The 144,179-nt window shown below is 35.8% G+C and overlaps 1 long non-coding RNA gene across 1 annotated transcript; it reads right to left on the bottom strand.

Moving 5' to 3' along the window:
• Nucleotides 1-7,941: 7,941 nt before the first annotated feature.
• On the bottom strand, nucleotides 7,942-96,925 carry LOC122891562. Its single transcript, XR_006381291.1, has 3 exons — nucleotides 96,885-96,925; nucleotides 68,360-68,516; nucleotides 7,942-7,996 (listed from the first exon to the last, which is right to left on the bottom strand). It is a non-coding gene; the product is annotated as an uncharacterized LOC122891562 (long non-coding RNA).
• Between the last annotated feature and the right edge of the window lie 47,254 nt (nucleotides 96,926-144,179).

Raw genomic sequence — 144,179 nt, forward strand, 5'->3', positions numbered from 1 at the left:
TGTATGTTTTTTTTTAAAATCCTCCTAAGGGTCTTAGCTAGTCACTAAACTCATTTTTAAAATAAGAAAACTGGATTAAAGGTAATTATAGGAGTCATAAAGAGGTTTGAATAAAGTAGAAAACTACGTAATAGAAGATATTGTGCAATGTGATTCAAAGGTGTTATTTATTCTTATAGTCACAAATGCTGTGGTAAATGATTCAAGATTACAAACTGTTTTTACAAATTTTGATAGGGAATTGAATTTTAACTCCAGAAAAATTCAAAAGAAAGAGACAAGTGCATCAATCATCAATGTTAAAGCACTCAGTTCTTCTGTCAAAGAAAAAACAAAATCAGTAGACTATCTTTGAAAAATACAAGACCTGGAAAAAATATAGAGATCTGAGTTATGTTTTGCTCCAATTTCAAAGACTGAGATCTATACATAATACATCAACCTCAATTTATTCCTGACTTCCTCAAATACTCATTACCTAATCCTGATGTTTCCTCCCAAAATTAGTATTTTAATGTTCTTAACACATCATTTTCTAGTGGAGGAGAATGATGCAATTCAGTCTGTTCCTTGGAATAATCCTTTATCACTTGTCTTCCATTTTGGTATAAACTAGGTTAAAATGTCCACTTTGGCATCTGAATAGAAAGTCTGGACCATATATATGAACTGAATACATAAAGAGATAAGACAAGTCCTTGCTCATGAAGAGAAGGATCATTTCTCAAATAATGCTAGAAAAATTAACTGAGAATTTGGAAATACATATTTTTTAAATATTTACAAAATGATATACCTCAAACTAAAATTGTATGTCGTATATATTGATTTGGTTGTGATATCAGCAATACTGGATTCTTGCCAAGGCAGAGGTGTAACGTAATTTTGCAGGCCCCACACCCTTGAAACCACCAAGACTGTCTATTCTATTCTCATTGCTACATTTCTTTTCATGCTGGCCTAAATCTCTTTCGCTGCTAAAAGATATCCTCTGCTAGTTGGGGCATGACATCAACAACTACCGGGCTCAAATTTTCGCCCCTTAGTGACAGAGCTGAAGAAGATCTCCCTCCACCAAAAGTTTGAAATCTCCTGGGAAAGAGGTATGTGTGCCTGACGGTGCTTGAGTTAGTGACCAATTCTCAAACTGCTGCTGTAGCCAGGGAGCAAATATCAGTTCTAATTCGGACTACAAGATAAGGTTAAGATGAAGTTACTCTGTCCCAAAGAGGGGAAGATGCTGGCAATCAAAACAGTACAGTTATAGCAGAAATGTCCAACATTATTTACATTAACCATGTAAAAATGCCTAAGAACAAAGCTAAAATATAGGGCTATGTATAAATGCTCATAAAACATATGAACATAAGGGATCTGAAGGGGCATGTGCACTCAAATGTTTATAACAGCAATGTCCACAACAGCCAAACTATGGAAAGAACCTAGATGTCCATCAACAGATGAATAGATAAAGAAGATATTGTGTATTTTATACACACACACACACACACACACACACACACACACACAATGGAATACTATGCAGCCATCAAAAATACACTCTTGCCATTTACAATGACGTGGATGGAACTAAGGGGTATTATGCTAAGCAAAATAAGTCAATCAGAGAGAGACAATTATCATATGATCTCTGGTATGAGGAATTTGAGAGGCAGGGGCCAGGGGTTGTACAGGTTAGGGAGGGAAAAATGAAACAAGAGGGGATCAGGAGGGAGACAAACTCACAAACCAAACTGAGAGTTGCTGGGGGGTGAGGAGGTAAGGATAAGATGGCTGGGTTATAGACATTGGGGAGGGTATGTGCTTTGGTGAGTGCTGTTAAGTGTGTAAAACTGATGAATCACAGACCTCTACTCCTGAAGCAAATAATGCATTAAATGTTAAAAAAAAACAATAACACACATGAACATAGGCAAGTTATTTCATTTTGCTAAGTCTCTTTTTTCACCTGTAAACTGGGGTTCACAGTTGTCTGTTTATTCTAAAATGATCATTCTGAAATTAAAATACAAAATCCCTTTAAAGTGACAAGGTCTTCCCTGGATGTGAAAAGTATGATTCATAATTTGTTACTATTATTCAAAATTTAAATGTAAATAATCTGTATTTACCTTGAAATAATTATGTTAAATCCTACTTAAATATAATTTTTAAACAATGTGTTTTGGGCTAATATTTTTTGTTAATAATAATATCATTAATCATTTTGATATTCTGGACCATATTGGTATATGTATTTGTAGAATATCAACATATAAAGTCATAGATGGATACACATGTGGTATATAAATAGCCAAAGTAGTAGCTCAAGAAGAAAACTGAGATGCCCTAGCCTACAAGTAGCACCCACTAAGAGACCCATGAATCAGGCCACCCTGTACTTTGTAGCCCAGCTGACCCTCAGCTGAATGTAGGTTCATTACTGAGCTCAGGGGCAACCAACAGAGGAAACTCGCACTAACCTCACCATAATACAGAAAAATAATAAATCACTGCAGTTTGAAACCATTAAGTATGGGGTAGATTTTTACATACAAATAGATAACTATTAAGGAAATCTTATGCAGTTTTACAGTAGCTTTGGGTACCTAAATATTGTAGAATCTGAAACACAAAGAAAATAAGATTCTAGAAAATGAGGAAAGTATGGTACTTTAAATATGATTCTCCTGAAGTGTTTTTTTTTAACTTTACTTCCACTTTTTCCCCCTCAGCCTTTGCTCTTTTGATTTTCTGAAACCAAGAACTAGTTTTATTTATACAATAGCTCTTGAGAATGTTTAACAAAAAAATTTTCCAATATTCTTCATATAGTCTCTCAAGGGGTGTGTGTGGGGTATGTGTGGGGGTGTGCATGTGCTTAATGCTCAAGATTTTGGCAACTTCCACTAAATATTCTAATAGTTAAAATATTGTCAATGTTCCTTTTGTACATGTGGCAAGAGTTAGTATAATGGTGTCCATGATCCTTGATTATTGGATTAATACGTTGTTCAATGTACTCTGCTTTTAAGTGAAATATACAGATTCTTCAATATTGAGGCTTGTATGAATAGATCTAAATTAAATGGAGAGTTGAGACAACTGTCTGGCTAATAATTCCCAAACCCTACTACTAAGAAAAAGTAGAGGTTTGAGGTTTAAAAATTTCAGATGGGCTGTCTACAATGATTAAATCATCCAGATTTCCAATTCATTCTTTTTTGCAAACATGATTTAGGTCTGTTTGATAAAGAATAATATCTTTAAGTACATCTGTATTCATATAATAAAATAGTGTTGAAGTGGTTATCTATTTTACTTGGTCTAATATCTGCAATTGTGTATTTATTTTCAAAATATATAAGGAAATTGCCTCCATTCTACCCTTTACCTTGAAAAGATGCCACAGCAGGGTGATGTTATACATACTCAATTTAAAAACCTCAACATTTGAAATGGAGTTAAGAATTCTTTATAACGAGGGTGCCTGGGTGGCTCAGTGGGTTAAAGCCTCTGCCTTTGGCTCAGGTCATGATCCCAGGGTCCTGGGATCAAGCCCCACATAGGGCTCTCTGCTCAGCAGGGAACCTGCTTCCTCCTCTCTGTCTTCCTCTCTGCCTACTTGTGATCTCTGTCTGTTAAATAAATAAAATCCTTAAAAAAAAAAAAAAGAAAAGAATTATTTATAACTGATTTAAGACTAGAAGACACTGGAGATTACTAGAAGAATTTTTTTATTTGACAGAGAGAGACCAGGAGAGAGAGGGAATACAAGCAGCTGGAGTGGGAGAGGAAGAAGCAGACTTCCTGCTGAGCAGAGACCCCAATGTGGGGCTAAACCCCAGGACCCCAGGATCATGACCCTGAGCCAAAAGCAGAACTTAATGACTGAGCCATCCAGGTGCCCCTGAACATGATGGATTTTATCTCATCATTTATCTTCTAAAAAGAGGGAAATAAATAGCTATATCTGTTGTTCTATTTTTAGGGTACAATTTTTGACTTTGCCGTTATTTCTTCTGACATTAACTAATTACATCTTGTAACATTCACAGGAAGTATATTTTATTCTCCCCTAAAAGAGATTGTATGTAATGTGAAAAGTGAAAGAAAAAAAAATCTGACAAATTTCCAATTAATGTGATTGACAGATAAAGTCAAACAATAAAAATCAGGAGCCCAACATAGCTTTTCTCATGAATGATTTACAAAATAATTTGATCGGTCCCTAATGTGTCACCAACATATTCAATTTCCAAGTTCCTTGATCACTCTTTGGTTCTTCTATGACCACAGCACACAGTAGCAACCAATTATTAACCCACATTTTTCCCACTAACTTTCCAATAGGTGCTCCATACTTTTTTCATTGAAGGGAGGGAGGGAGGAAGGGAAAAAGAGACAGTGGGGGTGGGGAGCTGTTGGGAGAAAGAAAGGAAGGGGGAGAGGGAGAGAGAACACTCCTGACTGGGCTTTCTAACATTATGTACACATAAGTCTCTTACCAACAGAGGAATCCCCTTTGAAAGATTATGAGTGAAGCTCCATTGTGACAGCACAGTCTACTCCTTTCATTCATTTCGATCAAACTCTTCCTGGCTGTTATCAATTGTTACTACACATTTTGAATTAACTGACTCAAAATTTATTCATATTTTACCAGAATAAATATTAATCATGTACCCTTTTACTATCAAAACTGTTCAAGTTTCAATAATAACTAAGTCAACCAATGAATAGCTTTTCCCATGATTCCATTTCTCATGAATATATATCTCCTTTCAGAAATTTTCAACAGGATGAAAGTAGGTCAATAGTGCTGTGATTTTCCTCTATCCCTTCCTTCTTCCTTAACTTTTCTCTGAACCAGTTCTTTAATTCTATCTGTCTCTCTTTTAATCTTTCAAGGAAAGACCAGATGTAGCCTTCATTTTATACCACTTGCTAGAACAGACAAAGTATTACTTAACAGGAAGTTGAGGATGAGCTCTTGTGTTGGAGGAAACCTTGCCTGAACTTCCTTAGCACTGGTTTCCTCACTTGTAAAAGGGAAATAGTAAATGATCCATCTCATAAGGGAGTGGTAAAAATGTGCCATAAAGCTGTTTTGAAATTGTGAGATAATTAAAATGTATACTTTGATTTATTTTATAAATTAAAGCTAGCTTAATGGGGGGGGTATTTTTCCAGTATTAATTTTCTGGAAGTTAACCAATTTTAAGTCATTTTTCAGGAATTACAAGTAAACTGTTAGTTTTATAACACATTTCTCAGATTTCTGAGAATTACAGAATGTAAGCTTCAGAAGGAACCCTAAAAATGACATGTACTGGGGAAGGAGTGGAGGGGGAAAGAAGGAAGGAAGAAAAATGGAAATAAGAGAGAAAGAAATAAAGAACTATCTTACCTAGAAAATAGGGAAATTTTCAAATTAAATCCTAACAATCAAATGATAGTGGTTTATAAAGGCTACATACAAAATAAAAATATACTTGAAGCGCACAGAGAGAGAATTCTTATAAAGATTTATAAAGGATGATAGATACATAATTGTCCTGAGGCTCAATTAGTACAATTCCCTCATTACACTTGAAATTTTGCATCATATGTTACACAATTGAACATAATAAACTCTGAAAACATGTTTGCAGCCAAATAATATAAAATTGTCTTAGCTATGGGGAAGGTTAACAATGAAAAAGCTAATAGAAAAGCAGACTTTAAAATTTTGACATAGCATTAAGTATTTAAATGATCAATAAGTGTTCTCTAACATTCAGGTACAACAACAAATATGTGCTGATGGTTGTATACTATGTATGAGCTAATTTATAAGAAATAGTTGCTACCTCACAAATTATATAGTCAGGTTGAGAAAAAAGAACATTTATGTAAAAAGCTGTATTTTTTTTTGAAGTGGGATTTATACTTCTGAATAATTAAGTATCAGGAACTCTATTCACCATCCTTCCCCCAAAACCATGAAATACAAGAATAATAGAGGAAACAATGGTAAAGATATTGGATATCAAGTAACAAAGGATAACTCTAAGTCATAAGCAACTAATGAGGTAGTCCTGAGACTCTAGTCACATACTATCTTCAGAGACTTTCCAGGTCAAGACAAAAAAGAGGGTGATCCAGAGGGAACCCCACAATCTCCCTGAATTGAAGGAGTGGAGCTGAGAGCCAAGAAGATCAAAGTAGCCAGAATTCACAGGGCAGAGAACCACTGTGGAGAGGGTTGCACAAAGTAAGAACCCCCAAATCTGCAGACGTTCCTCCTCTAATATTCAGCAGAGTACTAAGCAGCATGTGTGTGTGAGGAAATTATCCAAAGCCAGAGAAAAGCCACACAAAACAATTGGAGGAAACTACTCAGAGCAGTGTCCCTTAGCTAGAATGACCTCTAATTAATATGGCATTGAGGAAAGTGCTCAGAAAATTTGCCTCAGGAGTGGGGAATAAATAATTAGCCATAGACTACACATAGCTTTGGTCCTACCTAATGAATCTTAAAAGCAAAATCTAAAAATATATCAGTGTTCCAAGTAACTCAAGCATGTCCCAGAACAATGCTCAAGAATACTTTTAGGCATATAAATAAATACCAACACCTAACATGGTAAAATCACAATGTCTGTATCTAAAGAATATATAATGAAAGAAACACTATGTTGGTGACTGCATTTTTTTTCCATTATGCAAATTTATTTTTTTAAAAAAGGACTTCTGCTCCCAGAAAGATGAAGTAATTTTTCCTATTCTTTTGCTAAGTACAACTAAAAACTCTGAACATATATAAAACAAATATAAAAAGTTTCTGAAAAGTAAACAGGAAAAGTCCAACTTGCTAGGGAAATAGAAACTGAAGGAATAACATGGTAGTAATTTCCATGGGTTTTCATTTAGTCTTATATTTCATTTATATATATTATAAGAATATAATATTCTTATATTTCATTTAGTCTAATATTGTGAACATGATGCTGGAGAAGCCAGCAAACTACAGAAAGCATATTTATGTAGAAACTTATTTTTGAAAAAAATATGATGGGATTTGTGCTTCTGGCAAATTTAGAGTATCAGGTACTAGATTGACTCTCTGGCCTAAAACCACATGAAAAACAGGCAAAATGTTGGAGTGACTCTAAGATTTTGGGTATCATGTGACAAAGGTATGTAAACACACACAGGGCCCAAAGGCGGCCTGTGTTCTCTAATGATAGGAGAGGGAAATCGGCAGCCTTGCAAGATAGAAAAATTTTAGATAGCAACTGCTCTACTCCAGCCAAACACTGTAGGAAATAAACAAAAACAAAAACGAAAACAAAACTGCAGCCACATATTCATTGACTTCAGGACGGACTGAGTTCAGAGTTTAGACTTCCAACCTCCCAGCATACAAAGAGTCATCCCCAGCTGCCTCTCCACAATTGCCAGGGTGGTATCAGAGAATCCTAAGGAAGAAACCAGGATTTTATCTCTTTTAGGTGGTAGTAAGCTTTACTCCATGTGGTATAAATGAAAACCACCAAGGGAGCAGAAACAAGTAATTTCTGTTTCTTCAGCCAAGGTGATACCAGTGGGGTCCCAATGGGAAGCTAGAACTCCCAGTCCCACTTAGCAGTAATGAGGAGACATTCTCTTTTGTATCAATAGAGGCTGTATAGGGGATCCTCACTTTCTGTCCCACCAGGTAGTAATGATGCGATGCTACATCTGCCCCCTTACCTGCAGAAGTGAGGTTGGAGAAAGGCAGCCAAAATGGAAGCTTTGAACAAAATCCAGATATTCATAACATTAAAATAATCCAGATTTCAATTTAGATCACTTATCATACCAAGAACCAAGAAAATTTCAACTTGAACTTTTAAAAAAAAAGAACAATCAAAGGATGCCAAGACCAATATAAGAGATAATTTTGAATTACCTGTCAAAGACTTCTGGCAGACATCATCATAAGCTTCTGTGGGTAAACAACACACGCATCCTTAAAAACAAATGGATAAAAAAAGAAATTGTCAATAATGACACAAGAAAGTATAAAAATATAGAAGATAAAAAAAGAAGTTATTGTAGAAATATAAATAAAATAAATATAAAAAAAAAACAAAAAAACCCAATGATGGAATCAACAATCAAGTTGGTAAAGAATCAGTGATACTGAACACAGAATAGAAATGATCTAATATGAATAAGAGAAAATAGACTGAAAAAATTATATAGAGAATCCAGGGACTTGTGGGACTATAATAAGAGATTTAACACCTATGTTACTGAAGTAACAAAAAGAGAAAAAGGCAGGATTGAAAAAGTATTCAAAGAATTAATTACATAACTATGCAAATTTAGCGAGAGAAGCTAAGTCTATATTTTCAAGAAGTACAGCAAGCCTCAAAATCCAAGATAAACCAAAAGAAATCCATGCTAAAACATGTCATAATCAAACTTCTAAAAGCTTTTAGAAGCTAATCAAAGCTTCTAAAAGACAAACAAAAGACTTGAAAGCAGTAAGAGAGAAATAGAGGAAATAGTTCCTAACTTTTTTAATGAAACCAATATCACTCTGATACCAAAGCCAAAGATACAAGAAAACTGTAGGTCAATATCTCTGATGAACATAGGTGCAAAAACTTTTTTAACAAAATACTAGCAAATCAAATAAACAACATATTGAAGAGATTATACACCATAGCCAGGTGAGATATATTCCCCAGTTTGTAAGATTGATTTAGCATATGCAAAATCAATGTAAGACACCACGCTAACAGAATGAAAGATAAAAACCAAGTAATCATCTCAAAAGATGCATAAAAAACATCTGATGAAATTCAACATCCATTTATGATAAAAATAATTTTCAAAAAATAGAGACAAAAGGAAACTTACTGAACACAGTAAAGGCCATTTGTCAAAATTCACAGTTAACAACGTAATAATGGAGAAAAAAATTAAAAGCTTTTCCTATAAGACCTGATACAAGGCAAGGATTCTTCTGCTACTTCTACTCAATATAGTATATAACATCTTAAAGGAGCAATCAGACAAGGAATAAAATGTACCTGAATCAGAAAAGAAGTAGAATTATTTCAATTTCTGGATAACATGATCCTATTTGTAGAAAATCCTAAATGCTCTATTAAAAATTTTTTAGAATAAATTCAGAAAAGTTGCAAGATACAAAATGGACATACAAAAATCACTTTTATTTCTTTGTACCAACAATGATCCAAACAGGAAATCAAGAAAACAATCCCATTTATGACAGTATCAAAAAGAATAAAATATTTGGAAATAACTGTAACCAAGAGCTAAAAGATCTACACTGAAAACAATAAAACACTGTTGAAAAAAATTGAAGAAGACACAAATAAATGTACAGACAACCTAGACTGGATGTTCCTGGATTGGAAGAATACTATTACAATGTCCATTCCACTCAAAGTGATAGTATAGCTTCGGTGCAATTCCTATCAAAATTTCAATAGCATTTCACAGAAAAAGAAAAACAATTCTAACATTTGTATGGAAGCATACAAGACCCCAAATAGTCAAAGCAATCTTGAAAAAGAATAGAAATAAAGCCATCACAATTCCTGATTACAAATTATATTATAAAGCTATAATAATCAAAATAATATGGTACTGCCATAAAAATATATACACAGATTAATGGAACAGAATAGACAGCTCAGAAATAAGCACAAGCATATTCAGAAACTAGTTTCTGACAAAAGCACGTGATGTGGAAAGGATAGTCTCTCCGATAAATGGTGCTGGAGAAACTGGATAACCATATGCAAAATAATGAAATTGGAACCTTATCTTATGCCGTATACAAAAGTCAAAATGGGTTAAAGACTTATACATGTCTTTAAGAACTGAAGCCATTAAACTCCTAAAAGAAAACATAGGGAAAAACTTCTTGATATCAGCCTTAAAAATGATTTTTTAGATAAACACCAAAAGAACAATTAACAAAAGCAAGAGAGTAGATTTCAGGTGCTTTCAACACACACACACACACACACACACACACACACACACAATGTGAGAACATGCTAATCAGCTTGACTATAGCAATTATTTCATTTATTTCAATTATATATATAATATATATAAAATGATCATGTTGTACACCTTAAATATAATTTTTGTTTCAAAAATAATAATGAAAAGAAAACTGGTTACTTAAGTTATTGGAAAAATTTTAAAGTATGTTCAGGCAACTTGATGGAATCTTTTCTTACAGCTGTAAAACCCATGAAATTTAAGTACATACATAGTATATCTGGTCAAATTTAACTTCCCAACTTCATGTGTCGCAACTGTGAAATATTTACTGGATTTTGAAGGTCCTTATGAAGAAAATGATATCATATACCTTATTTATGATTCTGATGAGGATTATATTTTAAACTGATATTATGAATTTCATGGATTAACTAAAAATGGTATAAAATGGGAGGAAAAGCCCTAAACTTATCATTAGCACATTAAAGTCAGTGGTCTAACCATCTCCAAATAAAAGGCAGAGATTGTTAGAGTAGATAAAAGAAAAAGATCGAACTTAAGAAATCCTCTTTAAATATAAAGATACATATAGGTTAAAGATAGAAGAAGGTATAAAGTTATAACAAGATAAAAATAATCCAATAAAGTAGAGTCTCAATATCAGCTCAGTAGATCAGAGTTAAGAATATTACCAGGGATAAAGTCATTTCATAATGATAAAGGAGTCAGCTCATCAAAAAAACCTAAAATGCTAAATATTTATACACCCAGCAGCAGAGCTTTGAAAAACAGGAAGCACAAACCAGAATTTCAAGGAGAAAAAAACAAATCTGGAATTATAGTTGGAGGCTTCAATACCTTTCTCTCACAATAAATGATAGAAAAAGGGAGGGGGGAGCCTTTAAGAACATATAAGAATTCAACAACATTTTCAACCAACTGGATCTCATTGACATTTATAGAATGCTCTACCCACAAGAAAAAAAAAAAAAAACAACAAAAAACAGCACAGACACTCTTTTCAAGTGCATACAGAACATTTAACATTATAGATCACATTCTAGACCATTAAAAAGTCTCAAAATGTAAAATGTTCCATTTTTTCAAAACGTGTTTTTTTGACTATAGTGTAATTAAATTTGAAATCAATAACAGAAAGACATCTGGAAAACCCCTAAATATTTGGAGACCAAATAACACATTTCTACATAACCCATGTGGCAAAGAAGAAATCACAAAGGAAATTAGAGCTATTTTGAGCTAACTGAAAATAAAAACAGAACATGTTAATTTGTAGGATGTTGCTAAATACTACTTACTAGTATTTGTGGGAAATTTCTAGCACTGAGTGCTTATATATAAAGAAAGAAATTTCAAATCAATTGCCTTAATTTTTATCTTAATATAATAGAAAACAAAAACACAAAATCAAATTAAACCCAAAGTCAGCAGAAAAAATTGATTGTGAATTGAAATTGAATTCAAATGAAAATGAAAAAAGAGAAAAATCAATGAAACTAGAATCTAGTTCATTGAAAATATCAGTAAAAATGATCACTTCACTAATCGGGAAATAAAAATATCAGGAAAAAGAGAGGTGACATGACTACAGGTATTATAGATAATAAATGGATAATAAGGTAATATTAGTGTAACGTATGGACAGAAAGCAAAGCAGTTCAACAGTTGCCAGAGGCTAGGAGTATGGGGGAGAGGAGGTACAAAAGGAAGGGATCACAAAGGTGAATGAACAAACTTTTAGGGGTGATAGGGACACTATCTTGATTGTGGTGATGATTTTATAACTGTATACATGTCAAATTTATCAAATTATATGTTTGAAATATGTGCAGTTTGTTGTATGTAAACTGTACCTTGATAAATCTGTTAAAATGCTGGGAGTTAAATCATGCCAAGTTACAATCATGCCAAATCTAACAAACATAAGAAAGATTTTTTTTTAATTTAAATAATGATGATTCATGAAGTCTTCATAGAGGAAGTGAGACTTGTCTCAGCTACTAATTCTACTACTCATAAACTTATTAAATGTTGGCCAGAAATGAACCATACATCCATAAAGTCATAGGATTATCAATTTTCTTTAATCTGTCACTAATTACTACAATTAGTTTCCCCACAACTAGCTATTTTACATACAAAGATAGATTTCACATAAATTGATAGACTTCTGGTTGTTTTTTATTTGCTTGCCTTGTTTTAAAAAATGTGAACATCTGGGAATGCTAGACACATTTTCCCTCAGGAAAACACCTTTTTCACTTTTCTAGGAAGTTCATACTGGCCAGTTCTACAGTGAACACTGGACCTCTTTCATGGATATAAGTTGCCATCTACCATCACAATCATGCTGTTAATTTTCAGAAAGAAAAAAAAGAAATGTTTTTTTCCAGCTTCATTTGCTTAGGTTTGCTACTGTGGTTCTGGAGCATTTTAATTTGAACCCTTGCTATCAACTATCATTAAGAATATTAATCGATTAAAACTTTGGTTTTATGTGGTCTTCTTAGAATAGTACCCACAACAACCACCTTAATATGCTCAGTAACATTACTGAGCTACTGCTACCCTAGAAACATTCAAAGTGGTACACTTAGAAGTGTACCCATACAGCTCTACAGGAGGCATGTTTTCTGCTTTGGGGCTCCAAAGAAATCTCTCTTCCTTGAGAAAAATAGCAAAAATAAAAGTTTTCCTTTTGCCTCTCTGTGATAGAGACCAGAGTTAGCAGAGAATTTGTTCCTGTGGTTAACAAGTAAATAGCAGGAAGTCAGTATTTTACAAAACATATTGCAGGGAAGAAAGCTTTTATAGAAAACAAGAGTCAGGGGTGCCTGGTGGCTCAGTGGGTTAAAGCCTTTGCCTTTGGCTCAGGTCATGATCCCAGGGTCCTGGGATGGAGCCCCGCATAGGGCTCTCTTTTCAGCAGGGAGCCTGCTTCCCCACCCTCCCCAACCCCGCCTACGCCTGCCTCTCTACTTACTTGTGATCTCTGTCAAATAAATAAATAAAATCTTTAAAAAAAAAAAAAAAAAACGAAAACAAGAGTCAGTGCAAACATTGGCAAATATAATAATCAATGCTCATTGCAAAATATAATTTGGCTCCAGATGGGACAACTGTTTTGGGAGATACAGAATGTCAGAGTTTTGAAGAAGAATCGAGACTGCAAATGAACTCAATGACCTTTGATAAATGTGAGATTAGAATCCTTCCTTAAAAATAGGTAAGATTTCTGAGGTTCTTGGGTGGCTCAGTTAGTTAAGAGCTGTCTTCAGCTCAGGTCATGATCTCAGGGTCCTGGGATGGAGCCCCACGTCAGGTTCCCTGCTTAGGAGAAGTCTGCTTCACCCTCTTTCTCTCCCTTTGCCCCTAACTCCACTTGTCCTCTCTCACTCTCTCTAGATCAAATAAATAAATACAATCTTAAAAAAATAAAAATCAAATAAAAATAACATTTCTACGAGCTAGGCATTCTGCAAATTTGTTCAGAAACTGTCTTGAGTAGGTACGGTTCCTTTGTTATCCATCTGAAGAAACCGAGACATAAAAGGGAAAAGAAACTTTTGACTTTGTTTATTTATTTTGTTTATTTTAGTTCCAATAGTTTATTTTTGCTTTTGTTTCCTTTGCCTTTGGAGACATATCTTGAAAGAAGTTGTTGTGGCTGATATCGAAGAGATTACTGCCTATGTTCTCCTCTAGGATTCTGATGGATTCCTGTCTCACATTGAGGTCTTTTATCCATTTTGAATTTATCTTTGTGTACGGTTTAAGAGAATGGTCGAGTTTCATTCTTCTACATATAGCTGTTCAGTTTTCCCAGCACCATTTATTGAAGAGACTGTCTTTTTTCCACTGTATATTTTTTCCTGTGTTGTCGAAGATTATTTGACCATAGAGTTGAGGGTCCATATCTGGGCTCTCTACTCTATTCTACTGGTCTGTGTGTCTGTTTTTATGCCAGTACCATGCTGTCTTGGTGATCACAGCTTTGTAGTAAAGCTTGAAATCAGGTAAACGTGATGCCCCCAGTTTTATTTTTGTTTTTCAACATTTCCTTAGTGATTCGAGGTCTCTTCTGATTCCATACAAATTTTTGGATTATTTGCTCCAGCTCTTTAAAGAATACCAGTGGAATTTTGACCAGAATGGCATTAAAAGTATAGATTGCTCTAGGCAGTATAGACATTTTAACAATGTTAATTCCTCCGATCCAAGAGCATGGAATGGTCTTCCATCTTTTTGTGTCTTCTCCAATTTCTTTCATGAGTGTTCTATAGTTCCTTGAGTACAGATCCTTTACCTCTTTGGTTAGGTTTATTCCCAGGTATCTTATGGTTCTTGGTGCTTATAGTAAATGGAATCGATTCTCTAATTTCCCTTTCTGTATTTTCATTGTTAGTGTATAAGAAAGCCACTGATTTCTGCACATTAACTTTGTATCCTGCCACGTTACTGAATTGCTGTATGAGTTCTAGTAGTTTAGGGGTGGAGTCTTTTGGGTTTTCCATATAAAGAATCATGTCATCTGCGAAGAGAGAGAGAGCTTGACCTCTTCATTGCCAATTTGGATACCTTTTATTTCTCTTTGTTGTCTGATTGCTGTTGCTAGGACTTCTAATACTATGTTGAACAAGAGTGGTGAGAATGGGCATCCTTGTTGTGTTCCTGATCTCAACGGGAAGGCTGCAAGCTTTTTCCCATTGAGGATGATATTTGCAGTGGGCTTCTGCACAGCAAAGGAAACAGTCAAGGAAACAAAGAGGCAGCCCACAGAATGGGAGAAGATATTTGCAAATGACAGTACAGACAAAAGGTTGATATTCAGGATCTATAAAGAACTCCTCAAACTCAACACATACAAAACAGATAATCATATCAAAAAATGGGCAGAAGAACAGACACTTCTCCAAGCAAGACATACAAATGGCTATCAGACACATGAAAAAATGTTCATCATCACTAGCCATCAGGGAGATTCAAATTAAAACTACATCGAGATATCACTTTACACCAGTTAGAATGGCCAAAATTAGCAAGACAGGAAACAACATGTGTTGGAGGGGATGTGGAGAAAAAGGAACCCTCTTACACTGTTGGTGGGAATGCAAGTTGGTAAATCCTCTTTGGAGAACAGTGTGGAGATTCCTCAAGAAATTAAAAATAGAGCTTCCCCATGACCCTGCCATTGAACTACTGGGTATTTACCCCAAAGATACCGATGTAGTGAAAAGAAGGGCCATCTCTACCCCAATGTTTATAGCAGCAATGGCCACAGTCCCCAAACTGTGGAAAAAACCAAGATGCCCTTCAACGGACGAATGGATAAGGAAGATGTGGTCCATATACACTATGGAGTATTATGCCTCCATCAGAAAGGATGAATACCCAACTTTTGTAGCAACATGGATGGGACTGGAAGAGATTATGCTGAATGAAAAAAGTCAAGCAGAGAGAGTCAATTATCATATGGTTTCACTTATTTGTGGAGCATAACAAATAGCATGGAGGACATGGGGAGTTAGAAAGGAGAAGGGAGTTGGGGGAAATTGGAAGGTGGTGTGAACCATGAGAGACTATGGACTCTGAAAAACAATCTGAGGAGTTTGAAGTGGCGAGGGGTGGGAGGTTGGGGGAACCAAGTGGTGGGTATTAGAGAGGGCATGGATTGCATGGAGCACTGGGTGTGGTGCAAAAATAATGAATACTGTTATGCTGAAAATAAATAAAAGAAAAAAAAAGGGTAAAAAAATAATTATGCCAATATTTCAACTTAAATCTGTGTGACCCCAGATCTCTTGTCCTTACCCATTTCACTGTCCTACCTTTATGTTTGCTTCATACAAAGAAACTGAACACTGAAACAAGAGCTCTAAGTATACTGCTTAATCTTTCTTGTTATGTGTGTACTGATGCTCACATTGATGCTTAAGTATCAAGTTTTTTAACTCTTACTAAGAAGCAACTGATCTTCTCTGGGAAAAAGCCATTACAAATGATTCCTGGGCCAGAATAGAAATAGCTGAGGACAAGTAGATGCAAAGTTGTCCAATATCCCTGGGATCTAGGGGCATTTAGGTAATTAATTGGTTTATGGTCCTGTATTGGGACCCAAAGGCTATTTACACTCTCAAATTCCCTTAACTTCCTCCTTCTTCCTCCCATGCGAACCACACTGACTTGGATGAAACATCACACCATGGGTTATGGCATATGGCTTTCTGATTTAACCTAACCGGGAAGGGCAGGGACTTCCTCTCTGGGAGGGGGAAAGAGAAAATGTTGAGGATAGGAAATGAGAGGGGATTTTCTCTCCTGATGACTCTCCCAAGTTGCGCCTTCTCCTTGCATTCCGAAGTTCTGAATGCCAAGCAAATATGCACAGTGAGTGCCCTGCTGCCTCTTCCAGCTTATGTTAAACAGTAGCCGGCAGTAATGCATAACATCTTCCTTTTATTGACTCGCCTTTCCTTACGGTCAGTACTTTAATCCTCACTTCAGACTCCATTTTCTAGAGGACCTATGCTATGGAAATTAGTTCTAGAAGTGATATATAACACCAGAACTTGGGAGACTACTTTGGAACTGGGTTGCTCATTTGTTTGAAAATAATTTATTGTGATAAGGAGGCTGTAACTGTAGCTATGTACATTGTTGCTTCCAGTCACAAAGCACTCCCTCTATCTGATTTGGTTCAATCCAATTCTGAGAGGTGGTGCGGAACCTTTCCAAGCTCACCAAAACACACTTTGCCAATGGAACTTACAAACTGTATGTCAATCAGAAATGGGAGAGGCTGACTAGGTCTTCCCTGCAGTCCTTGGTGGTTAGCAGTCTTCACTCACTGAGAGCTCAGGGCTGAAACAGTATCTGTGATCTTTCTGGCCCATCTCTCCATTTCCATTTAATTGATATCTATCAGGGGATTGCTTCTGGACATGACTCTTCCATCATGACTAACTCTTTTTTTCTTTGCTAAGAATACAAGTATAAGCATTCTGCTTATTGTGGGTATACATATAACTTGACACCTTTTTCCAATGGATAAGATAAATAAAATACATATGAATCTTGTTTACTAAGATATGATCTGTAATGAATACTGAAATTAAAGCTGATTTTATGACCATTTATCACTGAACCTTACCGTCTGAATTGACATGGGTATTAGATATAAGCAAATTATTATAAGCTTATTCCTCAAAAGGCAATCTGATTCTTAAGTTTCTAAAACCTATTTATAATGGCCACATTACGGTCAAGAATTCTAATTTACAGTAAAGAACAGAGTCACAATCTCAGACTGATCATCATTAGTAAAATCTAATGGAATTCATTTCCCAGAATTATTTTGATGGAAACTAACTTCTAAATCTCCTTAACACTGCCATCTGTAATAATAATGTTAGCAAAATCCAAGAAAGATAAAAACAGAGTATTCAAAAGACAATGATCTAGTACGTTACTTGTCAGCATCATCTTACATCCATTCTCAAATTTCAAAAAGATCTGCAGGTCTTAAATGCAAGCATCCTGCCTGTTACTTAGACACAACCAGACTTTCTTTCCAGAATTTCAAGGTAAGTCATCAAAACTTTTGGAGTTCAAGTTATAATCCTCAAAGCTCTTTTAGTAGTCACTACTCTCAAATTGTTTGTAATCTCCATAATTAGTAAGTCAAGTCTAATCAGTGATGGTGTATATTTTTCAGGGTTGGTGCTCAACAAATGTTTAGGAACTAACAACCCTATATTTCATAGAAATGTGGATAATCAATACCTATCTAGAGACATCTTAAATCTAGACATCATGAAGAAGCTACCACCTATAACAGTTTTGCTGTTTTTTAGAATCCTTTTGAAAACATGTTATTTAAATAAAGTAGCACTTCAGGAAAATCTGTATCTCCAAATGAATATTCATAAAATTAAGATTAATTAATTTTATGAGGTAGTTTTGTTGGTAGTAATAGTAGGGGTTTTTTAAATTGTTTCTTTGTCCTCACCAGACATTGATATCTACAAAAGTCACTGAAATCCAACACTTGCCACTACAAAAGTCACTGAAATCCAACACTTGCCACTGGTTTTAAATCGACCCCATGGCATCTTGAATTTAGAATATTAGGTGTTCATTCACTTTACTGCAATTTTATTTTGCCGGAATCTATTTGCCGCACGACCACCAATAAGGAAAATATATTACATCATACATATCATAATGCACATAAATATCATAATGCATATATATCCACATGAACACACTCATAGGATATGTGTGTATGCATTCCATAGATTTTTCCTTCCACTCTGAATATACTGAGGAGGCTCCTAAATCAGCTTTTAAGCTTTGACACAGGGAATACTCTAGGTACCACTCTTGAAGAAACAGAAATAGGATATAGTGACTAGCCTATCTGTTCTGTTTCCTTTGTTTCAGTACACAGAATGTGAAAAGGAAGGACATCCAGTTATTGGTACTGTTAACAACACTGAACCAGAACTAAAAAAAAAATATTGGAATTCATTGTAATCAGAAGCATCTACTTTTCTGAACTCTTTCCAAATCTGGGTATATACATGTAGCAATATCTATCTACTATATTGGTATTAAGGAAATTCCATTTAGGAATTCCAAATGGAATTAAGGAAATTCCAGTTAAGTGCTACCATTACCAAGATATGGTTAGATTTCAGAACCTTAGCAGAAAAAAAGTCGTGGGAGGGGAGGAAGAAGGAAAGGAAGAGAGCAAAAAAAAAAGAGAAAAAGAGGGATGAAAGGGGAGAGGGGTGGTGGATGGGCATGGAGGGAAAGGAAGAGAGAAAGAAAGGAAAACAAAACAGAGTCAAAGAACTTACACTAGTCTCTGAGACCACAGTTTCCTCACTGTTACCACCCTACCTCACCACTGCCTCTGTGACAGCTATTCCTGGTAGCATAGCTCAAGCATCACCCCCAGGCTATCTAAAGGCATTTAACATTACTATTGAAACTTATAGCTGTTTTTGATATATTCTCATTGGCACTAGTAGTTTTGAACCTTGGCCAGTGTCATTTCCATGTTCCCTTCTAGGGATTTTTTTTTTTTTTAAACCTTCTCTTACCTTAACTTCAGCCTTTGCCTCCCTTTTTTGGATCAGCTTTAATAACTGAAAGAACTTGTGAGGAGATGGGGAGCAATCATACTCTCAGTTAGATAGAGCAAATCACTCAGAAAAGCTTGAATTTGAAACTGATCCAAAATACATTTGAACTTATTTCCAGATTCCATAGATTTTCAAGTTGTAAAGGCACCTTTTCCCCTAGCATTCTGGAATGTGATGGAAAGGAAAGGAAAAAGAAAAAAGAGTACCAACTGCCCTTTAGTTCTCTACTCACCAAAATGCCCACTTGAAAGTATTTTTACATTCTGCCAGTCACTGACTTGCTCTGTTTTGGTTTGGTCTGGAGTGCTCAAGTATAGACTTTTCAGGCTTCATGCTTCTGTATCTAGCAACAATTAAGTAAGACACCTGAGTCACAGTTCAAAAGGTCCTGACCGGATGGTAGGGTAGGATTTTCTGAGAATAATCCCAGCTTTTGATAATAGTTTCTTCAAATAAAAGAGAAAATAAGTATCTTGATGTTGATATACATTCATCAGGCTGACGAAGGATTTTTTTAATTCTTCCAGGTTTCTTGCTATCAGGACTTTTCCATCTCTGGATCTTTTTCTTTCTTTCTTTCTTTCTTTTAAGGATGCATCAGGAAGAAAACCTGATCACTTTTATTGGATGCCAGACTAGCTCCCAACAAACTCTTTGCCCACAGGCTAGCACACAAGGTAGATTATTAACTGCATAGAAACCACACTCTTTGTACAGCTCTTCATAATACCCATGTTTATTAAAATTTGAATGAAGTTTTTCACATCCCATAGATCCTATTCTCAGATAGTTATATTATCCTGTCACCAAAAATATGAGCATCAAGTCAGTATTTATTCCCATGGATTATTCCTCTACCAACCTCATGCTTAAGAAGCAGGAGAGATTTTAACTCTCGCTTAGGGCTACTATTTGCCTATGAAGTAATTCAGGTTTCAATCAGGATTTACTACATTGAAAGGTGAACAGATGTATAAATCACCTATGAAAAAAATGGAAAGAGACCAAGAAAGACAGGGCTGACATAACTAATGGCAAGGTTATATCTGCATACCATGGAAGGGCCCTCAAAATTAGTGGGGATGGTGCTGAGTCAGCTCATAGACAATTTCCTAGTCAACACTGTAGTTAGGATAAGACTTTCTTTTCATGCCACCATGCACAGGTGAGTTTGCTTTCTCCATGCATTTTCTAAATCGTACGTAAGATAGAATTTAGTATCAAATCACCATTCTCCTGGGGTAATGATGATAAGCTCTGAGACCCCCATAGAGTCTGCCCGTATGCATTCCTTCTACTCTACCACCCACACTGTGGTACTCCATTCTGACAATGGGGTTCTCAACTCATCCTTACCCAGTGGTTATTTGAGAATTTAACAAATTGAAAGGGCCCCAGGTCCTTGAATCACCAGCAGAGTGTCCTGCTGACAGGAGCCATCTCTTTGATTTTTACTTAAGTGCAGGGTCACTGAACCTCAGCCAGTCTATTTGTTATATAAGCAACAAACCTTGAAGAATGCAACATCTCATTAAATGAAAGCTTAGTAATACTGCCTGCCTTAATTAACACTCTCTTGGTTGGGAGTAACAAAACTTCACTCAACCTAGTCTAAGCTAAATAGAGAAATTTCCCATAATGAAGTGGCAGTCCAGAAATACAGCTGGGCCTCAAAAGGCAGCAGAGACAAACAGGAAAGTCATCTAAAACCTAAGAAGTCACTTCTTAAATCTCTATCTCCAACCTGAGCACACATGTGTGCACGTGCGTACACTCACACACACACACACACGCCTCTGGCCCAATAATTTCTGGCAACTATTTTTTTTTTCGTACATTTTCATTATTCTATATTTCCTTTCCATGCAAATGTCACTCCACAATTTCTGATTTTACATACCTGATGTTCAAGGGAGTAAAATGTCTCAATTGCAATTTCAAATCAAGAGGATATAATCTAAGCCATTTTAAGTGTTCACTCACTTAACTTTGGCCCAAGACAACTAAAGGAATAGGATCACACAACACTAACATCACAAGATACTAACATCATCGCCAAAGGCCCATTCCTCTGGGTAAGTAAGGCAGTATTGTTCTCAAGGATAAAAGGTTTGGGTTAAATAGATTTCTCAAAATGGGCCAAGTACATTACTTCATGAATTATCATAAAAATTAAATGAAGAATTTGGATAAATTGGAAGGGGAAGTGAACCATGAGAGACTATGGACTCTGAAAAACAATCTGAGGGGTTTGAAGTGGCAGGGGGGGGTGGGAGGTTGGGGGTTGGTGTACCAGGTGGTGGGTATTATAGAGGGCACGGATTGCATGGAGCACTGGGTGTGGTGAAAAAATAATGAATAATGTTTTTCTGAAAATAAATAAATTGAAAAAAAAATAGTTATGAAAAGAAAAAAAAATTAAATGAAATGCTCGTAAAATCCTTAGCAAAGTTCCTAAGGATCCATGTTACTTATTGTTCTTTTAATTATTTTTAAATACTATACTAATTTTCTCTTACCAAAACAAATTATCACAGACTTAAGAACCTAAACAACATCTGTTTATTATCTCACAGTTACCATGGGTCAGAAGTATGGGCAGAGCGTGGCTCAGCTTCTCCCTATGGTGCGGGTCTCAAGAACCAAACAAGATGTTGAAAGGACTATATTCCTGCCTAAGACACATCTTGGGAACACTTCAAAGTCCATTTAGATTGTTAGAATTCAGTTGCACTTACAGGGAAAATGTCTCTGTTTTCTTGCTGACTACTAGCCATGGGTTGTCTTTATCTCCTAGAGTTCTCCCTCTCATTCTTGTGGTTGGCCCTCTATGTCACAGAACCAGCAATGGTATATCAAATCCTAATTGGAATCTTTGCTGCCTTCTCTGGCTGTCTCCAGCCAGAGAAAATTACCCATTTCCAAGGTTCATGTGATTAAGTTGGACCCATCCAGATTAATCTAGAATAATCTCCCTATTTTAAGGTATATAACCCTAATTATATTGGCAAAGTCCCTTTTGACATAGCAATTGGTTCCAGTGATTAGGGCATGGGCATTTCAGGGGGTTGTTTTGTCTACCACAAAGAGATATTAAATATTATGACTCCAAGCTTCTCTAATTAAGAAAACATGACAAATATATATAATCTAACTATCACTTTAAAATAGTGATAGCATTGTCATGGTTTGAACATAATTATAATGACCATACACACAACTTGCATTTGCCTTTACATATAAATTACTTTGGATATATAGTTTTTAATTTATTTTTTCTCTATTTGTATATACCCTCTTCAATGTATTCATTTCACAAATACTTGTTTTATGTCTTCACAATTTCAGGTGCTGAGGTAATAGTACTAATCAGTATGAGAGTCCTGTGCCATGGGCAACAAGCAATAAGCAAGTTAGCAAACGGAATATCAAGATAATTTCAAACGGTGATAAAATAGGGTCATGACATAAAGTCTAAATAACTGCATGGGCAGAAGGTTGCTCTATTTTAGACTGGCTTATCAGTCTAAAGGTGGTCTAAGGAGGTAGGATTTGGGGCTTTCCGGGAAAAAAGGTACAGTAGCAGAATAAAGTCCAGAATTTTAATGCCTCCAGCTTTGCTTTCCTTTTTCAATGTTGCTTTCGCTATTCAGGGTCTTTAGTGGTTCCATACAAATTTTAGGATTGTTTGTTCTAGCTCTGTGAAAAACGTTGTTGCTATTTTATTAATAGGGATCACATTAAATGCATAGATTGGTTTGGGTAGTGTAGACATTTTAACAATATTTGTTCTATCAATCCATGAGCATGGAAGGTCTTCCTATATTTTTGTGTCTTCTTCAATTTCTCTCATTAGTTTTTATAGTTTTCAGAGTATAGGTCTTTCACCTCTCTGACTAGGTATCTTACTATTTTTGGTGCACTTGTAAATGGGATTGATAAATTTATTGTTTCTTTAAATTGTTTCTTTCTATTGTTTCTTTAAATGTCCATTGACTGATGAATGGATAATGAAGATATGGCACATATACAATGAAATATTACTCAGCCTTAAAAAAAGAATGAAATCTTGGCATTTGCAATGACATGGATGGAGCTAGAGAGTATCTTACTAAGCTAACTAAATCAGTCTGATGAAGACAAATACCATATGATTTTGCTTATATGTGTAATTTAAAAAACAAAAGAGCAAAGGGGGAAAAAGAAAGAGAGGCAAACCAAAAAGCAGACTCTTAACTATAGAGAACAAACTGACAGTTACGGGAGGGGAGGAGAGTGGGGAGATGGGTAAAATAGGTGATGAGGATTAAGGAGTTCACTTGTGATGACCACTGGGTGTTGTATGGAAGTGTTGAATTATAATATTGTAGTAATATACTAGAATATTACACAGTATGTTAACTGGAATTTCAATAAAAAATTTTTAAAGAGGTATCTGTGGGAGTAGGAATTGGTTTGGAGTATTCTGGCAGCCAGTTTGAAGAAAAAGTGACCAGTGGGACTCAAGATAAGTTCAGAGAAGGGGCAAAGGCCAGATCATTTGCCTTATAAAGTCTAACTGTCAATATCAGCACTTAAAAATCACAATCTGATTTTAAAACTATAAAGCATATAAATGACCATTTCAAACTGACCTTCACCAAATTGGTCTGTTTGAGTACAATATTTTTCATCAAACACAAAATTATAATTAAAGAGAAAGTTAAAATGGATAATTCACCCAGATGTTCCAAGTTCACTAGTCTACTACAATCAATCTTCCCCTATGAGTGTAAATAGAACACACATTCATAAAATGATGCCCATGTCCAATCTGTAATGGGAGAACCTTGGCTCCTTCCTTTTCTTCACACCCTTCCTGAGAACTATTAAGAGTTTGTGTTTCTTCAAGTCAATCTGTCCTACTTTACCGCGTCTGCTAAGTTTTAATCTCACTTGTGTCTGTCCTCTGCTTTTATTTCCTTGCCAGTGCACTCCTTAACATCCTCCCCCCAGCAGTCACACATAATTGTAGTAGACTGGTTATTTGCAGGAAAGAAACATAAGTTATATAGCAATAACCTCAATCTTAATGATGGTTGTCCCTGTTCCAAATGACACGGGCCATTCCCACCTGGGAGGAGAGTGTTTGTCCTCTTTGCCTTCAAAAATGTTACACACACTCTGATTCCTTTATTTGTCTTCTATTACCTTAGCCATTCTCACAGGACTGTTACAGAAAACTTCAAATCAACTGCCCCATAGTTGCCATATCATAAGAGTACCTCAAAGCGTTTTTGTTTTTTTTTTTCTTAAATGGTATTTCTACCTATAATAAGAATTCTTCTATTGGATTAAACTGTTCTCCTTGCCTTATAAGCTGTGAAGACTTTTTTGAAAGACATAACTAATCGATTTTTCCTTTAGGCACTAACTGTCTGCATCAGGACATGTGTGTCACACATACACACACACTGTCAAGGAAAATGTGCTTTAAAAATGCAAAATCATAATAATGATTTTCATCCATGATTTCTTGTGATGTACTAAATTCATCATGAAATGATCTGTTGCTGGTACAGAAATATTTAAAATCTTTAAAAGGAAATATTTAAAATCTTTTTTTTTCATTCCCATTTTAACTTAGTATTTCTTTTTTTTTCCTTTTTTTTTCCAATTTATTTATTTTCAGAAAAACAGTATTCATTATTTTTTCACCACACCCAGTGCTCCATGCAAGCTGTGCCCTCTATAATACCCACCACCTGGTACCCCAACCTCCCACCCCTCCGCCACTTCAAACCCCTCAGATTGTTTTTCAGAGTCCATAGTCTCTCATGGTTCACCACCCCTTCCAATTTACCCAAAATCACATACCCTCCCCAATGTCCATAACCCTACCCCTCTTCTCCCAACCCCCCTCCCCCCAGCAACCCACAGTTTGTTTCGTGAGATTAAGAGTCACTTACGGTTTGTCTCCCTCCCTATCCCATCTTGTTTCATGGATTCTTCTCCTACCCACTTAAGCCCCCATGTTGTATCACCACTTCCTCATATCAGGGAGATCATATGATAGTTGTCTTTCTCCGCTTGACTTATTTCGCTAAGCATGATACGCTCTAGTTCCATCCATGTTGTCGCAAATGGCAAGATTTCGTTTCTTTTGATGGCTGCATAGTATTCCATTGTTTATATATACCACATCTTCTTGATCCATTCATCTGTTGATGGACATCTAGGTTCTTTCCATAGTTTGGCTATTGTGGACATTGCTGCTATAAACATTCGGATGCATGTGCCCCATTGGATCACTACGTTTGTATCTTTAGGGTAAATACCCAGTAGTGCAATTGCTGGGTCGTAGGGCAGTTCTATTTTCAACATTTTGAGGAACCTCCATGCTGTTTTCCAGAGTGGTTGCACCAGCTTGCATTCCCACCAACAGTGTAGGAGGGTTCCCCTTTCTCCGCATCCTCGCCAGCATCTGTCATTTCCTGACTTGTTGATTTTAGCCATTCTGACTGGTGTGAGGTGATAGCTCATTGTGGTTTTGATTTCCCTGATGCTGAGTGATATGGAGCACTTTTTCATGTGTCTGTTGGCCATCTGGATGTCTTCTTTGCAGAAACGTCTGTTCATGTCCTCTGCCCATTTCTTGATTGGATTATTTGTTCTTTGGGTGTTGAGTTTGTTAAGTTCTTTATAGATTTTGGACACTAGTCCTTTATCTGATATGTCGTTTGCAAATATCTTCTCCCATTCTGTCAGTTGTCTTTTGATTTTGTTAACTGTTTCCTTTGCTGTGCAAAAGCTTTTGATCTTGATGAAATCCCAACAGTTCATTTTTGCCTTTGCTTCCCTTGCCTTTGGCGATGTTCCTAGGAAGATGTTGCTGCAGTTGAGGTCGAAGAGGTTGCTGCCTGTGTTCTCCTCAAGGATTTTGATGGATTCCTTTCTCACATTGAGGCAAAGAAGAAGTCAAATTATCACTCTTCGCAGATGATATGATACTCTATGTGGAAAACCCAAAAGACTCCACTCCAAAACTGCTAGAACTTGTACAGGAATTCAGTAAAGTGTCAGGATATAAGATCAATGTACAGAAATCAGTTGCATTTCTCTACACCAACAACAAGACAGAAGAAAGAGAAATTAAGGAGTCAATCCCATTTACAATTGCACCCCAAACCATAAGATACCTAGGAATAAACCTAACCAAAGAGGCTAAGAATCTATACTCAGAAAACTATAAAGTACTCATGAAAGAAATTGAGGAAGACACAAAGAAATGGAAAAATGTTCCATGCTCCTGGATTGGAAGAATAAATATTGTGAAAATGTCTATGCTACCTAAAGCAATCTACACATTTAATGCAATTCCTATCAAAGTACCATCCATCTTTTTCAAAGAAATGGAACAAATAATTTTAAAATTTATATGGAACCAGGAAAGACCTCGAATAGCCAAAGGGATATTGACAAAGAAAGCCAAAGTTGGTGGCATCACAATTCTGGACTTCAAGCTCTATTATAAAGTTGTCATCATCAAGACAGCATGGTACTGGCACAAAAACAGACACATAGATCAATGGAACAGAATAGAGAGCCCAGAAATAGACCCTCAACTCTATGATCAACTAATCTTTGACAAAGCAGGAAAGAATGTCCAATGGAAAAAAGACAGCCTCTTTAATAAATGGAGTTGGGAAAATTGGACAGCCACGTGTAGAAAAATGAAATTGGACCATTTCCTTACACCACACACAAAAATAAACTCAAAATGGATTAAGGACCTCAATGTGAGAAAGGAATCCATAAAAGGAAATATTTAAAATCTTTTAAAGGAAAAAAAAAGATCTTGTTAACATGTATAAAAGCCTTATTCAGCAACTCAACTTAAAATGGCCTTGTTAAAAAGGCCATTAATTCAAATTTTAATTCAGATTTTTAGTGAATTCAGATAAAAATTCATTTGTTAGTGTTGAAAACTTTTGGAAACTTTTGTGATATTAACAGAGACCTTAAATATGAACTACAAGCAGCCCTTGACATTCTGTGCATTTGAACTAAACATCTTTTTTTTTTTCAATTTATTTATTTTCAGAAAAACGTTATTCATTATTTTTTCACCACACCCAGTGCTCCATGCAAGCCGTGCCCTCTATAATACCCACCACCTGGTACCCCAACCTCCCACCCCCCCGCCACTTCAAACCCCTCAGATTGTTTTTCAGAGTCCATAGTCTCTCATGGTTCACTCCCCTTCCAATTTACCCAAATTCCCTACTCCTCTTTTGTTCAGACTCCTATTTTTTAACATTACATATTCTAATGCCTAAGTACTTGGGGGGGGAGAGAATTCTGACTCTAAGTTCAGAAAAATCTCAAGATGTTAAATGATGATTCTATCTGCCAAGTGACATCTGAATATGTAAGTGCCACGACCATATTTTTAGAGAAAGCATGTGTACTTAAATGACATATGGAATGTCAGCATCATTTTGATGAGAAAGATTAACTCCTGGTTCTGGCTGCATATTAATTACAGCTTGGTAATCTACTAACAAGTAACTTCACTTTTCTGTGGTTCAGTATCCTCATCTATAAAATAGATAACTCGTACAGTTGTATAAGAATTAAATTAATTAGTACAGGCAAAGTTTTTAGATCAATACCTCATGTAATGAGTATTTTAATTCATTAATATTAATATATCTATATTATATAATATATAATATATTATATTAATGGTAAATATTAATTATATTAATATTAATATAACATATAAACATATAAACATTGACATTTAATATATATGAGTATTTTTTTTTAATTAGCTATTAAGGGGCACCTTGGTGGCCCAGTTGGTTAAGCCTCCAACTCTTGATTTCAGCTCACATCTTGATCTCAGCACTGTGAGACTGAGCCCTGCACTGGTCTCCATTCTGGGCTTAAAGCCAGCTTACGATTCTCTCTCTCTCTCTCTCTGTCTTTTCCCCTACACAAACATGTGCTCATTCTTTCTCTTTCTCTCTCAAAAAATAATTAAAAATTAGCCAACAAGGTATAAAACTGTATTAAGATGTAAATTATATTAAACCTCACAGAAATTAATTGATAGTACTGCTGCTATTAACATTAAAACCAGTGGGTTATCCAAGAATTTGCCCTCAATGAAGTGGCAATTAGACTAACCTTCTCAACTGAAAGATCAGTTGTGAAAGAAAAAAAAAAAAAACAAAAACAATGTACAAAATGCCAGGAAAAGTTCATTGTGTGTAAATTATAACACTATTAGCTGTCTGGAGACAGAATCAAACCACAACTTATGTCAAACTCTTAATATTAAATAAAAAAACTTGTAAGTTACTTTCTTAATTCATTTACTTTTCTTTTGTTATGCTCACTTCATATTCAGTATGTTCTCTAAATCGAAATGAATTCCTTGTATACTCAAATCAAAACGCATTAGCAAGATATTTTATAATTCACAATTTTTAGGCTATTTTGAGATATTTCTTCTCCGAGGACTCCCAAGTGTCAGAAATATCTTTTTATGTCTTCTGGTATAAAATAAATGTCACTATCTTTACATATAAGTGATTTTGCCTGCCTTTCACAAGTTAAAATCTAGAATATAAATTGGTTTTAAAAGTATGCTACAATTTAAGATATTCTGATGGTTGAGACATTATTTCAGTCTTTGAATGGACACTGGTCTTTTTATGAGACAGTCCATGATTGCCAGTAAAAATTCAGATATAAAAATTTTAAAAGGATGAAAGCCATAAGGTCTGAGAAGGGACCACGTCAATAGAGCTATAAGGTTAAAATTAGGGTGACATGCACCGATCATACCTTCTCCTTCCCACTGTCCACCTGTGTCAAGTGTGAATCAGGAAATGTTTGAAATGGCAAAGGACTTAGATCACGTCCAGTATTCTTTCATACAGGTGAGGGTGACCCTGTTCAAAGGGAGAATGTGACTGGCTCAAACATTCAAGTGAATCTCAGACTTTTCTACACCTTGAGACCACTTTACAAAGATCTTTTACTATGCTCACTTGCCACCATAGAAGAGAAAATCTTATGAGGGCAGTATCCTGGGAAAACAGGTACTGCTCCAGCCATGTTTGTTTCCTCCTTTCATCCTCCCTTCTTGCCTTTCCTCTTTCCTCTTCCATTGTTCACATACTTCTCATATAAAAATAATTGTAAATAAGCATTTGTCACGAAAAGCCACATTCCTTTCAAATGTTATGTTAGCATCTCCTCTCTCTCCCATTTGGAGTCTGTATAGCATTTACTTTATTACCATCTGAAATTACCATGAGCTTTCATGTGTGAAGGTGTTCATGTTTCTTCTCTCCTTCTTCCTGTCACAATAAGGCCTCTCTGAAGCCTTTACCAGTGGCTATCATTCTGTAGCTCTCTTGTTGGGAGTCACTGTACACAGCCTGAACACAAAGACTACACATGGGTATGTGTGGGCACATGCGTGACTTCCTCAGTTAAAGTCAGATAAACTCAGCAGTGAACCTGCTTAGTCCTTCTGTCAATGGATCTTGAATATCCTCTCCATTACCTTCCACATTGACTTATTTACTGAACTGTTCCACATCTCCAGTTCTGGCTTTTTTTTTTTTTCTTTGTTGGGAAAGCATCTGTTTCTTCAAGGTGATAAAACAAATTTCTCTGTTGTAACCTCATCTAATTCTTCTCAGCTTTTCTGTATTTGGGAGTTACATTTTTCTGCTCATTCCTAAGCTTTCTCATTTCTTTCATAACTGATGAATCAAATGAACAAGTAGTTTGTTTTGGTCATGGGTCTTTTTTTTTTTTTTAAGCTTTTATTTATTTATTTGACAGAGAGCAAGAGATCACAAGTAGGCAGAGCAGCAGGCAGAAGCAGGCTCCCCGCTGAGCTGGGAGCCCAATGTGGGTCTCAATCCCAGGATCATGATCTGAGCTGAAGGCAGGCACTCAACCGACTGAGCCACCCAGGTGCCCAGTCATGGATCTTTTAAAGGAGCCAGGTTTTACATTCTCTGTACTATTATTTGTAAAATTTGTTTTCATTCATTTTGACTTCTTTCCCAGTTAGTAATCATTGTCTGAGAAATTATATATATATTTGGGTGTGTATATATTTATTTACATACATTTATATTTATATGTGTTTATCTTATTAAAATAGCCACCTCAGAATCTATTTTTAAAGTCAGCATTAGGGGCGCCTGGGTGGCTCAGTGGGTTAAGCCGCTGCCTTCGGCTCAGGTCATGATCTCAGGGTCCTGGGATCGAGTCCCGCATCGGGCTCTCTGCTCAGCAGGGAGCCTGCTTCCTCCTCTCTCTCTGCCTACTTGTGATCTCTCTCTGTCAAATAAATAAATAAAATCTTAAAAAAAAAAATAAAATAAATAAAGTCAGCATTAGCAGGATATTTAATGTATGACTGTATTTTATCAAAATATAGATGTGTATTTGTACAAATTGTTAAGCAATGAATCTGAGGATAAACATCTGATTTTTGTCTTTTATAATTTTTTTACTATAAAATTATATTTTAATGCCAATTATTTTAAATTATAAGAACCATGAACTTAAAACTATTAAACCTATATATATCAGAAGCTTTTTATAATTCAATAGTAATTTGTCCTAGTTTGGGGACAAATAAAGTAATTTACTATACTTGACATTCATGACTTTTTCAAGATAAGCCTGTTTTAATGATTCTTAATTACTGCTTTTTAATTATAAACAACCAGGAGTCAATTTCTGTCCTTTCTACATAAGCATACGGCATAAAATGACATATTTAAAAGCCACTTTCTTTTAAAACTATGGTATCTGTTATAATTCACAATATTAGATTTTATACATATCTCATGTATATATAAGATCAGATATTTATTTTAATCTTTATGAAAATCGTAAAGTCCAAGTAAATGACAAAATGTTTTATATTCATTATGTGAGGTCACACTGATTAAAAGATGTATAAATAAATTCAGGAAATACCAATGAGCCATTAAGATAATATAACAATTAAAAAAACAGATTAAAAAGGTCAGTACACAGTGAAGGAATTAAACTTTTGAAGACTTACCACTTACAGTGTACTTTCACATGGGAGACAAAAGGAAGAAGAAAATAATCACTAACTCTTAACTGTTAAACATAACATTTTCCAAAAAATAAAACCCAGATTTTCAAAAAAGCAAAAAACAAGATTACAAACCCTTATTAAGTGTAAACTTGAAATACTGTTACTCTTGACTGTATCTGGATTTACCCTTACCATCAAATTACTTCCAGAAACAGCTCTTAGGCTTTGAACTATCAGCCTTGTACAAACAGGATAAGAGGATCTGTCTAGAGCTCTGTACCTTGATAAATACAAGACCACAGATATCACCTCTTATAAAAGGTCTCCTGTGTCAGCAACTTATGACAGTACTTGAAGAAATGTACTTTAAGATCAGGATCCAAGAAACAATTTTTTAGAGAAAGAACATTAACTTCATGAAGATTTTTTAAAACAAGACTAAACACAGTACAATGCTGTCAAACCTCTAAGGCAATAGATGTGTCTTAATAATTTCTTTTTTAAACAATCTACTCTGCCTTTATTATCAATATGTAATTTGAAACCATGAAGTATCTTCTCATAAACTGATTCAGGTATCAACCATGTTTTGTTCTCTGTTTAAAACAGTAAGAAGACCGGGCACCTAGATGTCTCAGTCGGTTGAGTGTCTGATTCTTGGTTTTGGCTCAGGTGGGGATCTGGTAGGGGGTTGTTTTGTGAGATTGAGTCCCAAGATGGACTCATTGCTCAGCAGGGAGTCCAACTGAGTTTCTCTCCCTTTCCCCTTCCACTGCCCCAGTGTGCACTTGCCAAGCACTCTCTAACATAATAAATCTTAAAAAAAAAAAAAAAAATCCAACAAGAACAAATGGGTCAGGAGAGGAATGAAGGAGAGAGGGGAAAATGAAGGAGGGAGAGGAGATGAAAATAGAAGTGTCACAACTTACTTGGAATCTCAAATTGGCCCCTAATCATCTGTACCAAGGACAAAGTCATCAGGACCGTTAACATGACCATGCTAGGGAGCAAGATTAAAGTTTCAGAAACCAGCATGGTGTGAATCATCTTGGAGTTGGGGGGAAAGCATTCTGCTTAAATAGGAAGAATTATAAGGAATTCTTTTTTCTGCCATTCTTATTCTTTTTTAAAAAAATTTATTTTATACCATCTTTAATAACAAAAGACTAGAAAAGAACAGATCAAAGTATAATTTTCATTTGAATCCTGAGTTTCAGTAAATCTTTGTGGGAGGCAAATTTTGAACTGGAAATCTGAAACCCTTCTTCTAATTTTACAACAGCCTTTATTGAGACAACAGGACTTAACAAAATTGTTTCTTCTAGAACCTAAATCCTTTTTTTAAGTGTACAATATTTTTTTAAAAGAAGAGTAAAGAAGGGGCACCTGGGTGGCTCAGTGGGTTAAAGTCTCTACCTTCGGCTCAGGTCATGATTCCAGGGTCCTGGGATCGAGTCCCACATCAGGCTCTCTGCTCAGCAGGGAGCCTGCTTCCTCCTCTCTCTCTCTCTCTCTCTCTCTCTCTCTCTCTGCCTGCCTCTCTACCTACTTGTTATCTCTGTCAAATAAATAAATAAAATCTTTAGAAAAATAAAAATAAGAGTAAAGAAAAACATCAATTATATCAAAATTAGCTATGAGAACAATCAAGAATGCTAATTTCTCATTATTATTTTTAAGACTACTATTAGAAAAATCCAGAATTGAAAATGTCTTAAGGCCACGTGTGCCATGTGCTAGTTCATTTAGTTTTTCAAAAGAAGTCCCCTTGATTCTCCTTACTTGACAGGCGTGAAAGTTCTTAGCATCTGATGCTTCCCAGAGAGCTGATTTTCCAGCACAGATCATACTGTCTCTCCCATTAAAAAATGGCAGAACTTGTATAACCCATTGCTGTTCTATTTTGTGATTTGTTGTATCATCCAAATACATTCAGAATTTTTTCCATGTTTTATAATTTTTTCAAGTTACGCATAATGCTTGGTTTTGTTCAGAATTATTTTAAAATCTCCATACTAACATTTTGAATTCCCAATATCAAATTCTGCATGTCTCCATAATGCCATTCCCATAATCCAAATAAAAACAACATAACAAATTTGAGAGCTGGCACTTTGGTTAAATGTTTCATTGCCAATTATGTAGTTCTAACTAAACAACTTTTCTTTTTTTAAGCCAAGACTTCATCATAATTAAAGATGTTATAGAAATCTGACTCAGTGAGCTTAGACGTAATTTAGGAAAGCAAAATAAAAAACCCCATAAATGAGCAATTTGCATATTTCTCTCCTCTATTTCATTGCCATGGTGGTGGGAAAATAGACAGTTTATGGATAATGGTGGTCTCATCATTTCTACTAAATCAACTGACTGACCAAAGTCTCCAGAAAGTTTCATGGTTCATGAAGTTTTAAATTACAGATTCTCACGTCATCCATTTTCCAATTTATAGCAGTTGGAGCAAAAATCTAGTTTTAAACAATTAGCTCAGAAAGGGCTGGCTGCTTTTTGTTCAGTTCCATTGGTATCATTCTTGAATATGAATCCCAAGTCTCTAAGCCAATATGATCCCTTCTCAAAGGGATCCTAAATATTTGCAGTCTTGGACTCATTATTCAATAACAGATATTTGGTATTATTAGCTTTACATTGATCACGAATGGTCCATAGTTTTAGTATTTTTGATTTGAGAGAAAAATATATTACAGTGAATTACAGGACAAAAAATGAAATATATCAGAAAATCAACTAGCTATTAAACAAACTGAAGTTTATGAATATAAGGGAATGCCCTAATTTGCCATGTTTTGGTTTATAATGGATGACTTGAAAAGATATAAGGTATATAAAGATAATTGCCACTTAGGTATCAAGAATGTACATAGACTATTGGGTTCTCTACCTGTGACATGCCTCAAAACTGTCTGACTCTAATGACCAACCTCTACTCTCTGAAATAACTGTTTTCTTTCATTTTCTGTTTTAGATTTTCTCCCCTTTTTTTGTTTTGTTTTTGTTTGTTTCTCTGTTAGTGGTGGTATCTTCTCTACCATCTCTCATTGGTGAGTTTCTCCATGTTTGGTATTGAGCCTTCTACCTGTATGTTGCACCTGTTCCCAGTAGCTTAAAATATTCTCTCTATACTGACAACTCCAAAACTCTGTCTCTTACACAGACCTCTACTAGGATTCCAGGCACTCATATCCAGTTTAATATGCTTAACTTAATCTTTCATAGGCATCTCAAATTAAGTCAGTCCCAAACCAAACTCACCTCAGGGCCTTCTGCAACCTGTTTTATCCCAGTCTTTTCTGGGATATAGGATACTGTCACATAACCAAATTGCTGAAAGTGATACCACATAGGTGATTAATACTAGACAACTGGGAGTATTCCAAAATCCCTTCCTCTTCCTCACCACCCACATTTAATTTGTCAGAATGTCCTTTTATTTCTACCTCAAAATTTTATCTTGGATGTGTCTACTCCTCTTCATCTCATCTCTCACCACCTTTGTCAAAACCCTCCCAGGCTACTAAAGTAGCCCACAGTTTTTCTTGCTTTTCCTGTGGTCTCCCTTCATCCTATTGCTATGCAACTCCCAATTAAACATGAAGATAGCCTAGCTGGATATAGTATTCTTGGCTGCATGTTTTTCTCGTTTAGTGCTCTAAAAATGTCATGCCAGCTCTTTCTGGCCTGCCAGGTCTCTGTGGATAAGTCAGCTGCCAATCTAATACTTTTACCATTGTATGTTACAGACTTCTTTTCCCGGGCTGCTTTCAGGATTTTCTCTTTGTCACTAAGGCTTGTAAATTTTACTATTAGGTGATGGGTGTGGGCCTATTCTTATTGATTTTGAGGGGCGTTCTCTGAACCTCCTGAATTTTGATGCTCGTTCCCTTTGCCATATTGGGGAAATTCTCCCCAATAATTCTCTCCAGTATACCTTCTGCTCCCCTCTCTCTTTCTTCTTCTTCTGGAATCCCAATTATTCTAATGTTGTTTCGTCTTATGGTGTCACTTATCTCTTGAATTCTCCCCTCATGGTCCAGTAGCTGTTTGTCCCTCTTTAGCTCAGCTTCTTTTTTCTCTGTCATTTGGTCTTCTATATCGCTAATTCTTTCTTCTGCCTCATTTATCCTAGCAGTGAGAGCCTCCATTTTTGATTGAACTTCATTAATAGCTTTTTTGATTTCAACTTGGCTAGATTTTAGTTCTTTTATTTCTCCAGAAAGGGCTTTTATATCTCTGGAGAGGGTTTCTCTAATATCTTCCATGCCTTTTTCAAGCCCGCTATAACCTTGAGAATTGTCATTTTGAACTCTAGATCTGACATATTACCAATGTCTGTATTGATTAGGTCCCTAGCCTTCAGTACTGCCTCTTGTTCTTTTTTTTGTTGTGAATTTTTCCGTCTTGTCATTTGGTCCAGCTAAGAGTATATGAAGGAGCAAGTATAATACTAAAAGGGTGGCAGCAATCCCAGGAAAATATGCTTTAACCAAATCAGAAGAGATCCCAAATCGTGAGGGGGGATTTCTCCCCCCTCACGATTGGGTGAGGGATCTCCTCTGATTGGGATCTGCTTTGATTGGGATCTCCCTATCTCTTCTGATTGGGATCTCCCAATCTCTTCTGATTGGGATCTCTTCTGATTTGGGGATAAAAAGAGGTTCAAAAAGAAAGAAAGAAAAAAAAGAAAAAAAGAATTAAAAAAAAAAGAGATTGAATTAAAAATTCAATCAAGAATTTAAAAAAGAATTAAGAAAAAAAAGATTGAAGAGATTAGGATCTCTTCTGATTTGAGGAGAAAAAGAGGTTCAAAAAGAAAGAAAGAAAAAAAAAGAATTAAAAAAAAAGAAAATGAATAAAGAAAAGTATAAAAAAGAAAAAAATATATATATTAGATAATCTAGTTAAAAAACGTTAAAAAAGAAAAGGGTAAAAGTTATAAAAAATTTTAGCAGAAGAAGAGAAAAAAAATGAAAAAGAAAAAAATTAAATTAACTGCAAGACTAAAAAATCACAGGCAGAAAGCCATGAGTTCCGTGGTTTGTTTTCTCCTCCTCTGGAATTCTGCTGCTCTCTCCTTGGTATTGAAACTGCACTCCTTGGTAGGTGAACTTGGTCTTGCCTGGATTTCTTGTTGATCTTCTGGGGGAGGGGCCTGTTGTAGTGATTCTCAAGTGTCTTTGCCCCAGGCGGAATTACACCGCCCTTACCAGGGGCCGGGCTGAGTGATCTGCTCGGCTTTGCTTTCAGGAGCTTTTGTTCCCTGAGCGCTTTCCGTAGAGTTCCGGAGGACGGGAATACAAATGGCGGCCTCCTGGTCTCTGGCCCGGAGGAGCCGAGAGCCCAGGGCCCCGCTCCCCTGTGCGCCCTCAGCGAACAGCTCCTAGTAACTGACAGAATGGGAGAAGATATTTGCAAACGACATATCAGATAAAGGACTAGTGTCCAAAATCTATAAAGAACTTAACAAACTCAACACCCAAAGAACAAATAATCCAATCAAGAAATGGGCAGAGGACATGAACAGACGTTTCTGCAAAGAAGACATCCAGATGGCCAACAGACACATGAAAAAGTGCTCCATATCACTCAGCATCAGGGAAATACAAATCAAAACCACAATGAGCTATCACCTCACACCAGTCAGAATGGCTAAAATCAACAAGTCAGGAAATGACAGATGCTGGCGAGGATGCGGAGAAAGGGGAACCCTCCTACACTGTTGGTGGGAATGCAAGCTGGTGCAACCACTCTGGAAAACAGCATGGAGGTTCCTCAAAATGTTGAAAATAGAACTGCCCTACGACCCAGCAATTGCACTACTGGGAATTTACCCAAAGATACAAACGTAGTGATCCAATGGGGCACGTGCACCCAAATGTTTATAGCAGCAATGTCCACAATAGCCAAACTATGGAAAGAACCTAGATGTCCATCAACAGATGAATGGATCAAGAAGATGTGGTATATATACACAATGGAATACTATGCAGCCATCAAAAGAAACGAAATCTTGCCATTTGCGACAACATGGATGGAACTAGAGCGTATCATGCTTAGCGAAATAAGTCAAGCGGAGAAAGACAACTATCATATGATCTCCCTGATATGAGGAAGTGGTGATGCAACATGGGGGCTTAAGTGGGTAGGAGAAGAATCCATGAAACAAGATGGGATAGGGAGGGAGACAAACCATAAGTGACTCTTAATTCATGAAACAAACTGTGGGTTGCTGGGGGGAGGGGGGTTGGGAGAAGGGGGGTAGGGTTATGGACATTGGGGAGGGTATGTGCTTTTGGGTAAATTGGAAGGGGAGATGAACCATGAGAGACTATGGACTCTGAAAAACAATCTGAGGGGTTAGAAGTGGCGGGGGTGGTGGGAGGTTGGGGTACCAGATGGTGGGTATTATAGAGGGCACAGCTTGCATGGAGCACTGGGTGTGGTGAAAAAATAATGAATACTGTTTTTCTGAAAATAAATAAATTGAAAAAAAATAAAGATTGTTGCCTATGATGTGGATGGAATTAGAGGGTATTATGCTAAGCAAAATAAGTCAATCAGAGAAAGATAATTATCATATGATCTCACTCATATGTGGAATTTGAGAAAGAAGACAGAGAATCATAGGGGAAGAGAGTAAAAAATGAAGCAAGACAAAAACCAAAGAGGAAGACAAACCATATCTTAATCTTGGGAAACAAACTGAGGGTTGCTAGAGAGAAGGGGAGAGGGGGTAACTAGGTGATAGACATTGAGAAGATTATATATTATAATGAGCACTGGGTATTAAATAAGACTGATGAATCACAGACCTGTATTCCTGAAAGCAATAATACACACATATATGTTAAACAAATAAATAAACAAATAAATAAAAATAAAATAAAATAAAAAAATAAACATGAAGAAAATGAGGTTAGGCCTCTTTGTAAAATCCTTTACCATTTTTCTCCCTCATACAAATCTCCCAAAGTTGGCCTAGAATTCCTTACAAAGTAAGTCTCTTGATTATGTCTGCAATCCTGTATATCCTCTTAATTACTATTAACATCATTTCATCTCCTACAAAATGCCAGTTTTTCCTCACAATTTAGGAGCGTAATATATGTTTTTCATGCTATCTGAAATGCTGTTGTTCCCTAGGCTCTGAATATGGTTGTTTCTGTCAGACCCTTCAAATTTCAATTTAAATGTCACCTCATCAATAAGACAGTCTCTACTATTGTTCTCTAGTCATATAAGCTTAAGCATTAAGAGTACAGGTTTACCTAAACTCATGCTCCAGCTTTAATTCTCTCTACCAGAGAACACTGGACAAGTCATTGGATGTTTCTGCATTTATTTCCTCACTTTTAAAGCACAAAAAACAATAGTACCTATCTCATAGAATATTAAGAATTTTAATTAATGAATAAACACATAGAATTCGTTCTGGCACTGTTCTACCAATGCTCAGTGTTAGTAATTATCTTTACAGTGCTTCACAATTTGCATTTACTCATATACCACTTTGCTTGACTTTGTTTTTGTTTGTAAGTCAGTGTCCCCTGGAGAACTAAGAACTTTATTAATCAGGGTAGATTTATTTGTGTTTTCTTTTTATTATCATTGTAAACTCAGTAACAAATACAATGTCCAGCACACAGTAGATATGCAATAAGCTACTGAATCAAGATATTTTTGAATGGATTTAAAATCTCCTACTTAAAGATACATCTGGTTGTTGTTTTTCCTTAGGCTGTGGGGAAAAATGTAGTTCATTGCTTTAACCGTATATATTCATCACTCACTTCTAACATACATAGACATGTAAAGAATTATAATTTGCTATATAACTAGGCTCTTGTTTTTAATCCTCAATTCACTTACTAAAGAATCTAGCCATGTGTTGCCAGATGTATCATTTTCTCTTTATTCTCTACTCTTCTCTTCAAAAAACTTTATCTTTTAAAATGGAGCTTTGCATTTCCCATAGCATCACAGGCTTTCCTTGTAGGCACTCATATGACATCTGAACTTTCAGAGACATCAACATCATAGCTTAAAAGCCTGCAAAACTTATCAGGCAAAACTTCTATGTTACTGCTGTCACTGCTGAAACTGCAACACTTTCTCTTGACCTCTGCATACTTGAGCTCTGCAAAAACAATGTTTTAGGCATTAGATCACAGGGCTTTTTTTTTTTCTTACTCTTTGTTTTGTTCTATATTTACTTTGAAGTTTGTCTTTGACCAGCTCCTCTCCTGAGACAGGTCTGAAGGTTCCCAGCCTTCAAAACACTGAACTCTTAGCTTTATGTCCATCGCGTGACCTATCTTCCTCCAGGCTGCATGAAAACATTGGCTACACTCCCTCTTTGCCATGCCCTGAAAAACCTACTTCAAGCTTCTTAGTGATTCATCAGGACTGCTCAGACTGTAACATTATATTGCTTCATTCTACTCTTTAGTTTTTCTTATTTGATAAAATAATATATTAGGAGTTGTATGTCATGTTAAAAAAAAAAAAAGTAAGCCTAGAAATAACTTGGTTTTTTCCTCTATAATGCCTCTTTGCCTCATTCAACTTACCAAGTCATAAATCTCACCCTTGTAAGGGCAAAATTATCTTAAAATTAAGTAAAATTTAGAAATATTTACACTTATTTTTAGCACTACCATTATGTTCTCTGTTCTGGCACAATTAGAAAACCATATATGTAGGGAGATCTCAGTAAACATAAAAGAAAAATAGAAAAACAAAAATATGCTCATCTGTAGTCATTATGATATACTTATTGAACAGTGGAATTCCATTTTGCACATGTTTGGTTAGAAAATACTAATTTTGGGGCACCTGGGTGGCTCAGTGCATTAAAGCCTCTGCCTTTGACTCAGGTCATAATCCCGGGGTCCTGGGATCAAGCCCCACATTGAAATCTCTGCTCATCAGGGAGCCTGCTTCCCTTCCTCTCTCTCTGCCTGCCTCTCTGCCTACTTGTGATCTCTGTCAAATAAATAAATAAATAATCTTTTTTAAAAAATACCAAGTTTGATTAAGCCTAGAATGGGCATCAGTAGTCATTAGTGGCTGAAATATAAACTGTGGAGGAATTTGGAAATATCCAGGAAAAGTTAAAATGTATACATACTTGAACCCAGCACTTACACTTCTAGTAATTTACCTAGCAAACAGAAAATGAAGTACACAAATTGATAGAGTCATAAGGAAATAGTAAGCAGGTTCTAGTTTCCATTTCCCCATTCTTGGCACACATTATTTCAGCAGAGCTAATACCCCATGGTCTGAAAGTAGAATATGACCCAAAGCTGAACACCCAGAATATCACCTCCCATGACCCCAACAATTAATCAAGAGAGTTTTGAACCAATGAAAATTTTGACTGAATGAAAATTATTCCTATCATATATATGACTGAGGAAACAGAAGACAAGATCACTTTTTTCTGCTGGTTTCCTGGGACAAGGCTGTAACTCTGGAGCTGCTGGAAGCCATTCTGACATCTTGAAAGGAAAGCCACCTAGTGAGAGAATCAGCCAGAGACAAGGCAAGCCCATAGGGCAAAACCGGTTATGGATAACACTGATTCAGGGCATGGAACCAATCACACTGAAAATCAGTTGTACTCCTGATTTTTTTGAACTGTGATGGCAAACTTCCTTTACTATTTAAGTTGATTTTAATTGGGTCTTATGACATTTTAAAAACCAAAAGAAGTCCAGGTGCCTGGGTGGCTCTGTGGGTTAAGCCATGACTTTGCCTCAGGTAGTGATCTTGGGGTCCTGGGATAGAGTCCTGCCTCGGGTTCTCTGCTCAGCGGGGAGCCTGCTTCCCTGTCTCTCTCTCTCTGCCTGTATCTCTGCCTACTTGTGACCTCTGCCTGTCAAATAAATAAATAAATAAAATCTTTAAAAAAAAAAAAGCCAACTAATAGAAAGATGGTATTTTACCACAAATGAAAAGTCATCTTTGTAGAAAATTTTAATCATGGCAAATTATAGACATACTTAAACGGAACATTAAATAACTATTTAGAGAATAAACTAAAGCTATTGATACTTCTATAGACAGACATCAGGGATGTAAGAAAGTTCTGGAAAAAAATATCCTAGCTACTTAAAAATCTAAAAGTTTATATATACATACATTCACAAAGACTTGTATATGTATAGATAATTGCTGGAGTAGAATACTGTTTATTTTCATGATTTCTCATTTTATTTCATACTCTTTATTTTACACTCACCTGTTCTATTTGAATATTGTACCAGGAACATGTAGTTGTATTTGTAATAAAAGTTGTATGAAAAATAAATATATAGAAAGAGCAAAATATAGAAGTACTATTTTTTCTTTCTAGCTTTATTCAAAATGAAGTCACTCTTTTACTACAGAAGAGTAAGATCTAATACCACTTACTATTTATTTCATTGCCAAGATATTAATGGTGTATATATCAGAGTTTTGACTATGATGCCTCTTCAAACAGAAACACAGGAAACAGGTCTATGCATCAAGCCAAAATATATTTTTCTTAATGTAGCCAATATAATTGCTGAGGTGTGGAAGATTTTATTTATTTGAGAGAGAAGAGAGAAACGAACATGAGAGGGGAGAAGGTCAGAGGAAGCAGACTCCTTCTGGAGCTGGGAGCCTGATGCAGGACCTGATCCTGGGATTCCGGGATCATGACCTGAGCCACCCAGATGCCCTGTGTCCTTGGTTTTGAAAAAGGAAACTAACACAAATCCTAAAGTCAGAAGGAAATTAATTTTGCCACAACGTGAAGGAGCTTGGAATCTGATCCTTTCTCATTAGAACCTCCCCATAAGAATCAGCTAAACCATACCTGGGCTTTCAATCCATAGAAACTGAGATAATAAATGTGCGTTGTTTAAAGCCACACATTTCTGGTAAAAGCCAGACATTTGTGGTAATTTGTTACAAAGCATAGAAAGCTGATACAGATAAAATAAGAGTTGAATTCTAATAACCATGCAAAATTTTGTGACTCTGTAAAGATTAAAAAGGACATAAATTATACATGCATGTTTGATGCCTATCAGTGTAAGGAAACTAAATATTTTTAAGTTGCAGTATATAAGAGGGGACATAAACACCAGAAAAAAAGAAGACACCAAAGATAAATCATGTTTTCTGTCAGGATTGTGAAACCCAAACATGCTATACTAACTCTTCGCACAAAATGAAATACAGCACTATTTTCTGCATAGTTTAAAGCCCAAAACATAAAATTTTGGTGTTTTCTACCAAAAAAAAAAAAAGTACCTAACATACATTTTTAAAAAGTGACTGTGGGGAGAGTGGGGGGCAAAACAAATGTGTATCACACCAAAGGTAGATGTAAGAATAGTTTAAGTACAAAACATTTAATATAAATGCAATCCTTGGTTTCTAAGTAATACAAATTTAATGAGATATTCTATCCTAAGATGCATAGGCGAAGCTCTCAGTAATTATCAAAGGAATTATTTGCATACCTAAGGTCTAAATTTTCTCTACAGAAAAAAGTATGTATCTATAGATACATTCAGAATGTGTTTTCCTCTAAAGTTTACTGAATTGTGCACTTAATACTGATTTTAAAATGTAAAATGAAATCCTTTCCAACTTTGAATGGATTTTAACCAAATCAACCCACTCACAAGGTCCCACATAAAAACATATTTTTATATGAAATATTTTTCTCTAGTAGAGTTCACATAAATATAGCCTCTCAGACATTTTAGTAACTGTGGCAAAAAATGTTGATTGGGAATTTATTTTCCTTGCAGCTTGTATATTTTTTCTTTTTCTTGGATTGTCTGCCCTGATAGTTGAGGGATTTGAACAATTCTTTCCACAGTGGTAACAGAGTTAGAGGTCAAAAGTTTCCAAGCATGGACTAAACCTAAACAGCAAGAAAAATATCAAAATGTATGCAAAAATATACAGAAATGTTATTGATCTTATAAAAGTAAAACATACCAGAAAACTGCCTTGAGAAAGTAAAACTGTTTGTCTAAAAAAAAAGCTATCGAGAAGTATATAATCAACTGCCTTAAAATTCTTAAAAGCTCTATCTATAGGAAGAATAGCCCCAAGCCAAGAAAAACTTCAACATCATGTTCTGAATGATAATAACAGATAGTGACCAGTATAATTTAGGAAACAAAACCCAACCAAGTAGAAAAATTGACAACTAATTTTTCTTTTTCTTAAATCAAACCAACATTGTGTGTAAAAGTTGACAGAATGCAATGGGGAATTGAAGTAATTATCAGGATAATTAAAGCTCAAAATGTAAATCTGCCCCCATTATTTATGTATTTCAGGGAAAAACTGACTTGGAATTTTTATTTTATGTTACTATGTAATTGTATTTCGTGAATTAGCACTTCTCTACACAAAGGCTGAGCAAAAACTTTACTCAAAGGTTGAGAATAATTAAAGAGAACTACAACACAGATACACAAATATCTTAAACTGCATACTTCACGTAACTTCATAGTGCTGTGGAAATGTTAATAAAGAATTGGGGCTTTATCCTAAGGCTAAGGAAAGCCATCCATATAATTATATCTGCTCTTACTATAATATAGAAAATTTGTTGCCAGAACAAATGTGGAAGGGCCACAGTACAGATGTCAAAATACAGAAAGGTGAATGAGCTACCTGTTTAACTCTACTGTACTTCACCAACTGAGCATCTCTGCTTCCTTTGCTCTTTGTTCACTTTTTCAGTTCATGTCATTTCGTCTACGAAAGAGTTCCTGAAATTCCAGCCTGTTCCGTGAAGTCAACCATTCTTGCTTTTGCATCCATCAAACCCAGTGTAGGTTTCTACCATTGTAGATAAACCATTTAAATATAATTAATTGTGTGCATACATTTGATTTCTTCTACTAGTCAGTATATTCCTAATGAGATTTGTTTTCTGACTCCAGGATCTAAAATAATGTTTGAACCTGTATTCATCAAGCAAGTTCTGACTGACATGAAACATTTATTTTTATAACTCTTTTTTTTTTCAATTTATTTATTTTCAGAAAAACAGTATTCATTATTTTTTCACCACACCCAGTGCTCCATGCAATCTACAACTCTTTTCTGTTCCCTCCCTAATGACCGTTCTTAAAAGGACATTTTGAAAATATCCATTTTGGCAAATTTTAAAAAGTTATAGTGCTGTTGAAATAGCTCAAGTTGTGAAAGGAAGGAATCTTGTCTGTATTGTTCTTACTACATCCCCTCAGCCTAGAACAATTCTAGCCAATAGCAGGCACTCAATAAATATTTGAAAAATAAAAGAATGATTCATTTTTAACTCAAGTATCAGCTTTCTCTTTCCTTTTTATGTCACCCACCACTAGTGTATGTGGTAAACATAATTCATGTCTACTCAGTGTGTTCTTTTGTTTACTGGTCCCTGGAACCAGTACTTTTATTTCTGAGGAGTTAGTGCAGAGGATATGTTTCTTCTGCCACAAACTCACCACATAGTCTTGAAAAAGGAAAAACAGTAGACTTGATACTGTAGTTGCTTTGGTCTAAAGGAAAAGCAGTCAAAAGTATTAAACCCTTCAAAGGGGAATTGTATTGTGAATATACCCCATTTATTTGACCTTGTGCACCTCTCTCCACCCATTCTTCTTTTATCTTCAAACATACTGAGTACAAATATCTACTACCCTTTAAGTAACTATCTCTTACACTTTTGATTTGGTGCTTGTCCCCTTATCTCACCAGCCCTTATGTGGGTCATGATAAGTTGTACATTTTCCAAGGTCCATTATTTGATCTACAGCAACAAAAGCAAGTAGAAAAATGGGTTTTGGTAATCCAAAACTAGTCTCCTTCCAGAACCCTATCTCCCTCTTCCTCCTTCCTTGTCTCCCTCATCTCTTTCATACATACACCATATACCTCATAAAGAAAACCATTTCTTTCTTTTTCTTTTAAAGATTTTATTTGAGAGAGAGTGTGTGCACATGAGTTTGAGGAGGGGCAAAGGGAGAGAGAGAAGCGGACTCCCCACTGAACAGGGAGCTCAACACAGGGCTCCAACCCAGGATCTCATGACCTGAGCCAAAATCAGACCCTTAAACAACTGAACCACACAGGCACCCCAAAACACATTTCTTTTTCCAGATTCCAGAGGCTAACCAGTGGAGGTCTATAGTAGAGAGTAAAGCAAAACACACCTGAACACTTGTGGTAACAATGGCAGTATCACTAAGCGTATTATTATACAGAAGATAAGTTCAATGCCACAAGTAACCACCTGTATTGTTACAGCAGACCTAACTACCACAGTCTGGATGGCTTAAAACAACAGGATTTATTCTTTCAAAGCTCTAAAAGCTAACCATCTGAAATCAAGGTTTCCCCATGGCCATGCTCTCTCTGGAAATTCTAAGGGGAGGATCCTTTCTTGCCTCTTCCTAGATTTTGGTCATGGTTGGCAACCTTTGATGCTCCTTGATTTGTAGGTTCACCACTCCAATCTCTACCTCTGTTGTCACATGATGTTTTTCCCTTTGTGTTTGTCTTTGTGTCTTTTTCCTTCTTTTATAAGGACATCAGTCACATTGAATAAAGGGCCCATCCTGCTCTAGTGTGACCACACCTTAACTACATCTACAACAACTATTTTCAAATCAGATCACATTCTGAAATTCTGGGGAAGAAATAAATTGAAGTGGGGAAACACTATTCAACCCAATACATCACTTCGGATAAACTTTCTTTTAAGCTACTCTGCGGAAGTGGTTCCTATCAGAAGAGCAAATTAAATCATTACTGGAACCTTCTGTAACAACACTCATCAGAAGCTTTAAGATAATAGCACTTATTCTTCCAAATTCAAAATGAAGCTAGTCTCTTTTTAACCTGAAATTCTGATGTTATATGCAGGTAATAGCAAATGTGGAAATTCCATCATTGTTTCCCATATGGAGGCTACCGCAAAACTCTCTGTTTTAATATACAGCCTTTCTATTCCTTCTCTCAGTAGCTTCCATGTAATTTTTTAAAATATTTGTCCTATGTGTTGAACAACTGCACAAAAGGAAGTTTAGAAAAAGGTGTGATTTTCCTTTGCAACATTAATCAAGCAAGAATGATTAAATCTACAATAGCCCTGGCATCCTGCTCCACAAGCAGTCTGCATAAAATAATTTCTCAATACATTCTTTCTACATCTGGTTAAAAAAAAAGTGTATTTCTGGGGTGCCTGGATGGCTCAGTGGGTTAAAGCCTCTGTGTCCAGCTCAGGTCATGATCTCAGGGTCCTGGGATTGAGCCCCACATTGGGCTCTCTGCTCAGCAGGGAGCCTACTTCCTCCTCTCTCTCTGTCTGCCTCTCTGCCTACTTGAGATCTCTCTCTGTGTCAAATAAATAAATAAAATCTTTAAAAAAAAAGTGTATTTCATAAATTTACCTAGTATTTTTTCATTTCTTCCTAAACTTTGTTTTTCAAGTTTCAAGAGAAGTTAAGGTGCCCAGTATATATGCTTGTAATTTATGCATAATGTTTATGGCTATTGCTGATTTCTATCAGTTTATCCTCATTTATCTTCCCTCATCCCTTTCTCCGATCAAGTAAATTATTAAAGTCTGATTGCTTTCTTTAGGTAAGAAATGAAAACTCTCCCAATTTTTAAGGAGAAATTAGGACTTACTGGAGATGAATGCAGACCTTGCTTCTCTATTATTTCGTTTCCATTACTCTGATGAAACCCACAGTCATGATGACTACACTGACTACAGAACAATACCTTTGTTTCTACATGGAGGGGTACAAATCCCATCCCTAAATCATAAAACTAGTTTGTGGCCTATTCTCTTGTGAATATTTACAGAGTTTATTTTTTTCTTAACCTTGCTCATATTTAAAGCTACATGAAACTTTTCTATATACACCCCGCCTTGGGAGCTCTTTCTGCAGCTGTGTACCTATTAAAATGGCATTTTGTTATGCAGGAACTCCAGAACATATGGAGATTGGGGGTTTTGTGGTATTGCCCTTTTCCCAAATTAGGGTAAACAAATCTGGGTCCAGTAGCATTTGAGAAAGACTCTACTATTTTTTTCTTATCCTTGCAGGAAAATGCCTATTCATCTTTATTTTCCATAACTAAGCTAATTCCCTACTTATGACTAAACAAGCCCTCCCTGTCCCCACCTTAATTTTTTTTCCTTTTTTTTTTAAGATTTTATTTACTTGACAGAGAGAGAGAGATCACAAGTAGACAGAGAGGCAGGCAGAGAGAGGAAGGGAAGCAGGCTCCCTGCCGAGCAGAGAACCCGATGTGGGGCTCGATCCCAGGACCTTGAGATCATAACCTGAGTCGAAGGCAGAGGCTTAACCCACTGAGCCACCCAGGTCCCCCCACCCCACCGCTTAATTTCACGTACTTAGAAAATAACATTTAACAAGGGAAACAAAGGCAAAATGAACTATTGGGACTTCATCAAGATAAAAAGTTTTTGCACAGCAAAGAAAACAGTTGACAAAACCAAAAGACAACTGACAGAATGGGAAAAGGTATTTGCAAATGTCTCATCAGTTAAAGGACTAGTATCCAAAATCTATAAAGAACTTATAGAATGCTCAAAGAATAATCCATCAAGAAATGGACAGAAGACATGAATAGACATTTCTCCAAAGATGACGTACACATGGCCAATAGATGCATGAGAAAACTGCTCAATAGCACTCAGCATCATGGAAATACAAATCAAAACCACAACAAGATACCACCTCACACCAACCAGAATGGTTAAAATTAACAAGTCAGGAAACAACAAGATGTTGGCAAGGATGTGAAGAAAGGGAAAACCTTCTTATACTGTTGATGGGAGTGCAAGCTAGTACAGCCATCCTGGAAAACAGTATGGAGGTTCCTCAAAAAGTTGAAAATAGACCTATCCTACAACCCAGCAATTACACTAGTAGGTATTTACCCCAAAGACACAAACACAGTCAATCAAAGGGGCACTGCACCCCAACGTTTATAGCAGCAATGTCCACAATAGCCAAACTATGAAAAGAGTCCAATGTCCATCAACAGATGAATGGATATCCTGACACAATGGGATATTACTCAGCCATCAAAAGGAATGAAATATCACCATTTGCAATGAGGTGGATAAAATTAGAGGTTATTATGGTAAGGGAAGTAAGTCATCAAAGGAAGACAATTATCATATGATTTCACTCATATGTGGAATTTAAGAAACAAAAGAGGATCAAAGGGGAAGGGAGGGAAAAATAAAACAAGATGAAATCAGAGAGGGAGAAAAATCTTAAGAGACTCTTAATCACATGGAAAAAAAAAGGTTGCTAGAGAGGAGGGGAGGATGGGGTAATTGGGTGATGGGCATAAAAAAGAGGACACACAATGTAATGAGCACTGGGTGTTATATAAGAGTAATGACTCACTGAAATTAATAATATACTATGTTAATTAATTGAATTTAAATAAACTTTAAAAATAAAACTAAAAAAAAAGAAAATAGACTTTGATGAGGAGCTTTGTCTAAATCTAAATAAAGTCTTGATAATATGTAATCCCTAGCCCTAATTAATTATTTTAGCTACCCACTCAAAGACTTAAAATAGTCAATCATGATTTCCCTTTACAAAAGCCAGGTTCATTTCCCACTAGAAGGTCATATTTATTTATGTTCTTAACATTCCTATCCTCTATTATATATATTCTACCAGATTGTTGGTTCCATAACTTTACACGGGGTAAAATATACCTAGTCCTGGAGATCTGTTTACATTTTAATTGTCAATAGAGACTCAAATTATATTTATGTATCATTACCTAATGTGTTATTCACACAAAGCTTATTAAAAAATATTTCAATAAAAGTAAAATTACCCCTCAATTTCCTCAGTAAAAAACAAGACATGAGAAAACTAAATAAATAAAATGTTCATTGTATCACAGATTATTGGATGACAGAATTCAAAGACTGAACTATCACTATTGAGGCTAAATTTCCCCAGACTAGAGAAATTCAAGTATATAATGCAGATAAACTCAGTGTCCAGGAGGGAAGAGTGGAAAGGAGCGGAAGAGTAAAGTAGTAGTAATGTGTGTTCGTCACCAATGTATGCATGTCACCTTTCTCATTCTGCAGTTTTGTGGTTCTATTTAATTAGCGCTATCTCTAAAGTCTCCTAACTTATTTCACAAGAGTATAGTATTCTCCATTAAAGACAAAAAACCAACGGAAAGGGTAACTATAGTGTTCAAATGTGTTTTATATCTCATGCAATAATCCTAGGAAACTAGATTTTATTCCTTGTGTTTATTTTTGGGGGAGGGACAGTGGGAGAAGGAGAGAGAATATTAAGCAGACTCCATGCCCCGTATAGAGCATGACACAGGACTTGATCTCATAATCCTGAGATCATGACCTGAGCTAAAATCAAGAATCAGATGCTTAACTGACTGAGCGACCCAGGAGCCCCTATTCCATGTTTTCCTATACAATGACTTTGAACATAGTATTTCTGCCATTGGTCATGTTTAAAAATAAATGCAAGGTCTCAAATATAAAGAATAGTAACATGCTTCCAAGAAAGTTGTAATGGTTTCATGAATCAGCATTTCTAAGACAAAACCCGGCAGACAGTGAAACAAAGATCTCCTCTCATAGTTAAATCTTTTTTTGTAATTATTCAATTATCTGTACCCCCAAAAAGGACACCTACATTTCTTTTACTTAGCATGAATAAAGTCTTCTTTCCAAAGAACCATGACAACTATTTGAACTAGTCAATTACTCTGTCCAATTACAACTCAAAAATTCACATTTGCATATGCTACTAATTTATAATTTCTTTTCTTTCAACTCTCTTTACTATTTGAAATTTGATTTAATTTTGATTCCATCATTGCCCTCTCACATGACAATTTTTTTAAATACTCAACACAAAATGACAATAAAGACTGCCTCTAATAGCAACCTAAAATCTTCAAATTCACTTTATTTTCCTGTTTTACAAGGTTCATGCAGATTAACATGACTTTTCTTACTATTCCAGATTAACAGTGTTCCTTTTGTGCAATTACTCTTTTATGTATTCAACATGATTATAATTTTTATAAAAATTGAAGTGTTACAGAAAAAGTTAAAGACTCCTTCATATCATCAATTCCACTCTTTAGATATAATCATTATTTTATTGGACTCTATTGTATGTATTTCTGTGGATTTACATCCACATTATCTACCCAAAGAAAACATGTAGTATTGTTATGCAAGTTTTAAAAAATTATGTTTTAGAAATCTGTCAAACTACCAATTTCTTTTCAACTTATATCATAATCCATAGAATGAATATATCACAGCTTATCAATTCACTTACTGCTGGACATTGAATCATTTCAAACGCTTGTTTATCAGCAATGCTATAGTGAATATCCTTGCATCTGCTTTTCTAAGCACATAATACTTAATATTCCTTCCCTTTTCTTCTTTATCTGATTAAACTTCTATCCTAATGTCATATGAGGTATCTCAAATATTACTCATTTCTGACACTCTAATTATATTTTTTTCCACTTCCCTCAGAATGTGGTTGACCTTTTATTTTGACAATATTGCCCAGGTTTTTGTTTTTTTCCCTGCTGCTTGCATATATATTCCTTGGGATAGTCCAGCTATTTTCCTTAATTTTTCACCCATTAAACAAATGTTTAAAAATGTGTTCTATGCCACAAAGAACTACTTTAGATACTAGGAATGCAGCAGGAAACACAATACTAGAGAAGACTATCTCAGATATCTGGAGCCCCTTCCAGTGCAGAGCATAATGTCCCAATTGATGTAAATGCTCAACTAATCTTTCGGGAAGGCTGACCTCTGCTCATAATATGCTATAAATAAATGAGATCAAAGAACTACATACATACTGTAAATACGCTATACTGTTAATATACATACTGTGATAGTTTTTATGTGTCAGCTTGTTCAGGCTATGGTATCTAAATATTATTCTGGGGACGCCTGGGTGGCGCAGTTGGTTAAACGACTGCCTCCGGCTCAGGGCGTGATCCTGGAGTCCTGGGATCGAGTCCCACATCAGGCTCCCAGCTCCATGGGGAGTCTGCTTCGCTCTCTGACCTTCTCCTCGCTCATTCTCTCTCTCACTGTCTCTCTCTCTCAAATAAATAAAATAAAATCTTAAAAAAAAAAATTTTAAATATTATTCTGGATGTTTCTGTGAGGGTATTTTTAGACAACATTAACATTTATTTTTTTTTTCAACATTAACATTTAAATTGATGGACTTTGAATAAAGCATATTACCCTCCATAATGTGGTGGGCCTCATACAATCAGCTGAAGACCTGAATAGAACAGAAAGACTGACCTCCCCCAAGCACGAGTGGATTCTTCCAGCAGAGGGTCCCTGAACTTGAACTGCAACAGGGACTCTTCCCAGTCTTCAGTGTGATGACCATTAGACTTGAAGTACAGACTTTGGACATGCCAGCTTCCATAATTACATGAGACAATTCCATCAAACATATGCATATGTGTACACTCCACTGATTCCATCTCTCTGGAGAATGTTAATACATACAGGAGAAATTATAAAATAATATAGTTCTTACTCTGAAGTCATGGTTAGGCTTTGTAGTGACCTCTGTTATTGCTGCCCCTCCCTCTGGAAGGACTTTCAAATTCAGGCTTGGCTGTGTACCTAGTGTGATCCTCTCCCTGGAAGAATTATACCTGCTCACTCAATTAACAACATAAAGCTTACCCCATGTGCCTTGTTTTGGTTGACAACAGGTGAGTGAATATGACCTATGACATTCGCAGACATGCTATTTTCCCTCTGCCACAAGCATGAATAGCACATCATAGAAAGAGGTAATTCCTTCATACTGAACTCCAGAGTGAAGAGGTAAGTACTAGAGCTGTAACTAATTAATAAGCATTGAACATAAATGTGAATGCAAGATAAGCCTTGCTTGTTTTAATGATTTTGAAACCTCCATTATTATGGTAAAACTAGCCTTAATGGACTGATACTGTCTTAATGGGTTACTGAACTAATGCCTTCCCCCATCACCAAAAAATTTTATTAAAAAAAAAGAATGATATCTTGCCATTTGCACTGAGAATATTATGCTAAGTGAAATTAGTCAGACAAAGACAATCATCATATGATCTTACTGATACATGGAATTTAAGAAACAAAGCAGAGGATCATAAGGAAAAAGAGAAAAAATGAAACAAAATGAAACCAGAGAGGTTGACAATTACCAATCTTCATAGGGAGCAGTAGTGCTTGGATTAGTCAATGACCTTGGATTGGTAAGAAAAGAACCAACATATTTCCAAGTCACAAATCTACTCCAATATTTTAAGAATTTTATAACTTTACCTCTGACATTTACATCTATTATTCATTTTAAGTTCATATCTGGGTAGAGTATAAGATTTTCCAACTTCATTCTTTTGCATGTGGATGTGATACCATATGATACTATAAAAGCATAAGCAACAAAATAGACAAACTGGACGTGATTATAATTAAAATATTGTGCAAATGATGTCATCAAGAGAATGAAAACACAATGCACAGTATGGGGAAATGTTTGCAAATCATATGTAATAGGGGACTTTGATTCAGAATGTATTTTAAAAAGATGCAATAAAAAGACTAGTGACCCAATTTTTAGAAGGGCAAAGAATTTGCACAGATATTTCTCTGAAGATCTATATATAGCCAATAAGTACAGGGAAAGATGTTCAATATCATTAGTCACTAGGAAAATCAAAATCAAAATCACAGTGAGATAACACTTCACACCCACAGGATGGCTAAAATAAAAATGACAGACAAAAAAATTGGGGCACCTGGGTGGCTCAGGGGGTTAAGCATCCAACTCTTGATTTCAGCTCAGGTTATGATCTCATGGTCATGAAATTGACCCCGAAGGCAAGCTCTGCACTGGGTGTAGAGCCTGCTTAAGACTCTCTCTCTCCCACAGCCTTCCCTACCCTGCTCTAGCTCGCTTGCTCTCTTAAAAAAAAAAAAAGAAAGAAAGAAAAGAAAAGAAGAAGACGATAACAAGCATTGGTGAAGTTGTGGCAAAATGGGAACCTGCATACATTGTTTTTGGAAATGTAAAATAGTGCAACCACTTAGGCAAGTCCTCAAAAATTTAGACATAGAGTTACAGTATGACCTAGAAATTCCACACTAGCTATATACTCAAGAGAAAATGTATCAACATCAAAAAAGTTATATGCACGTTTTCAGAGAAGTATTAGTCATAGTACCAGAAAAATGGAAATAAGCTACATCTCCATTGATTACTGAAAGGATAAACAAACTGTGGCATATCCATGCAATGGATAATTATTTAGCAATAAAGAGAATGAAGTAGTGATACATGCTGCAACATGAATGAGCCCTGATAATATTACACTGAATCAAAGAAACCATTCACAAAAAACCATATGTCCTATTACTCTACTTCTATGAAAAACCCAGAATAGGTATCTCCATGGAGGCAAGAAGCTAATTAGTGGTTGTCAGAAGGTGGGGAGACTGTAAGGTTGGAATCACTAATAATATGTACAGTTTCTATTTGATTAAAATTCAAATGGTGATGGGTACAGCACTTCGAAAAAAATCCATCCAACTGCATACTTTAAATGGGTGAATTTTATAGCATATGAAATATGTCTTAGTAAAGCTGTAACAAAGAAATTAGTATCATAATCTGTATTGCTAGGCAATGCAAATAAAGGTTAATAGTCATTAAAAGCCGTACTTATTAGACAACTCAATTTACTGGAAGACATTTTAATCACAGCATTTAATAATTAAATAGAATCTTAAATAGAAAGTGTTAAAAACACAGAAAGTAATAATTAATGTAAAATGACATTCAAATTAAAAGTATCTGAATTTTAACCAAGAAATATTTGGCTATAATGGGATAGTGGAATAAATGTGTATGTTCTAAGTACATTTTATGTAAGAAAAGATTTTGATAATAAGTTCCATATATTTTAACTATAAAAACACTTATTAATTTAACTGATTAACATAGTCCTCACAGAAGGCAGAGTAGAAAAATGAAAATGTAAACGCCCATCTACCACTTGCTTCTGTACCATAGTTTAGTGTTCGGTAGGTGCTGAGCTTTCTTACATTTGAGATACACCCCCTTCATGTCATATCAAATCTATTTAAAAGTGAGTACATGCCAGGTTAAATATATTGGCTATAAAATTCTGAAATTTTAAAATAAAGTTGTTTTTGATCCCTTTGGTTGTGAATCACATTCAATTTACCACTGGCTATTATTTCTCCGTAATCACTGTGTAAAGTGAGAAATCTCACCATAAATTCTAAATGAAATTTTTCATGAGTACTAAATGTAACACTTACTGAGGCTGTTAAATTGAGTGATCATTTAAATATTCATTTTAATTTTGAAGTATTTTAGATTTTTGACACCAATTTTTATTTTTTACATTTCAGACACTTGGATAATCTATGGCTCTAAACACAATAGTCATGATTGGATATACTGGCTTGACTATGTATGTGACCTTGTGCAAATTAAGTTATTCCTGTTCTCTCATTTCTAAAATAAGCCTGAATAGTGTCTATGTATGGTTGGTAGGAGGACTAAACACTACCGTGTATTAAATACTTATTTAAATTCCTCATATATAGAAGATAGGTATTAAACCCAAGTTAATGTGCTCATACTTTCAACATGCCAGACATTGTGCTTTGCACTGGAGATAAAGAACACATGGTTCCTTCTTTGAGGGAAGACATCCCAGCAATAAACAAATTAACTAAAATATAGCAGGTATGTTAATAAAAATATAAACACAAAATTCAAACGTATCACAGAATGGAGTAACTTTTGCCAGGAAATAGGTGAAACCAGATTCTAAAATTATACCACCAGTGTCTTGTGAAACAGGAGTTAGGATCACCATAGCTAGATCCCATGTGAGTGGATCCTCTCACTACCATTGATCTTAACTGTTTACACCAGCAACAGAGTATGGAAATGAACGCGGGTGTCAGCGTCCACGCAAAAGGATTAAAAATCTAGCTGTGCCACAGATTCTCAAGTGGGCAAAAATTGATTCAGGGTACCAGTGTGGTATAGCATAGTAATAGTGGGAGGAGGCAACTGTGTGTGAATATGGGAGAGATGGGAACTTTCCTATAGTCTTTCATTTTATTTTTCTGTGAACCTAAAATTGCTCTAAAAAAATCAAGTTTATTAATTTAAAAAGAAAACTGATTTGGGCCATAGACCCCTATAAAACAAGCAATATAAAAAGAATCCAATGCAAGAAGCTTTCTAATCCTGATCTGACCTCTAACTAGAAAGAAAATGTTCTTCTACTCAGCAATATTCAAGTATTTAAATTTCTATCATTAATCATTTATTAAATGCTAAATATGTACTCGATAACATACTACACACTGAAAATAACAATATAATGATTGCAACTTAGCCATGGTAAACTTAAAAACTGATGGAGGAAACAAGCATTGCATAGAAATTCATATTTTTAATATAACAAACACATTTTAATCATGACCTTGCCTCTGCAGGTTTAGCTCATTTTTAATATTTATCATATAAGCTAGTTAACAAAATCAGTCCACATGTCAGATCAAATCCTACTTTATATCAGAAAAAAATTCTAAGTTCATTTTTCAATTTTAATTTCACGAATTTTATAAGACACCCAAAGATAACTATAGTCAGCTACATAAGATATATTAGTAAAAGGAATATGTCAAAAGTATTAGACAACAGTGAATCTATTTTTGTAACCTAGAGAAATACATCAATATGTTGCTTCTTATTGTTTTAGAATAAATCAATACAATGAGTAGCTAATATTAAGCTATTCATGAGATGAAGAATTTCTCTGTATTATGGATTTGTTTGCACATGCATGTATTTCCCAACATTCTCAAGTTCAGCTTTTATGAATTAAAAGGGAAATAAAAACTATCAATTTCATTCTCTAAAATGATTGTAGTTTTCTATTTTATTTTATTGCAGTAAGAATATTTATAAGATCTAGTCTCTTAAAATGTTTATGCATACAATGTATTGTTGACTATAGATATATATAATATAGATATATATAATAATAATATATTATTATCTGCAGATCTCTAGAATTTGTTCCTCTTGCTTATCTGACACTTTATACCCCTTGATTTGCTCCTCCACCCAGCCCCTGGCAATCACTATTCTGCTGCTTGTTCTATTAATTTGACTAATTTATCTCACATAAATAGAATCATGCATTTTTTGTCTTTCTGGGACTTGTTTATTTCACTTAACATAATGCCCTCAGGGGTTTTTTTTTGTTTTTTGCTTTTGAGTTGTCAGCTTTCCTTGTGCATTTTGGGCATTAACTCCTTATATACGGCTGCAATTATTTTCTCTCATCCCATAGGATGCCATTCCACTCTGTTGTTACCTTTGTCATGCAGAAGCTTTTTATTTTGATATCGCCCCACTTGTTTATTTTTTTGGTGCCTGTGTTTTTGGGATCAGGTCGTCAGCATGAAATTATTGCCAAGTCCAAAGTCTGGAAACTTTTCCCTAATATTTTCCTCCTAAGAGTCTTACAGTTTCATGTCTTACATGTAAGTTTTTAACCCATTTTGAGTTGATTTGTGTATAGTAGGAGTCCAAATTCATCATTTTACAAGTGATTTTTCCCAACACCATTGAGAGATCATCTTCCTTGTATATTCTTGGCACCTTTGCACAATATCATCTGACTTTACATGCTTGGGTTCATTTCTGGGCTCTCTTTTCTGTCCCATTGGTCTGTAGAGCTATCTTTATGCCAGTATAATATTGTTTTGATTACTACAGCTTTATAATATACTTGAAAATTAGGATGTGTGATGCTTCCACCTTTGTTCTTTTTTTAAGATTGATTTGGTTATTCAGTTGTCTGTGGTTCTGTGTGAATTATAGAATTTTTCTGTAAAAAGTACTACAGGGATTTTGAAAGGGATTACAGGGATTCCAGATCATTTTGGGTGATAAACATTTTAACAATATTAAGGCTTTAAATACATGAGCACAGGAGGTCTTCGTGTCTTAATTTCTGTCAATTTGTGGTTTTCACCATATAGGTCTTTCACCTCCTTAACTCTCTACCGCTAGTCAGTATTTTTGTGCTATTTTAAGTTGTTTTCCTACGTTCCTTTTCAGAGTTTACTGTTATTACATAGAAATGCAACTAATTTTTGCGTCTTGATTTTCTATCCTGCAACTTTACTTGATTTCTTAATAGTTCTGATGGCTTTTTCATAGAAGCTTTAGGGTTTTCTACATATAAGAACATGTCATCTAAAACAAAAACAAACAGGAAAAAATTTTACCTTTTTAAGTTTTTGTTTAAATTCCAGTTAACAATGTACTATTAGTTTCAGGTGTACAATATAGTGATTCAACACTTTAACACCTGGTGCCCAAAACAACAAATATCTTCCTAATCCTTATCACCTGATCAGGCAAATCGGTTTGTTTCCTGGTTTGCATTCTTCTTTCCCTCCCCTCTTTGCTCATTTGTTTTATTTCTTCAATTCCACATATGAGTGAAATCTTGCATTTGTCTTTCTCTGACTTACTTCATTTAGCAAAATACTCTCTAGCTACATCCATGTCATTGCAAATGGCAAGACTTTGTTCCTTACACCTAAGTAATATTCCATTTTGTATCTATATGTAACATACAGACACATTATATATGTACACATATACACATATTCCATTATATATAGTGTGTGTGTGCATATATACACACACATATACATACATACACACACACAAATATTTTCTTTATCCATCAGCTGATGTGCACTTGGGCGGTTTCCAAAACCTGGCTAGTGTAGATAATGCTGCTGTAAATATTAGGATGCATGTATCCCTTTGAATCAGTATTTGTATATTCTTTGGGTAAATATCTACTAGCACAATTGTTCTTCTTTTCAATTGGATGTTTTTTGTTTCCTTTTCTTGTCTAGTTGCTCTGGCTAGGAATTCTAGCTCTATGCGGAACAGAAGTGGTGAGAGTGGCTATCCTTGTCTTATTCTTGATCTTACAGGAAAGACATTCAGCATTTCACCTTGAATGTGATGTTAACATTGGGATTTTTATGTGTTACCTTATTATGTTGAGACAATTTTCTTCTAATTCCTAGTTTGAAAGTTTTTATTATCATAAAAAGGTGTTGAGTTTTGTCAAATGCCTTTTCTGTATCTACTGAAATGATAATGTAATTTTATTTCTTATTCTGTTAGGGTGGTGTATCACCATTGATTTTTCATACGTGGAACCAATTTTGTATTCCAGAAATAAATCCTACTTGGTCATGGTATGAGCAACTTTTTCACCTATGCATTTCAAGGATAGTTTTGGGTTTGGGGGGCTATTTTTTTTTTTTTTTGTAGCTTTGGCACTAGGGTAATTAATGCTGGCCTCATAAAATGTGTTTGTAATGATTGGAATGATTCTTTCAATTTTTTGAGGAGTTTGAGAAGGATTTGCAGAATTTACTAGTGAAGCCAACTAGTCCTGAGCTTTTCTTTGTTGAGAGGCTTTTGGTAATGGATTCCAATTTTTGAAAATCATGCTTTACTTTTAAGAAATATATACCAAGGATAATCAGGAAACACTCTGGTTTTAGGATACCTTAACCACAAAAAAAAAAAAAAAAAATCCCATTTTTTGGTATCCCAGAGGTTTACACAGGGGAAATGTTCCATAGCAAGACTGGGAATCAACAAAATAGACAGCTGAACAACTGAGGGTCATCTTTCATTTGTGAAGGGAAAATGCCATTTGACCCCAGGAAGATCAAAGGCACAGTGATTTTAGGAAAGCAAACATGGGAAGGTGTAGGTCTAAAAATGCCTGTGTAGTCCTTTGAATTCTCAGTTTGATCACCACCAACTTAACCCATAAGTGTTGGTAATGGAAAAATTCTAAAAAAATAGTGGGGAGAAGAGGAGCTTAAAGAGGCAAAGACGTAATTTGATGATTGGCTAGAGCCTATTATAAAGCTGCACAGGTAGAAGTTCGTGATAGAGGGGTGACCAACAAACTTCTGACCTCATTGTGGTAGGCTTCTGAGATGCTTCTCAACGATCCTCAGCTGGTATTAATGTTCTTATATAGTGACATCCCTTTGAGTGTGTACTGGGCCTAGTGACTTGCTTCTAATAAATATTGCTACAAAATTGTTTAGACGTCTTTTCCAAGATTAGATTAAAAAAAGAGTGACTGGTTTCTGTCTGTCTCTCTCTTAAACACACCTACCTCACTTTGGAGGAAACAAGCTTCAGTGTTGTGAGTAGCCCTATGCAGAGATCTTCCTGGCAAATAATTCAAGTCTCCCACCAACAAACAGCCAGACCTGAGACCTGTCAACATCCATATGGGTCAGCTTGGAGACTCTTCTACTGGAATATTTGTAGCCTTAGCCATCCCTTGACTGCAGCCTTGTGAGACACTCTGAGTCAGAGGTACCCAGCTAAGTGCATAGATTTCTGACCCCAGAAACTATGAGATAATAAGTTTGTTGATTTAAGCTGCTAAATTTGGGGGTAATTTGGTAAACCATAATGGATTACTGCAAACATGGTTGTCTATTTTTCTATTTTTAAGTTGTTTCAATGTTTACAATGTAAATATTGTCCAGTAAGATGCCAAAGACTAGCACAGAGTTCTTAAGATCTGGTATCAGAAATTTCATGATTTTAATATAGACTTACATGTATATGTATAGACTTAAATGACATATATGTATACACACAAAACAGAATTCAAACAGGTGAACTCTGATAAGGCTTTCGGATTCCCAGTTACAGTCACTCCTTCTAATGTTCACTTCACTCCCCTCTGGTCCAAACATTCACTTTTGTTCCCCACCCACCCACTAGGAAAACATGCACATATGGGATTACATACTGCAGAAACAGATTATACCACTAGCCAGATTTATTGTCATTGTTGTAGATTAGATGTTTCATGAAGCCCTTGAGATGCTTCCCATTACAATTCAAATTTAGAAAAAAAAATACATCTCTTTTTATTGCTTCCTGTAACAACCGACACTTAGGAAATTGAATCTAAATAATTCCTGCCGCAATTCCATCTATTTTTAAACTAAGAAATGAAATTACATATCTGTCATCTTAAGAATTTAGTCCACTAAAATGACTACAGGTTAATAAAGCTGATAAGAACTTTGCTTATATTTGACTTCTGATTTCTCAATTTCGGTGAAATAACATTTCCTATCCACAGCAGGAATTCCCTTCTTGTAAGGTTTCAGCAAAATGTCAACACCTCCCATGGAGATAGATGTCAACATTATAACCTGAGCAGAGATACTGAAAATTATTGGGCTATTTCATTTTTTAAGATTTCAAAATATTGTGAGGTAACATTCATACCACATATATTTTTCACTTAAGAGTGGTTTGACTTATTCATGTATTTGTACTTCTTTGTAACATTGTTCTCAATTTCCTTGCTCTAAAACTCATTACTTTGTACCTTTTTTCCTTTTGATATTTGAGTAGTTCATACAGAGTCTACCACCCTCATTTTATACTATATTTAATAAATAAGATTTTTTTTTAAATCCCCAAACATTCTTTACTCTGATTTCAGTAAGATGCCATTTTATTGTGGATGAATTTCTTCTCTTGTGAAAGTGTGTACTATGCACAAAATAAACCACATTACTCACACTTAGTCAATTTATCCATTTGGAATATGCTTAAGTAGAGCAATTTTCCATCAAATAAAGAAGAGCCACAGATTTTATTCTGAACTAAGAATCCGTTATACATCTAAGTAAATCTGACTGCTTAAATGGTCTCGATGCTTTGCAAAATTGAACTTGGATCTTTGTTTTTCAGGGTGATCATTAAGGGACAAAGCAGAAAGTTAAGAGCTACAGCATTACTGGTAAATTTTGCTTGTTTGCATCTCTCCGTAAATGAGCAGCCAAAAGAACTGCTGTACTTACGACAGTTTTCCAAATGACCCATCTCTAGAGGCTAAGTGGACATTAGATTGATAGAGTCTTACCAATTAATCTTCTTCTCTTCGTGTCCGCTGTACCTGCTTTACTTCAGATCCCCATCATTTTCCCCTTTTCTTTAAAATGTTTCCTATTTTAAATTCCAAACACATAAAAAGGTAGCGAATTTCAACGGGAATGCCTAATTAACATTTTATGACTTTTGCCACAATGCATCCCTGCTTGTCTCTCCATATAAACATACACATATATGTATATACTCATTGTATCTGTATATAAACACATCTCTTAATATTTTTTTCCGAACCTTTTGAGAACAAGCTGCAGATGTGATACTCTATTATCCCCAAATACTCCAAACACTCCAGTGTGCATTTCTCTAAAACTAGGACGTACATCTGCATAATGACCTTATAACCCTAGCTCAAAGACGGCTGCAATAACTTTGCTATTTCTCCATTGAGATGTGGGATTGGATGCTTCTTCCCTTAAATCTGAGCCGATATTAATGACTGCTTAGCAATATGGCACATGAAACTGTGTTGCAATACAAGAAGTCTGATCCCCTAAGCTCACTAAGCTGGAGTGGTCACAGGTAAGCAATCCCTCTGACAGTCCCAGCTGAACCCAGACTCCCAGCCACCCTGACAAGACTTCAGAAATGTGATTTAGGCCATACTGGGCTCTCTGATACCTGCCCACATGCCAGTGTTTAGTACCACACTGCACAGAACAAATGTTCAAGTAAGTATGGACAAAATTCCTGACCTAAAAAACCGTGAGATATACTACAATGTCTATTATTTTATGTCACTAAGTTATGGGTTATCATTTTGCCCAGAAATAGTCAAAATACCTCACAAGGTCACATTTCTCTTTCCAGTTCAGTATCTTAGAAATATGCTTGCATTGAGTTATCACGTATTATAGATTCCTTCAATCGAGAACAATTCCAGAGTTTTATTTTCCGTCTTCCACGTTCATACCATTTTGAAAACAGGCCTTAAAATATGTACGATGGTTTTTAGCCTTAAGAGTTCTTGTGATCAGACTCCTATCACACACTTTTAGCAGTAAAAAAACAGAAATGATATTATGCTTTTTATGCTGCATCTTATCAGGACTCCTACCTGTCCCAACACTAGGGGTATCAATTTCAATGACCTGGTCACTAATTTGGTGGTGTATGGCAGTTTTCTACACCTTAAATACACATTTTTTCTCTGGTAACTAATTAGCATTTGATGGGGAAGGATTCCAAGGTTATAGTTATTGCTCAAACTCTACCTACTAACTTTAGCATTTGTGGGAAATTCCCTAATGAATCAACTTATCTGATGGCTATCAAATGCTGATGGTCTACTTCCAACATTTACTGAAACTGAGTGAAAACTATTTCTGTTATTTACTTAACTGCTTACTTATTAATGTATATTAACCTATATTAGATTTTATTTTATTACATAGGTGGTAAACTGTTGCTATAATTATTTCGATACCCAAGTCACTTTCTATTTGCCCATTGGGAGTCCCTTCAGACTGGTTACATTTTGTCGTTTTGGGAAAGCCTTATTATTTGAGGACTTTTTTGCACAGGATATTTAAGGCACATCCTATAACTCTCTGGCTCTCTTTCTGGAATCAGAAAGATTTATCTTTTATCTTTTAATGAAAAAGGATATTTAGAAAGCAAGTTCTGGGCACTTGGGGCCCTCATTGCTTCTAGATGTCATTTCTAGGCCCTCTCAGAACTAGGAAACATATGTTACATGTATATAACTACATCTAGGAGTTCACACTCCTGCTTCATATTGTTGTCTAACATCTGAGGAGATTCTCTGAAGTCTTTCCTGTACCTATAATTTTATTACAGCTAAGAAACTTGACTCAATATGTTTCATTTATTCAATTTACTAATTTGTCTGTTGCTACCAATATCCCAGCTCATAAACTATCTCTTCTTGTGGCTACCTCTGCAGTCCCAACTGGCCCCATATCTTCTTTTTTCACGTCAGCCATCTCATGCCTCCATGGAGATCCTTATCTTTGGATGGATTCTTCATATATCCCTATGGCCCTTCCTCCTTGCACCATACTTTTGGCTGCAGTATTAACTGCCAGGAAGGAAGTAAAAGACAATAAAAGGAGAACTGGGAAGGGAGAAGACGACTTCCTTTTTTAGGATATTGTAATACCTTCTCACCAGCTCTCTCTGCCCTGATTTTCCTCCATCTATCTCTTCTCAGCCCTATAAACTGAAGACAGATTGTTCTTAGAAAAACCACAACATGTAGCAATAAAAACAGCAAACTGAAAATAAACACTTAGTATATGTCATTACTTTTTCACATAGTTAATTGTGTTACTTTGGACATTTATCTGAGCCTTGGTTTCAAAGATGAAAATAATGTTTATTTAAAGAAGTGTTGTAAAGTTTCGGATTGAGTATGTAGATTGCCAAGAACATAACTGCAGCTGTTATAATTATCATGAGAAATTCCAATAGGATTCTAAAATTCCTCTTAAAAACACTACAATATAAAATTCAGTGAAAATGTATCTCACCACCTATAGGACAAAAATCTAAACTCTTTTGTCTCATTTCCTAAAAGCTGTTCTCAGCTCTTATCTCTAGTCTCACTTCCCAAATCTCCCCAACTCTTACACTGTAGCCAGCCTAAAGGTCTCACCTTTCCTTTAGTATGTTGTTTTCTTTTAATGCTTTGTACATATGATTGCCCCAACTTAAATTGTTCTTTTCCTAAGTATCCAATTAGTGTAAGCCTTTACTTATACTTCAAGACTCAGAGTGAGTTCATCTCCTCTGTAAACCCTCCTCAACCATCTCCGAAGCAAGTATAATTAACGTTTTCACCCACTGGACCTCAACTAGGACTCTCAATTGCCTTTTACTCTGTAGGCACTTGTCACAACCTGGCAACTATTTACACATACACATGCCTTACTAGATCGTGATCTCACTTAGGTTAAAGACTATCTGTTTCTTTTGATATAGTTTCTGGCCAGTAGGTTCAGTCTTGCCAATAAGAGACGTCCAATAAACATTGTTTAATAAAAGATTCTTACAATGGTTATAATGACCAATTACTGATCACTTATAACTATTAATTATTCAGTATTATACTAAGTCCTATCCTTTATAGAAAATAGCAGCATAAAAACCTGTTACATTCTTTTAGAAAGATCTCTATCCTATAAATTAGGGGAAAAAAAGACTCAGAAGTTACTAATTTGTATAAGTTCACAGCATCTAATAGAACTGATATCAGGGCCCAAGATATTAATATATTTGTAATACAGAAAATACATAGTATACACATGAATGCCAAGGTAAATACAAAAAAACTATTATTTTAAAAGTAGGCATGTCACATTATTGTACACTTTATTCTCACCTTAACACAATAAATTAAAAACAGTGAAAGTAAATATTAAGCTAAACTACTCTATAGTATTGCTGCCTCAACCTTATTTTGTGTGGTCAGGTGACCTGCACAGGTCTTGAATGGACACCAGCTCCTCCCTAAAGGGGTTTTATATATTCAGGAGTCTTTTTATTTGCTTGAAAAAATTTGTTTTTAAACTGAGTTTTTAATATTCAGAATACCTTTCAAAACAATGTATGAAGTCATAAAATCATAGAACTCCAGATTATGTAAACAAAAAGATACTGTATTTTCCAACTCCTTCTCTTTGTTCATAAAAAGGACAAAAAGAGGGGCGCCTGGATGGCTCAGTGGGTTAAAGCCTCTGCCTTCAGTTCAGGTCATAATCCCAGGGTCCTGGGATCAAGCCCTGCATCGGGCTCTCTGCTCGGCAGGGAGCCTGCTTCCTCCTCTCTCTCTGCCTGTTTCTCTGTGATCTCTGTCTGTCAAATAAATAAGTAAACTTAAAAAAAAAAAAAGGACAAAAAGAAAGTCTTGTAGCCCTATCACCTTGTTTTTCCTCTTTCCTATACTTTTTCCAGAATTTTCCTCTGATTTTCTTCTTCCCTATATTTTCATTTATCCAACAGGTAGTATGGTTGGATGCAGAAAAACAAAAAACAGGAAACAAAACAAAAACCAACATGCTGCAGTAGTGAGTAAGAAATTACTTAGGAAGGATGTATAGAAAATGGGCTCACTGGTACCTTGTTTCAGCTTGAACCAATACCACCTTACAGGTGTCACTGAATCTAATAAGCCAGGTCTGAATAGGTCAGAACTATATATAAATGATGTTACAAAGTGAAGTCCATGAACACTGGATGTGTGAAATTGGACATTCCTTTTATACAGTGCCTATCAACTTTTTTTTCCCAAGATTTTATTTATTTATTTGACAGAGAGAGAGCACAAGCAGGGGAAGAGGGAGAGGGAGAAGCAGGCTCCCCACAAAGCAATAGAAGCCCCATATGGGACTTGATCCCAGGGCTCCAGGATCATGACTTGAGCCAAAGGCAGTGGCTTAACCAACAGAGCCACCAGGCGTCCCATGCCTCCAGCTCTTGACAAGAAGTTACAGTCTCAATGAATGGAACAGGTAGTACTCAAAGGACACAGCTGGTTAAAGAAGTAACACTTTCCTATTATAGTCTACTTAAATATTCAAAAACATTTGAAACAATCCTTCTAGCTAAGGAAATGTAGAATTGTGGAATGTCTTGTGTATTCTCTGCTTATGGCGGACTTTAAGAGAATAGGTTCTAAAATGCTGGACTGTGAGGCAAATTTGGCAGTACTACATTGTCATTTTCTAGGTCCCCTAACAGGACGAAGGACTTTGACTAAGAGTGGCACATACACCTTCAGAATAATCAAGAAGACTAAAATGAGGCCAATAACTCAGACTCATCATGTCAGTTGGTACCAGAATTTCAGTCTTTTTACACACAATGCTGAATTCTTTTCAGAGAGTGATCTTACATCAGAACAAGAGCATAAGTGAGCTAACCACTGATTTTCTTACTACCTTTGACACCAAAAGGAAATCCCTAAATATGGTCACGATGCCACACCAATAACATATTCCTGAATGCGCTGATCATATAATACCCCAGAATGTGCTACATCCATAGTGACTGAGCTTGTACTTTGTAGCTTTGCAGTTGGGTTTGACTATCAAGAAAAACTACTCAAACCAACACTTTCTGAAACTTACTTCTTTCTTTGACCAACTAACTTGACTAGTCAAACAAACTATTTAAACCATTTGCCAATATGGATTCCTCTCAAAATACACTATTAGAACCCGATTTGCTCAGGTTCTAAATTACTGCCCAATTTCTCTCTCATCTACTTCCTCTCCTGTATCACAAAACATCTTAATGAGGTAAAGTTAATAAAACAATCATCCACATTTCAACAACACATCATACTTACCATTATCAAAAATAGAGAAATTTTAGAGTGAAAACACTAATGAAAAACAGAAAGGGTCAACCCTAAATTGGAGGAAAAAAAAAAGATAAATGCAAAACAAAAAAAGATTCATTAAGATCTTAAAAATTACTCATGGGTTTAAAATTTAGTAACTACATAATGAGTTTTTAGTGTTCTAATGGTATATAAATATTTAAGAACATAAACTCTAAAAATAATATAACCATTTCAGTAGAATTAGCAGTTGTCCAATCAGGAGTGAGAGGATAGAATAGGAAATCCACAGAAATACCTCAAGTAAAACTCATTATAATTCAAGAAATTTCAAAGGATGTATTCATAAGCTGTCATTCCTGTAACATTAGCCTGAGAAAGCCATGAGGAAGTTGTGGTAAGACATCGCATCTGTGTCATATTACCAGCTTGGTATCAGGATCTTCAAACCACATTAACACATTTGCTTCAGATGATGAAAGGATATTGGCACAGACAATTGTTAGACTTCTTCCATTTCAAAATTACAACAGTACAGACAAACGAAATACAAGAACCCCAAAGTTTGTTTCTGTGTTTCAACAACATGCTGAATCATTGATGCTTCATTTCTTATGCTACTTTTAAAAAAATCATCAACAAACATTTATAAACACACAACAACTACAATAGCACCTGCAGAAGCTTTAATTTGTATATGGTGCAGATTTTCACTCTAGTGGATACAAAGAATAGAAAGAAGCACTTAAAATGCTAAATTCTGAAGGATTGTGCAAGAAGATCATAGCATTGCTGTGGAGGGAGACATTTTAGGAGTCTGGAGAGCCTCGAGAAAAACTCCACATTGTCTTCAGAGTAGAAGACTATGCAAACTCCTACTTCAAGGGGAAGGTGGAATTTGGGCAAATTAGGAACAAAATTCAAGAGTGAACTTAATGAAGCAGAAATGTGGTATATAATGATTTAGAAGTTTGTCTGGTGGAGAACACAGACCCAGCCTCTCTAGAAAATAGGAGAGAATCTGAGAGGCAAAAGGCATATCGGAGGGAGATTTAAATTTTGTATTTAGGATATGGAGGTTTCTTCCTCGCCCACATTTCCAAACCTTAGTTCTATTATCAACAAGTAAATAATCTAAATTATTTGGCATAGATGTGACAGTGGTGAGACAGAGCTGAGAGATATAGTAAAGTAACAGGCAGTCTCTGTGGGGGGAGTGAGGTGAAGTCTACCTTCCTAGCTTATAGGTCAATAGGCTAGGAAATATTCTAAGCATTGGAAACAAGTGTAAGAGCATAAGCATAATAACAACTTAAATGACATTAAAATTTTAAAACATTCATATATGTTATTTCACTTAATCACTCAGGAAGGAGTGGTATAGGCAAAGGAGTGTGTTGGAAAATTTATCTGGGCAGAACTTATAAAATCTATCAATAAAGAAGGGAAAAGAGCCAGAAAGTGTGTTAGAAGACTTTTACTAGAACAAAGTAAAAGACACTAAGAAGATTGTAAACAAGAAGGCTAGTACCCTTGAGAAGAATTAAAACTTTAAAATTACCTTTGAAATAGGAACCATTCAGCAACATTTAGAAGTGTGGTGAACTTCCCAAGGACCAGATTGGTAATACACCTTCTGCTTAGATTTCCATTCATCCTGAAGATGGAAAAATGAAGAAACTTCAAACCAGTCGGTTCAGAAGCAAGCACCTTCAGGTCTGAAGAGAGGAAAAAAGCAGATTTTAGAAGCTAAGCAAGCTATATAAACCAGTGGTCCTCAAAGCTACTTTGTCAGCATCACTTGAGAAACCATGAGATATCCGAATCACCAGGCTCTCTCTCTCATCTACTAAATCAGTTACTCCTGCAGTAGGGCCCCTGACCTTCAGTGTTCTAACAAGCTCTCCAGCTGGTTTTGACGCATGGTCAAGTTTGAGAACCACCGGTATAGCCAAAGTTACAGATGTAACAGAAGTTACAAATTTCAGCTGAAGAAATGAGAATGCATCCTGATTTTAAAAAGAGGCCTACTAAAGAATCATAACTTGGTCACTCTATGGGTAATTAAGCATTTCAGTTTGCACATGCCCAAACAATGCAATCTTATTAGAAATGATCCCCCTGAAAAGGCATATAGGAAGATAAATTATAAAAATTGAAATCAAGAAATTTTACAAAGTAAAATCAATTTGATTTTTTAGCATGCCTTCTTTGGGATTACCCATTGCCAAATCCTGCTCTTAAACACACAATCTGCTATGTTAAAAAAAAAAAAAAATTAATTTTATATCCAGAGCAAGAATGGTATTTGATAATGTTTTCTTCTGTCATAACATATAGTAATACTTTCCTGCAGACTCAGCATATTCAGCTGAAGTGTATGCTTTTATACCATTTAACAATATGCTTTATTATTATTATACTCAGAACTGCTTGACTCCTGGGTACCTTTTTCAGCACAGGCCTTTTCAGCTGTTTCTAAATGAGTTTGACAGATGCAATAAAAGCAAAAATAAATGAAATTCTATTTTACAGTACCTATGACTCCTCATTGTAAGGTGACCAAGATTATATACAGACTAAATATATAATTTTGTTTTGAAGTGTGGACTGTTCTAGCATCTCCATACAACACCAGCCTTTTCAAAAGAGGAAAACGGAAGTCATTAAAGCTTTGATCTCTCATTCATTTCATTCAGTTTCAAAGCAGGCTAGTTATGAAAGTTCTAGACATGCCACACCATGTTTTATTTCTGCATTATTACTTTACTTTTATAGAGAATTTGGGACTTATATCAAAGGAAATATGTTAAGTCATTCCAGGCTCTAAGTTAGTACGAATCAGCTTTTATTTATTTTTAAAACTTCCCATCCTGTTAACTTCCCAGCTTTATTAAAGTTGGTGATTTGAAAAAGAAGGCTCAGTTACCAAATATACCCAAATTGTCAGGGTTTATATGAAAAGATTTTTCCTTCTGTTCTAATCTAATTGTTTGTTTTAAGAGATCCCAATAAAATTCGCCAAGGAAAACTTGTGCTTCCAAAAGCACACTTACAAGCCTTTTTGTCAGGAGCAGAGATGCTCCCAAATCCCTCTGAGAGAATAACCATTTCATTGTTAAGGAAATTCTTCCTGTTGTCATTTCAAAGTTATTTATGACGTTATTTTGAGCTTGGATCTTTCACCTTCCACAAACAAACAAACAAAAAACCCCAAACCAAAAACTGGGAAACAGCTATTAACATTACAATAATTTCCCCAGGTAGTCATCAAACCTCCAGAAAAAGAGGCTTCAAAATGTGCAAATGTAGCTAAAATGATACTCTTGCTGTCTTAATGGGACAAGGTTCCTTGAAATAATTTTTGAATACAGAGATTTATCAAATTTACTCAATTTAATCATAGGTTTGTAACACTCAAATATAATGGAAAGGAGAAATGGGATTTCAGAACATTACATTTCTGTAGTACAAGCCACACTGAGTCACTGGGTTTTACTATTATACAAATAATGTAGACAGGAAAGGAAGAGCCATATTTTAATTTATAATTATTCCAAAGTTAAAATTTTTACACTAATAAATTTTATCACACTTATACTTACCACATTTATTTTTTAACCCATTCTTATTTTGGAGGAAAAGCTATTAGCCAACCCAAATCATTAATTCCAACATATGATAGTTCTCATCTTCTCCTCCTCTTTCCCTTCTAACAAAATAATTGGAGGGCTCATGTAACTGAACTTTTCCAATTAGAAATACATACATGCACGCACACGCACACATACACACACAGGAGCCAGGGCATATAACTTCATACAATTCAAATAAACACGAACGACAGACAATATTCAGGGCACTGTGTTAAATAAAATAAAACAGATGAGTAATAAGGAATCTCTGAATCATAGGCTGCAACATTTAATATTATCTGAATTACTTCTTTCTCCATTATATCCTGTAAATTCCACCTAATGATATTTAAAATCCCCAGGAGATTTTCTTATAAAACTTAAGACATGCTGATGCATGTCTGTACAGATACCGTGGAAGACTACTACAGATATAAGGAAAAGACAACAAACACCCCTATTTAAAAATTGGGAAAAATGAAACAAGCAATTAACAGACCAATTTTGCAACAATGAGGAACCACTTAACAAATACAGAAAGTGAAGATAAATATCAAACTTTTAAAAATATTACATTGTGGAATAGAAATGGGTCTGAAAATGACTGCCCAAGGTAAGGTAAATTTACAGTTTTCACTACTGTATGATAGGAATTTTTAAGAAATAACATGCACATATTACTTCACTAATTAAAAATAAGAAACTAAAATGATACCAAAATAATTACAGTATAACACAGAATGCGTTAAATAATATAAGCCATAATGTGATCACAAGGTTTCTAAGAAGGGAAAGAGAAATTCTGACTGAATAAGGACATCATTTATAAAGAAGGTAGCATTTAAGATAGGCCTTGAAAGAGGGCAGTAGGAGAAAAGTACTTGAACAGAGCCTAGAAGTAATGACAGAGGGCAAAAAAGTCAGTACAAGAGAGTCCAGAGAACAGCAAAGAACTGTTTAAAGATGTTTAACAAAATAGCAAGAGAGATAAGAATAGAGCTGGAGGAGGGCTTAAATGGTTCTGATATATCGAGGAAATGACAAGATGTAGGAAGAGATAAGGCTGGAGAGACAAGAGGGCTTAAAGCATTTTGATTAAAGAAATGACTATAAATTCCATCCTTTGGAATAAACTAAGATACAGATTCTCCAAAGAGGTGATTCCCAAACCATAGGTCCTTGGAACTGGGGAAAGCTTTTACAAGAGATTCACAAATCTATATATGCAATTAAAAAAAAAAAAGTCTATAGTCTAAATATCTTGAATTTTTTAAATTGAGCCTGAATTCAGGCTGGATGCCACAGTGGAAAAAGTGATGTGGTCAATTTCTTCTTCTTCTTTTTTTCTTTTTTTTTTTTCTTTTCCATCTGAGGCTCCTAACTCTGCTTCCCTACTCTATGGGCTGTGTCTGAGGCTCCTAACTCTGCTTCCCTACTCTATGGGCTGTGTCTAGGTCTTTCAGGATTGAAACAGGAGAAGAGAAAGAGGCAAAGGACAGGAAAATCCCCCTTCACTGCTACAGATGTAATTTGGTACTAGTTTCCTCTAGGCTTGCCAGTGCAAAAGTATTATTCTTTTTTATTCAAGCCTATTTATGGGTTCCTCAGAGCCCTTCCCTGGCTGGGGACTCTCACCACCAGGTGCTTTAGCCCAGGCTCTGCACTCTGTGGGTGAATACCATTTGTTTAAGCAACTCTATAAAGACACTTTATTTTGGAGTCACCTCATTCCTCTTGAACAAAAGCTTACATTGTAACTTGTTTGTTTTTTCTCTCCTGGGGCAAACACAGGATCATCCTTGGTCTAGAATAGCTCTTGGCATACAAGCCATTCCCAAAGCTACTATGTCTCATTTCTCCATCAGAACTACTATCCACCCTGTCTCTTGCTTCTGGGTTTTCTCAGGTGTTGGTTAGAAAATGATCTTCTTCGCAGCCCACAAATTACTGAAGAGACATGGATGAAGCTCTTCATTTAATCTTCTTGAAGCCCCTTTAGGCTTAAGTGATGAGAAAATCTCTTCCAGGTAGGGGAAGAAATCAATAGCCTCCCAGCAACTCTTTTCAAAGAAATCTGCCTCCTCCCATTTGGTCAGTACTATGAAAACTCTTTAATATACTTGAAGGTGAGGGGCTGAAAATTACAACATATATTTTAAATCATCCCTCCTTTGCAAGCCCCCTGTTGAATATTCTACCTTTGCTTGGGAATATGAAGGCATTTGGCAAAAACTGTCTCAAGTCTTGTAGAAATTAACATCGAATTCTAATTTAATATCCGGTTACAGACTTAACTAAACCAGAAATCTGAAATTAAACCTAAAAAAAAATAAAATTAACATTAACAGGATGTATAACATGGCATGTAAAACTAACAAGGCATATAATATATTCCATTCATTACAGCAAAGTCTCTAGGTCACATGACTCGTTCCCTAATCTTTCTAAATTTAAGCCCTTACTTTCTATTCTCTACCTAGTGCTCTAGTAATGCAAACTTTCTTGAGATTGCCTATACTCCTATACTTTCCATGCTGTAGCTTCCCTCCACACCTCTACATGTGCTCTTCTTCCTTAATAAGTTAATGAGCTTTGATAAATGTATACTTTGTATAACCAGCACTCCAATCAATATATAGATATTTATTTCCCTTCTGCCCCTTAGCAATCAATATGCCACCCTACCTCTACCTTAATTTACCACTATTTTGAATTCTATCACTATAGGTTTTTTTGCTTATTCTAGAACTTCATATAAATAAAATTACACAGCAGGGTTTGACCAACTATAGATCAAATTCAGCTTGACCCCTATTTTGAAAAGAAAGTTTCATTAGAATACTGCCATACTCATGTATTTGCATCTTCTCTATCATGGATTTCACATGACAATGGCAAATCTAAATAGTCATAATAGAGACCTTATGTCACTTACATGTGACCTTATGTTACTTACAATTTTTGCAGAAAAATTTTGCTGACTGACCCTCATCATATTGTTTGTACTCTTTGTGTCTGGCTTCTGTCCCCAAGCATGTTTTAGAGATTCATCCATGCTACTGCAGTCCTCTATATTGTATCAATTTTCCATCCTTTATTATTGCTTAGTAGTATTCCAAGCTATTAGTATCCCCCAATTTGTTCATAACTCTTGTTGATTAAAATTTGTGTTAAGTTTGGGCTATTAAAAATAATATATATAAAATAATGCATATAAGCAATCTTAGTGGAATGCTATAAAATAAATATAATGGTGTCTGTTGAAGAAATGTTTAATTTTAACAAAGCCCAATTTGTCATTAAATGTTTAGTATTTTCTGTGACCTAAGAAATCTGTCTACTCCAAGGCCATAAAGAATCTCTACTATTTTTTTTGTAAAAATAATATTTTTTTAAATTTTGCATTCATGTCTATAACCAATAGCAAATGTATTCTGTGCAAAGCTTTTGATCAAGACTTATTTTTTTCATGCAAATACTTAGTTGTCTCCACACCATTGTTGAAAATTATTATTTCTTCCAGAGAACTACCCTGATAACGGTTGAAAATCAATTAATAATATATGTGTGGGTCTATTTCTGGAATCTCTCTTCTATCCCATCAACTTATGTGTTTTTCCATAGAGTACTCCTGGAAGTCTGGCAGGAAAACAACTCCACTTTTCCCCTTCTTTCTAAAACTTGTTTTAGCTATTCTGAGTCCTTGGCATTTCCATGTAAATTTTGTATTATCTTTTAAGTTTCTACCTAATGGACAAAAAGATTCTGCTGGAATTTTGGTTGCTTTTGCCTTGACTCTTCAGCTAAATTTAGAAAGAGTGGATGTCTTGATATGTTGAATTATCTAACCCACAGTTTTGGTAACTCTCTTCTTTTATTTACATTGTCTTTCATTTCTTTGAGCACTGCTTAGTAATTTTTAGTTTATAGTTCTATTCATTTTATTTAATCTACATATTCCATGTGTTTTTATTATACTGGAAATGCCTCTATATTTTTGTTTGATTTTTCCATTTCTTAGTTATAGTAATAAAAACACTTTTTAAAAGATACTGGTCTTCAAACCTGTGGGTTTACTAAATTGACTTAATTCTAATAGTATTTGGTGGATGCCTTTGATGTTCTACATAGATGATATTGTCTTTATGGAGAGAGTTTTAAATCCTCCATTCCAATCCTTAAGTCTCTTTTTTTCTCTTGCTTTAGTGCAATGGCTAGGACATTAGATACAGTAAGAAATGGAAGTGACAATAGCAGTCTTCCATCAATCTTTGACAGAAAATGTTTAATATTTTACCATTTAATATTGTTAGCTGAAAGATATTTTTGGATGTCCTTTGTCCAACTAAAAAATTTTTTATGGTAGTAATTTATGAGACTTTTATCATAGACATTGAATTTTGTCACATATGAGATGATCATAAGGGTTTTCTCTTTTATGCTATTAATAATTAACTACATTGTTTGAATTTTGATTGTTGAACCAACCTTGCATTCACAGAGTTGACTCAAATTAGTTATAAAATATTATCATTTTTATGTATTGCTAATTTAATTTTCCAATATTTTCTTAAGGGCTTTTGCTTCCATGTTCATGAGAACTGTCTATAATTTTCTTTTCTTATAATGTCTTTATTAGTATTGGTCTCAGGAATCTATTGGCCTAATTAGATAAGTTGGGAAGAATTCCCTACTTCTCTGTTTTCTGAAAAAGTTTAGTAACATTGGTGTATGACTTTCTTAAATGCTTCATAAAATTAACTGGCAAAGATATCTAAACTGAAGTTTTCTATGTTACAAAAAAGTTATTTAATAAAAATTTAATTTCTGTAATAAGTTTGAGGATATTTCAATACTCTGTTCAGTTTTAGCAAGCTGTATTCTTCAAGAATGTGGTCATTTTATCAAACATCAAACTTAATGCCATAAAGTTGTTCCTTCTATTCTCTGATTATCTTTTATCTATAGGAGCTATAGTCATGTTTGTCCTTTATTCCTTGGTATTGCTCATTTGTGTTATATCTTTTTTCTCTTGATTTATTATGGTTTAATCAAGTTTAATAATATTTTCTAACAATCAAATTTTGCTTTATAAATATTCTCTATTGTTTTTATGATTTCTATACTATTGATATCTGATTCTATTATTTATTTATTTATTTTACACTGAATTAACTTTTTTTTCTAGCTTTTAATATGTATACAAAGATCTTTCATTTTTAGTTTCTTTCATTTTCCAAGAAAGGTGCTAAAAGTTAGGAATTTCCTCCAAGTACTAAATTAGTTGCATTCCATGAACTTCAACATTTTTTTTTACTGTTAAGTGCGATGTGATTTATATGCTAATATTTCTGATGATTTCTGATTTAATGCATGGATTACTCAGAAGTATATTTTCTTTTCAAATATTTGAGATTTTTTTTTAATTTAAAATTTAAATCTAATCTTATTCCATTGGGTTAAAAGGTATATTCTGTAACATTTCAATGCATTGACTTATACAGAGTGATCTTATTCTCTGGCATATGTTTTATCTTTGTGAATGTCCCCTGTCTAATCTAAAAGAATGTATATTATGCCATTGTTAGTAGAGTTTGTAAATGTAAATTGCATCAAGTTGGTTGATGGTATTGTTCAAATCTTCTACACCAATCTGATTTTGTGTTTACTGTTCAACCAGTTACCTAAAAGAGGGTTAATTGGTTCTCCAAATATGTTTGCCAATTTTTCTCTCTGTCCCCTAGTTCTTTCAACTTTTCCTTCATGTATTTTTTACCTCAGTTATTAGGTTCATACACATTTAGAATTGTTCTGTCTTCCTGATAGGACTGCCACTTTTATCATAAACTTTAATAAAAAGCTATTTAACACCTCAGGTTTTAATTCAGGCTGATATTGCTTTTGGCCACAAAACTCTCCAAAACTTCATTGACTTACTATCTGTCTGATTCTTAAGATCCCTATACCAATAGATATACTTACAACTCTTTTTGGAATATGCCTTCTCTCAGCTTAATTAGTTACTTTATATAGGCTTCCATGAGACAATTCTTTTTCTCTTTTACAGAGCTGTTTTGCCTAATTCAGAGACTGTTTCTGGAGGCCACATTAATTTATTCTAAAGATTTAATAAAAAGTAGGATGGACTCCCCATGACTTTTTTCTTTGCTTGTGACTATCTTAAACTCAATACTAAATAGATGTTGTGGTTTTTATAAGTTATCAATATTTTCTTTTAAGTATTAGAGAAAAAAAAAGTTTTGTTGTCCAGTCTATAAGTCTCAGAAGTTCTCTATTTAGTTCTCCATCCTTTCTTAAAAAAAAAAAAAAAAAAAAAAAAATTCTCTTATGAACTCATGTCTTTTTCACAGAAATGCAGTTTTTTAAGTGCAGCTGACAAATAACAAATAACTCACACTAGGAACATGTTTCTTCAAAAGTGTTCATGTAAAACGTCAATTTTATTATGCCATTGTATGTCTTCCAAGTTATCCATTGTGCATTTTATGAAATACCGTTGGAAACACTGGTTACTCCTTCTCTAGATCTCTGCTTCTTCCCCAGTCAACAATAAAAGAAATGATACATACTTTTGGCTTTTGGTTTAAGCAACTCCTCATTTCCAGTATCAGTTTCACTATTTGTCAAGTGAGCCCTTTAAAGGGGCATGGATCCTGCTAATTCACATCAAGGACTCTATCAAGAAGCATAATTGCAGTAGCTAGGGATGCATCACACAGATATTCCCCCAACAAGCCAATGGACAGCCCTAGTAATCTGTATACTTTACTCCCCTACACCATGGAGCCAGCTCCCTGGTTCCTGCTTTCAACAGCAATAATAGCAAGCATTGACAGACAGCTAATGAGCACATGGAGAAGGTTAGCCAGAATCTGTGGGCCAGGGAGAGATGACAAGCTTGAGTTTTACCTCTGCTCTTGGGAAATCAAAAGAAAGGATGTCAGCACCCAGCCTGGTACACCACAGGATTAACAAAGGCATATAAAAGTGAAGCATTTTGCCACAAGGGGGAGCAAAGAGCATGAGGCAGGTCTAAGAAAGCTGCCAAAACCCTACCAGAGCTAATGGAAATTATTTCTCATCAAAAGTCAGTTAGTAAGAGTAGAAGAGATGACTGCTACTTCAAATGTAAAGACAAAAATTCAAGACTTCAAGGAATATAAGAATCAAGGAAACATGACACCACCAAACATTCACTATCATCTTCTAGGAACCAACACCAAAACCATGAAGATCTGCAATTGACATGATAAAGAATTCAAAATGCTGGAATTTTAAAAAAGTCTAAAGCTGAATAGGCTATCAGAAAACACAGAAAGCATTTCAAGGCAATCAGAAAAATGAGAAGTTTAACAAGGATATAGAAATCACAAAATAGAACCAAACAAATTATGGAACTAAAGAATACAATGAATGAAATTTAAAAATGAAATAAAGCATTAATAGCAGCAGAAATCTAGTTAAAGAAAGAATCTACAGTTCAGAGGACAGGGCCTTCAAATTACCTAGTTTGAAGAGAACAATAGTAAAAGAATGAAAAAGAATTAAGAAAATCTATGTAATCTATGGAATTCCATTAAAAGAAACAATCTTCTAATTATTGCAGTCCTATAGAAGAGGAGAATTTAAAGAAATAATGGCTGAAAACTTCCCAAATTAGAGAGATAATTTGGGTATCCACATTCATTAAGTTCACAGTTCACCAAACAAACTCAAAGAGATTTTCTCCAAAACATATTATAATAAAATTGTTAAATAGCAAAAGTTTTTTTGTTTTGTTTTGTTTTTGTTTTTTAAGTATCTTAAAGAAACAAGAGTAAAGCAGTTTATAACTGACAAGGTTTTCAGCTAATTTCTTAGCAGAAAACTTACAGGCCAGGAAAGAATGGAATGATACATTTAAAGAGCTAAAAGAGGGGCACTTGGGTGGCTCAGTGGGTTGATCCTCTGCCTTCAGCTCAGGTCACGATCTCAGGGTTCTAGGACTGAGCCCCACATCAGGCTTTCTGCTCAGTAGGGAGCCTGCTTCCCCCTCTCCCTCTGCCCATCTCTCTGCCTACTTGTGATCTCCGTCAAATAAATAAATAAAATCTTTTAAAAATAAATAAATAAAGAGCTAAAAGAAAAAAATGATCAATCAAGAATATTCTATCCAGCTTGGTTGTCCTTCAGAAATGAAGGAGAGATAAAGACTTTCAGATAAATAAAAGCTGGTGAAGATCATCAATACTAGACTTTCTTTATAAGAAATATTGAAAGGAATTCTTCAGCTAAAACTAAAAGGTGCTAATAGGTAACTTTAAAAATGAAAATATATGGGTGGCTCAGTTGCTTAAGCAATTGCCTTCAGCTCAGGTCATGATTCCAGAGACCCGGAATCAAGTCCCACATTGGGCTCCCAGCTCCACAGGAGTCTGCTTCTCCCTCTGACCCTCTCCCTTCTCATACTCTCTCTTTCTCTTTCTCTCTCTCTCTCTAATAAATAAACAAAATCTTCAAAAAATATATAATTGCTAAAAGTAAGTACATAGTCAAATTCAGAATACTCTAGGGGTGCCTGGGTGGCTCAGTGGGTTAAAGCCTCTAACTTCAGCTCAGGTTATGATCCCAGGATCCTGGGATCAAGCCCCACATCGGGCTCTCTGCTCAGCAGGGAGCCTGCTTCCCTTTCTCTCTGCCTGCCTCTCTGCCTACTTGTGATCTCTGTCAAATAAATAAAATCTTAAAAAAAAATTCAGAATACTCTAAAACTATAATATGATGGTATATTAAACACATAATTCTAGTATAAAGGCTAAAGGAGCAAATCCTTTATAAGAACAAAAGTCCTTTATTAAAAATAACTATAGATATAATAATTTATTAATGAACACATAATATAAAAATAAGTAAATTCTGACATTAAAAATATAAAAATGGGGGCAGGGGAGTAAAAGGGTAACCTTTTCATATGTAATCAAAGCGAAATTGCTATTTGTTACCTGGGTGGCTCAGTCAGCTAAGCAACTGCCTTTGGCTCAAGTCATGATCCCAGGAGCCTGGGAGTCCTATATCAGGCTCCCTCTCAGAGAGGAGTCTACTTCTCCCACTACCCCTCCCCATGCCTGCTCATGCTCTCTCACTCTCTCAAAATAAATAAATAAATAAATAATCTTATTTTTAAAAGTATAAATTCCTGTCATTGCAAAATAGACCGCCATACCTATGACATGTTTTATGTAAGCTTCATGGTAATCACATCTACAACAGATACACAAAAGACAGAAGGGAATCAAAGCATACCACTACCCAGAATCATCAATTCACAAGGTAAGGAAGCAAGAGATGAAAAGAATAAATGAAAGAAATAAGAGAAATACAAAATAGCCATAAAACAATCAATGAGATCTTAATAAGCCCTTACTAATAAAAATTACTCAAAATGTAGTGGACTAAATTCTCTAATCAAAAGATATACAATGCCTGGTTGGGCGGGTGGGGTGGGGGGGAGACCCATATATGCTGTTGGGTTTGACCAGCAAACCCTGAGACAGCAAATGAAAAGATTACTCCAGACACCTTAGTAGGAGAAAGGAGGGGCCAGACGTTTTAGTGGTGAAAAGCCTGAGCCAAGCCCTGTCTTCACTTTTATTGTGAGTTTAATCAGTAAACCACATGCAAGGCAAGGAGTTTGTGAAGTATGTGACCACTACTGGTGTCTGTATTTTAAACATTCACTCCCTGGATGAGAACTTTTGAACCTTAGTAAGGATCTGGCCACTTTCAGCCAAGAAACTTAAAAGAAGGTCCAGTGTTCTGGACACTCCTCCTTTGTGTTTTAAGTAGTCTCATCCAGGGAGGCATATACAGGTCAGATTTTATCTATCCAGGGACTGTGCATCCCCTCAATATGCTCCTTACATGAGACTCATTTTAGCTTTAAATATACATAGGCTCAAAGTAAAGGGATGGAAAAAGTTTTTTCATTCAAGTGGGAGCCAAAAGAGAGTAGGTATAAGTAGCTATACTTATATCAGACAAAATACACTTTAAGCCAAACATTGTATCAAGAGACAAAGAAGGTTATTACATAACAATGAAGGGGTAATTCACCAAGAGTATATAACAATTATAAATATATATGCACCAAACATCAGAACACCTAGATATATTAAACAAATACTAATAGATCTGAAAGAAGTACATGACAATATAATAATATTAGGGGACTCCAATACCTTACATTTAACAATGGCTACATTATCCAGACAGAGAATCAACAAAGAAACATTGGAGTTGAACTATACTTATGTAAAATGGATCTAGCAGACATATACAGAACATTCAATCCAAGAGCAGCAAAATACACATTCTTTCAAGCACACATGGAACATTCTACAAGATAGCTCATGATAGGTCACAAATCATATTTTAGCAAATTTAAGAAGACTAAAATCATACCAAGTATCTTTTCTGATCAGAATGGTATGGAATTGGAAATTGATAATAAAAGGAAAAGCAGAAAATTTATAATATGTGGAAATTCACTAAGAGTAAATGAAAAACATAAAACCTGCAACCGTAATACTCCTAGAAGAAAATATAGGTAACAGTGATTTGATATTGGTCTTGGCAATAATCTTTTGGATATGGCAGAAAAACAAAAGCAACAAAATCAAAAGGAAATAAATGGGACTATATGAAACTAAAAAGTTTCTGCATAGCAAAAGAACAATCAACAAAATAAAAAACATTACCTATGGAATGGGGAAAACATTTATAAACCATACACCTGGTAAGAACTTAATAGTCAAGATATATACAGAATGCTACAACTTGATAGCAAAAACAAACAAATAATCTGATTAAAAAATAAGAATTGAATAGAAATTTCCCAAAGCAGACATAAAAATGGTTAAACAGGTACATGGAAGAACTTCAACATTCCTAATCACAAGGGAGATACAAACCCAAACCACAATGAAATTATCAACTCAAATCTATTACAATGGCTATCATTAAAGAGACAAAAGTAACAAGTGTTAGGAACCCTTTTGCACTGTTAGTAGGTGTGTAAACTTGTGTAGCCACTATGAAAAACAATATGGAGATTCCTCAAAAATTTAGGACTAGAACTACCCTATGACCCAGCAATCCCAATTCTGGGGATTTATCCAAATTATTTGAAATCAGTTTTTGAAAAGATTTCTTGACTTCCATGTTCAAAGCAGAATTATTCACAATAGCCAAGACATAGAAACAACTAAGTGTCCCTCTACAGATGAATAGATAAAGATGTGTATGCATATATATATGCATGTAGGTATGTATATATCCATATTATACACACATATACACACATACACAATGAAACGTTATTCAGCCATGAAAAAGAAAAAAAATCCTTTCATTTGCAACAACATGAATGAAACTTGAAGGCATTATGCTAACTGAAATAAGTCAGAAAGAGAATGACAAAAGTTGTATAATATCACTTAAATGTGAAATCTAAAAAAGCCAAAGTCAGAAAGTAGAAGAGTGATTGCCAGAAACTAGGGGTTAGGGGAAATGAGATGGTCATCAAAGGGTACAAACTTTCAGTTTTAAAAATAAATAAAAGGTATTCAAATTGGTGAAGAAGAAGTCAAACTCTCTCTTGTTGCAGATGACATGATATTTTATGAGGAAAACCCAAAAGACTCCACCCCCAAATTACTAGAATGCATACAGCAATTCAGTAATGTGGCAAGATACAAAATCAGTGCAAAGAAGTCACTTGCTTTCTTATACCCTAACAATGAAAGTGTAGAAAAGGGAATTAGAGAATCCTTTCTATTTACAATAGCACCAAAAAGCACGAGATACCTTGGACTAAACCTAACCAAAGAGGTAAAGTATCTATACTTGAGGAACTATAGAACACTCATGAAAGAAACTGAAGACATAAAAAGATGGAAAAACATTCCACGCTCATGAATCAGAAGAAAAAACATTGTTAAAACATCTATGCTGTCCAGAGAAATCTATACTTTCAATGCCATCCCAAACAAAATACCAGTGGCATTGTTCAAAATGCTGGAACAAACAATCTTAAAATTTGTATGGAACCAGAAAAGAACCTGAATCGCTAAGGAAATGTTGAAAAAGAAAAACAAAGCTGGGGCATCACGCTGCCTGATTTCAAGCTGTTTTACAAAGCTGTGATCACCAAGACAGCATGGTACTGGCACAAAAACAGACACATAGACTGATGAAACAGAGTAGAGAGCCCAGATATGGACTCTCAACTCTATAGTCAAATAATCTTTGACAAAGCAGGAAAAAATATCCAGTGGGAAAAAGACAGTCTCTTCAATAAATGGTGCTGGGAAAATTGGACGACTATGTATAGAAAAATGAAACTCAACCATTCTCATACACCACACACAAAGATAAACAAAATGGATAAAAGACCTCAACATGAAACAGGAATCCATCAAAATCCAAGAGGAGAACATAGGCAGTAACCTCTTCGACACTGGCCACAGCAACTTCTTTCAACACACGTCTCCAAAGGCAAAGGAAACAAAAGCAAAAATGAACTTTTGAGGACTTCATCAAGATAAAAGTTTCTGCACAGCAAAAAGAAACAGTCAACAAAACAAAGAAGCAATCCATGAAATGGGAGAAGATATTCACAAATGACACTACAAAGGGCTGATGTCCAGGATCTGTGAAGGTCTTCTCAAATTCAACACCCCAAAAACAGATAATCATGTCCAAAAATGGGCAGAAGACATGAACAGACACTTCTCCAATGAAGAGATACAAATGGCTAACAGATACATGAAAAAATGTTCATTATCATTAGCCATAGGGAAATTTAAATCAAAACCACATTGAGATACCACCTTACACCAGTTAGGATGGCAAAGATTAACAAGGCAGGAAACAACAAATGTTGGAGAGGATATGGAGAAAGGGGAACCCTCTTACACTGTTGGTGGGAATGCAAACTGGTATAGCCACTTTAGAAAACAGTGTGGAGATTCCTCAAACAATTAAAAATAGAGCTATCCTATGACCTGGCAATTGCACTACTGCATATTTACCCCAAAGATACAGATGTAGTGAAAAGAAGGGCCATCTGTACCCCAGTGTTCATAGCAGCAATGTCCACAATGGCCAAACTATGGAAAGAGCAGAGATGCCCTTCAACAGACAAATGGATAAAGATGTGGTCCATATATACAATTGAATATTAATCATCCATCAGAAAGGATGAATACCCAACTTTTTTGTCAACATGGATGGGACTGGAGATTATGCTGAGTGAAATAAGTCGAGGAGTGAAAGTCAACTGCTGTATGGTTTCACTTACTTGTGGAACATAAGGAATAACATGGAGGGCACTGGGAAAAGGAAAGGAAAAGTAAATTGGGGGAAATTGGAGCAGGAGGCAAACCATGAAAGACTGTGGACTCTGAGAAACAAACTGAGGGTTTTGGAGGGGAGGGTGTGAGGCGATGGGTGAGCCTGGTGATGGGTACTAAGAAGAGCACAGATTGCATGAAGCACTGATTGTTGTACATAAACAATCTTAGAACACTTCATCAAAACAAAAAAACAAAACAAAACAAAAATGAACATGTTCTAGGGCTCTGATGTACAGCATAGTAATTATAGTTAATAATACTGTATTATATGATTGAAAATTGCTAAAAGATTTTTGATGTTCTCACCAGAAAAAAGAGATTATTACTACATGAGTTGAGGAAGGTGTGAACTAACCCTACTGTTGTAATTGTTTCTCAATATATGAGTATCAAGTTATCACATTGAACACCTTAAACTTACTCTATGTCAATTATATCTCAATAAACCTGAAAAAATTAAAAAAAAAATTTAAAAATCCCAAGCATATTTTTAAGGATAATCATTTGAACTAAATATACAAAGTATTAAAACTATACTTTTCCAAGATTTGGTGTATCATATAAACATCCCTTATCACCAAAAAATACTAGTTTTTTTGGAGGGCTTGTTTGGCTCCAAAACTAGCACTTTCATGTTAGTGAATGTTATTCACAGACGACATGAATACTGTCTCTCTGTAAACTTTACATGTGCTTAACCATGAATTAATTAATTAATTAATTAATTAATTTTAAGGTTTTATTTGAGAGAGAGAGCACATGAGTGAGAGAGCATGAACATGGGGGAGGGGAGGTGGAGAGGGAGAAGCAGACTCCTTGCTGAGCAGAGAACCCAATGTGGGGCTTGATCCCAGGCAGGACCCTGAGACCATGACCTGAACTAAATGCAGACTCAACCGACTGAGCCACCCAGGTGCCCTAACCAAGAATTTAAAGACAGTAGTTTCTTTTTTTTTTTTTTTTTTTTAAACATTTTATTTATTTATTTGAGAGAGAGAGACAGTGAGAGAGAGCATGAGCGAGGAGAAGGTCAGAGAGCGAAGCAGACTCCCCATGGAGCTGGGAGCCCGATGTGGGACTCGATCCCGGGACTCCAGGATCACGCCCTGAGCCGAAGGCAGTCGTCCAACCAACTGAGCCACCAAGGCGTCCCTAAAGACAGTAGTTTCTTAACAGAAAAGTGCTGCATCTCCCTGCTAGCTAGTATTTTCACCTCTTTTTCTACTGCAATTTAAATCATACTTCTGAAGCAAGGATCTTGAAGGATCTTTTTACCTGATTATAGTTAGTAACACACAAACCATGCCAAACAGCTTTAGGAGCAAACCAAACAACCTAATTCAGGTTGCCAAGAAGCTACATCTTCAGAGTCATCCCCTTCTGTGCCATTTTAATTGCTTTCTGAGTTTCACACAAAGCTGATATTTTCAATGAAGACATCAACACAAAGCAGAGCCAACCTATAGCTGTACACAGCCTCACAGTTCAGACTTTTACAAATATTTTTAGCTGCATCCTGTCCATAGTGCTAAATATGTTCTACTACATCCATTCCCAGGGGTACAGACATGATATCTTAAACAGAAGTTTATAAATTTACTGCCTGATTAGGGGGAAAAAATAAGAAAAGAAAATCTTCGGCTAAAAGAACAGGAGCTCTTATTTGAACAAAAATAATAAATCCGGTGGTACAAACAAGGAAGACATTGGAAACAACAAAAAGTTCTCTTTTTTTTCTCAGAAAATTTAGTTTCCCCAAAAGGAAAAAAAATGTAGTGTGAAAGCTGGAATTGACCTATTAAACACAAATTTGATGAGAAAATAATTCCAAGTGATGTCAGCTACTTAAGCCTGGCAGTTATTTTCAGGGCTAGTCATTCCATTATTTTACTGAACAGCTGCTGGTAAGAAAAACCACACTCAGTGTAACAGCCCACTTCTGGACTATTACATCAGTCAGCAAACTCTGCCTCTCCACTTTCAACAACATCACTCAAAACCCCTAATGACTTTCCTCATCCAATGGAGTAACATGAAAACCCTCTCATCTGGCCTTCAAGTCTCTCCAGAATCTGATCCCAAACCTACACTGTAACATCAAACTTTAAGACTTTGTTATATTTGTGTTCTACGCAATTCAAGTCAAAATGAGCTCTTTAGTTGTACACAGTGCTTGTACATTTCTAACTATGTTTTGTTCCTGTTTTTCCCTCTCAAGGAAAAGTTCTGACCCATCACCTCCATAATTTAAAATCCTACCTGTCCTTCAAGTCACCTATCAAATGCAGCTTCAATTTAGAAACCTACCTTCATTGCCCTAGCCAAAGTTTCCTTCCTATGGTTCCTTATTTCTAACCCAGTCATAAACCCAAGACACTGCTTTGAATTGCCTTTCTCTCTTAGACTTTTTGTCCTTCATCATTAGAGTGTAAGCCATTATACAAAATTTGATTAATGCTTACACATAATTAATATTTACTAAACACTACTCAAAGTAGCAAGCAATGGAGATGTTGAAATTTTCATCTCTATAAAAATTTAATCTAAATGTATCAAATCCTTGGGGCGCCTGGGTGGCTCAAGGGGTTAAAGCCTCTGCCTTCAGCTCAGGTCATGATCTCAGGGTCCTGCGATAGAGCCCTGCATCAGGCTCTCTGCTCAGCAGGGAGCCTGCTTCCTCCTCTCTCTCTGCCTGCTTGTGATCTCTCTCTCTCTCTCCCTGTCAAATAAATAAATAAAATCTAAAAGCAAACAAACAAATAAAAATGTATCAGATCCAGGTAGAACTTAAACTGGGGGGTGGGGGGAGAAGGTACTTGTAAATCACAGTGCTGCACTTAAGTGAAAGAGCAAATAATTCATTTGGAATACTCAAATTTCATTCAGAAGAATTCTGTAAGCCATGGTGAGAAGGGTTGATGCTTTAGTAGCTTCCTTTTATAGATAAGAAAATGTATGTGCAGAGAGGCTGTACAGTTTACACAAGTCACAGTGGAAATCAGAGCTGAAGCTAGGATTAGAGCTGACAGCTTTCAGGTCAACAGCTTCATTCACTCAGCTATATCTCTTGAGAAGCCATTTCTAAGCTTCCAACGGAGTGGTTCTGAACCCTACCATAATACTGAGTAGTTTTGTTTTTCATTTGAGTACTCCACATACCTCATTGTCCCCACTGAAAATCAGTCTGATAACTTGAAGCATTGAAATTATTCTAAACAGCACAACTCTCACATTCCTTTCATATCTGAATAATTCAGATTAAGAATTTTAAGTCTTTAAAAGGGCACCCTGAACCTTTACCAATTAAATGATAAAATAGACTTCCCAGAAGTGACAGTCACAGAAAGCACATAACTAAATATTGATATATAATAATTGAGCTAAAATAAACTGCAATGAAAGTAGCAGATAAACAATTCAAGAAAACATCAACACAATTTAATTGTATTATGATTGCTTTGTAATAATTAAACATCAAAGTCAACATGTATAAAAGGATACTCCGAAGCAGCAGCACAAATTGCCTCAAAGCCAGTTTTGTTTAAGGTAAGCTGTGGAGTCTAGTAAAAAGAAAAATTAAAAGGCACCCTGTGTAAAAGGTTTGGAAATTGAATGGAAGTTTAAATAGCTATTGAACTATATAAACTGTGGGGGGGAGGAAGATTATTCCATAAACTTCAAAGAATTTTCAAACAATTCAATATTATACTCTTTTCCACCTAATTCCCCAATTTATTAATAAAAATCTCTATTAGACTACATTATCTAAAAGATTCAGAGAAAATTAAATGCTGAAAGTTACAAGAACAAAGAAAGGGCACACAGGTCCTCATTAGTGAGAAAATGTATCACAGTTTCTCTTCTGTGATGGGAAGTAGTGTCTGCAGAGCCACCCAACCAATAGCTGAGCAGTTTCCAAGGTCTATGTCTTTTAAAATGGACAGATCACAAATAACCTGACCCAATTTTCTGCCTTCTTTGCACAAAGCAGCAAAATTTTGAAAGTTCTAGAAAACCTTAATATTTCTCTGTAAAATTACAAGTGTCAAGTATTTTTTATAGGAACATAAAGAGTTCTATTGAGACAAATACCAGGCAATTTCTTTCTTCCTAAACTCTATTTAGCCAATTCTACCACTGAGAGGTATAGCAATTAAAATTTAAAGAGAGCTTAATATGTTCTGGTCTCATTTTAATATTAGCTACCTGAAAATAATGCCTGTGGTGTTGTACTTTTGTTATTATTATCCTTCTATGTTTTTCTACAACTGGTGACATAAATGTACCCTTTCTTCCCACCTAATAGCTATCCCCAGAGAAAACAAGGTTTCCTTCTTAGGATAAGTCTATAAATCATGTCATAATAAATCAGGACTGAGATATACAAAGTCACCTTAAGAATTCTGAATGCCTTCCAAGACAGGAAGTCTTATTAACATATCTAAACACAGTCTGCCTGAGTCAGAAGCAAAGTTGATCTGCTCTGGAATCATAGATAAACCAGGAAGCAAAGTGGTACCTTCAAGGACCACTCAGACCAGCATGTTTCCATAGCTGAGGGGGTCTCTAACCTGCAAGACTTTTGAATCACCAGGGAAATTTTAAACTTTTGATGTTTAGGTCCTACCTCAAGAATTCCTGATTTGAATTGATCTGGGTTGTGCCTACGACACTGTAACTTTTTTAAGCTTTCCAGAATGGCTACCCTATCTCTAAGCTGTGACCAACATATCGTAAAATCAAGCCCATAAAGTTATTGGAAAGGTATTGCCTTTCCTTGTGAGTTTTGTGTTATAGAGGTATGACATAGAATACCACACCATGCTGCATTTGGAAAATGAATGAATAAGGCCACTGGAAAAGAAAGTGTCTAAAACCTATTGAGATACTAGGTGAAGTTTGCAACAATAAATTTCTAAGACTTTTTTTTATCCCTAAGACTTAAATTTCCTAAGACTTTATCCTCATCCTTTCTTGTGAATCTACTGGTTACCATGGAAGAAGGAAGAATTGACAGGAGGCTGGAAAAATTTGGTTAATTTAATAATTAATTTAATAAATGAAACTTTAACTTCTACAGGTTATCATAAAAATGTGGTCAAATTATTATTATCAGCAGTATCTTTATCATCACCATCATCATCATCATCATAATTACCTCCACCCAACTAGTCTGTTTTAAATTTACATTAATTTAAATACTAGGTGCCATAGGTAACTCCTGTATATCTTAACTGATTAAGTGAAACAAAGAGAATGAATCTTGGAGGATAGCAAAAATAGAGGTATTCATCTAATATTGTCTTTTCTTACCCTGTACCACAAGGAACCTAGGACCATATGTATAAGAGTTGTGATCATAATCTGTATGATATAAGAGCTACGTTTCACTTTTTTTTAACCAGATATTTAGATACTTATTGTTACACACTTACTTTCACTCTATATATGTTATAAACAATATCCAAAAGAGCTTAAAAGTTTACTGTATAGTTTTAAATCCACCCAATATTGAGGAAGAAAAAATAAATCAAACAGGGGCAAATAAGTGTAGTAAAAATCATTGCCTTACATATTCTTCATTTTTTCCACTATTTATATTCATGTTCTCTCTAAGCTTATAATCTCTACTTTTTATAGAATTATTCATTTTCTCAGTTTGATCAAGAAATAGCCTATGTAAGATCAATATATAACTAATATTTTCTTATGTTCAACCACCCTTTGGATTCAAAGTAAGTAACACGAACAGTAATAACTCAAATTTTGGTTGTACATTGCTACCTCCTTTCTAGTCCTAGATCTAGTCTTATCCCTAGTTAATCATCGTTAGGTTATCTCAGAGGTGTTAACTGACACTTAATTTTGCCTCAGTTTATCATTCATTCCACATGTAGGTTTGAGCGCCCTGCATGTACTAGATAAATCCCTTCATTAATGCCTTTCCCTTGAAGAAGATTTGACTCCCATAAGCTCCTTCCACTGATCTGTTCTGGAACAAACCTGATTATCTACTCAAGTCTCTTACGTCTCCTCAGAAGTTCCAAAGAATGAGGTGACAAAAGTGGAACTGACTGCATTTTCATCCTTACTGGGCTGAGGCTATCTTGTCCTCGATGGTCTGAAGAGAATACTCAGTTGTTTAAAGCTCTGTGCCATCTTTCACCCTAGGAGAATCCCTACAAAAATGAAAACATTCACCTTCTACCTGCCGTGGCTCCGTCAATTAAACATCTACCTTTGGCTCAGATCATGATCCCAGAGTCCTGAGATCGAGCACCCCATTGGTTTCCCTACTCAGTGGGAAGTCTGCTTCTACCTCTGCTCCTCCCCCTGCTCGTGCTGTTTTCTCTCTCTGACAAATAGATAAAATCTTTAAAAAAAATTAAATTAAAGAAAAAAATAGAGATGATTTCTGACCATGACAAGAGAGTCCTCAAGTCACCATTAGGATGCAAGGACTGGAGGAAGAGTGGGAGAGTGTAGGTGGTAGGACAGTTGACCCTTTGGACTCAGTAACTGCCAAGCACTGCTCTTTGCTTAACAAGCAGTAACTCATCATTCTTTTTTTTTTTTTTTAAAGATTTTATTTATTTATTTGAGAGAGAGAGCATAAGCAGGCAGAGGGGAAGAGAGAGAGGGAGAGATAAGACTCCCTGGTGAGCAGGAAGCCTGATGTGGGGCTCAATCCCAAGACCCTGAGATCACGACCTGAGTAATTCATCTATTCTTAAAAAAACTGTGAGAAGGGGACACCTGGGTGGCTCAGTGGATTAAGCCTCTGCCTTCGGCTCAGGTCATGATCTCAGGGTACTGAGATTAAGCCCCACCCACGTCGGGTTCTCTGCTCAGCAGGGAGCCTGCTCCCCTCCCCCACTCTCTGCCTGCCTCTTATTTAAATAAAATGTGACCATTTTACAGTTTTCTGGTTTTTTAATGAGTTAAAAAGGAGAAAGGCAATCTGGCAGTCTCTACAACCTAAAATCTTGGAGCATTTCCCTAAGCCAACAGGTCTGTTTTTGCCTTATTTTACATCAAGCTGTCAGTAAGAAAACATTATAGAATTTATTCCTAAAAATGTCTTCCTTCCTTATGCTGGGTAAGTGAATGATTCTCCAGGGTAGCAAATTTTACTCTTTCATTACGTGGCAAATAATCAGTGTTGGTAATAATCAGTGTTGTTTTCTTTTTAAATGCCTTAGAAATTATCAAAAGATGCATAGGTCTGACAATTAAAAATACATCTAGGATATATATTCTTTCAATCAAGATGTATTCTGGAAAAATTATTTTGGTGGAAAAGAATTTAAAATTAATATAGTTCTTTTAAACATCAGCATATTAATTAGTCATTATCCTTCTCTCTTATGATTAATAATTATTAGGAGTAGTTAAAAATAGAATTTTGGAATCTTATAGCTTATATTTAAAATTTCTCAAATGAGATACTGATAAATTATTCTTATGAAATACAAATGTTTCATAATGTTTCAGTATAAAGATAGAGAAAATGCATGGAAAAAATATCAATTTTATATGTTTATAAAGAAAATAAATAGAGAAAATATATACAAAATTAATACTGAGATAATTTTTAAGTAAGGTCTTTGCAAATACCAAAAAAAAAAAAAAAATAGGTTGGGTTTAAAAACAGAGATTGGTTTGCAAATATCTTCTCTCATTCTGTCATTTGTCTTTTGGTTTTGTTAACTGTTTCCTTTGCTCTGCGAAAGCTTTTGATCTTGATGAAATCCCAGTAGTTCATTTTTGCCCTTGCTTCTGTTGTCTTTGGCGATGTTCCTAGGAAGAAGCTGCTGCGGTTGAGGTTGAAGAGGTTGCTGCCTGTGTTCTCCTCAAGGATTTTGATGGATTCCTTTCTGACACTGAGGTCCTTCATCCATTTTGAGTCTATTTTCATGTGTGGTATAAGGAAATAGTACAGTTTCATTTTTCTGCATGTGGCTGTCCAATTTTCCCAACACCATTTGTTGAAGAGACTGTCTTTTATCCACTGGACATTCTTTCCTGCTTTGTCAAAGATTAGTTGACCATAGAGTTGAAGGTCTATTTCTGGGCTCTCTGTTGTGTTCCACTGATCTATGTGTCTGTTTTTGTGCCAGTACCATACTGTCCTGATGATGACAACTTTGTAATAGAGCTTGAAGTCTGGAATTGTGATGCCACCAACTGTGACTTTCTTTTTCAATAGTCCTCTGGCTATTCGAGGATGTAGAGAAAGGGGAACCCTCCGACACTGTTGGTGAAAATGCAAGCTGGTGCAACCACTTTGGAAAAAAGCATGGAGGTTCCTCAAAAAGTTGAAAATAGAGCTACCCTATGACCCAGCAATTGCATGACTGGGTATTTACCCTAAAGATACAAACGTAGAGGTCCAAAGGGGCACATGCACCAAATGTTTATAGCAGCAATGTCCATAATAACCAAACTATGGAAAGAACCTAGATGCCCATCACCAGATGAATGGATAAAGAAGATATGATGTATACACACACACACACACACACAATGGAATACTATGGAGCCATCAAAAGAAATGAAATTTTACCATTTGCGACAACGTGGATGGAACTAGAGGGTATCATGCTTAACAAAATAAGTCAACCAGAGAAAGACAACTATCATATGATTTCCCTGATATGAGGAAGTAGAGATGCAACATGGGGGGGGTTAAGGGGGTAGGAGAAGAATAAATGAAACAAGATGGGATTGGGAGGGAGACAAACCATAAGTGACTCTTAATCTCACAAAACAAACTGAGGGTTGCTGGGGGGAGGAGGGTTGGGAGAAGGGGGGTAGGGTTATGGACACTGGAGAGGGTATGTGCTATGGTTAGTGCTGTGAAGTATATAAACCTGGCAATTCACAGACCTGTATGCCTGGGGCTAATAATACATTATATGTTAATAAAAAAAATTAAAAATTTTTTTAAAAATAATTTTAAAAAAACAAAACAAAACAACCAAACAAACAAAAAAACAGAAGTTGGGGCACCTGGGTGGCTCAGTGGTTAAAGCCTCTGCCTTTGGCTCAGGTCATGATCCCAGGGTCCTAGAATCGAGCCCACATGGGGCTCTCTGCTCACTCTCTGCCTCTTTGCCTACTTATAATCTCTGTCAAATAAATAAATAAATTCTTTAAAAATAAAAAAAATAAAAACAGAGGTCAGAATTACAGCCCCATTTTCTCTAATTATTTGCCTTATTATTTAACAGAGAAGACTGCTCATGAATTGCCTAAACACTGTGTTAAATTGCCCAAGATTAAATGTATCATGTCTGTAGACAATAGGGACCAGTTTTTTTTCTCCTATTTAACATTTCCTATAACAAGTTCCTCATGCATTCAACTGTAATGTACCTGTAAACATAAGTCAATAAGGCAGAACGGGCAAAAGTCAGTTAGATCCCAGTCTGGAGTGATGGAAAATGGATTATTTCTCTGTTTCCTATCCCTACTGTGATAAAAGAAATCTCAATTTCAATGACATTTTACTTAATTCACATGTGTTTTTCAAGCACATAAGTACAAGAGTACTCTACAAGAGTAGAATTAGGTATTGTTTGATCTAATACCAAATTTATGTATCCTTCCTTCTATATCGACTGGTTGCTCAATTTCAAAAACAAATCATCTTTTATTTAATATAAAATTTAAAGAAGGAAAGATTATTTTTGTAGTTTCTTTTCTATCCATTGACTTAACATAAAACAAAAAAAAAAGCATACAATCATGACTGAGAAAACATCCTCAAAAAGGACTGTTTTGTAAATATCAGAAATTCTCTACAGGAATAGAAACATAATGAGCAGTTCTTTCTGAACACAAACAGGAAGACTACAAATTATAAGATTGTATTGTAAAACTGTTGATATCACTTTTTAACCCCTTAATTTTGTTCCCTTTCTGATTTAAATAAACCTGAAAACTTCAGGCTATATTACCTTTGAATCACTAAGCTTATGGCCACTGAGTAAAAAAAAATCACCCTCACATACTTACCAGCTTTAAGAAAAAAAGGCCTGAGTTGATCTCTAAATAAACTCAAAAATCATATGAAGATTCGGGCTTGTGCTCGCTTCGGCAGCACATATACTAAAATTGAAGATTTGGGCTTACAATAACACAATTTAAATAAAACTAGTATCACACACAAACAACTTGCTAAATTGTGGCCCACAAAAAAATAAATGTCCAATTCCCAGGCTTTGATGGATACCTATTCTTTGAAGGAGAGTTCATTTATTACTTATAACAGAAGTTATAATATTTAAGTCTATTATGCAAAATTGGGGCTATGGCATTCATGAGCAGCTTAAGATAATTAGATGTGGATCTTCAACTACTACATCACGTCAATACTGGCATTAACTCTTGCAAGCAGAAAGAAAAAACAATCTGCCAGTAGATTTATTTGCCTAAAAAAAAAAAAAATACATCTGATTGAAATGTGAGGTTCTAAATCCATCTGTTACTCAAAACTAGATACACTGAATGAGGCAAATGAGTTACTTATTTTTGTAATGAACCATAGAATATAGTAGTGAGCTTGACCTGGCTCATACCCAATTATGAATTCTGATTATTTAATTTTCGGGAATTCTCAAAGTTGCTTGTTAAAAACAGCTATTACTGGGGCACCTGGGTGCTTCATTGGGTTAAACCTCTGCCTTCGGCTCAGGTCATGATCTCAGGGTCCTGGAATCAAACCCCACATCGGGCTCTCTGCTCAGCAGGGAGCCTGCTTCTCCCTCTCTCCGCCTGCCTCTCTATTTGTGCTCTCTCTGTCAAATAATCAAATAAAATCTCTTAAAAAATAAAAAAAAATTAAAAATAAAAACAGCTATTAAAAATTAAATTACATATAATTATAATTCGGTAAATTTTGCTTATATTAAGTACTCAATCCTCATCACTTCCCAATTATTTCAGTATATCTTATAGTTATCTTTGTTACTGATGTTATTTATCTCCTTCATTTCTATATGGAAAAATATTGTAGTGATAACTGCACACTTCTTCCCAATTCTATGCTCTTTGGCACAATGTCATAGCTAAAGTCAGCTGTTGCAAAAATACTTATACCACAGTAATTGGCAAACATTGAACATCAAGGCTTGATAGAGCAGAGTAAACAAAGTATATCATGGCTGTATCTGTTACACTGTGTATAGACGAAGTACTAGGAAATACTCTTCCAGTACTTAACAAGTATGTTCTGATTCAGCCAAGAAGCTGGTCATTTCATTGGCAATTGAGTGAAATTCCAACATGTGTTTACAGTTTCATTTTGTCTTATTCTTAACATATATAAAAATATCAACCAACAGTAATGTTGAAATACAAGTATCCATCAGTTGCAACTACAGCTTATCTGTAGATAGATAAATTTGGCAAAAACCAAACAAAGCATTATGTGAGAATGAACTGGCTATAGGGAATCTACATTAAAGATTATTGCATACTTTATTATTGTTTGTAAACTGTGCACTACACATCCTTTATAGCTGTAAAACATACAATACATCCATATATAGGCACTATCTTGTTTCCTTTTAGAGAAACCAGTTGTTAACATTTTACCAGCACAACAGAGATTTTTGTGCACTGTCTTGGCCTAATATAGGTGAATGAGGAGGGGTTTTTTTGTTTCTTCTTCAGGTGTTCTGAACCTGTACGGAGCAGCTGAATCTGCTCAAAGTGAGTGGCATCTGGCTCTTCCCTAAATGCTATTTTTAGTTTCCGGGTGTCTGCCAACTAGTTAGGGGAAGGAATCTTCTCTGACACAACTGTGCTCACATTTGATTGCATAGAAAAATTTATTATCAACTGAGGCGAACAAATGGCAGATAAGGTAATTGCTCTAATTAAATCATTGATCCCAACACAGGAGATTAAGAAATTTCAAAGGTTGTTAATTCAGAAAACCACAGTGTAGTCAAATTCTTCCATCTTTCTGCTCTGCCATTCTCTTTATTTTGGTTTTTATCATTAAAATGGTTGAAACAGCTCTAGTGATCATATTCTCAGGGAAACACGGAATTGCAGAAGAACACAAAACTTTTCCTTACTTTAGACAAGAAAAACTCGCAGCAGGCAACAGACTTTCTCTCATTTTGCCTTGTATCACATACACACTCCTAACTCAACTACAGACAAGAGAACTGAATTATCCTGATAGACTCCGTCTCATACTCCCCTAAAACACAAAGCATCCTGACATGTAAACAAAACTGAAATTCAAAGAAAGTGAGGTTTGTAACCAACAGTACTCCTGCTAGAACAACTATAAAGATAGAACACCCGTCTTTGCCCTCAGAGAATTCAATTTTTTAAAATATTTTCTTTATTTATTTTAGAGAGAGAGAGAGAGTGAGTGGAGGAGGAGGGGAGAGGGAGAGACAGAATCTTAAACAGGCTCAATGTTCAGTGTGGAGCACCATACAGGGCTTGATCTCATGAACCTGAGATCATGACCTGAGCCAAAACCAAAAGTCTGATACTTAACCAACTAAGCCACCAGGTACCCCTCATCTGTTTTTTAATTAAACAGACAAGTAAATGTACAACTGCAATTCACTGTGATCAGAATTCTAATAGCTATCCCCTCAGCTGGGTCATCTCAACATTGACTGTGAATTAGGAAAGGAAATCTGTGTAACATTGAGCAAATTCTTTAGTTTCCTCATCTTGTAAATTTAAAAGCAAGAGAAAAAAATCATATATATGAAGTGAGATCTTGTGGAGTCACAATGAATGACTACTATCTTTATATAAAAACAATAGTTTTTTTTTTGGCTCCCCACCAAGAGAATATTTACATAAATATTAGAGCAGAGGAACACTGAAAGTGCAGGAGTATTTTCAGCTAACTTGGCTAACTTGAAATTAGTGCTCTCAGAGGAAGAAAAGTGTGTATGGAAACTAAAAAGCAAGAATGTGAGAGACAGTTTATCAGAGGATGATCCATTTTGGCATCAATATATTTTTACTTAAATAAAACAAAACAAACTTTCACCTTGCTAGGATTTCAGTTGTTCCAGGTACCTGGGTGGCTCAGTGGGTTAAGCTGCTGCCTTCGGCTCAGGTCATGATATCAGAGTTCTGGCATCAAGCTCCGACTTCAGAAAGATCATGGCTCTAGAGGAAAGAAAAGGAAAGCTCTTAACTCTAAAATGACTGACTAATGAAAGGGTGAACAAGTGAATTTCTTGGTGGTGGCAAACTCTGTGCCACCTTACAGCTATAAGCCAAAATGACAGGATCAGATTTTTAAATTTTTAAGGTTTTTTTGGACACAATGATCAAGTTTTAATTAGATTTTGATAAACCCAATGTGAATTTGGTCTTGTGAGGTACAACAGTTTTTAATTAACATATAAAGTATTATTTGTTTCAGGGGTACAGGTCTGTGAGTCATCAGTCTTACACACTTCACAGCACTCACCATAGCACATACCTTCCCCAGTGTCCATCCCCCAGCCACCCCATCCCTCCCACCTCCTCCCCTCCAGCAACCCTCAGTTTGTTTCCCGAGATGGAGTCTATTATGGTTTGTCTCCTTTACTGGCTTTGTCTTGTTTCATTTTTCCCTCCCTACTCCTATGATCCTCTGTCTTGTTTATCACATTCCTCACATCAGGGAGATCGTATGATAATTGTCTTTCTCTGATTGACTTATTTTGCTCAGCATAATATCCTCTAGTGCCATCCATGTTGTTGTAAATGGCAAGAACAGGATGAACATGAGCCAAAAAGTGAATTCCATCTTCTTTCTTTTGCTTTCTTCCTTTCTCCATTCATCTACATCTTAGTTTGCAGGCATCATATGAAGCATTGTGCTAGGTTCTAGGAATGCAAATAATTTTCGCCATGATCTTAGCTGTCAAAAAAGTTACCATCTAGTGACATAAAGAAATATATAACCCAAGACAACAACATACTGAATACCTCAAGAGATGTGTGTGCAGCATGGTATAGGAAGCCACTGGAACCAAATATAATTATTTTTTCATATATAATTTTTTAAGAAAAGATACAAGATGACTGCAATAAATACAATTTTAGAAATATCATCTGTCTGTATGCTTATTTTTCAGAGAAGTAACTATACCTCTTTGAATATGCTATGTCTGCTTCAATAAAATCACTGAAACGTAAGTTAGAAAAACATCACAACTTTCATCTCTTCTAGGGATTTAGTATTAAGCACCATTGTCTAAATCATTCAAATCACATAGTTGTCTATCAAAACTTAGTGATTCCCTAGGGATCAAGAACTCACAACAAACTAACAACCCTTGGCAAGCTATGTCAGTATTTGATCTATCATACTGGAAAAGACATTTTCCCTATGCTTGCCCTTCCCTAACAAAAACCACCGTCCATTTCTTCCTTCAGTCCAAACCTGGGAAGACAAAGAACAGGTGAACAAGGGAATGTTACCTTATAAAATAGCTTTTTTTGTATTTAAAGAGACCTATTAATTTTCCCTTTGACTTACCCTTCCAGAATAAATGAGGCCAAGTTTCTTTTTTTATTATTATTAGCTTAAAAACAATTTCCCACCTGTCCAATCATTTTAAATGGTTAAATAGCCTTTTCTCATTTCCTGAAATGATTTTATTTTATTTTAAAGATTTACTTACTGTTTTAGAGAGAGAGAGAGAACAAGAGAACAAGTGGCATAGGCAAAGGAAGAAAGATCTCCAAGCAGATTCCCTACTGAGCACGGAGCCCAGTGCGAGGCTTCACCTCACAACCCTGAGATCATGACCTGAGCTGAAACCGAGTCAGATTTTAACTAAATGAGCCACCCAGGTATGAACTTTATGATTTCTGAATGTATGATTTTAAGCTGGATACAATATTCAAACAGAGTTCTCTTTCAAAGATTTGTGGGAAATGGTTTTTATAAAGAAAAGCAGAATTACTATTTTTTGAAATTAATAAAACTATATACAAATATGGATATTAAAATAATATTCATTTTTAACAATCTCAGATGGAAAGGCATTTATAAAGGTATCTTTTTACTGTAAAAAATTCAAAGGCTATATAAGAGGTTGTGTATTTTTGTGACTCAGCCTATGGTAAATCATTTTTCCATGCCTTATCAAGCACTGGTTTACTAGAAAAATGTAATTCTTTAAAAAAAAAAAACTCATAAATGGCAATATCAAGTTATAACTTCTTTGTGAGCTGTTTTTGAAGTGCTGATACACTTCATTTGACTTGGCATAGTCCCCTCCCCTAACTTAACTTCTTATTCGGAATTCTGACTGATTTTTAGTCTATTTCCAATGAGTGTAATTTTCTGTGATGGACCTATTGGCTAAGAATGGTAAACCTTTAAAAGTTTCTAAATCAGTTAGAAAGTTTAGTTAGGTAAGAAACATTTATTAATCCATGCATATGCAACATTTACAAAAATGTGGGACAGCTAACACACAAGAAAATAGATATAAAATTTAAAAACCAAAACCAAAAAGCTATTAGAAGAAAAAGTTGAGACTCAAAAAAATAAATTCTAATATATAAGCCATAACAGGTATTAAAAAAAAAAATCTAGACTTCATTTTTGTATTTAAAGTCCTTGATAATCAAAGGAGGAAAAACAAGTTCAGTTACATAACTGCATATATCTCAGAAAGTGTTGTTGTTGTTGTTGACAGGATGTAAAGAAAATACATAATAAAGTTCACAATCTGAAGTGGTCATGTGGAATAAAACCTTAAGCTTTTCAAAAAGCAAGTAGAGCAATAGAATTTCACAAGATGCCAACTTTCGTTAACATTAGAGCTCTCTGCTCAAGTGACCAGTGGATTCTGTGGATACAAGAATGAGGCTTCCCTATATAGGGTTGGTCATTTTGAATTAATGAGAATAAACACAATTAATATTTGAAATGCTTGAATCTATTGGTAAATGTAATTTTATGGAATGTTCTCTTGTATCTGATAATCTCATTTGCTTTCTTTTTAGTATTTTTGCAACTGGAAAAATAACTTTTAAAACATCTTTTTAAGAGTATAGCAAGAGAATGTTGTTTATCTGGGATCTCTTTGTAGATAAACTGCAAGAAACTGTTAGACAGCTGCTTAACTAAAGATATTTCTTATTTGGTACAAGATAAGAGACCAAGAGATAAAGCTCCCTTGTCACTTTCAGCTTTAAACCAGGTGTCAGCAAAAGTCCTTCCACATTAGAGAACAGATAACTCAAGTAGCCCTTATCATATATTATGTCACATAAAGGCTAATAAAAACAGACTTCTCTTACATCATTTATTTCTAGAAGTGACTCAGTCAGAATGTTTGAAAAGCAGAACACTTTAAAATAAAATCCAAAACAAGAGCACACCTTCAGTAAGTGAGAAGTCACCTTTTCAAACAATTGATCCAGAATGACTTGGGTACCACTAGTTAGAATTCTGTACAAGAAAACTGCTAACGCGATATTCTAGAGTCCACTGACTCTCATTTATTCCAACTAAACCTGAAATGTTTGTTAGATTGGTTGCAGTATAGTCCACACATTGTATGGTCTTTCAATAAATGCAGAGATTATTTAATACCCAAATATCTTTACACACTGACACACACCTTTATTTTTGTTATCATTCTTACCAAATAGGAAACTTACCATAATTTCATGTACTCAAAATAGAAAAGCTTACTATATCCTCTGTCTTGGACCCACATATTACAATGTGATGTCAAATTTCAAGGATAATGAGAGTGTATTCCTGATTCATCATACATGTTTTTAGTGCTAGTGACCAAATATCCTCCCCACATTTTAATATTTAAAAGTACCTAAAATTACCCAGAATAGCCAACATGATACTGAAGAAGAACAAAGCTGGAGTTCTGGCAATCTCTGTCTTCAAGACTTAGTAATCCAGGGTGGGATTGAAAAAGGATAGACAAATCAATGGAACAAAATAGAGAGCCTAGAAATAGACTTCTCATAAACATAGTCAACTGATCCTTGACAAATGAGCAAAACAATACAATAAAGAAATGATAGTCTTTTCAATAAATAATATGTCAGACAGCTGGACATCCCCATGACAAGAAAAAAAAAAAAGGGGGGTGTAGAGACAGACCTTATACCCTTCCCAAAAATTAACTCAAAATGGATCACAGACCTAAATGTAAGACACAAATTATCAAACTCTTAGAACATAAGAGGAAACCTAGATGATCCTACGTTTTGGCAGTGCCTTTTTAGATACAACATCAAAGGAATGACCCATTAAAGAAAGAATTAATAAGTTGGACGTCATTAAAATCTGAAATTTCTGCTTTGCAAAAGACCCTGTTGGGAAAATAAAAAGGCAAACCATAGACTGGGAGAAAGTATTTTCAAATGACACATCTGATAAAAGCCTGTTATCCAAAATGTACAAAGGACCCTTAAAACTCAAAAGTATGAAAAAAAACCTGCTTAAAAAGTGGGTCGAAGACCTTTACAGACACCTCACCAAAGAAGATATACAGATGGTAAATAAGTATATGAAAAGATGCTCCACATTATATGTTATCAGAGAAATACAAATAAAAAGAGCATTGAGATATCACTACGTATCTATTAGAATACCCCAAATCCAAAACACAGAATATTATTCACTGCTAAAAAGAAATGACCTATCAAACCATAAAAAGACATGGAATAAACTTAACTGCATATATTAAATGAAAGAAATCAGGGCAACTGGGTGGCTTAGTCGGTTGTGTCCAACTCTTGATTTCTGCTCAGATCATGATACTGAGGTTGTAAAACTGAGCCCCCCATGGGGCTCCATACTTAGCGTGGAGTCTGCCTGAGATTCTGTCTCTCTTCCCCTGCCCCTCCCCAAATTTGTGCTAAATAAATAAATAAATAAATCGGGGAGTGGGAAGAAATCAAGAAAAAGTTATGTACTGTATAGTTTTAACTATATGACATTCTGGAAAAGAAAAAGGATGGAGGAAGTAAGAAAATCAATGCTTGTCAGGGGTTAGCTGGGAGCGAGGGATGAACAGGCAGAGCACAGAGGATTTTTAGGTATGATAAAGTGATAAAGTCATGTATCACTTTATATGAGTCTATGATGGATATATGTCATTACATTTGTCCAAACCCATAAAATATACAACAAACAACACCAGGTCTGAATCCTAGTGTAAACAGTGGGCTTTGAGTGGTAATAATCTATCAATGTAGGTTTATCAGTTGTAACAAATGTACTACTCTGGTGAGGGAAATCAGTAACGGAAGAGGCTGTGCATGTGTGGGGGCAAGTGGTATAGAAAAAAGATCTGTATCTTCCACACAATTTTACTGTGAATCTAAAATTGCTCTAGAAAGTAAATTATATTTTAAAAAATACCCAAGATTTACCTTCAAAAGAGCCAGGTTTGCTATGAGGCTAAAGTCACCATTGAGAAAAATATGCTAAAATTATATGTTTGAAAACTTAAAGAGGTAAGGTGTATGACTAGATTCATAAAGTTTAATTCCATTTTAGGAATTAAATTTACACGACCCCTGGGTGGTTCTGTCCATTAAGCAGCTGCCTTCAGCTCAGGTCATGATCCTAGGGTCCTGGGATAGAGGCGCATATCGGTCTCCCTGCTCAGCGGGGAACCTGCTTCGCTCTCTCCCTCTGCCTGCTGCTATGCCTGCTTGTGCTCTCTCTGTCTCTCTAATAAATAAATAAAATCTTTAAAAAAAAATACCCTACTTGAAAAAAAACTTTAAAAAAAGTGAAATTTACATTTTTTACTTTGTTACAGGTAGTGTATATATTTCTATGGCAATGTTCTTGCTATGTAATGACATATTGAAATAATTTTAATAATGATATATTAACAAGATTGGGTATTTACTGTTTATTTGCTAAAAGTCAACAGAATATTTTACACATTATTTCACTTAAATTTCATTAACAGTTTTTAAGGTAATATACTGTTGTTTTCCCCAATGTACAATGCCCTTTGCTGTGACGAATGGTATTTTACTTTATAATAACCCACTTAAAGTTCACTTTCATCTATTACTTTTACTTTTGTTTTACAGATACAGAAAATTCTGGAGGCTTTGTGCAAATTCTCTTGATAAAACCTTTCATATTAAAGGTGATTCGATATTTCTTCCTAAAAAAAAAAAAAAAAAGAAATTTCCTAATAGGTTTCTTTCAAGAAACCTTTAACTTCCAACCTCACTCAGAATAAAACCAAAGTGCTTATTATAACCTCTAATTCTACACGGTCTAGTGCCTCTTTAACTTTCAGATCTTTGAAAATCAGGTTACTATTCAAATATGCCAGATAAACTTCTATCTTTGGGCTTTTATATTTGCTGTTTTCTCTTCCAGGAATAATTTTTGCCCAGATATCAACACGACTAGCTCTTTCACATCCTTATGGTCTTTTTGTTTGTTAAAGATTTTATTTATTTATTTGAAAGAGAGAGCATGCACAAGCTGGGGGAGGCGGGGGAGAAGCACACTCAAGCCTGAAGTTGGGCCAGGACCCTGAGATCTTGACCTGAGCAAAAGTCAGAGGTTAAACCAAATGAGCCCCCTCACCCAGGTACCCCTCCCTTAAGGTCTTTACTCAAAAACTGTCTTCTCAGTGCCTTCTTCCCTAGTTATCCTATCTAGACCCAACCTACCCAAATACCTTACTCCATTGTCTGGATTATTTTTATTTTTCACCCTTAACATTTAGCATTGACTAAACTAATACATCTACTTATTTATCTTGTTTATTCTTTACCTTGTTCTCTAGAATCTTTGGAGTACCTAGCACAAATTAGAAGCTTAAATATTTTTGACTAAATTATCTCAACAGCAGTCAATATTCTGTTTAGGAATAAACAAGTGAAACAAGGAACAAGAAAGTGATATTTGTTTTTATCACCATTTAATATTATACTAGAAATTCTACATATGCAATAAAACAAAACAATGACATATAAAAATTAGAAAAGAGATAAAATCTGTTTTGTAGGTGGTTCTGACCATCTTGTGTAAAACCTGCAGCTTTTGTAAAACCTATCAGAATAGAATTTAAAAGCATTAAAATTAGTTAGGGATTTCAAGAAGATGATTAATTATATAGATAGATAAATATGTACATAAAAATATATGGAATTTATATCTTGCTTCTAGATGAATAAAATAAAAGGTTAGAAAGCCAATATATATTTTTCATACCAGATTGCAAGATATATAGTATTTTGAGATAAAATTGAAAAGAAATTGTAGACTTCCTATGAAGAAAATATAGTGAAAACCAAAAGAAAGTATTAATAAACTAAGACAATTCAATAGTATCTTAATATACTATTACATGCAAACTATTTTAGTGTCAATTTTTGCCAAAATATGTTCCAGATCAGTTACACTGTGAAAAATTTTTAAACTAAATCAGAAATAACTGAGAAGATATTAAGCTTATTATTTTTCCAATATTAAACTGAAGGTAGCTATTCTCAACATGAAAATAAAGAAACTATCAAGACAATTTTTGATACATTTAAACTATATTTTTAAACTTTTATTTAAAAGTGATGTTCAGCAAAATAAAGACAAACAGAAAACTAGGAAAAAAAACCATTCATCATCAATGCGAAAGCCAAGGGTTGCAAGACAATTTTTGATACATTCAAACTATATTTTTAAACTTTTATTTAAAAGTGATGTTCAGCAAAATAAAGACAAACAGAAAACTAGAAAAAAAACATTCATAATCAATGGGAAATCCAAGGGTTGCTTATTTCTACTAGGGAAATCATACTTGGAATACAATAAGAACAATACGTTTATCTCTACACCCAAGAAAATGACATTCACAGAAGAAATTAAGACAGTCCAATAACATATAACAATCCTTTTGCCCTTGCTGCTAACACAGAAATGTGAATGAAATACCCTGACTTGCTGAGCTTACATTGCAAAGAGCACCTGTACACTATTTGTGGGAATACAAGGCAAGACTACTTTGAGGAGACAATCTGGGAAAGTCTTTCAAAACCTTATTTATGTTTATATGACTTATCCCATAGATTCTCTTCAGAGAATGTGTTTTAAGAGAATGAGCATAAGAATACAAGAATATTTTTCACTACTTTTATCTAGAATTCTGAAAAGATGGACACAATCTAAAACTTCATACATTTTACCATATAAGTTAAACTATTTTAAAAACCACTCAAGTGGAAAAGTCTCATCAAGTTAAATAAAAAAGTAGACCTCCACATAGTAATAGACCTCCACATAAAATCCTTGTAATTTTAATTTTACATAATATAAAAAAATATTAAATATCAGATACTATATATGCATCAAATAAAGACATTTCTAAATGCCTTGATATGCTTTTTCTGCAATAAGCATAAATTTCCTCATTTATTTCTGAAATGGAAGCTTATGCATACATTTTATTTAAGTTGGGTTAGGGAAGGATGGGTTAAAGGTGACGATATTCCCCTTCCATCCTAGGAAAGTATGACGTGAAGTAGAATGGTTAATAGGAGCAGTTCAGTTATTAGGTCCCAATCAGCTATGTGAACTTGGATGATCACTGAAAGCCTGCACCCCAGTTCTCTTAACCTGTAACATGGGGATAATAATAATAGCAGCCTCATTGAGTAGGGAGGACTGAAATAGTCAACACCTATAAGGCCCTTAAAACCATCAGGGGACACAGTAAGCACCACGTAAGTGTTAACTACTCTCTTCACGGCTAGCACAAGTCTACTGAACTGACAGACCCCTCGAGCAGTCATTTAATCCAATCCCTTATGTGTAGTCTTCATCTTGAGCTTTGAGTATTTTTACATCAAGGAGTGAAGATGTGCTATGCACATCGTGCCACAGTAGTAAATGGCAATATAAATAAATTCAGATCAAACTGGCAACTAAGTTTTAAATGCTCTGTGAAAAGATGTCTCAAAGGGAAGGATATGGTGCAAGTTGGATGGTGGACTACCACTTATGAGATTTCATATGTGGTTTGATAGCCATGAACTCACTGATAAAATCAGGATTGTAGAAAGATATAGCTCATTTAGAAATATACACACACAGGAACAGCATAACCTCTACCTCCTGTGAGGTTCACTTGCCTGCAGAGGTTTCTCTGTGAATCAGACACAAAAATCTCTGGCTTGGAAATGATTGAGCCAATGTACATTTTCCCCTTTATGTGTGTCCCATTTCTCCTTTTGAATGCCTAATTCCAAAGTGAGCTATGGGTACTGAAACATTAAAAATTCCAGGTGGAATTTTTAAGCAATGAGGCAAGGTAATTTATTGAGCTATTAATTTGTGTTCTGTTCTTACTCTGTTTTTCCATCGCCACATTCCCATAAGGTATCCAGATATTTTTGCCCCTTTATCTCAGAAGAGGCTTGTGGTTGCAGGGCTCAAAGGCATTAACTGACTACAGATCTCCTTAGCTTTTGTGTTTTGAAAACTAGATTTCAAGGATAAGAAAATAATCATCAGATAAAGAGGAAAAGCTTATTTTTGACAGGGATAGGGACAAGCAAAAATAAGGGGAAAATGCTGAGTCCTTACAACTGAGGGTGATGGAAGTTACTGGATCCTGGGAAGAGTGGGAATCCATTTCCTGTTCCTGCTAGCATCCCGTCCTGCAGCAGGATTTCACCTGTGGGCTGCCGTTGGGGAGGCTGCTCTCTGTGTAACATTATGGACTCAGAAAAGATCCCACACCCCAATTTTTGGGATAAAGACACCAGGGATGGTTAACCCGCAAGCTTCTGTGAGGAATGTATCAGCGGCTATACTGACAGACTCAAGTCCAGAGGGCTGGCTTCAGCTTGTCAGGTTTCTGCACAAAACCAAAAAGGTGGGGGGGGGGCGCCCACAATAATCAAATGATTGAAATTTCATTTACTTTCCAAGTCTGATCTAATCATACATATATGTGTGTGTTTATGACATTTCTTGTCCTTCTGAATTTATGGATAAAGATTCATAACTGATAAAATGTAAATTAAATATCAATATGGTTGCATATAAGCAGAAATAAGTATATTATTAACACAGATAAAAAGTTCAAAACTAGGGCACCTGAGTGACTCAATAGGTTGAGTGTCCAACCCTTGATTTCCGCTCAGGTCATGACCTCAGGGTGGTAAGATGGAGTCCAAACTCAGCAGGGAATCTGCTTATGATTTTCTCTCCCTCTCTCTCCCTGTCCCTCTGCCCCCTTGTGCTCTCTCTCTCAAATAAATAAATAAATCTTTAAAAAGAAAAAAAAAAAGAAAAAAAAATCCAAACTTGTACCTCCATGATTCCCAAGTTGTTGCAAGACTGAATGAGACCATACATTGTGTTTCCAGATCAAATGTAGTTTAAGAATAATAAAATATGATTGCATTCTTTTTTCACTTTAAAGAAAATGATAGGCTTCTTTTCAAAGTCACAAGTTAAATTGCTATGCTGTGATTTTTTTAAAGGAGCAGTGTCGAAGCTAAATCATTCACTGCTTGCTTATTTTATGAACTATCTAGTAAAAGAAGTCATAAACTACAATTTAGCATCTCTTTATTATCTACTGAGCAAGTTAAGCCCATTCTTTAGAAAAGATTGTGTGATAACATTGTATAGTAAGTATCAAATCATTATTATTTCCTTTGCTATTCATTCAAGGGATGCTAATCATAATTAATGTGCATGTAATGTGTAATTTCATAGGAGTAAGGCCATATATTAGCATTAATTATAAGACATCCAACTCTTTCATCTATTAAAAGAGTTAGCAATTTTCGTTAAGCCTCAGCTTTCACAGTACCACTTGGCCAATTTCATGTTTTCAAGGTGAATCTGGGGTATGGATCTTTCAATCAGTGAGAGATAAAAGGAAATGTAAATTCTTTTTCCTAATCTCTGCGGTAACCCTGCATCTTATTTGAGACATGTTGCATAGCTTTCTTGGTCTGGCACAATCTATAACTGACAGAGGAAGAGAATTTTTTTAACTTGGAAAATGCCCACCTAATCAATGGAAAGAAGTAAAGACACTTGGTCTTCATGACCTTATTCTGTACAGAAAGCATCTCTGCAGGAGAATGTGTCATTTGAAATCCTGATTTTAGAGTTATTTTCCAAAGTTGCCTATCTTGGTGCCTAATAGTTAACTGATCTAGTGTAGATTGACAACTATGAGTACTACTGAAAATTACTGTCTCCTTAGTGAGAGATTTAAGACCAGGTTCAAATACATAAGCTAACTTTACCTAAAGTAGCCCTATCACCTTTTATTTTTGGAGTAAGCCATATCACAGTTCATAGTGATTCGATGCTTAAGTCAGATTATTTTCTACAGTTGACAGTGCAAGAACGATGCTTCAGATGGCTTCTCATGTCCAAAGGCATGATCCACTGTGTCAGGAAAGCGGGAGCACTGTTCTAGCATATTACGATGTCTGTGATATGTCTTACTGACAACATTACAGTCTTTTGATTTACATGGACTGGACTTAAAATAAATGAGTGGAATATTCCCCAAGGCATATAATCAATTGCATCTGTTGCAATCCTGGTATTTCCTTTGCCCTGTTTATACCATTACTGCCTCTACCGAAGCAGTGTTATCGTTAAGTGTTTCCATGAATGTATCCTGGCACCAGCTCACAGCACCATGCTAAGTTACAAACCTTCCAGTCTCTGAGGACCACAGTATTAGCATTGCTCCAATACTGTATTGATTGTGATAAATGTTATGAGAGAAAAGAATATACATCTCTTATTGCATTTCTTTGTACCTTTGCATTTGATGAAATAACAGCAAACTCTGGTAAAGACAAAAACATCTGTTAACAATGGTGAGGTAATCTTGCTGTACTGCAAAATAATGTAAAAATAAATTACTGGGTGTTTCTGAACAACATTCTCTGAAGTCTATAAAAATTGGAAGCATTTGACTTTGTTGTAGTAAGATTAGGAAATATCAGACAGGAAAATGTGCTTTGCATTTAAAACAACATATGGTAGAATCAGATGATATTTGTGCAACAAGATGTATTTCTAGAAAATGACTCAATCTATGTATGTGTAGTTTAGTCAGCTTACCTTACTGATAAGCTCTACTAATTTAAATCCCCTACATCTAGTTTTGGTATCTGAATGAAAAAGTTTAAGCTGAAAACACAAGGGGTTAATGTCAGTAGGAAAGAAAAAAAAAAAAAGATAAAGAAAATCTATCACTCTGTCAAGCTAAGCCATAGAAAAGAAGCCTTAAACTTTTAAGTTTCCCTGGATGTGTGCTTGAATTTAAAAATAATATTATATACCTTATATGTTTTAGTACATACAATGGTTCTTAAATAAATACACAGTTTCACAAAGAAATTTTTTTCCTAATTAAATGAGTCATTATTCAAATCTATAAAAGGTTTTCCTTATGAAAATGAAAAAAAAAAAAACAACTAGTGATGAAATGGTTCCATTCTGTTCAATCTAAATATCCTTTTTATTGAACTTTATATAGAAACAACATTTTGCTTTTCATGTTGGAAAATGTTTTAAAGTTTTATTGCTCTACAGATTTTAGGATATATTCAGTAGCTCAAATTTAATATGCTATTGCAAATGGTTATTAAGAAGTTAACAAAGTTTTAATCTTTTTAAAAAGAAAACCTTTAATCCTAAAGTAATGTTAAAGTTTTGCCTTTGTTTGAATATAAAAGCAATGAAAAACTTCTTTAAATTTCCGCTTACAATTAAGATTTAAAATTCTCTCAATTAATTTATCTACCATTCACATCTTGTGTTAAAAACACTTAAAACTGAACCTAATCACTAAAGTACTCAAACATTTAGTGTTTAAAATATTATATAATGCAAGTGAATGTTATTTAAAACAGAAACCATATTTTTATTTTCTCATTTACCTCATTTTATCTCATTTATATTATCATTCCTTAATCACTAATGCAACCAAATACATGTAAAATGTAAGTACAAAAATATAGTATTTATTAGTGTCAACTAATATTCATTAAAATAAAAATAAACTCAAATATATATGTGTGTATAATGCATTGGTGATAATTCATAGTAAGGGAAAATCTCTGATTTATTTGTGTCATCAGTTGCACCACTGTCAAAAGACTTCGCCATTATGACGTGGCTAAAACTATCCTATAAAGTTTTTCATTAGCCAGCTTAACATCTTACCCAAAGGCACAACAGGGTCATGTAGGACAGAAACAGGGGCAAAGAAGCACTGGAATACCTAATAATAAGAGTTGCTCTGGCAGTATTATTAACTGACCAGCAAGCTTTTAGTCAAAGCTGCACAAAACCATCCAGCAAATTTTCATGTCCCTCAGAGTAAATGCTGAAAACCTTACAATGACCTAAAATATTCTACATAATTTGATCCCATTAGTTCTCTATCTTGTACCCTATACCTTGACCATACTTTCCCTACTCCAGTCCCACTGCAGTCCTGTAAATTCTAAGAACTTGCCAAGAATGTCCCAACCTCAGGACTTTGCACCTGTTCTTTTCTCTGCCTGGAACATTCTTGCCACAGACCACTGTAACTTGAACCCTCACTTTCTTCTAGTCTTTGTTGAAGAGATTTTCTTAGTGAGACCATCACTATGACTAGCACCTCATCTAACTACCTCTGTGTATGCCCTACCCTCCTTTTCTGTTTATTTCTAATAGACTGTGTACTTTCTAAGGATCTGGAAAATTTCCTAGTTTTTAATCTATTAATCTATTATTAATCTATTTAATCTATTAATCTATTAATCTATTATCTCATTTCTCTGCCAGAATGTAAAGATGTAAAGAATGGAGATTTGGGGTAGGGGAAAATCTTTTTTACTCTCTTATATCCCTAGCACATTTGGCACAAAGAAAGAAGACTATAGGATATATATATACATATATACGTTTGAGAATCAAAAAGCATTTCATTTGCTTGCTAAAAAAGACAACAGTGGAACGCACCCGATCTCGTCTAAAAAAGACAACAGTGTTGCTTCTTATAAAGCAAACCTGTTCTGAAGATGCAATCTATTGATCATCTCTATATTATCACTTCCAAGATGGCCAAACATTGAGACCAAGTTACTTTAAATGACCAAGTTATTTTAAATGATGAAAATATTGTTCAACTAAGTCTGGAATGTGAAATCCTCAACACATGCTCTACCCTTTGTTCTGTCACTGACAGAAACAGGGTTACACCTGAAGATCCTTCTAGATGTGCTGTTAAACAGTTTTTCAAAATATTGATATCTTAAAACAACTATGTCCAGCCAGGGAATGTGTAATATACAAAGAATTTACAGTCCAAATGTTAACCTATATTCAGGAGTATTTCCATTCAAGGTTATTGGGCTATTCAAATGTAAGAATCACTGAAATAAACTGAAGGTCAAAACCCCAGAGTATGTTATGGTTTACCCTGCTAATTTAAAAGAAAAGGTGAAGTCCATTGTATCTTAAGAATTGACTCCAAGGATAGAGAAAAGTATGTTCTGTAAATATAATCTTCAAACTTAAAATGACCTAGGAGATCATCTGCCCCAATTCCTTCCTTTGATAAATATCCAGCACATAAGAGACAATAAAGAAACATTTGAAGAATGAAATGAAAGAAACTGAAGCTTTCTTTTATGGTTTGCCTTAATTCATATTAAGTGATTGAAGCAAGAATAGAACCAAACATTCTGATTTTCATTCACAGCAAACTAGCTCAATAAGTTGAGATGTAGAAAATTGAAAAGATAATTACAAGAATTAATCAAGTCTGAAGTATAATCTCAGTATTTTTTTAAAAAAGGATAATTTTGATGAAAAAATAGATGAGAATAGTGTTTCCAAAGTTACCTGATCATAATGGCATAACTTTAAAAATAACTAAAATAAAGACAGATTCCCAAGAGTCTCATTATAGATGAAACAAATCAGGACTTGGAGGGAAGGAACTAGAAATCTACACCCTAGGTGTAGGATAAACCAATTTGGAAACAATGGATAATGCCCAGATAGTTCCATTTCCACACAACCAATCAATCATGATATTTAAAAGATGGCTTTTGGTATCAGATCTATTATGGAAAGTGAAGAAACAAAAACTGCAAGGTTTATTACAGGATAAATTGTCACTGGCCAGTCCTGAGACAAATCTTTAGCACTTGTTTTATACTCAAGTCACAGAGGATACATTGTTGTTTCTCCCTACCTGCCTCTCCCTTTTTTTGAGTTTCTTCAGTCAAAAAAAGTCCTCAGAATCTATAAATAGAAGCAAAGTTTAATCTAAAAAAAAAAAAAAAAAAAAAAACCTGAACTATCTGTAGTTAAGCTTGAGAGTACTAGGAATTTGCATTAATTTGCCAAAATTCAAATATGTTTATTTTCTCAAATGTAGGTTATTTTTCTTCAATGGATATTCATTCACAGAGCTATGCTAACTTTAGATCCAAGTTTTTAGTTTATGAAGTTTGTCTACCTTATTTAAAAGAAAAAAAGACAAAGAGCTATTACAAATGAACCGTTTCTAAACATACTTTTTGTTTTTGTTTTTCAGAGAGGGCAGGAGGGAGGAAGAGAGAGAATCTTTTTTTATTTAAGTTCAGTAAGCCAACATATAGTTTATTACTTTCAGATGTAGAACTCAGTAATTCATCAATTACATATAATGCCCAGTGCTCATCATATCACGTGCCCTCCTTAATGCCCATCATCCAGTTACCCAACCCCCCTACATCCCTCTCCTCAGCAACCCTCAGTTTGTTTTCTGTAGTTAAGAGTCTCTCATGGTCTGTCTCCCTCTCTGATTTCTTCCTATTCAGTCCTTCCAATTCCTAATGATCTTCCACACTGTTTCTTATATTCCACATATGAGTGAAACCATTATGATAATTGTCTTTCTCTGTTTGACTTATTTTATTCAGCATAATACCCTCCTGTTCTATCCACATAGATGTAAGTGGCAAGATTTCATTCTTTTTGATGGCTAAGTAATGTTCCATTGTATATATATACCCCATCTTCTTTATCCATTCATCTGTCAATGGGCATCAGGGGAGAAAGAGACAATATTAAGCATGATCCATGCCCAGTGTAGAGCTCATGGAGACTTGGTCTCACAACCCTAAGATCATGACCTGAGCCAAAATCAAGAGTCAGACACTCAAACAACTGAACCCTCAGGCACCCTGCTTCTAAAGAGTTTTTGTTAAAGTTCTGTCTTATAAACCATTTCTTATAATAATTGCTCAATATGGTTGTCTTTGAAACAATATTTTCAAAAGCACTATTGATTTGTCAAATTGTCATACTTGATCTTAATTTCATCTCTAGCTATTGACAAAAACTCCAGAAAAAAAAAAGAATAAAAACTTTTGATAAAATTATACATTGAATATTCATAATCATCTCCAATAGCATCATCAATATTCAACACATCAGGTGAGAAGTTAAACTGAATTTTCCCTGATGTCAAGATAATCACAATAAAGAACATAATGCATTTAGGGGAAAAAAAAGAGATAAAAAAAAAGAGATATGGTTTACCTTGCTAATTTAAAAGAAAAGGTGATATAATCTTCAAACTTAAAATGACCTAGGAGATCATCTGCCCCAATTCCTTCCTTCCACCCTCATCCTCTCCCTCAGCACTATTTTTCAAAGAAGAGGGCATTTTTGGAAAGTTTTTAAAAGCATGGCAGGATAGGAATTTAAGGCAAGTGTTCACAAAATTTAGGAAGTACTGTAAAATCAGCAGTCCTTTGGGGCACCTAGGTGGCTCAGTCAGTTAAGTGTCTGACTCTTGATTTCGGCTCAGATTGTGAACCCAGGGTCATGATATCAAGACCCCTGTAGAGTTCTGCACTGGGTGTACAGCCTGCTTAGGATTCAGTCTCTAAATAAATAAATAAATAAATAATAAATAAACAAAAAACAGTAGTCCTTTTTAAATAAACATGCAGATTCCAAAGTCTGAACTCTGCAGATTCAGATTAGATGGGTCTGTCATTGCAGCTCGGGAATCCGTGCTACAACAAATGCCATAGGTGATGCATGGATCACACCAACGCAACTATAGACCAACTTCTCAAATTCAGTCTCCCTTTAGAAAATTACACAGGAGTGGGGCACTGGGGCCTCAGTCAGTTAAGTGTCTGCCTTTGGCTCAACTCATGATCCCAGGGTCCTGGGATCCAGTCTCACATTGGGCTCCTGCACGGTGGAGAGCCTGCTTCTCCCTCGCTCCTGTTTGTGCTCTCTTAAATAAATAAAAAATCTTAAACACACACACACACACACATTACACGGGATTTAAGAATATAACTGTGTACTAGGGTAGGTGCATATTCCCAACTAGATACCTCAGCGCCACACAGATGCTTTCTCCGGCCTGAATTCAGTCCCAAAATTGGAAAATTTTCCTCCCCACATTCTGCTCTTGTTCCTAATACTAACAAAATAACATCTGGCCTAGACATCTTCTCTCACTAGATCAGAAAAGACAGTTTCCAAGGAAGATCTTCAGAGTAAAGTTTTCTCTGGATCATCCAATTCTGACTCCTAATCAAATCAGAAATCTAATCTCTTAAAATGTTCATTTCTCTATCAGACGGCATGCTTGTCAAAAATACTGGGCCAAGCAAAAACCATTGTGTCCCTCCCGAGTTTAACTTGCTCATTTACAAAGATGTTATCAGAAATAATCCATTATGAGAAGCAACTGAATATGGAGTTACTGTAAAAAAAAAACTTTGTGAGAATGGTCCCTCCAACTTGCTCCATTGGAGACCAAGCTCATTTCTTCAGTAGACTCTTTTTTTTTTTTTTTAAGATTTCATTTATTTATTTTGTACAGAGAGATGGAGAGCACAAGCAGGCAGAGCAGCAAGGAGAGGGAGAAGCAGACTCCCCGCTGAGCAGGGAGTCCAATGTAGGGCTCAATCCCAGGACCTTGGGATCATGACCTGAGCTGAACAAAGGCAAACACTTAACTGAGTGAGTCACCCAAGTACCCCTCTGTCTTTTATCTAAACTTACAAAACCAGTTAGAGCCATTTGTTTTCCTGAGTAAATCTTTACCTTTAAGTCAGGTGTTTTACAAACATCAAGGGATTTAGAAACACTCATCCCCTCCTAACATGCCTTTCCTTTTCATAGCCATGCTTCTCAGAAGAGGTCAACCTTTGCCAAAACCCAGGAGACCCCTAATGATTTTTCTTTTCCCTCAGATTATACTAGATGAAAACCAAAGCTGATAGTAAGAATCAAGAATTTCATCAGGCATGGTAAATATATCCCCACCATTCTTGTCATAATGTAGACAATGCAAAGAATAAGAGTTTGGAAGCAGGTTACCATCAAAACTATTTGTCCTTCAAAGTTTGTGAATACTTGACTTAATGTAAAAAATGTAAGCATGCCTATTAAACATTAAAATGGCACTTATTTTACACACAAATACATTTAAGAATTAGTTCTGTGTTAAAATCTCTAGTTTTAAATTAAACAGAAAAAAGGGGGGTTATAGGGAGAAATAGGACATTTTTATAGCCAGGGGATTATTTACCATGTCCCCTAAATAGGCATGGTAAAGAGATTTAGATTCTAGTTTTTTCACCAACTAGCTGCATGACCTGGAATTTTATTTACTTTCTCTAGACCTTACATTCCTTATCTTTAATGGGAGTCTATTACCATCGGCAATATCTAAATTCCTTAACACATTAAAGACTCTCTCATTCTAGATTGATCAGAGAAGGATTTGTACCAGTAGTTTCACTGAGCAGTTCAAAAAAGAAATGCGTATTCTAGTAAGCAGGCAAAGAAAATTAAAGAATTTATAGGAGGAAACTAAGAATCACTCCAGGGTCTTATTTCCTAAGCCAAGTGATGGTGAATACGTTATATTGATTTAATTCTGACAAAAATATACTCTTCAGTATCTTTGGGGAAGAAAATTTTAGCTTATTAAAAAAAATTTGGAGAGCTTTAGGACTTCAAACAGTTCCTACAAATCATTTTACTGATTTTAAGTATTTGATTCCAGCATATGGATTCGATTGTAGAAGAGTATAAACAGGTCAAATATTAAGCTAATAAAGCCTTGAGGAAAAATAATTTAGGGTTTTTACTTGCCTTCAGTTGTCCATAACTGAATTATCTCCAAATGTGGAAAGTTTTCCTGTCCCTTGCATAAATCACAAAACTTTCAAAATATCAAATTTTTCTACCCTTCTTCAATTATTAAACTATTTAACTGAAAAATGCCTTCTTACAGATGAAAATCAAGAGGTATCATAATTTCAAGACTGCTTTAAATAAGTTAATAGTGTAATTTTAGATGGTCGTGACGAAGTTTTAAAATACAAGTGAGGTTCAGTGGGGTGGAGTCCAGAGCTGACAACCAAGAAAGAATTCTTGAGACATCTTTGCTGCAAAATGGTGGTGTTAATTAAAGTGCAGGGACAGGACCAGTGAGCAGGAAAAGTCACAGCACTGGGGAGGGGTAGGTGATTGATTATATACTATGGGGGTTGGGAGAGTAAGAAAAAAGGGAAGTTTCAATAGAACTTTCATATGCTAAGAGGGACCTATAAGACACCTGCCATTGTCAGGTTAAAATTGTTTTTTCCCTCTAGCAAGGTATTAACATTAAAGTCACACATATCCCACCACCAGGGGGTGCGGGGGGGTTGCAGGGTGTCAAGTTTGCCTTCTGTTCCCTCATCATTACCCCCTGAACAATTTTGACCCTTAAATCTTTAAGGTTGTTGAAGGTGGAAGGTCTCATCTTCTGTAATGTCTTCCTGCTGAACAGGGGCATAGAGATATCCCTACCTCTGGGTCAGTATTGGTCAGCTGGGAAATGTTTAGTTGAGTTGCAAAAGGCAGAGGCAGCTGAGTCCAGGGAAGAGGCAGCTGAATCCAGGGAAGACTGCTCAGGTGATCTTCCCAAGTGGAAAGAATCATCTGTTGGCTTGTTATGGCAGCAAAGGAGTCAACACCAGGTGGGGTGACATGGGAGAAAACAGCAAACATGATTTGTGTGACAAAAAGAAAATGAAGCTCAAATCAGAGTTTTTTGGTAGTTGACAAATAAAACCCTTTTCTAGTCCAGGAATTTAATCAATCATTAAAGGAGAGAGAGGGACTATTTGCATATGTCAGAACCACAGAAATATTTTGTGATAATCTAAAACATAGTATTTTGTTTTTGTGATAGCACAACTTCCACCTTGTGTAGCAGTTAAAACAACAACTAATGCCATTCTATTTTGTAAAGCTGCTTCACACATTCGTATTACCATCACATTTAATAGAGAAATGCTACTTCAAGTGTCATTTTGGGCTGACCATGTACTTATTAAGAGCTTCCATGTACCAAACAACATTCTCCAGTCTTAAAGAGGGAACAAAGATGGAGGCTAGGTGATTATACGAATGTAACACAAAACTTGCCATTGTTTTAATTAAATTTGGAAGGCCATTTGGGTTGGTATAATGGCTTTAATAATGCATCATGCATTTAGGCAAACCCTAGGGTGCAGCGACCTATCCACCTAGAGGAAGCCAGGGCCACAGGTTAGTTCAACATATCCAGGGGGTTCCATGTAGAGCTAACCATATGACACCAGGTCGTTTACCTAATTAGTAGCAAACCCATCAGTAGCCTGGAGTACTAATATTTGGGGACAAGTTTAAACCAACTGCCATTTGTATTTTCAATAGGGGCGTCATAAATCTGGTTGACTAGAACAAGCAAGATCAATAACCTCCAAACAATCATGCTCTGTAGAGAAGTACAATGGTTCAGGTCCAGGCATAAGGGTAACTAGGTTTAAAGTTAGACAGGTTTTAAGTATTTTTTTAGGCATATCTATATATGCATAGCCTGGTATTTAATAAGTCAGCCACCTATCCTCTATTGGTGGCCGTTGATCTCCACGACACTCTGGACCTGCTGTGAAGTCATTACATTCAGGGACTGTCCACAGTGAGTTTTGAGGCTCCTTTTAGCAGGAGGGCTGTTTAATGCTTAGCTAAAGCCTTTGTTTGCAATTATACCTCAATAGGAGTGGCTTCAAGGATAAATATGGCTAAAAAACAATACCATCAAAAAGACCTCTTTGAGATAAAGCATTAACATCCTAATTACAAAGGATCACTGGCAAGTGAGAGAAAATTTGTCTTAGGAGATAAGGTCATTCCCAAATGCATCATCCAACCCAACCGTAAAGAAAGTGGGGTCATCCATTATCTCTATAAGTCTGTAGCTACCCTGTGGAGTGGGGTATGCTCTGGCTTTTAGGAATGATTTCATCATCCCAACAACACAGAATTGGTCAAGGTGATACTTAAGCTATACAACTGTTGGGTACATTTTCCAGTTGTTAAAATAACTGGAATGAGGTTCTGTTATTATTCCAATAGAATAACAAGAAAGAAGATCATCTAAAGAAGCTACTGTGTAACTTCTCTGAAGTTTACCTCAAGTTGTCTAGCTTAGGTAAACAACAAACATTTAAAGCCAATCAGATCTAGAATTTAACATCCATGAAGGTGTGTTACTGAAACACAATTTTTCTGTAAAATAACACTCATTTCCAGAGATAGCCAAGTCAGGATGAATTTATTCAAAAAATAAGACCAGTTTTAACAAATTTGGCCTAATTATTTACATAAGCTCAGCAAGAATAGTGAATGATCGTATAGACCTTTTATAATCTGCTTTGCTAGAACGTCTTATAAGGAATCTCTAGGTTGAACCTTTAGTAGCCTCTAGAAGCCAAATCAAGTGCTTTCCATTAGACATGCCTATAGTACCTATAGGTTTGGACAGATTCCTCTTCTTGAAGTCCCCAAAGTATCCTGAGGTTCCTACACCTGCCAGGAAGTAACGTTCTTTACTCACCTGGTGAGGCTGCTGGGAACTCTGTAGGCAAGGTGTCAGGCCAGCAGTCCCAAGGGGCTTTATGGCTCCAGGTTTCATTAACCTTAGCTCCTTAAAGCTGTCTGGTCATTGCGTGTCTCTCAAATATGACATTCCAGTCAAAGCCTTGGTAAAATACCCATGTTTCCAATGGTGTCCTGTTACAAGGAGAACTGATTCCCACTGAACTTATGCAAATAACTAGGGTTGCCATGGGAGAAGGAATACTTACTGAGACCTTCTGAGTTTCAGAGGGTTCACAAAGAAAAGTTGAACACTTTTATTTACAAATGAGTATTTTTACTTTTCTGCAAGTCACAGATATCTTAAGAAAAAGTTTCCTTAGTCTGGAAGAGCAAACATTAGAGAACCAGCAATGTTTCAAACAAGAGTCACAACACTATAATCTTTTATTTCTTTTAGTCCCATGTTACTAATTCTGGTTTAGCTTCAATGCAGCTTTAGTTAGTCCTGGAAATTCTTATCCATTTTAGTTTTAGGATTTTCAATATATTGAATACTTATATTTGTCCTGAAAGTCCTTTATATGAACCTTGTGGAAGATGAAACTCATCTTACAAGAACATTAGAATTATAAATGACAAAACAAACAAACAAACAAACAAATGCAGAAATGGACGTTGTTAATGATCTGATACGAAAGTTCACTATGATACTATATACAAGGAAACTCCATTATTCTGTGATACATCGACACACAACATTTCAACAGCCAGAAGCAGAATGTAACATACCAAACAAGAAAGCCTAATTAGTCTAGACTTTGTTCAAGATTTAAATCTTGGGGAAGTTTGTTAAAACTTAGGAAGTTTTAAAGCACATGCCTAAATAGGATTAGGGATGTTAAGGATCTGATAAAGCAAAACAGAGAAACTGGTTTTTCTCTGCAGGTGAAGAGAAATCTATTTACAATTTCTTAACAGATCAGTTAATCTAAGAAAATGTTTCTTTTTGGACAGAGAGAAAGTAGACTTTCAATCTTATACCAGTGACTTTAAAATCCATTTATTTCAATCTTAGTCCATCCTGACCACACTGAAAATTCCTTTCCAAAGTTTTTCCATCATAAACCTTCTACAACTTTCCTTTGCATTCAGATTTTGTCTCAAGCCATCTTTCCAAAAAAAAAAAAAAAAAAAAAAAATCTTACTTAGGGCAAAACTACCTTCTTTTACCTATAAAAATGAATTCCCATTCCTTGTATCCCTCTTACATTATCTCCTACTTTTCTGCATACACATTTGCTTCCCTTATTTCTATCAGTCTTAATTACATTTAGAATTTTGTATTCTTTAGAAACATTAATCTCCAGTGCAGACTAAGGAGTAACCAATTGTGAACTATTACACCAGAATTCTTTAGATGGCAAATTTATAAACCAAGCACAAAACATGTTTATCAACAGATTTAAATATCCTTAGTTCTTTCCAATAAGTCAAAAGCACAAACCTATATCCACTTAACAGTGACTTAGCACTTTATTCCATTTGGAAAAGACTTACATGTCCAGGAGGAGTCAAGATGGTGGAGAAGTAGCAGGCTGAGACTACCTCAGCTAGCAGGAGATCAGCTAGAGAGCTTATCTAAAGATTGCAAACACCTGCAAATCCATCAGCAGATCGAAGAGAAGAACAGCAATTCTAGAAACAGAAAAACAACCACTTTCTGAAAGGTAGGACTGGCGGAGAAGTGAATCCAAAGCGACGGGAAGAAAGACCCCGGGGGGAGGGGCCGGCTCCCGGCAAGCGGCGGAGCAACGGAGCACAAAATCAGGACTTTTAAAAGTCTGTTCCGCTGAGGGACATCGCTCCGGAGGCTAAACTGGGGCGAAGCCCACGCGGGGTCGGCGTGACCTCAGGTCCCACGGGGTCACAGAAGGATCGGGGGTGTCTGAGTGTCGCAGAGCATGCGGATATTGGAGCGGGAAAGCCGGCTGCAGAGACAGAGCCGACAGTAAGCTCACAGCTCTGTGTTGCCTTGAACCGGTCGCAGGCTCGGTGAGCTCGGAGCGCGGCCGGAGGTTAGGCAGACGCGAGTTACTAGGAGCTGTTCGCTGAGGGCGCACTGGGGAGCGGGGCCCCGGGCTCTCGGCTCCTCCGGGCCGGAGACCAGGAGCCCGCCATTTGTATTCCCGTCCTCCGGAACTCTACGGAAAGCGCTCAGGGAACAAAAGCTCCTGAAAGCAAAGCCGAGCAGATCACTCAGCCCGGCCCCTGGTAAGGGCGGTGTAATTCCGCCTGGGGCAAAGACACTTGAGAATCACTACAACAGGCCCCTCCCCCAGAAGATCAACAAGAAATCCAGGCAAGACCAAGTTCACCTACCAAGGAGTGCAGTTTCAATACCAAGGAGAGAGCAGCAGAATTCCAGAGGAGGAGAAAACAAACCACGGAACTCATGGCTTTCTGCCTGTGATTTTTTAGTCTTGCAGTTAATTTAATTTTTTTCTTTTTCATTTTTTTTTCTCTTCTTCTGCTAAAATTTTTTATAACTTTTATCCTTTTCATTTTTAACTTTTTTAACTAGATTATCTAATATATATATTTTTCTTTTTTATACTTTTCTTTATTCATTTTCTTTTTTTTAATTCTTTTTTTCTTTTTTTCTTTCTTTATTTTTGAACCTCTTTTTATCCCCAAATCAGAAGAGATCCTAATCTCTTCAATCTTTTTTTTCTTAATTCTTTTTTAAATTCTTGATTGAATTTTTAATTCAATCTCTTTTTTTAAATTCTTTTTTTCTTTTTTTTCTTTCTTTCTTTTTGAACCTCTTTTTATCCCCAAATCAGAAGAGATCCCAATCAGAAGAGATTGGGAGATCCCAATCAAAGGAGATCCCAATCAGAGGAGATCCCTCACCTAATCGTGAGGGGGGAGCAATCCCCCATCACGATTTGGGATCTCATCTGATTTGGTTAAAGCATATTTTCCTGGGATTGTTACCACCCTTTTAGTATTTTACTTGCTCCTTCAAATACTCTTAGCTGGACAAAATGACAAGGCGGAAAAATTCACAACAAAAAAAAGAACAAGAGGCAGTACCGAAGGCTAGGGACCTAATCAATACAGACATTGGTAATATGTCAGATCTAGAGTTCAAAATGACAATTCTCAAGGTTATAGCCGGGCTTGAAAAAGGCATGGAAGATATTAGAGAAACCCTCTCCAGAGATATAAAAGCCCTTTCTGGAGAAATAAAAGAACTAAAATCTAACCAAGTTGAAATCAAAAAAGCTATTAATGAAGTTCAATCAAAAATGGAGGCTCTCACTGCTAGGATAAATGAGGCAGAAGAAAGAATTAGCGATATAGAAGACCAAATGACAGAGAAAAAAGAAGCTGAGCAAAAGAGGGACAAACAGCTACTGGATCATGAGGGGAGAATTCGAGAGATAAGTGACACCATAAGACGAAACAACATTAGAATAATTGGGATTCCAGAAGAAGAAGAAAGAGAGAGGGGAGCAGAAGGTATACTGGAGAGAATTATTGGGGAGAATTTCCCCAATATGGCAAAGGGAACGAGCATCAAAATTCAGGAGGTTCAGAGAACGCCCCTCAAAATCAATAAGAATAGGCCCACACCCCGTCACCTAATAGTAAAATTTACAAGCCTTAGTGACAAAGAGAAAATCCTGAAAGCAGCCCGGGAAAAGAAGTCTGTAACATACAATGGTAAAAGTATTAGATTGGCAGCTGACTTATCCACAGAGACCTGGCAGGCCAGAAAGAGCTGGCATGATATTTTCAGAGCACTAAACGAGAAAAACATGCAGCCAAGAATACTATATCCAGCTAGGCTATCATTGAAAATAGAAGGAGAGATTAAAAGCTTCCAGGACAAACAAAAACTGAAAGAATTTGCAAACACCAAACCAGCTCTACAGGAAATACTGAAAGGGGTCCTCTAAGCAAAGAGAGAGCCTACAAGTGGTAGATCAGAAAGGAACAGAGACAATATACAGTAACAGTCACCTTACAGGCAATACAATGGCACTAAAATCATATCTCTCAATAGTTACCCTGAATGTTAATGGGCTAAATGCCCCAGTCAAAAGACACAGGGTATCAGAATGGATAAAAAAACAAAACCCATCTATATGTTGCCTCCAAGAAACTCATTTTAAACCCGAAGACACCTCCAGACTTAAAGTGAGGGGGTGGAAAAGAATTTACCATGCTAATGGACATCAGAAAAAAGCAGGAGTGGCAATCCTTATATCAGATCAATTAGATTTTAAGCCAAAGACTATAATAAGAGATGAGGAAGGACACTATATCATACTCAAAGCGTCTGTCCAACAAGAAGAACTAACAATTCTAAATATCTATGCCCCCAACGTGGGCACAGCAAACTATATAAACCAATTAATAACAAAATCAAAGAAACACATCAACAATAATACAATAATAGTAGGGGACTTTAACACTCCCCTCACTGAAATGGACAGATCATCCAAGCAAAAGATCAACAGGGAAATAAAGGCCTTAAATGATACACTGGATGAGATGGACATCACAGATATATTCAGAACATTTCATCCCAAAGCAACAGAATACACATTCTTCTCTAGTGCACATGGAACATTCTCCAGAATAGATCACATCCTCGGTCCTAAATCAGGACTCAACCAGTATCAAAAGATTGGGATAATTCCCTGCATATTTTCAGACCACAATGCTCTGAAGCTAGAACTCAACCACAAGAGGAATTTGGAAGGAACACAAATACATGGAGACTAAACAGCATCCTTCTAAAGAATGAATGGGTCAACCGGGAAATTAAAGAAGAATTGAAAAAAATCATGGAAACAAATGATAATGAAAATACAATGGTTCAAAATCTGTGGGACACAACAAAGGCAGTCCTGAGGGGAAAATATATAGCAGTACAAGCTTTTCTCAAGAAACAAGAAAGGTCTCAGGTACACAACCTAACCCTACACCTAAAGGAGCTGGAGAAAGAACAAGAAAGAAACCCTAAGCCCAGCAGGAGAAGAGAAATCATAAAGATCAGAGCAGAAATCAATGAAATAGAAACCAAAAAAACAATAGAACAAATCAACCAAACTAGGAGCTGGTTCTTTGAAAGAATTAATAAGATTGACAAACCCCTGGCCAGACTTATCAAAAAGAAAAGAGAAAGGACCCAAATAAATAAAATCATGAATGAAAGAGGAGAGATCACAACTAACACCAAAGAAATACAAACTATTATAAGAACATACTATGAGCAACTCTACGCCAACAAATTTGACAATCTGGAAGAAATGGATGCATTCCTAGAAACATATAAACTACCAAAATTGAACCAGGAAGAAATAGAAAGCCTGAACAGACCCATTACCAGTAAGGAGATTGAAACAGTCATTAAAAATCTCCAAACAAACAAAAGCCCAGGGCCAGACGGCTTCCCCGGGGAATTCTACCAAACATTTAAAGAAGAACTAATTCCTATTCTCCTGAAACTGTTCCAAAAAATAGAAATGGAAGGAAAACTCCCAAACTCATTTTATGAGGCCAACATCACCTTGATCCCAAAACCAGACAAGGATTCCATCAAAAAAGAGCTATAGACCAATATCCTTGATGAACACAGATGCGAAAATTCTCACCAAAATACTAGCCAATAGGATTCAACAGTACATTAAAAGGATTATTCACCATGACCAAGTGGGATTTATCCCAGGGCTGTAAGGTTGGTTCAACATCCGCAAATCAGTCAATGTGATACAAAACATCAAGAAAAGAAAGAACAAGAACCATATGATACTCTCAATAGATGCTGAAAAAGCATTTGACAAAGTACAGCACCCCTTCCTGATCAAAACCCTTCAAAGTGTAGGGATAGAGGGCACATACCTCAATATCATCAAAGCCATCTATGAAAAACCCACTGCCAATATCATTCTCAATGGAGAAAAACTGAAAGCTTTTCCACTAAGGTCAGGAACACGGCAGGGATGTCCATTATCACCACTGCTATTCAACATAGTACTAGAAGTCCTAGCCTCAGCAATCAGACAACAAAAGGAAATTAAAGGCATCCAAATTGTCAAAGAAGAAGTCAAATTATTACTCTTCGCAGATGATATGATACTCTATGTGGAAAACCCAAAAGACTCCACTCCAAAACTGCTAGAACTTATACAGGAATTCAGTAAAGTGTCAGGATATAAGATCAATGCACAGAAATCAGTTGCATTTCTCTACACCAACAACAAGACAGAAGAAAGAGAAATTAAGGAGTCAATCCCATTTACAATTGCACCCAAAACCATTGATACCTAGGAATAAACCTAACCAAAGAGGCTAAGAATCTATATTCAGAAAACTATAAAGTACTCAAGAAAGAAATTGAGGAAGACACAAAGAAATGGAAAAATGTTCCATGCTCCTGGATTGGAAGAATAAATATTGTGAAAATGTCTATGCTGCCTACACATTTAATGCAATTCCTATCAAAGTACCATCCATCTTTTTCAAAGAAATGGAACAAATAATTTTAAAATTTATATGGAACCAGAAAAGACCTCGAATAGCCAAAGGGATATTGAAAAACAAAGCCAAAGTTGGTGGCATCACAATTCCGGACTTCAAGCTTTATTACAAAGCTGTCATCATCAAGACAGCATGGTACTGGCACAAAAACAGACACATAGACCAATGGAACAGAATAGAGAGCCCAGAAATAGACCCTCAACTCTATGGTCAACTAATCTTTGACAAAGCAGGAAAGAATGTCCAATGGAAAAAAGACAGCCTCTTTAATAAATGGAGTTGGGAAAATTGGACAGCCACGTGCAGAAAAATGAAATTGGACCATTTCCTTACACCACACACAAAAATAGATTCAAAATGGATTAAGGACCTCAATGTGAGAAAGGAATCCATCAAAATCCTTGAGGAGAACACAGGCAGCAACCTCTTCAACCTCAGCCGCAGCAACATCTTCCTAGGAACATCGCCAAAGGCAAGGGAAGCAAAGGCAAAAATGAACTTTTGGGATTTCATCAAAATCAAAAGCTTTTGCACAGCAAAGGAAACAGTTAACAAAACCAAAAGACAACTGACAGAATGGGAGAAGATATTTGCAAACGACATATCAGATAAAGGACTAGTGTCCAAAATCTATAAAGAACTTAACAAACTCAACACCCAAAGAACAAATAATCCAATCAAGAAATGGGCAGAGGACATGAACAGACGTTTCTGCAAAGAAGACATCCAGATGGCCAACAGACACATGAAAAAGTGCTCCATATCACTCGGCATCAGGGAAATACAAATCAAAACCACAATGAGATATCACCTCACACCAGTCAGAATGGCTAAAATCAACAAGTCAGGAAATGACAGGTGCTGGCGAGGATGCGGAGAAAGGGGAACCCTCCTACACTGTTGGTGGGAATGCAAGCTGGTGCAACCACTCTGGAAAACAGCATGGAGGTTTCTCAAAATGTTGAAAATAGAACTGCCCTACGACCCAGCAATTGCACTACTGGGAATTTACCCTAAAGATACAAACGTAGTGATCCAAAGGGGCACGTGCACCCAAATGTTTATAGCAGCAATGTCCACAATAGCCAAACTATGGAAAGAACCTAGATGTCCATCAACAGATGAATGGATCAAGAAGAGGTGGTATATATACACAATGGAATACTATGCAGCCATCAAAAGAAACGAACTCTTGCCATTTGCGACAACATGGATGGAACTAGAGCGTATCATGCTTAGCGAAATAAGTCAAGCGGAGAAAGACAACTATCATATATGATCTCCCTGATATGAGGAAGTGGTGATACAACATGGGGGCTTAAGTGGGTAGGAGTAGAATCCATGAAACAAGATGGGATAGGGAGGGAGACAAACCATAAGTGACTCTTAATCTCATGAAACAAACTGTGGGTTGCTGGGGGGAGGGGGGTTGGGAGAAGGGGGTTAGGGTTATGGACATTGGGGAGGGTATGTGCTTTTGGGTAAATTGGAAGGGGAGATGAACCATGAGAGACTATGGACTCTGAAAAGCAATCTGAGGGGTTTGAAGTGGCGGGGGGGGGGAGGTTGGGGTACCAGGTGGTGGGTATTATAGAGGGCAAAGAAATGGAGCATGGAGCATGGGGCATGGAGCACTGGGTGTGGTGAAAAAATAATGAATACTGTTTTTCTGAAAATAAATAAATTGGGAAAAAAAAAAAAAGACTTACATGTCCAAGAAATTTAATTCTATTTATTATCCAAGCAAAACTTTAAAGTTTCAGGTTACCAAAGACTTTGAAAGCTATTTTAGCAGTTCCCCATAAAAACTATAAGATAGACAATTAACCATCAGTTTGGTCATCTTTTTGCTAACAAATTGCAGAGGTGCGTTTATTTGACCTTTGGCAAACCTTGATAAAGTAAGAGTTAGCTTAAAAGACCTATTTATTATCTTAACTAAACCAACAACTTAACTAGGTTTAAACACTGATTTATGTTCCACCTGGGCCCACCCCACTGTCAATTTTCATCTGAGACACAGGTGGGGAAATCTAGAGTGGTAAGTGTTAGGTTCAGGGGGTGCTCTTCTTGCTCCTTGGCAGCGAAGGGAGGAACCATGGTGCAGGAGGCACTGAGGATAGTCTAGAGGCCAGTTACGCAGGCTGCACCCAAGGTGGTACAGAAACAGGAGGAGGAGGAGACAAAAGAGACAAAGTGCTGCCAGGAGGCAAAGAAAGGATTCCCAGTTTTAGAGCTCATCAGCTCCAGTGGAGGAGCAGATGCCATGCTTTCCCACCAGCAAGGGGAGAGAGATTAGGCAGTCCACATGGGGCCAAAGATGGGATACAAACAAAGGATGTTTTGGCAGCTGCTTAAGAATATTCCTTAAAGTCCCCATCCCAATGGAGACTAGCCACAGTTGGCTCCAGTTATAGCCATTAACCCATGAGGTGAATGAAGGAGAAGCCCCACATCTATTAAGAGAAACAGAGAGAGATAAAGTCAGAGTCCCCTTTGCTAGGAATGGTCTGCATATCCTCCAGCAACCTGGGTTTACTAGGAAAAAAACTTATTTAGATAATTATCATCCAATATGTCAAGAGGGAGTTTACTAGCTGACCCATTTGGGCAAACACATTCTGCAAGAGGCCCTTGGGTTTGGGTCCCGGTATAGAGCAATGAGTCCTAGGTATGAGCAGTGAAGGTATCCTAGGTCCATTCATCCTATTTCCTGCAGAGGAGATCTAACTGACAGATCCCACTGAGGCCATGCAGTGTTACAGGAGCTCAGTCCTTTCCTAAGTTTTGCAAAGCAATTTGCTTCCAGTGGGTTAAAAGACACTCCAAGGTAAGAGTCCTTGGGAACTGAAGAAGCCTACTGAGGCCATGCTCCCAGAAAAGTAAATAAAGTCCATTACCGAATCCCCCTGCTTGACTTCTGGCTGGTGCCCCACGCAGGATATGTCAGAGGTTCCTGTGTCAAAAGCAACAAGAGGTGTCCCTCAAACAAGACATAGCTATTGATCACAATCCTGCCTTCCCATGAAGGCATTCCTGCTGTACAAGGTCCTGGAAGGGCACCCCTCCTTTTCCTCATCACTGTGGAGGCCAAGAAAAACTAGGCCCATCCCACCTCAGGTTTAGCTTTCATAAGTACAGCCATCTCAGACCCCTGTGCCCAAGGGCTGAACTTTCCCCTACTTTACTTTGGTTTCAGGAAACCCCACCCTATTTTAGTTCTACGGACCCCCACCCTACTTTAGGAAGTCCCACCCTACTTTAGTTCCAGAGACCCCCCACCCTACTTTAGTAACAGGAACCCATAAATAACCCTGCCTTAACTAAACTCAGGGTCCAAGTCCCTACTCCACTGCATTGAGTATACTTGGGCCCAAGCTTAAGCATGTCAAATAAACCCTCATGTGATTCTGTCAGTGCTTGGCTCCTTGATGGTCTCTCAGATGCGAAAACTTGGCTACAGATGGGTGCCTGCACTGAAGTACCATGCCGTGCCATTTTATGTCCTGAAGGTTGCATACTGCCCAGCCATTTTAACCCATGGAAAATACTAGAAAAGTTTTACCAAATTTTATAGCTTTAGATAGGAGGGGACATAGACAAGAAACAGTAAAGATTGAAATCCATCATGTTCTAAAAGCAACATTCCAACACACGTGCTCCTTATACCCAGCTTTCCTAGGAAATGGTTCCTGGGTTTTAATTCAATCGGGTACTGGTTTCAGCTGGCTCACAGTGGAGGCCCCATGGCCTGAAGAGGCTAGGCCAGGGATGTGGAGGGGAACACATTAGATCAGTCAGAAGAAAGCCTCACAAAGGAGTCTTAAGATTGGCAGCCGTCCTGGTGACTTAAGTGGCTGTCCCATGCCCAAGACAGACAACTTTGTGCAAGAACAGGAGCTGAAAGAGGGCATCGGGTTTCTGGGTCTTATTACCATTCCAGCCAGGGGACTAACTTCCAGACAAAAGGCAGGCTTTAGAGTCAATTATCATATGGTTTCACTTATTTGTGGAGCATAACAAATAGCATGGGGACAAGGGGTGTTAGAGAGGAGTAGGGAATTTGGGTAAATTGGAAGGGGAGGTGAACCATGAGAGACTATGGACTCTGAAAAACAATCTGAGGGGTTTGAAATGGTGGGGGGGGGTGGGAGGTTGGGGTACCAGGTGGTGGGTATTATAGAGGGCACGGCTTGCATGGAGCACTGGGTGTGGTGAAAAAATAATGAATACTGTTTTTCTGAAAATAAATAAATAAATAATAATTAAAAAAAAAAAAAAAGGCAGGCTTTCTTTTCCCAGTAAAGTAGCCATGGGCTAGAGGATACAGCCTGAGTAATCGACGTGAAAGTGTTCTAGTAAGACCATATCCCTTGAAGAGCCCCTGAAATGAGAGTAAAGGGAGAGAAGTACTCACCAATTCTGAACCGAAGCTCAGAGTCCAGATGTAAATACTCAAAGCCCCATGTTTGGGCGCCAAATGATGAAGTTTTAGAATACAAGTGAGGTCTGGTGGGGTGAGGTCCAGAGCCGATGACCAAGAAAGCATTTTGAGATGTCTTTGGTGCAAAATGGTGGCTTATTAAAGCACAGGGGCAGGACCTGTGGGCAGAAAGAGCTGCATCACTGGGGTTGTGAGGGGTGGCTGATTATATTCTATGGGGGCTTGGGGAGGTAAGGAAAAAGGGAGGTTTCAATAGAATTTTCACATGCTAAAGAGCACCTACAAGATAACCACTGACTTGCCATTGTCAGGTTAAGATTGTTTTTTCCCCTCTAGCAAGGTATTAATATTAACATAGTTGCAAGATTCCTGAAAGACGTCTGTCCCACCGAGGAGTAGGGGAATGTTGCTGGGAGTCAGCTTCTGCTTTGTCCTCAGCTTGCCGTATGTTCCCTCGAGAATCAGTGTATCCATACATTCTTCAATTTATAGTTGAAAGATACAGCACATTGAGGTAAAGCGACTTGTCCAAAATCAAACAAATATTTAGTGCCCAAACAAGGGTAATTGGGTGTCTGCATATACTTAGAGCTCTGCTCTTTTGACTGCTTTGTTATTTTCTAGATTTATAAACTGATGAAGGAAAAAAGTTCCCTTTTAAAAATATGGAAAATACTGTGTACTGGATCCTCTTCGCAGAAATTCACAAGGCATATCAGCAAAAGAAAAAAATTCATTTATTTGATTTTGTTCAATGCAATGCCCTCATTCTTCCTCTGTCACACATTGTCACTGTATAGTCTACATATCTTGCTATTTAATACATTATTATATTGACTATGCAATTCTTTAAGTATCTGCTTCAACCTAGAGCTAAATATTGTCCTAATATTTGTAAATCAAAATAGCTAAATTATTTTACTATTATTCATCAATAGAATCTTGGGTAAAATACATGGAAATTGCTTCAAAATATGCCAGTCCAAAAAATGAGGAACATAAATTTGGATCTGGCCAAATTTATCTGTACATTTATACTCCATTAATATTTCTGGACTGAATGTATTAGAGCAATTGATCATATTTCTGATAGTTGCTCAGTTGGCTACATAAAACTTGAATTCATGACCTGGGCTATAAGTTCTGAAACTTCTTTGATAAATTGTAAAGAAAATTTAAAGACTTTGGAAGATAGGATTGTTGACATGGATTTACTGTGTAAGACCTAGTCATTCATCCCCTAGATGACTTTTAACACTTTGATAGCTAGGTGGTAAAGGAAGCACCAACATTCTTCGACACTGCAGAATTTGTTGTCCTCTCTAAAATATACTTTCATGAGGCAAGATACCATCATTGAAAATGAACCTCCTGATTTTGATGGGCATGATGGAATTTCCAATATGACAACAGCAGCTGCTAACTCAACAAGTCAAGGCAGTTGCCATGGTGGTGCTATACCAAAAAGTATGACTCTGTTTTTTTGATGGTTGACTGCTGATAATTTTTAAGCCTATCTTTTTTCCTTCTGTTCTACCCCACATCTGGGTAAGCTGATTAAAAACATCTGTGTGCCAGGAGAAGTTCAAATCACACAAACCCTGACCAACTTGGACCTAACTGTACCTATTGTGCCTCACTGGGAGTCCCTTGTCTGAGTAATAAAATTTCTCTCAAATTCATGTGGTTATTGTGTCATCAGACTCAACATTCTACTAATTGGAAGAGGAATCCATCTTTGCCTTATGGAGCAATTACAATATAAATACTATCTACACTGATCTTTGGTGATGGTTAACTCAACATGTCATCAGTGTCAAACAGACCCTGAGCTGACCCCAATAATGGTGCTCATACCTTTGTGTAATCCTTCCCTTTGAGTGTTGATAAGGCCTGTGACTTGCTCCCAACCAGCAGAATATAGCAAAGGTAATGGAAGTCACTTCAGTGATTATGTATTTTAAGGCCAAAATTACAGGCAGTCACTCTCATTGTGTATACACACAGACACACACTACATCTTGTTAGAAAAGAGGCTAGAGACTCTCCATATTGTCTTTGATGAAGTAAGTGGTCAGGTTGGAGAAGTCTATTGAGTCAAGAAATTGTAGAGGTTCTGTAGTAACAAGGTTACCTCAAGCTGAGAGAAAAAAATCCAGGGCCCTCAATCACACAGTTACAAGGGAATAAATTCTTCCAACAATCTGAATGAGTTCAAAAGTGAACTCTTCCCTAGTTGACCCACTAGATGAGGGCATATTCTGGCGATAACTTCATCTCGGCCTTGTGAGTCCTGGAGCAGCACATCCAAATAAACCATCTCTAGGTTCCTAGCCCTTGAAAACTGTAAGATAATAGATGTGTGTTGTTTTCAGTGGCTAAACTTGTGGCAATCTCATGTAATAATGCTAGAACAGAATTCCTAAGGCTGAAATAGATGGGTAACATTTTTTAAAAGAGGGGAAGGGTCTTATATGAGTTGAACAAACAAACAAATAGACAAAAAGTCTAGGTTTAGGAAAATAAGTCCTCATTTGATTTCACATAATAAAAAATCAAAGCCCTTTATCCAAATCTTGTCTCTGTTCTATTGCCTATTTCCCTTGAATGAGAGTGATTCTAGCTAAATCAAAGGAAAAATTTGGTCACTCTACCACAAATAATTCAGCATTCATCAGTTAGACCAGCATCTTATGTGGGTCAGGTGATTAATGCATTTTTGAAATGAATTAATCTTCATTATAGGTTTTTAACAGATTCTGAAAAACTACCCCACATCTTTTCCCCAGTATCTGAGTATGTGGTTAGAGTGGACTTGCTCAGCAATTGGCAAGTTTAGCGTATTGACTCTGAATCATCGAGTGAGAGCTATTGTGATCAGAAAATCAGAGGAGTCATATGGAAGTCTACAGTAGTGTTCCTTCCTACCAAAACATATCTATTTTTAAAGTATGGAATCCTCAGTGGAATCAAATATAGATACCATTAATGATCTCAAAGATGCAGATGGTTTCTAGCGTATCCCTATTTAACTCACTTGTTTGTCCTCTCAGAGGATGGATCTTTGAGAATCAGAATCAATTTAACCAAGCTTAATTAAACATTCAGTGACTTGAATTTCAGCTGCTGCTATTCTAGATATAGTCTCTTTACTCAAAACAGTTTCTGGAAACTGGTATGTAGCCATATACCAAAAAAAAAAAAAAAAAAAAAAGGCAAAATAAAAGAAATTTAAGAAACTCCCCCCATCTCAATAAATGTAGAATATAAGAATCAATTTACTTTTACCTGACAAGGACTGCAGGTCAATTCCACTCTCCTCCCTCAGGACAACATCTATTCTCTTCAATTTCATCATATTTCAGTTCTGAGATACCATTGTCATCTTACTGACCAGCTACATTGATAACATCATGCCCATTGGATCTAACGATCAAAGATTACCCTAGAAATCATGGCAAAGCTGACATAGTGTAGACTTAGGGGAAAAAATAAAATTCACAGAGAATGTAGCAATTTGTCCTCATTGGAATACAGATATTCTAGCTATGGATTTTCCTAGTCAGCCAGCCATTTTTTTTTTTTTAGACTTTTATTATTTATTTATTTGACTGACAGAGATCAGAAGTAGGCAGAGAAGCAGGCAGAGAGAAAGGGGAGGAAGCAGGCTCCCTGCTGAGCAGAGTCCGATGTGGGGGTCGATCCCAGGACCCCGGGATCATGACCTGAGCCAAAGGCAGAGGCTTTAACCCACTGAGCCACCCAGGCACCCCAGCGAGCCATGCTTTTGCCACCATCAGCAACTGAGGACTTTACAAACTTCTTTCTTTTTTTTCTTTCTTTCTCTTTCTTTCTTTCTTTCTTTTTTTTAATTTATTTGAGAGAGAGAGCATGAGAGGGGAGGTCAGAGAGAGAAGCAGACTCCCCGTGGAGCTAGGAGCCTGACGCAAGACTCGATTTGGGGACTCCAGGATAATGACCTGAGCTGAAGGCAGTCGCTTAATCAACTGAGACACCCAGATGCCCACAAATTTTTTATTTATCTTTATGGTATCCTATAGAATATTGCATCTGGCTATTGGACTTACTAAACAACACAAATACGCCAATAGTCTCATGCCTTGAAGACTCATGGTGTTAGCACGTCCCTCAACACCCCAAAGTAGCTGGTCTTCAAGGTTTTGTCAATGCATCAGTTATAGCAACCAGAAGATAACACCTTGTGTGGCTGGATGCTTTCCTAAATGCTGCAATTTGCTCTGAATGAAGTTATTGACACAGCAAGGATACATGGAACTTGGAATTAAGAGGTAGAAATAGCAATACTACTTCTTACTATTTACCCAATAAGGCCAACAATCAATTTTGTTTCTTATCCCTAGGACTCTATGTTGGTTAATTTTTAGGTTTAAAAATCCCCTTATATCCTGGGGAGAGAGCAATTATTCCACTGAACTGGAATTTCAGACTGCCACAGGTCATTTGTAGATCCACATGGCAACAAACCAACAACCAAAAAAAGGAGATGACTGTACCTTGTGGCTTTGATTCTGAACATCATAAAGAAAAGAACTTAACTGCCACAAAATGAGGAGTGAAAAGAGAGTAGTTTATATCTGATGTCTCCTAAATTTCCCAAGACCAGTATTAAATGTTAACAGGAGACTACCACAATCCAGTACGGATTTAAAATTGTTGAAATCCCCCTTTCCATCTCTATTTACAAACAAGGATCTACAAGTAAATTTGTTTCTGCCAATTAGAAGTACTCACGACACATTTAGAAGGTAGAAGTGAGGTAAAACCCACATCTTACAATGGGTCTTCCTGGAAGGTAAGGTTGAGACATGGGTAGGAAGAAGTGGTTTGTGATGGTGCAGCAACAGCTTCCTGATCCCTGTATTGAAGGCATTGCAATGTGTTCTTGAAATTAATACCCCCAGTGTTAGCCCACATGAAACCAGCTCCTTTGGTACTTGCAACAGTTTTGTAAACACAGTACTACTTAAGCACACTATTTTATAGACAGATTATTACAGTCCTTTCTGCTTAAAACATTTAGATTGTTCTAAGCTTAGGAAAAGAATAAATTGTTCTTAATCTGATAAACAATGCATGCAAAAAGAAAAATAACCACAAGAAACATGTTTAATGGTAAAATACTGCCAATTTTCCCTTGAAATTGGGAACTAGTAAAGATGCCAACTACTACCAATTCTGTTTGACATTATACTAAAATTCCTAACCAATGTGATAGGACAATAAAAAGAAAAGGCATAGGATCAAAAAGGAATAAATAAAATGTCACTATTCACAGATAACATGATTCAAAAGAATATACAGAAATCTGGGGCACCTGGGTGGCTCAGTGGGTTAAGCCGCTGCCTTCGGCTCAGGTCATGATCTCAGGGTCCTGGGATCGAGGCCCACATCAAGCTCTCTGCTCAGCAGGGAGCCTGCTTCCTCCTCTCTCTCTGCCTGCCTCTCTGCCTGCTTGTGATCTCTCTCTGTCAAATAAATAAATAAAATTTAAAAAAAAAAAGAATATACAGAAATCTGTATTTCAAAAAAGTCTACAGAATCAATAAGTTTAACACGGTCTTTGTATACAAGGTCAAGATACAATCGATTTTATTTCTACATACCAATAAAAAATATAGAAAATGAAATTTTAAATAATAGCTTTTACCATAGCATTAAAAGTTACCAAATACCTAAAAATATCTAATAAAATATGTTCAAAACATCAAGAGAAATTAAAGAAGATATAAATAGGGGCACCTGGGTGGCTCAGTGGCTTGAGCCTCTGCCTTCAGCTCAGGTCATGGTCTCAGGGTCCTGGGATCGACCCCCACATCGGGCTCTCTGCTCAGCAGGGAGCCTGCTTCCCTCCCTCTCTCTCCCTGCCTGCCTCTCTGCCTACTTGTGATCTCTCTCTCTCTCTGTCAAATAAATAATTTTTTTTAAAAAGAAGATATAAATAAAACAAGTGCTGTTTTTTAAATCTCCTATACATCTAAAAATTCCTTAAGGATAGGGGCTAGGTCATACATGTTTGTATTCCCTCAGGATTTGGCACAGTGCCCAGTATATACTAGGTGCTCAAGAATAGGTGAAACACATTTAAACATGCAAAATTTTGTATTATCTTAACCATTATTTATCAATCCCTATGGGATGTGATACTTATATTGAAATCTGACATGTCCTATATAGTCATAATTTCTCTATCCTAAAGAATGACATCATGGGGAAAAGTATTGAGCTGGTTAAGAAGAAAATAAAAATGTTATAAGATCCACGAAGGCAATCCACAGCACCTGGTTCTGAAACAAGCTTGAGTTAGGGTGAAAGGCAGTATATTCTCCAAATTTTGCATTTAAATTTCTCATTGCTTTATAGGAAATAAATTGCATTTAAAAACATCCACTTTAGCAGATTCTCTGTAAATTATATATGTTTCCTAATTACTTTAGACTGCTACCTTTGATTAAATACAGTAGGTTCAGGAAATAATATGACTCCTTAAATTGTTTTTTATCTTAATTTCACCATCAAAGACTGAACTGAATTGAAGGACAACTTAAGTGCTGAGTTATTTTGGTAAGATATTTGTATTAAAAAAAATGCAGATATCCTATTGCACTCACACCTATTAAGACAGCTTCATGAGAAAAGCATCAGTTTCCTAAAAATTTTCTGTATTGGAATTGCTTAGAAATTAGAGCAGTGGTCTTCTTGGACAGAGGGGCTTCTCCTTAACTTCTCTTTTTTTTTTTTCTTTTTTTTTCCAATTTATTTATTTTCAGAAAAACATTATTCATTATTTTTTCACCACACCCAGTGCTCCATGCAAGCCATGCCCTCTATAATACCCACCACCTGGTACCCCAACCTCCCACCCCCCACCACTTCAAACCCCTCAGATTGTTTTTCAGAGTCCATAGTCTCTCATGGTTCACCTCCCCTTCCAATTTACCCAAATTCCCTTCTCCTCTCTAACGCCCCTTGTCCTCCTTAACTTCTAATATCTATAATGTCTGGAGTAAGCAAACCCTGACATAAATAATACTATAAGCATGTATCATTGTGCTCACTCCAGTGTCACATGTGTATTAGTGTTCCTTGTAGGGCTGCTAGACCACCTGGTATCTACATTATTCTTTGTTTCTATGGTATACAGAAGATAGTAAAATCTTAAAATTTTTTGATTAGAGAATAATGAATTAACAAAGAATAAATGCTACATATTCATTGTTTAGTATAAATAAAAATAGGCAATCCTGTCCAATATAATTAAGATTTTCTCCAGTATATTACATTTTATACCACTGATACATTACAAAAATATATATAAAATATATCTCTTTTTATCTAAACTTAGTCCATAATATCCCATTCCTGCCTGGTTTTAGAAAATTTAATCTTACAAATGCAAAACAAACAAACAAACAAAAAAACAACCTTCAGTCTCGTTTTGTTTAAAACTCAGTTTTTCTAAGTTAATTCTTAGCCAATTTAGGGTTCTCTCACTGCTTCTTCTTCTTGCCTCTTCCCTGTGGGGCATACAGATTTGGAATAAGCCTATCTATAAATTTATGCATGAGGAGGGGAATGTACGTTATGAAAATCAAGATCACTCAAATAAGAACAAGCAAATGCTATTTATTTAGGGCTTTCTCTAGCAAAGGAGTCAGCTATCATCACTTAAATTTGGCAAAGACTCAAATGCAGGCAGGGGATTGGATTATAGCATAAAAAAGGGAGGCTTCTGGTATGCCATGACTGGATGGTGTTGGGATAGGGAGGACACAAGTGGGCAGACTTGAAGTGGTGGATCCTATGTGATTGTTTAGGGGAGCATATTAAGCTTTTTCCTAAGTTAGAAGCTGAGGAGGGTATAAAAACTAAAGAAGCTAGCAGTTACTAAAGTAAGTCTTAACCTTTGGGGACTGATTGCTACAAAGGCTGTGGTTTGGCTTCCTGGACTGGTTATTGGAGAGATTATGGGTCAGAGCTCTGCTGTTTTTATGTATGGTCTGGCCATTGTCCATTTGTATACTCAATATTTCTACATTTAGTCCAGGAGGGTATTTTGCCATTTCTGGCTTCTGCTGAGTTGCACTTTGTCCCTCTATGTGTTGGACTAAGTAATTGGCACCAACTAAAAATATTTATGTTTGCTGTAGCCCATAAGCTCCAGTTGTCTGAAACAAGCACATTATGAGGTCCCTTTCAGGCATCCAGCCCTCCTACTCGTTTCTAGACTCCTCCTAGAAATGGACCTGAGATGGGTCTCTGGGATGCTGCTCTTAGACATGCTTGATTCTGCTCATCTCAGTAAGGTTTCCCAGTTAATTTTCCTTGGATATTTTTATCATTTATTAATAGGAAAAGGGGACTTCTATATATTCAAAATTTTCTGGGGTGCCTGGGTGGCTCAGAGGGTTAAGCCTCTGCCTTCGGCTCAGGCCATGATCTCAGGGTCCTAGGATGGAGCCCCACATCGGGCTGTCTGCTCAGCGGGAAGCCTTCTCCCCTGCCTGCCTCTCTGCCTACCTATGATCTCTGTCTGTCAAATAAATAAATAAATATATAAATATATAAAAAAAATTTTTGAAAGTTTCCTCATTCTATAGTTTATAGAGCATATTCTAAGTTCTGGATTCTTAAGGTTTGATGCTAAAAGTCTAAAGCAAAGAGTTTAGAATTACCAGCATGCTAACAAACATATCTCTTCCCAGCAGATGGGGTATTCCCAAACAAATGAACACCATGGCTCTCAGAATCAGGCCTTTTCTAGAGCTTTCGAATAATCTTCTTAAAGAATCAAAAGTCAATAGGCACCCGGGTGGCTCGGTGGGTTAAGCCGCTGCCTTCGGCTCAGGTCATGAACTCAGGGTCCTGGGATTGAGTCCCGCATTGGGCTCCCTGCTCAGCGGAGAGCCTGCTTCCCTCTCTCTCTCTCTGCCTGCCTCTCTGTCTACTGTGATCTCTCTCTGTCAAATAAATAAATAAAATCTTTAAAAAAAAATCAAAAGTCAAAATCTCAATTCTTTGTTGACTTTTTACTGGTCCCTAGCTATAGGTCATGAAGAGAAAGCCATCATTCCCTCATTACTGCTTGCATGGAGTGAGGGATAGGAGGGCAGGACAGACAAGTCTAAGTAGAAAGGAGAAGAGGTTAGTATGAAGTTTAAAAAATATATACTAAAATATTTCTCTTATCTCTTTAAAGTACCATTTTTGTATGTGTTTTCAAATATATCAATTAATTTGATTCTGAAACTATTCTTTGTGGAGATATAGCAATCATTTGTACTAATAAAGGTCCACAGACTTAACCAAAGGTCACACAACTTAAAAACAGCAGTGGAAAGATTAAAATTCCAGGAAAAGAAACTCTTAACAAACTTAGAATGTACAGCAGTATACACTAATAAAAGTGGTTTGTATTACAGGCATCTTTCTCTTTTTTTTTTTTCCAGTTTTACTGAGAAATAATTGACATACCTCATTGTATAAGCTTAACATATACAGCATGATGGTTTGGTTTACATATGCTGTGAAATGATTACCACAATAGGGTCACCTAACAGCCATCTTCTCACAGATATAATAAAAAGAATGAAAACAAGAAAAAAAGGTCTCCTTGTGATGAGAACTCATAGGATTTATTCTCTTAACAACTTTCCAATATATCATATAGCATGTTAGCTATCGTTATCATGTTGTACATTACATCTCTAGTCCTTATTCATCTTATAACTGGAAGTTTGTGCCTTTTGACTACCTTCCTCCAATTTTCCCTCCAGCTTTCATATCTGGTAACCACAAATTTAACCTCTGTGGATTGGGTTATTTTGTTTTGCGTTGCTTTGATTTTTGTTTTTTCAGATTATACATATAAATGAGATAATACTGCATTTGTCTATCTCTTTCTGATTTATTTCAGTTAGCATAATGCCTTTAAGGTCCAGCCTTGTTGTTGCAAATAAGGGTTTCCTTATGTTTTCTGTGGCTGAATAATATTGCATTACACACACATACACACACACACACACACACCACAACTTCCTTATCCATTCATCCATGAATGAACATTAGCTAGTTTCCATGTCTTGGCTACATGATGATACCGTGAATATGATCATGCAGATATCTTTTTGAGTTAATGTTTTCATTTTCTTTGTGTATATTCCAGAAGTAGAATTGCTGGGTCATATGGTAGCTCTTTTTAAAAATTTTTCAGTGTCCACCATACTGTTTTCCATAGTGACTCAACCACAATTTATAATCACACCAATAGTGCACAAGAATTCCCTTTGCTCCACATTCATACTAGACCTTGTTATCTTTTGTTGTTTTGATAATGGCCTTCTAAAAGGCTGGAAGTGATATCTCATTGTGTTTTAATTTGCACTTCCCTGATGACTAGTGATGTTGAATATCATTTCATGTACCTGTTGGCCTTTCAATATTTTCTTTGGAGAAAGGTCTGTTCAGTTCTTTTGTCTGTGTTTTAATCAGATTTCTTTTTTAAGCCATTGACTTGTATGAGTTCTTTATATATTTCTGGATACTAACTCCTCATCAGATATGAGGTTTGTAATTTTTTTCCATAGGCTGTATTTTCACTTTCTTGGTGGTTTATTTTTCTAGGCAGAAGCTCTTTTATTTTGACATAGTCCCACTTGTTTGTTTTTTATAAATATATATTTTATAAATAAATGTTTATTTTAATAAACAAGTACTACTTGTTTATTATTACTATTTTGTTGTTTGTGCTTTAGTTGTCATATTTAAAAAATCATTACCAAGATTCATGTCAAGGAGCTTTACCTATGTTTTCTTCTAGGAGTTTGATGGTTTCAGGTCATACATTTAAGTCTTTAATCCATTTTGAGTTAATTTTTGCAGGTGGTGTAAGATATGATTCCAGATTCATTTTTTTAAATATGTGAGTATCTAATTATGCCAGCACCATTTATTGCAAGATTGTTTCTCCTCCATTCATTATTTTTGGCTTCCTTGAAAAACATTAGTTGATGATATATGTTTGGGTCTACTTCTAGGCTCTTGATTTTGGTCCATTGGTCTCTTTGTTTTCAAACCAGAACCATATTGTTTTGATAATTATAGCTTTATAGTATAACTTTAAATCAGAGAGTATGATGCCTCCAAATTCTTTCTCAGGATTTCTTTGGCTATTCAGGATCTTTTGTGGCTCTGTATAAATTTTAGGAGTGTTTTTTTTCCTACTTCTGTAAGTAATGTCATTGGAATCTTGACAGTGATTGCTCTGAATCTATAGATGGCTTTTGGTAGTATTAACATTTTAGCAGTATCAATTTTTCCAACCTTACAACACAGAAGTATAGCATGAGGTTATTTATTGTGATCTTTCTTGCTTCTTAACATAGGTGTTTATTGCTGTGAGCTGCCCTATTAAAACTGTTTTTGCTGCATTTCATAAATTCTGGTATGTGTTGTTTCTATTTTCATTTTTCTCAAGAAACATTTTTATTTCCCCTTTAATTTCTTCTTTTATTCATTGGTTGTTCAGGAAGGCACTGTTTAATTTCTGTATATGTGTGAATTTTCTAGTTTTTCTGTTGTTATTAATTTCTAGATTCATGCAATTGTGGTCAAAAAAGAGACTTGGTATAATTTTCATTCTTTTGAATTTGCTAAGACTTGCCTTGTGGCCTAACATATGGTCTGTCCTAGAAAATGTCCCATACACACTTGAGAAGAATGTGTATTCTGCTGTTGTTAGATAGAATGTTCTGTGTATTCTGTTAGGATCATTTAGTCTACGGTGTTACTCATATCTACTATTTCCTTATTGGTTCTCTGTCTGGAGGATCTATCCATTGTTGACAGTGGGGTAGTAAAATCCCCAACTATTACTGTATTTCTGTTTATTTCTTTCTTTCGTTCTGTTAGGTTTTGGTTCCTATATTTAGGTATTCCAGTGTTTGGGCACATAAATATTTGTAATTGTTATATTTTCTTGATACATTGATGCTTTTATCTTTTTCATAATGTTCTTCTTTGTGTCTTTTTACCTTCTTAGTCTAATGTGTATTCTGTTTAATGCAAGCATAGCTACTTCTGAGTTTTGTGGGGGGGGTTGTTTTCTTTGGTTACTATTTGTTTTTTAATTGCTACAGGTTTTCCCTTTGTGGTTACCAAGAAGCCCACATAAAATATCTTTAACTTCTAACACTTATTTTAAACTGATAACTTAAGTTCAATACAATTCATAAACTTTATACTTTTATTTCTCTTTCTCTCACATTTTAGGTAATTACTGTTAAAATGTACATGCTTTCATATTGTGTAGCCAACAAGATTATTATGGTTATGGTTACTTTTACTACATTCATTTGTTTTATTTAACTTTTAAACTAGAGTTGTAAGTGAATTATACACCACTATTACCATATTATAGAATCTAACTATGACCATAAATATCTCTATATAGATATCTATCTGTATTTGTATCATTACAAGTGAGATTTATACTACCTTTTAATGTTTTATGATTTTATTAGTCTTCCTTTATTGTCACTCAACGTTCTTTAGCATTTCTTGTAAGGCAGGTCTGGTGGTAACAAACAGCTTTTGTTTGTTTGGGAAAGTGTTTATCTATCTTTTGTTTCTGAAGGAAAGCTTGAGCAAGGATAGAATTCTTGGCTGACAGTTATTTTCCTTCAACATTTTGAATATGTCCATTACATTCTCTCCTAGTTGAAAAAATTTCTGTTGAGAAATTTGCCAATAGTCTTAGGGTGGGGAGGGGCAACGCACAGTGTTTGGCAAGAGGGGTGGAGTGGTTGGTTATCCCCCAGGGTTATCTTCTCCCATTGTAATTGGAAGAACCAGAAGCTTAAGGGATACCTCTCCACATGGTGCTGCACTGGCTTGACTGAGGAGCATGCAGTCAACATGTTTATGTTTTTCTTATTCTTCTAATATAGTCTTTTTCAGTCCCTCTGGTGCCTGGGGTTATAGGTTTCTCCATGTTCTTGGATTCTTTCAGTGGCATCTTATCCTTGAATAATTTGTTAGTTGTTCTTCTTGTGAATGGGAGTGAAGTCAGAAACAACCTAACACTGCCATCTGGGTCATGTCCACAGCCATTTCTTAAGAATGGGTTTACAAAGCTTTTCTTTCACTAAACACTTAATATTCTTTGCCTTATTGTGCACTGAACATACTTTGTAGAATAAAGTAGAATCTGAAAGGGAAATAGATCCTAATTATCAGGAGATGATCCTGAGAATAATCAAATTGGCATTGTACTGCTTTTTAAAAACTCTGCTTACAAATGGTTATTTGACATACGTAATTTTTAATATTCAACTTTACCTTTAAAAACTTGTCAGACACTTAACTATTAACAAGTGTTTATTACTGTTCAAGGTAACTCTCTTCTAAATTTATTTCTCTTATTGCCTTTCTTCTAGAAAGTGAGATAGAAGAACTATGTAACAACAGTTTTAGTTAGAATTTAATTTCTCTTTTAAGGTTCTTCACGAAAATCTTTATTCACTGTCAAAGCAATCATCAAATAAGTCTAAATTAAATTAATAATTATATAACACCTTTTTTCTGTTAAGTTACTGTTGGGCTGGCAGAAAGAAAGGGCTACTTAAGATGGCGGAAGTTCCCACCACAAAACCTGAGCTCGGACAGGAGAACAAAGACCCAAGCAGGAATCTGAACCACCCCTCGGGCCCCCATGGACCAATGGGACCCTGACAAGCAGGAATCTGAGACCCCACTCCAGGTTCCAGTGGACCAATAGGACCCCAACAAGCAGGCGAAATATCCAAATAAGGGAAACTTGCCAAAAGACCCCTGAACTCCCCTCGAGAACCCTTAAAAGCCCCCTTCTCCCTGCCTTAGGCGCGACTTCCCTCACTCTGCTTTCCAGAGTCGCAGAACCTTGCCAGAGGGTTCCCACCTCCTCCCAGTGCAACCTTCTTGGCTCCCCTTCTCCTGAGCCCTGAAACCTCACCGGAGAGTGCCTTTAATAAATCGTGCCTTGTGCCTACCTCACCTGGTGTGTTTATCTCGCCAGAAAAACTTTACAGTTACTGTATTTTCAAAGTGATAATATTTAATGCCAGGAGAGGAAGTTGAGTCAAGACTTAATATAGAATGCTATTGGAAGTGTAAATTGGCATAAACTTACAAAAATTTTTATATGTTTCAGTGGAAATCTATATCCATTGTAGCACATTCTTTTGGATTATCATATTCTAGTCTTGCTTTTGTTGATGTTACTTTGCAACTCTTTTTAAGCTGTAGGTAACTAATATACATATAAATGCTATCCTGTCTGCTAATGATTTGAATTGGCTTACCCCACTCTGTGGAAAAACTAGTCATCT

Source organism: Neovison vison, chromosome 12 (assembly GCF_020171115.1).
Source record: "Neovison vison isolate M4711 chromosome 12, ASM_NN_V1, whole genome shotgun sequence".
Classification (NCBI taxonomy): domain Eukaryota; kingdom Metazoa; phylum Chordata; class Mammalia; order Carnivora; family Mustelidae; genus Neogale; species Neogale vison.